Here is a 144,179-nt window from a genome sequence, read left to right as displayed (position 1 = left end):
TTTTAATAATAGACACTTCAAGCTTTCTTTTAGATTTACTGTATGTGACTCGTTTCAGGAAGATATTCACGGAGACTGAGAATGCAGAAAGCACACCCTATTTGTTTTCTTTATTTTACAAAACCAAAGAAAAAAAAGAAAAAGAAAAGTTTTATTGATATTGGGAGTGAATCAGGGTATACAAATAATAGGCCTACTTATGTTTTTTTTTCAGTCAATATTAAATTAATGAAAGAATTATGAGTTTCTCTTTGTAGTGTATTTTTTAGGTTTAATAACTTGAAAAGTAAAGTAAACTTGAAAGTAACTTGAAAGTAATTAGTAATCTGATTACTTTTTAAATGCAGTAATCAGTAATGTAATGAAATTACAATTTTTAAAGTAGTAATTAGTAATTTATAGTGGATTACTTTTTTTTTTTTTACTTACCCAACACTGACAACCACAATGCACTGAAATGTACCAACACGCAGCAGTGACGCATCAGTAGCATAAAAGAATCTAAAGGAAAATATCATGATAAGGGCAAGCCTGTTTTGTTTGTTTATAGTAATTTATAAATCAGATCTGCACCAAAAACACCAACAAGTAACTTGGCAGGCATAGAATTCTGTTGCTATACGTTGTCATAGCAACAGATACCAAGGAACAGGGTAGCAAGCAGTGATATGCAATGATGAGCCTCTGATAAGAATGTGTGTGCGCACGTGCATTTCACAGAAGTGGAAAAGGATTTTAGGCACCTGTACTTCCTCCTGATTTAGCCAAAGTGACTTCCGCATTAGTGACGGTGACACTTAGATGATGTCTGGCCAAAACAAGGCACGCGGTTAGTTGATAGGCTTAGGTCATCCTGAACAACACTGCGCCGTAGTGACAGCACTAATTCCAAGCTCGGGATAAGCATCTTCTGTCCCTATAATAAGCCTCTCAGCACTACACTTTTAGTACTTAGCATTATGAGGCACAGGAGGCTTAACAGAATGTTGGATTCATTTGGGACGCATTTCCACAAGCTCAATTTTAAAATTCTGTCTCGCATGTGAAATGTCTTTTCTTTAGGGACTTCTTAGGTGATGAATTTCTGCTTCAGGCTTAGGCTGACATTGTTACCTGTTCCCTGCCGTGAAGAATGGGAGTTGATGAAAAATTAGCAACAAACACATACATATAACTCAGCAAATTTCAATTTAGAAGCAAACTTTGTTTCAGAACTTTTTTTCTTACTGTCGCTATCTCCTTGCTATGTGACAGTACTATGCAGTAAAATGTGTATGAAATTCGTTTTTATTATTATTAATATTAATTAATAATAATATTAATTTATTATTTATATTAATGGAAAAGGCAACCAAGTACTACTCTTTTCAAAATACAAAGTAACACCAAAGGTGCCCGGTATACCAAAAAGTGTTCAGCATACAGTACATTACAGTGAATTGTCTGCATTAGGCTTCCTATACACGTGTGACTCTGCTCCCTGGCATTCTTGGATCATGCTGCAGCAGGAGCAGACGCAAGGAAGAGCGTGAGAGGAATAGAAATGACAGAGCACAAAAATATGAGGGAAATGAAAGATGGCAGGCGGGAATCCCTTACTGGGTGAGATGCAGATGGCCAAGCTCTGACGGGAAGAGGATGAGAAGGAATGCTTATCATGCTTATTAGCATGTCTATTATTAACATATTTGCTGTTTAGTACTTATAAAGCACATATTCTGCAAGACCATATTCTACATCCCTAATCCTACCCAATACCTAAACATAACAACTATCTTACTAATTATGAATAAGCAGCAAATTAGAAGTTTACTGAGGCAAAAGTCATAGCAAATGGTTTGTTAATAGTAGGAATTGGACCTTAAAGTTTTTAATTTACATATATTAACAGGATAATCAGAAAGTGTTTATACAGAAATATTTAGCAATATATTTCCATATGGCAGTTTATTTAACAATAATGTCTGGCCGACTTTATATTATCATGTGTAACAGACGCAGGCAAGTGTGCTGGTGCGTGTAAACCTCACTCCCTTGATCTCAAAGAAGTGGCGCTCTAGCGACTGACGCTAGAGGCCGTGGCCTTTAGCCTCCTCGTTAGAGCGCCCGCCTCCCGCGCCGGAGACCGCGGTTCGAATCCCGCTCGGAGCGAGGCGAAGTAGAACAATGGCTTACAACGGTTACAATGGCTAATTCACAGCTGCTTGACAAATAAAGCCATTTATTTATACACAAATGGATATGAAATGTTAGTGGGATACCATATATGCACATCTCTCTCTCTATGTATATAGACACACACGCACGCGCACACACACACTGTGTATATATATATCTGGTCTATATATTGGTTGGTTCATATATTGAAAGAACAGCACAGTCTATTACATAACTAAGCCTGAAATTAGTTTTTGTTTCCAAGATACAGGTGAACCTTCTTAATTTAAAAAGTGTTTCAATTACGAATGGCCTTAAATAGGATGCATTAGGTTGATACTAAGTTTAATCTGTGTCCAGGAAGAGCTGGTAAAGTGAATGTCATGGTGTTTGACTACAGTGCTTGCCCTTAATGTTTGAGCTCTAATCGTTGCAGGTCTGGGTTGCGGAGTGCGTAAATATTTACCACAGCGCAGTGGGACTCTTTCCGGAAGGTTCCCAGCACTTGCAGGGAATTAGGCAGCTTCTGAACAGAGGGAGTTAAACACAGGAGAGACCTTTGGGCAGACACACACACAGCCGGACGTTCAGCGTGTAGTGAGGCATTGCAACCAGGGATATAACATCACGCCATGGGACTTAGCAAAAAGGCACACACAAACATACATAGGGTTTTCTTTTTAAACAGAAAAAAAAATAGAGTAGCTATCAATGGATATGCTAGTGGCTGCTTTATATGAACGTGCAGCACCACAGAGGTTAAATTATGATTTGATATGACTTCATAATTGCAATCATGATTTTCCAATTGAAATCATAAAGGTCACAAAACTAGAATCGGGAGATCCAAGGAGTCTGATAAATGAATAAAAAGGGAGGGAGAGGTACAGATGGTGGAAAATAAAACAAAGAATTCATTCTCCAAACCTTTCCTGCTCTCTACTTTTGAAATAGCATTGGCATTAAATGAGTAGTGACAAAAAGCTATGTATATAAGGCCTGAACTCTGACTAAAAATGGCCTGAATTGAGAACCAGGTCTTGTGATAATGTAAATGGACGAGGAGGGTTTAGCCTAGTGCTATCAAACGATTAATCGTGATTAATCGAATCCAAAATAAAAGTTTTTGTTGACATAATATGTGTGTGTGTACTGTGTATATTTATTATGTATAAACACAAACACAAGCATGTAGGGCCTATATATTTAAGAAAAATGTGTTATGTTCATATATTAAATTATTTATATATAATATTAATTATATGAATGTAAATATATACATGTAAATATTTTCAAAATATATACTGTATGTGTCTGCATTTATATATACATAATAAATATACACAGTACACAAACATATATTATGTAAACAAAAACTTTTATTTTGGATGTGATTAATGCCGATTAATCGTTTCACAGCACTAGAGGGGTTTGGCAGAAAGCCTGTGGCCTTGATGGATTCATGTCTGCAGCTGTAGAAGAATTTAACGTAAAAGATGTTGCAATCACGTCCTGCCGACTTGCCTGTACAAGTTTTTTCCATTGCGTACAAACACAAACATACACCTTGAGTGTCTCAGAGTGACTTCCACATGGACTTCAACACGTCCTGACTCTCAGAAAGCAACAACATAAAAGAGAACACAACACTGCATTACTCTTTAAGGATACCTATGAAAGAATCTATGCCCATCACCTAAAAACCCAGAATGGTGCTGACTAATGCTTGTAGCACGTTCAAACTCTCCTGCTTTAGAACAGTAGAAAACCTCAGTAATAACAAGAACAGACTCTAGGCCAGAGTGATGGCACTGAAATGATGACAAAACACCCTAAAACACAAGATCAAGTAATTAAACTAGATGGCGGTCCTTGGCTGCGAGTCAGGATACTGAATACAGGTGGTACAGTCATGCCAATAAAAAAAACATGGGCGCTTGATTTTCTCTCTTTAGTGAACATGAAGATATGACAGTGGGAAAAATGTAAAACTAATTCTATAGAAAACAAGTACACAGTTCAGTGGCAGTTCATAAGGGTGTGATTGGTTAACCGGATCAAGAAGCTTAAAGGTGAAATGTGTACTTTCCGCACCATTAGTGGCACCAAATACAACTGCAAAAATAACTACTGTTTTCACACCAGTTTCCCAAAACACTCTGCCTGGCTGCCATTGGACAAACATGTAGTCCTGCCCTACACGTACACCACTGGCTGAGACAAACACAGCAACATTTAAACAGCTGCAGTACATCATTCTAAATAGTCAGCCTACCAATATAAACTTACACTACTATTCTAAAGTCTGGATTAGTAAAATGTTTATTTATTTTTAGAAATTAAAAATTGTATTCAGCTGTTAGCCTATTTTTTATTCATGCTGTTATTTTAAACTTTGTTCAAAAAATAATTCAGAAAAAAAAAAAAAAAAAAAAAAAAAGAAATGTTTCTTGAGCACCAAATCAGTATATTAGAAAGGATCGTGCCACTGAAGACTGGATTAATGGATTTTTCAGTTTAATAAAGTTTTTAAAAAATATATACATTATACATTTTATAATTTAAATTACATTTTTTAATTATCTAAACAGAAAACTGTTGTTTTAAATTGTAATATTTTACAATATGCCTGCATTACCAAATAAATGCAACCTTGGTGAGCATAAAAAATAAAAATCTTAGACCCCAAACTTCTGAATGGTAGTCTGTCTCTGCACTATTAAATATTACATTTACAACTGCTGTGATTAAAAAAAATAATTCAAAGTGTCAATTACATGCATTCCATGTAGCTCCAATGGTGCCAAAAAAAAACAAAAGCAGCTGTAAATCCAAAGTGAATTTGGAATTTGAAGTGTGTCTGTAACCTGGAATTATTTTTTATTCACTAAGACTACAGTCTGAACATACATCACTCTGTTTGCTTTCAGTTGTGTATTGTTACAAAACTAAAATACCCCCATTATTATCAATAAGCTTGTCTATGGCGCTTGCACTTCAGATGCCACACAGTGTAAATACACACATTATTTTCTGACGTTTTGGCATGTTGAATAATATATTCTACACATGAAACTAGTAGTTTATTTGCATTTCTATAAACATTATAATAAATGAGCATTTAAATGGTTTTACTTTACTTTACCCTATTGTGACATATGTTCACGTAAAACACTTCTCAATTGAGAAAAAAGTAAAGTCGGATTGCACTTGATTTTGTCCATGGGGAATTGATTAGGTAATTCTCGTTTGCTAATTGCTGCGATTACATGTGAGTGAACAGTTGCTAGAGGGGCTGGATTAATGCCCAACCCTCACACTGGTACACACATCATCAGAAAAGAGATGTTGTTTTTAAGTAAAGATTACAAGGGCACATGTATATAAAAAAAAAGTGCACTGGACAAGAACCTAATAAACAGGACATGTCTCTAAGCACTTACAAAACACAGCCGAGTCTTTGAACTGGCTCTGGACTGCTACTCAGCTACCGGACCAAGTCTTGTACTTCCAAGTATCTCTCTCTCTCTCACCTCTCGTGTTGTGCCTGGTATGCTTCTGTGGTCTTCCATATGGCAGCCAGAGAAAGCTGCTGCTGTTGCATCACTCAGCTCTGTATGAGAGGCCCTGGCACAGCATCAAAGACCCGCTCTGATGGTAAACACCACTGTAGTATCCAGGCCTGTGAAACCACCTGCCAGTGCACCAGAAACCACAGTAACAGGGTACACACACACAGGCCTGGAATCAGTGGGAAAGAATTCCGAGACGTTGTCTAAAAGGAATTCATATGATGCTCTCTGGCCTCAAGGGTCTCTCTTTTTTCTCCAAAAAAGGGGTATTCCTCAAGGGAATCTATCTTGAGTTTGAAAATAAAATGCTATTTTTAGGCAACCTTTATTGCCTCGCTTCATGACAGTTTGAAAATGGTTCTGGCTAGGGTTATAGTGCATAATAAATCACCTCTTGTGAATGTACAAAAAAAGAGGTTCTAATCTGTGTTGTTTCAGTTCTATATAAAAAGAAAAAAAGCTCACACAGGACCATATGTCAGCGGACGACTGAGAATAAAAAAAACGAAACGGTCATCTACCCAGACATAAAAATCAAGATCTGCCCGCAGACATCAGGTCTGATGCTGAATGAAACACCAACTCTGCATCTGGCTTGAACAGCCACATCACTCACCCTGCAGACAGACATCTGGTTGGTTGTCAGGGTCCCCGTCTTGTCTGAGCAGATAACGGAGGTGCATCCCAGCGTCTCCACTGAGGGCAGAGAACGGACAATGGCGTTTTTCTTGGCCATGCGACGGGTGCCCAATGCCAGGCAGGTGGTGATGACAGCTGGAAGACCCTCTGGGATGGCTGCCACTGCCAAGGCCACGGCTATTTTGAAATAGTAGATGGCACCTCGGATCCACGAGCCACCGTGGACTGGGTCGGCAAAATGGCCGATGTTAATGACCCAGACGGCGATGCAGATGAGGGAGATGACCTTCGAGAGCTGTTGGCCAAACTCATCCAGCTTCTGTTGCAGCGGGGTCTTCTCCTGTTCGGTTGATGCCATCTGGTTGCGGATCTTGCCAATTTCAGTGGAAACACCGGTGGAGACAACAATACCGATAGCCCGACCCGCAGCAATGTTTGTGCCCTTTTGGAAAACATGAGAACATGCATATATAAGCACATATACACTTTAATGGAACAAAGCCACCAAAAGACCTTTCAAATCTAAATTTACACGTTTGCAGACTTGGAAACAACAACAGCAGCATCAGAAGTTCCTCAGTCCCATATAATTTTATAAAACGTAGCTTGGAAAAATCATTGACTTGTGTGGAGTTGGCTATAATGTCATTAGGGATATTTTCCCCTAATAGGAAACTACATCTTTCATTACCACGATGTGTTGGAAAATGCATAAAGCTGGACTATTAAAAGCACATAGGCCATATACAGTTTATTTTAAATGACTAAAGAAGAAAACAGGCAGACTGCATTAACCCTGACGTTATACTATCACTCACTATGCCAATAACGTCACCTGGGGTGTTCCCTATCCCCGGATGATGTTAACGCAACCTAAGTGGATTGAGAGCGGACAAATGCATGCCTACTTATAGAATCTGAATGACTGTAAACGAACGCATACAGGAAGAGCGTGTTTAGACTGAACAGAATACTTAAGTCTAATTATACCCTACAGTATAATGACATTCTGCAAACTAGAGAGACAAAGAAAAAAGCAAGAAAAAAAATCATAAATACACAAAGAAAGCAAAGAATAATTACGTAATGCATAACAAGACTAAAAATGCTATGAGGTAGGTAATTCTTATATGCAAATATACGGCTTATATGCACATGAAACCAAGTTCTCCTCTCAAAACAGGAAGTGAAATGCTTACAGAAAACAGCATGTTCTTTTTGTCTTGATTGACAGCTCGTGGATCTGGCACAGGATCAGTGTGTTTGATAACAGACACAGACTCGCCTAAAGAACACATTGGTAGTTTTAAATTAAGCCATACAGAGAACTGAGCAGTGAAGTGCTGAGCATCTCAGACGTCCACAGTACCTGTGAGAATGGACTGGTCCACTCTCAGCGTGGTGGATTTGATTGAAGTGATCCTGATATCTGCTGGCACCTTGTCTCCAACTAGAAAACAAAATGTGTTAAGAGTTATTTCATCCAAAAACAAGCAAAGACACACTTACATTACCGATGAATGTGAGACAAGTAGGGTCAAAACTGCAATCATAAACATGAAATAAGACAGGCCACTGCACAGCTATCATTTAAGGCTGTTCTTGACCTCTTGTTTTCCAGGTAAACACTTAATTACAACAGATCGAAGCCGAGCTACTAGGGCACAAAGCCTGAAGCAAAGCAAAAAAGCAACTGAAACAGGGAAAAAAAAGTGAAAGAGCAAGAGAGACACCACCTTGAAAACTAACTCCAGACACACTGGAACACCGCTCGATAGCCAGTTGATGAGAGTACACGGAGAGATCAATATTCGGTTCATGGACTATGTTTACAAGAAAAAAAAAAAAAAGTTTCTAATACAAAAGAATAGAAAAAAACAAGGTGAGAAAACCTCAGCCAGTTAGATGAGACAGAATCAGTCAATATGTGTCATTTTCAACTGGGTTTTGTGAGCTCTTGCAGCCATTAATGGTTTGAGCAATAGATATTGAGTAGTGGCTTGACTTTATGAAACTTTGCTACTTCCTAGCCGAGTCATCAAAACAAAGCTTCATATACACTCATCACACAAGCTGCAGGGATCTGCTTGTGCATTCACATCTCTAACAAAGGATGATACAGCAAATCACAAATCGAGCATACTGAAAATGTTTTCTGAAAACTGCAATTAAACAAGCCTTGACAATTTGTTGCGAGCTATGGCATGGCATATACACAACAACAACTGCATGGAATCTGAACACAAATTTCAACAGAAAGCTCCAGAGATTTGGAGTTGATATGCATACGTATTAGGGGTGGCACGGTACACAGATGTCACGGTTCGGTACGTACCTCGGTTCGGGGGTCACGGTTCGATACAATTTCGGTACAACAGGGGAAAAAAAAAGACATCTACTTTGCTCAGTTTCTTTTATTTTGATGTGAAAATGCTAAATATTATTACATGTTATATATATAAAATCTGTTTTGTTTTCATTGTGAGTGTACACAAATAAAAGCAGACCTTTAACTACAAGCAACAGCACAAATAAAAATACAATAGAGTAAAGATACAAATAAAATAATCAGTGATTTTCAGGGGTTTTTTTAGGTACAGAAATTGAAGTACGATTAAAGTAATCAAAGGTAAAACAGCATTGCATATTTGACTGTATAAATTAAAGATTACTCTTTATTAAAGTTACAAAAGCGATTCAATCAAGAGCAGTGAGTGATTTCTTTGTTGTTGCTGTTTATTTAATATTAACTGTCACTTTAAGAGAAAGCACTGATACTGTACGCCCAGCCGGCTATGTCTGCTATAGGATACTTACCAAGACGGGCATTTTGACAGAATTTTGTGTGAATTTATCCATTAAAACACAATACTTCAGAGAGAGCTTCATATTTGCGCGCGTTCTGAGGCGCAGGTTTGTGCGCTTCTGATGAGCGCACGCACAAATCTTCTCACTGCGCGCGCGAGCTCGCGTCCTCTGGCTCTTAAATATTTGAGCTGGCAAAGCTTTCATGACTTCAGTCTAAACACCGATATCAACGTGTGCTGTTCAGGTCGGTCCGTGTACGTTTTGATAGTTTGTTTTCCAATTTGAAATGAAATAAGCAGAAACGAGAAAACGGCACCTTTATTCGTTTTTTCGTTTTTTTGAAAAAAACGAAAAAACGAGATTTCGGCTTGATTTTTCGTTTTTTAGTTCAGAGGCATAAAACGAATAAATGACTTCAAAATTCGTTTTCCACATGTGGGCGGTCCTGAGACGCCCCCTTCCGCCGATTGGTCAAGCAAATCTGAGCATGTGACGTCACCAGTAGTCGCTCAGGTCTGTTCAACAAAATAATAGTCCTCTAACGTTACTATGGCTACCGATTCTTAAACTGTACAGGGCAGGTCCTGTTGGGCTTTCTTCTGTGCAACTTTACGCGTTTCACAGAAATCTTTACATCAGAAATATTAAATATTAGTCTGCCACCAGCCCGTTTTATTTAGCTGTGCAGAGTTAAATCTGTGTGGTGAAGCTGCGCTAGACAGCGCCGAGAGAGGATCACTGACCAGTGTTCAGTCAGCAGTCAGAACTTGGGTACCTATGATGGTGAAATACATTTTTACTGAAAATGACCCGCGAGTATGATTGACAGGACGATAGCGGAGGCAATTAAAAGCGCAATATAACTTCTGTTAACAAAAACTTTTTTTTTTTTTTTTTTTATATAAGTGGCTTTGTCTTTGTTTTAATCAAATAATTGTGAACCACAAACCGAGCCTTCGTTTTAAAGGGCGATTTCCAAATATATTTTATTTATTTGTTATAATATGGGTATTTTATGTCACCCGTCTTATTAGTTTGATTATAGTAGGCTACGCGAGTTTTTTATTGTACTATTTTACTGTTGTTTTTTAATTAACAATATATCATAACAACTTATAAAGATCAAAATCTACAGAAGAGATTAACAAATAACATTGGTGTTGTCATAAGTTAACTAATCAATGGGAAAATTTCCTCACCGGCACAACTCTGTTCTTAATGTTGGCTACATGTTACAGATTTAATGTTGAGCACATAATGTTAAAGGCTTCTTCAATACCATTACACTCGGTTGAAGAGTCAAGAAGGATGTGTTAATTTACTGTAGATTTCAATCTGTCATTAGTTGGTGACCCGGTGTAATTATAATAGCATAAATAAAAACAAATACACGTAATAGGCTATGTATGCCAATAGGCAAAACACATCTGCTTTTCCTCTAGATCACTTTACTGCCCGTTTCCGCCAATGAATAAAAAATAAAACAAGGTAATTGCGACTTTTTATCTCACAATTCGGACTTTTTTTCTCGCAATTCTGACTTTATAACTCGCAATTCTGACTTTATAACTCGCAATTCTGACTTTATAACTCGCAATTCTGAGATATAAACTCGCAATTCTGACTTTATAACTCGCAATTCTGACTTTATAACTCGCAATTCTGAGATATAAACTCGCAATTCTGACTTTATAACTCGCAATTCTGAGATATAAACTCGCAATTCTGACTTTTTTTCTCACAATTGCGAGTTTATATCTCACAACTCTGACTTTCTCGCACCATAGCAAACCACTCTCCGTGTAAGGCTTTTGGACGCGGTTGGACAGTAGCCTACCATTACCGCCGGGCTTTCAGACAAAACATTCTTAATTTCTTTATAGTTCTGAGTTTGAGGCAGCTTCTATCGCGTTATTTTAATAACAGCTGTCAAGTAAAGCGCGTATTATTGTAACACGAGAGTGGATATATATGAATGCACGCAGGTGGATTTCCTTAACTCTCGCATAAAGCGCGCTTTCATCTCTATGTTCTTGCTAGAATTATCTTATCTCCTGTATTTAATGTTGTAAGATATCGACCAAGCAAGACATCCCCAATGAAAATTATAAATAAATTATAAATAAATGAAAATTATTTAGTCAATTATATATGAAGAATTCAGATGCAAAAGCTTAAATGCCATCTGAAATATTCTTCTAAAATTAGTATTTTTCGTTTATATTCAGTTATTTTACTTTAACGACAATGAAAAGAACCTGTACCTGAGAAAAATGCTCATTTTAGAAGAAAATTTCAGATGGCACTTAGAGGCTTTTGCATCTGAACTCTTCATATAGACTACAGGTCTATATATAATATACTTCTGTGATTAAATTATCGTTGCTATAGACAATAATAATATAAGTTGGTCTCGTTCTGGTTGCAGTTCTGGCTGTAAACTAGTGTAAAATCTTAGAAGCATATTCAGGAAAACGTTTATGAAAATGTCCAAACACAGGAAGCCTATATTCCAGATAAATGCAATCTAATTCAGGGGTGCAAAATTCAGTTGCTTGAGGACCACAGCCCTGCAGAATTTAGTTCCAACCCTGCTCAAAAACACTGTTTTTTATTTTTTATTTTTTTTATTCAGATTTATAGCTGAACCGTGTGTATTTGGGTTGATGCTAAACTTTGCAGTAGCTATAAATTAAGTATGAATGAAGTATTATGCTCTCGAAGGACAGTCGGATTCTGCTGTACCAGCACATAAAGGGATTTCTGGAAATAAAGCTGCCGATGAGCTATCAATAATAGTGTTACAATAATAAGTTTTTGACTTGACAGCTGTTATTAAAATAACGCGATAGAAGCTGCCTCAAACTCATATAAAGAAATGAAGAATGTTGTGTCTGAAAGCCCGGCGGTAGTGTCCAACCGCGAGCGCAAAACATAGAAATAAAGAATAATGAGTCATTTTTATGTTTGTTCAAAAATCATATTCGGACGCAACATTCATCTAGTTCAATATATAGTTCAGCTAATTGAACAAAGTACTGCAAAGCCTTACAGGGAGAGTGGTTTGCTATGGTGCGAGAAAGTCAGAGTTGTGAGATATAAACTCGCAATTGTGAGAAAAAAAATCAGAATTCTGAAAAAAAGGTCAGAATTGCGAGTTTATATCTCAGAATTGCGAGTTATAAAGTCAGAATTGCGAGTTTATATCTCAGAATTGCGAGTTATAAAGTCAGAATTGCGAGTTTATATCTCAGAATTGCGAGTTATAAAGTCAGAATTGCGAGTTTATATCTCAGAATTGCGAGTTATAAAGTCAGAATTGCGAGTTATAAAGCCAGAATTGCGAGTTTATATCTCAGAATTGCGAGTTATAAAGTCAGAATTGCGAGTTATAAAGTCAGAATTGCGAGTTATAAAGTCAGAATTGCGAGTTTATATCTCAGAATTGCGAGTTATAAAGTCAGAATTGCGAGTTATAAAGTCAGAATTGCGAGTTATAAAGTCAGAATTGCGAGTTATAAAGTCAGAATTGCGAGTTATAAAGTCAGAATTGCGAGTTATAAAGTCAGAATTGCGAGAAAAAAAGTCCGAATTGTGAGATAAAAAGTCGCAATTACCTTGTTTTATTTTTTATTCATTGGCGGAAACGGGCAGTAAAGTGATCTAGAGGAAAAGCAGATGTGTTTTGCCTATTGGCATACATAGCCTATTACGTGTATTTGTTTTTATTTATGCTATTATAATTACACCGGGTCACCAACTAATGACAGATTGAAATCTACAGTAAATTAACACATCCTTCTTGACTCTTCAACCGAGTGTAATGGTATTGAAGAAGCCTTTAACATTATGTGCTCAACATTAAATCTGTAACATGTAGCCAACATTAAGAATAGAGTTGTGCCGGTGAGGAAATTTTCCCATTGATTAGTTAACTTATGACAACACCAATGTTATTTGTTAATCTCTTCTGTAGATTTTGATCTTTATAAGTTGTTATGATATATTGTTAATTAAAAAACAACAGTAAAATAGTACAATAAAAAACTCGCGTATAGCCTACTATAATCAAACTAATAAGACGGGTGACATAAAATACCCATATTATAACAAATAAATAAAATATATTTGGAAATCGCCCTTTAAAACGAAGGCTCGGTTTGTGGTTCACAATTATTTGATTAAAACAAAGACAAAGCCACTTATATAAAAAAAAAAAAAAAAAAGTTTTTGTTAACAGAAGTTATATTGCGCTTTTAATTGCCTCCGCTATCGTCCTGTCAATCATACTCGCGGGTCATTTTCAGTAAAAATGTATTTCACCATCATAGGTACCCAAGTTCTGACTGCTGACTGAACACTGGTCAGTGATCCTCTCTCGGCGCTGTCTAGCGCAGCTTCACCACACAGATTTAACTCTGCACAGCTAAATAAAACGGGCTGGTGGCAGACTAATATTTAATATTTCTGATGTAAAGATTTCTGTGAAACGCGTAAAGTTGCACAGAAGAAAGCCCAACAGGACATGCCCTGTACAGTTTAAGAATCGGTAGCCATAGTAACGTTAGAGGACTATTATTTTGTTGAACAGACCTGAGCGACTACTGGTGACGTCACATGCTCAGATTTGCTTGACCAATCGGCGGAAGGGGGCGTCTCAGGACCGCCCACATGTGGAAAACGAATTTTGAAGTCATTTATTCGTTTTATGCCTCTGAACTAAAAAACGAAAAATCAAGCCGAAATCTCGTTTTTTCGTTTTTTTCAAAAAAACGAAAAAACGAATAAAGGTGCCGTTTTCTCGTTTCTGCTTATTTCATTTCAAATTGGAAAACAAACTATCAAAACGTACACGGACCCAGGTCTCACCTGTGCGCGCGCTATCAGCACCCGGGTGATGACGGAATAAATGCTCATATTCCAGCATACGGCACTCGCATTGAACAAGAGTGAATGATTTGTCCACTTATTTTTTTTCTTTTCTTTCTCATCGCTGTTGTTATAATGTACTGGGAAGCCAGAATGCGCATCCATTAACAGAAACATACATTAGCCGAACCCTATTTGTTTTACGTGTTATTTATAACAAACCACATGCGTTGTCAGAATTCAGTTGAACCGCGGTCCTAGCGCGTGCCGAACCGTGTGTGGAGAACCGTGCGGTTCGGTTTTTTTCCGCGAACCGTGCCACCCCTAATACGTATACATGCGTGTGACCCTGGAGCAATAATCTTGCAGTGGGTGTCAGTGAGTTTGAAAATTCTCATCGCCATGTCATACAGCTCCTGGACTAGGACAAAGAGGCTGTGGGGGCACTTAAAGGACATTTTACAGCAATTGTGACCCTTTAGTGTCGCAATTATACCCATTTAAACCCTTAGGCTGAGCTGGAGGTGCCTGGGGGCAGTAAGGCATGCAAGAGAGTAGCCACACTTCCCATTAGTCTCTTACACACTGTTAGGCAGATAGTGGATGAGCGGTCCAGACAGTCTAGAAAGAATCATGCTTAAGTGAAACTCTGAAGAAGGTTGAATGTCAGCTTTTTCACAGGACAAAAAAAAAGTTATCATCAGTCTGTGTTTTTGTTGTTTTGCTGCACAATAAATCCTTTGTTAGTCATAGTCACATGATGTTGCATAATACTATCATGTACAGTAAAACACTCTCATCCCAACTTTCTTTTTCCATTCTTTCTGCTCCAACCCTCTGGACATGATTTCTCAGCCATGCGGTCTCTCTTCCTCCCACATCGCAGGAATGGCTCACATCAGCCTTGGGGGTCTCTGGCGAGGGAGACAACACCCGCATCAGGGGCTGCGCTGCGTGGGAGTTGGGATAGAGAGGGCACAGTGGGCAGGAGCCTGTTTATGTTCCCAGAACGACGGACCTTTCTCTTCTCTTTCTTGGATTTTATTACTCTCTCTCTCCCCTCAACGGTGTCTCCCACCCACTCGGTCACACTGCGAATGTACCGAACCCATCTAAATGCTAATGCGAACTGCTTTTCGGCATACCAAGCCAGAACAATGCAAAGTGAGCTAAATATACACAGACATTATGACAGTAGATGGCAAGCATCTGATAGCAGGAAACAGGCCTCCATGGACATCGGGCATAAACTTGATTAGAACGGGTGACGTATGCTTGCTTGTAAATGTGGAACAGTGTAATAACAGAGGCTGGCGAGTTCAAGATGTTTGCAAATACTGATCAAAACGGTCTCTAACAGCCTGTGGGTATGACTAAAAGATGATGGGACTGAAGTGATTTTATTTTAAAAAACACAGTCGATGCTTCACTGTTACTCATCCCAAAGAGCGTGAAAAAAACAAGTAAAGTCTTTCCAAATCTGAAGGCTTTCTGTAAACCTTTCTGGTTCTTTGGATATTCTAATGGAGTGAGAATGTTATTTTTGAGCCTCCGCAACAGTCGAGGGAAAGTTCCACTTCGGACATTGTGATTACCGCAAACATAACATTGGCCGAACGCTGACACAATGCTGGGCTGACTGGAAATATAAAAGTGTAAATAATCTATAAATATCCATAGTACTCATGCATGCAAAAAAATGGCTGAACATTGTTTTCCGACCTCCAATTCTCTTGGTTGTCCGTGCCAAAAGTTCCGATGGAATTACCACTCACGAATGGTGGGTACAGGAAAGACACTGCAGCGAGGAGAGGGGAATGGGTGTTGTGGGTAATATATTTTTGGTTGCCATTTGTTTTGATTTTTTTTTCTGTAGTAACCAATTTTTAGTTCTCACAAGTGCCTTTTTCCGATGTGCAATTTTCATTCAACCTCCAGAGAAAGCGAAAGGGTTTTTAGGTTGGGGTTGTGTGTTTGCTTGCATGTGTTTCATAGAGCTTAGCAACAAGATTATGTCATCGGCATAGTCAGTTTAGACAGAAATTGAGAAATATTTCAACAGATGCAGCTGACCACACCTCCGTCCTGCCAGTGCTTCCCACTTACCAAACAGGACTTATTAAATACGACTATAACCAATGAACTCAGCACAAGCAGCTCAGCATGTGTGTGAATGTGTCTACACCTCGTTAGTGGATTCTCGTGGCTATAAACCAGCGGACGGATCTTAAACCTAAGTGGCATCTCGCTTTCCCCCACTACCAATGATAACAAAATACAGAAGTAGGGATGTAACGATTACCGGTTTGACGATAAATCATGATAAAATTCCCCGCGGTTAGTATTACCGTTTCATATTTTAATTATCATTAAAACCGTATTCGATTACCGTGATTTAAACAACTCGCGATAAATAAATACTGTCCGGCATAAAGCAGAGTTTTCAGTAACAGTCTCACGTGCGCACAGCAGCACAGTCGTTTCGTTCTGAGTGAAAACAGGGCGGAAAAGCTGGGAGGTTTTAAAAGAGTGCTGAGGGAATTATACAAATTAATATATCAATGAATTAATTATATGAATGTACCTCTGAAGGTTCGGACTGTCTTCAGAAACGATTTGATGGCATTTTGTTCTCATCTTCGCTCCATGTAATACCTAAAGGAAGTGTTCGCGGAGTTCACAGGAATCAGCTGTAATTCAGCTTTTCCGTATAAAGCGCCACCTGCTGCCAGAGAGTGGATTTACAGACACTTATTTACATTCAGCCTGTGTGCAGTTTCTGTCTGGCCAAAAAATGGACCAAATGTTCATGACCTGCTGTAAATTTTAACCGGTTGATGAAAAACAAACTTATGTACATTTAAACAATTCAGATATGCTATATAGGATTATTTATAGAGCAGATAAAATACATATAATCATTTATTAATTATTTTAATTTAACCCTTTTCTTTAAAGGCTGAAATGTGTGGTCTACCTTTTATGTTAAACTTTTTCAAAGCTTTATTTGAACATTTACATTATTTATTTGAACATGCTATTAAACTGTTGTCAGTCAAATTGTCATTTAAAATACAGACTTCATTGGTAATGTTATTGTTTTAGTGATTATGCAAACAAAAAGTCATTTTATTTGCTGTTTGTTGATTTTTAAGTATGAAACTTGGTGAAGTGATTTATGTTTCGGTACTTTTTGAACATCTCCAGCACATTTTAACAATACCGTGATAATACTGATAACCGTGATAATTTTGGTCACTATAATCGTGATTAGAAATTTTCATACCGTTACATCCCTATACAGAAGATACATAGAGTGCCAGCCATTTCCACTCTCGCAGACCTCTGGAGTGGAAACACCTCTCCTCTTCTCCCCCCGGACTAATTCACCTTGTCTAGTTTTTGTTCAGCTTGCAGGCTGGGAAGTGCTCAAGGCCTCAGGAAGAGGAAAATGCCAAAAATCTCACTCACAATCCAAAAATATCTGTCAAACTGGCTATGGTGTTTAACTACACAGAAACAAAAATCAAAAGAGTTTGTTCAAAATGCTCTAGGATCAGGGTTTGTCAACAGTTTTGATCCCATAATTCCTAGATACAATGAACTCTTTTGCAAAGGACCACCTTTCTAAAACACAAGGCAGTTAAATATATATATTTTTTATGTTTAAATATACATTTACTGCGAAAATAAAAATGTTGTAAAATGTGGTGAATATTTAATTTGTATTAATTTGGTATTACTTGGCATTTACTCAAAGTAAGGGCTATCAACATAATAAAAATGAATCCTATTTCTTATATGAAAAGCTGATTTACTTTCTTTTCCAGGCACAAATCACGATGCACAAGTTTTGTTGGTTGCATTATTTTTTATTTTATTGCATTTTGCTTGTTACCTCCCCCAGTTACATCTCACTCGTCCAGAATCCCATTCAACATAGCTGTATATTAACATAGCTGCATGTGCATGACTTCAAATATGGAAGTAATTTCATCACACTGTGGCAAAATTTTTGTTTCAGGAAGGACAGAAACTTGATGCTGGAAACATCTGGACTGACAGTGATGTCTGGTAGTTACTTTACATGTCTGTCAGTTTGACCTTGACATGGGAGGGACTCTGGGGCCAGTTACCATGGTGACATGACCCACAGGTGTCAAGGGGTGAAGTCTGACAGCGGGAGTGTGTGTACGTGCGTGGAGAGGAGAATCTGGCCGCTGGAATGTGGGCTTGTCAAGGCATAAGACCAAATGGTGCACCTGAACAAAGAGACGCTTGTTACCACCGTGCTAAGACAGGTAATGCAACCCACATCCCATCCACATCTCTATAATCCCGCCTGTCTCTCTTTCTCTCTGCATCTTGCTGCATTTATCGCTCCCTCCTGCTCATCTGTCCTTCACGCTTTTGCGCTCTCGCACTGCTCTCTCTTCTCCACCTCCCTCACATTTTGTATCTCTCCATACACGTTCCCCTCTCACTCCCCCCACACCAGTCTCATCTTTCACTCCCATTCACAGCGATGTGGCCGCATCCATGTTTCTGAATGAATGCGGATGCTCTTGAACATGAATCAAGAAATCTTGCAGTGTAACACCTTTCTTTTGTTTTTACTGTAATAGTGAAAAGCAGATCCTTGCTGTCATCTCCTTTCCCTTCACCTCTTCTACTCCACACTTGGCTGACGCTGACTGAAGATCATTAGTAAGCAGGGGTTTAAAGAAGCAAACAATGATTACTTTGAAGCTGAGACTAGCTTTATATATGTGCATGTGATGCACAGATTCGGTCAAGCCATAACAGAAAGACAACAGGTCTATTTTTATCTAAGTCTACATATACATTGGCAAAATCCCTAACAGAGAGTGGGCACGTTTGTATGTGTGAGGAAGGCATTGCAAACCTGTAGTCACATGAAGGTGGAGAACGGTGGGACTGACAGTGTGGAAAAAAGCTACGTGTTTCAAAAAGAGGTAAGAGAGAAAGAGAAAGAGTACTATAGTCACTTTTCAGCTTTGTACAATGAACAGAATACGCACACACACACACACACATTGATTTTTCCTGCATGTCTCTGCTGGCACCATCATACTCACAGGAAAGCCACTTACGTAAGACAGTCTGGGATATTCCTGCTCTGCTTTTGGCAAGTAGCCCACACACACACACACACAGAGAGAGAGAAACCCTGAAGGACTCCCGTTCAGGGCACAGTTGCGGTGAAATGCACACAAACACACACTTTGGGCAGCCACACATAGGCCAATGGGAAGACTAGGGAAAACGACAGCCTGTGTTTTGGGTACAATGAGAGGTGGTGATGACTGGAAAAAAAAAAAAAAAAAAAGGACTGGGCCACCTCCACTGCATATTATGTCAGACCACATGGTTAAATGTTCAGCAGAAACCTCCAAATGTCCACAGGACTCTCAAGGCTGTGGAGTATCCTTATTGTTCCACAAACAAAATCTCTCTGCAGAATTGAGTACCTCTCTTTACTCAAGGAAAGAGACTGAGAGCAGATGAGATTTATCAAATGGACAGAGAGAGTAGGAAAAATTATGAGAGGAAACAGGAAAGAGTAGAAACAGGTCCAAGCTTACCAGACACCTCCACAATATCTCCAGGCACAATTTCTCGTGCTTTGACTCTCTGGACAGCCGTGCGGTTCATGCGGTACACTTTGCCCATCTCTGGCTCGTATTCCTTCAGAGCCTCGATGGCATTCTCTGCATTTCGCTCCTGACACCATACAAAACCACACAAAGGGATCAACAAGGATACACATGCATTACATCGATAACAGCCCCGTATTTCATTGTGTTTCATTTATGCCATTGGTCTGATTAGGCTAAACAACAGTAGCCTACTCCTACAGGTTTCAAAATAAATAAATGGTTATCTAGTTCTCTTGCTGTACATTTGAATGTTCTGATAAAAGCTTTAAAATAATAGATAATTATAATAAATAATTTATAATATTAAAATGAATATCAGAATATAAAAATTATATTAATTTAAAAATATAATATAATTAATTCTATTAAAATTTCTATTTTCATTAACTTTTCCCACCTGGTGGAATGACCTGCCCAACTCAATCAGAGCAGCTGAATCCTTAGCCATCTTCAAGAAACGGCTAAAAACACATCTCTTCCATCTTTATTTGACCCTCAAACTCTAGCACTCTCTATTCTAATTCTATTTTATCTATCGGTGTTCTTTTTATTTAAAACAAAAAAACACACAGTTGACCCTCTATCAATTGCATATTTATTCTGTAATTGCTAGCTTTTCTTAAAAAACTAACACTAGATTTTTTTTTTTTTATTCTATCTACTTGTTTTCTTTAAAAAGAAAAAAAAACTTGCTATGTGTACTGCGTTAGGCTAACCAAGACTTGTCATAGCACTTGCATGCATGTTGCTCTTTTACTGGTTTTGATTGCTTCTATTGTCCTCATTTGTAAGTCGCTTTGGATAAAAGCATCTGCTAAATGACTCAATGTAAAATTAATAAATCAAATATTTAAAAAAATTTAAGTACATATCGGTTGTCAGCCACAGAATTAGCAGACAAAAGTTTGACAGATGCATCATTAATATCAATAGTTCTAATAGGGTGTAACAGACATAGCACATTTGTGAACATGTACAACTTTTCCTCTTTAATCAGTTTCCCAGAATTCAGAAATGTGATTTCTAAATTCAAATAGAAGTCAAATATAACATAACGAGGATTATAGGATTAATAGGATTACAATAATTAGGTAAATCTCTTAGCACTGTCAACGCTGTCCACTGCAGTGCCCAGATATTGTGTTATAAATGTAAATTACATGCCACATCCTTATGTACACACTAATAAACAAATATGAACACCTGATAATCACTTGTCATGTTTAGGAACAGAAGACTGTTGTAGTGATAGTAGTAGCAGTAGTAGTAATAGTAAAGTATCTAGTGCTTAACAGTAGGACATCAAGCAGACTCGCTCTTTGTCATCGAGAAGATAGATTTGATCAGTAGTTGAAATTCTTTGTGGTCCTTCAGTTTCACAGCCCACACACCCACCCACCTGCCAGACTCCAATGACTGCGTTGGCCACCAGAATGAGCAGGATGACAATAGGCTCCACGAAGGCTGTGGTCGACTCCTCCCCCTCCTCAAACAGTGCCAACACCTAATGAACAAACACAACATAAATTACTCCTACCTCACATTCAAAGCTCAGTCCTGTTAAGGTTACTGAAGTGAGAATTCAAGTATCCAAACATTTTAAATACTCTTAAAATAAATAAATAAAATGATAAGACACACTATATTTATACACAGTTTATCATTCTGTCCAATTACATAAGTTTGGAAAGGAAATTAATTAAATTAATTTGAACTTTTACTTAGGAAGGACACATTGCATTGATCAAAAGTGTCAGTAAGACATTTATAAATGTTACAAATGATTTCTATTTCTGAATTCTGGAGTTATGGCTTCTGAAAATTTAGTTTTCCATCACGGGAATAAATTACATTTCAAAATATAATTCAAATAGAAAAGTTATTTTAAATTGTGATAATATTTCACAACATTACTGCACTTTTTCAGATCAAACAAATGCAGCCTTGGAGAGCGGACTTCTTTATTTAAACATAAAAAAGAAATAGAAAGCATAGAAAGCAAAGTATTAAAACTAATAAACAACTGAAAAAGTCCTTTCCGTTGAACCCCGAGGACCCGACAGTACCACTGTTAAATAAATAGCACAATAAACATCAGCCTTTGAATGTTATGAAATGAGATACTGGATCATTCCACACCCATTACAAATATTCCAGTGAAATCATGCCATTAGGTACATGCCCTGGGCAGATACTGTATGTGGGAGTTCGAGGTGGGAGGCATTTTCAGAAAAAACCCAAGTTACCTTATAAGCTAAAAAGCGTTTCATGCAATATGCATGATAAGGTAAATTTAGAGTGTAACTCCAGCTGGAATAGAATGCAGAGACAGCCTTGAAGTTAATTACTTTCTGAAAGTGTTCATCTGTTCAACTTCATATCAGAGTTCGAAACTCCCGAAATGTATGGAGCGAGCTCACCTAAAAGATTTGTTCAATGGCACTAGAAGCCAACAATTTCTTTAAAAGAATCGTTTGAAGCAGCTACAAACTATCGTGACTTTTTGGATGCCTTAAAGGGTTAGTTCAACCCAAAATGAAAGTTTTGACCCTGCATAGACAGCAACGCAAATTATATGTTCCCAGACCCAGAAACGTAGTGTGCTTTCTCATGAACGTAAACAACTGATTACATTGATTATGTTCAGGAGAAAGCGAGCATGTGTCGTGGTACTCTCCAAAATGGTGGAAGATCTTGGGGAAAAGAATTGTTGAATAAATTGTTATTTTTGCTTTCTTTGCACACAAAACGTATTCTCGTAGCTTCATAAAATTGAAGTTGAGCCACTGATGTCGCATGGACTGTTTTACTAATGTTCCTACTATCTTTGGGTCTGGGAACATATAATTTGTGTTGCTGTCTATGCAGGGTCAGAGAGCTCTCAGATTTCATCAAAAATATCTTAATTTGTGTTCCGAAGATGAATGGAGGTCTTATGGGAACGACATGAGGGTAGTGCTGGGCGGTACACCAGTTCATACCGAATACCGGTGTTTATTTTTCTTATGATATGAATTTTTAAAATACCGCAATACCAGTCGTTTAAACAACGTTCGGATTTAATACTAACGTTTTTAGTTTTTTACTCAGGCAGTGCGCTGCATGAGACAAAAAAATAATAGCCAAAACCACCACATAGCCCCTCTTTAGTTATGCATGTTGATTTTATCAGGTGGTTAACATGTATTAATGGGTGGTGTTTAGTCACTATTAATGAGGAATTTTATTCACTCATCATGACATTCTAAGTCAGTCCACTACAGTATTTCCTCTTTCAATCAGTAGAATATGTGGTTAACACCCGGTCATGCATGAAAAAAATAAATACCGTCATAGACCGTGAAACCGGTATAATTTTGAAAAATACCGTGATATAAATTTTTGGTCATACCGCCCAGCACTTCATGAGGGTGAGTAATTAAAGACAGAATTTTCATTTTAGGGTGAACTAACCCTATAAAGTAAAAAATGAAGGAGAGGAATAGAGAGCGGAAGAGAGTAATGACAAAAAAAAATAAAAAAAATAAGGGAGGGACTAAGTTGTATGGCCATGAATACACTAACAATTTTAGGCACTTCATGTACATTTTTTTTTTTTTTTTTTAAGTTTTCCTGGTGTCCTCCACAGACCTCTTTCATATTATGCATTCATACATTCATACACCTTCTCCCTAAATCTAAGCAACTTACTTACTGACACAGATCAGTTATAGAGCAGTCTGTCTTTAACCTTTCATTACAAACTGATGAGTCCCAAGCATAAGCGTCTTTAAGTCACTGAGTAACCATGAAATAAGATGGGCAGGTGAATGCAAAGACCAAAAATAGTCAAGGAGGCAGAATGAGAAAGTGACGAAGAGCAAAAAGGAGTTCATAAAACAAAATGGGTGGAAAGATGACAATTACTGAAATATTGAGAAAAGCCACATAGATGAGAGATCACAGTGCTCAGCTAAATCCTGTCAAGTCATGGCTCTGGGTGACTTGACTGAGGTCCATTCACTCATAAATTTCAGTAGACTGTAGATCCTTTCTGCATTCCCTCGAGTTTTTACACTTTAAACAGAAGACAAACGGACTGACTAGATCGGTTCTGCTTACAAACAATAGCAAACAAACCACTATTAGATTGAACACTTTTCAAAGACTTCAAAGCGTCTTCTTTTGTGTTCCACAGAGGAAAGTCAGTCATTCAGGTTCTAAAAGATATGTAGGGTGAGTATACGATAAAAGAATTTTCATTTTTGTGTGAACTATCCCTTTAAGATACCATGAAATCATTCCCCTTGTAATTACAAGCCAATTGACAACTATTGGGCATACTGTGATTTGAGGTTTATTTTGCGGTTTTAGTATTTGATGGCCTACACAAACTCCCAACTTCACTTTAATGAACTGAAAGTACAGTGAATACTATACCACACATATTAAAGTGGTACCTAAATTCATAACTTCTCACCCCTGGAAGCATAAAAACTCCTTTAAAACTGCTCCACTGAGAAGCTTTTCTCAAATCATCAAATGGAAGATCCTCTCGGTGGGCACACTCTTTACCATTCAAATACAGGAAGTCTATCCATTGTTCAAGTGACCTTTTCTCTGATGACGTGCAGTGTTGTGCTGGAGTCTCGAGTGTGAAAGATTCTCATTTTATATTGAGGTCTAATAGAAAATAGCTAAATGACATTTTACTGACGTACAATCTGCCAGAGATCTTCTAAAGCCTTGACTGATAATGCGGAGAGCGCTGTACACCAGTAATGCACGGACAAGATCTACGCAAGAAGGATATTTGAAACAGCTGACCTGAAATTAAAGATGACAGAAAAGGTATGAAAAACTTAATCAGGACAGAAGCAATACAGCTAGTTATCTGGAATGAAATTAAAATGGGCAACCATTTCGGGCGTTTTGGGACCAGCAGTCGCATGGCTGCACATGTAGATCTGTTTGTTTCCATCCAACAGCTCTAATTCCCAGCACATGCTGTTCTAGAATAAGCCAGGCTATCATACCCTCATAACACAACACTTCACAAAATAAATAAAATAAAAAAATAAAAACTACATTTTTGCCACTGCAGCTCCCCCGTCGCTTAGATACCGACGGCTTTGTTCTCATAACATGCAAAAAAGTCAGGAAATCTGAATGCTAAAGATTTTAATATATTCAAAAGGCACACAAATGAGTTCCAAGGCTGGGCTGAACTCCCCAGAGTATTTCCATTGCACCATTGTATTTGTCCAGCACACAAACACACACAAGGCTTTCTGGGAGGTCTAATGCAATATTTTTTTATCAGTTTCAAGTGTTCCACAGGACTCCAGTGGTCGGAAGACTGGTGCTCGCCTCATAGAATTTAACCACGGTTAAGACAATAAAAGTATGGATGAAAGACACAATGATAAATGACATGAGCAGAGCTCATTGTACTTGAAGACACTGAACGCAGATGTCTGGAAACAAAAAGCATGTACACAAAAACCACAGCAGTGCGTCTGACTATCCGTTCCACTGCGCGTGAAGAGCGTGTGCGCTCTCATGTTATATTACTCTCACAGAACGGCGGGGGGCTGGAGTGGTTCGACTGTGGCCCCTGTTGCTACAAGTCAGACGGAAAGTTCATAAAAAGGTAAATTCAATAATAAGAAAAACAGACTGTGCTCACCAGTATAACAAGTCAGAGTTTTGGAAAGTCTGGTGTCCTGCTCAACAGAACCACAGCAACTCAATCATTACATCACAGCATAAGGATAGTTTATCTACTCTAGTTTACTACTCATGTCTAATCTACTCAAATCTGATCCTAGTTTAGAGACAGCAAGATAAAGTCAGCAAGGATACAATAAAATGATAAAAAGTGACAGATGTATTTTAAATAAACAGAATTTTAAAACATTAAATATGAATATGAAACAGTTATTTAAAATTGCAATAAGATTTCACAACGCTACACTTTTCACTGTATTTTAGATCAAATGAATGTAGTCTTGATGAGCATAAGAGATTCTTTTAAAAGCATAAAATATATTACTTATTTCAAACTTTTAAAAGGAAGTACATATTATTATAGCTATGGTTATTCTAAATATTTTTAGCTGTGGGTCTTTAACTGGCATGAATTTACAGACGTAACTTCTCAGAGAAAATTTCAGCCAGCTGAGAGGGTGAGACGGCTGTTAGACTTTCGACACTACAATTGCAAGATGATTTGTGTTTCTAAATTCATCCTATTTGCACCCTGTCTCGCAATGTTTTTCTGTATCTTGCACCATGATCATTGCATTTTTAGGATAACGTGTCAATTTAAAAATACTTCAGCTTTGAAAAATGATTGTTCGGTCCCATTCAGTTGTGCTGCATCTACATAAGTGTGTACGCTCCGTATCAAATGTTTGGTAAATCAGACCCTAAATGAGTCGTACTGTACAGTGCTTCTTCAATCGTGTAGTCGATAATGAAAGTATGCATTTTTACACAGCTCTAATTCAAAGACTTATACCTGACGTAACACCATTGAGATAAGCTGCTATACCAAGGGTGGTGAACTCCGGTCCAGGAGAGCCACAGACCTGCAGGGTTCAGCTCCAACCCTAATTAAAACTCACCTGCCTGCAGCTTCCTAGTAACCGTTCAGACCTTGATTAGCTTGTTCAGATGTGTTTGATTAAGGTTGAAGCAAAACTCCAGGCTCTCCAGGACCGATGTTCACCACCCCTGTGCTATAACAATCTTGCAGGTGATAAATGTGCAACGCTGAAGATGCTTTCTTTCCAAGGCCAAACTGAAAAGAATGCTGAGTGCACATCTAGTTTCTTTGGAGTTTTCTGACATGGTTTATGGACAAATGAGCTTTGACTTAAAGTCACCTCATTCATTTACCTGTGTTCTCTAGTGAAAGCACAAGACACTCAGGTAAATGACCTTAAACCACACAAATGAGTCCTGGCGAGGGTTTTACATATATCATTTGACTACAAATAGACATTTAAAAAAATGAAAAGGGGAGATTCATAAAAAATCCCTCTCTCACTTGATCTATCTTCTGTGCTCTGATTATTGACAATAATTTAGTGAAATTTGAGGTTTAGCACACCAGAATGCAAACTGGATATGATAAATGGTGATGGCAATTAATTCTGTCTTGTTTTCTGCATTACCTCACCAACTGCATGAACTATAACTGCTATAAAACTTATGGTGGGGTCTGCTGTCATACTATTTATTGTGCTGGGAATAAAATACAATTTCTGAATCGCATTTAAACCAGAAAGTAAGTCACTTACGAAAGACACGCAGGCTGCCAGCAGCAGAATCCTCACCAGGAGGTCCTCAAACTGCTCCACCACCAGATCCCACAGTGATTTACCTGTGAGAGAGACAAATATGAGAATGACAAACAGACCGATAGACAGACAAAATGTTTAAGTATTCAATGACAAGTGGGTGTCAGGTTAAACCACACAGCTGTAACGCAGTGCATGTGTTTGTGCATGTGTGCATAGTCTTAAAGTAAGTCTTAAAGTTTAACTCTCTCTAGTAAAACTGAATGACTGAGCCTGTGCTAACGGTGCAACCCATAAAGAGAGAGCAGTAACAACATGATGGAAAGATCAATATTTACCTTCTTCGGCTGGGAGCTCTGTCAGTCAAAACACGGCGAGGCAATCCGTTGTGGAATGAGAGGCAGGGTACGAGGGAGAGAGAGAGAAAAAGAGAGGACAAAACAGAGGGTATTCTGTTAGAAAGTCCATACAGTAAAAACGGTGTTTAAACAGTTTCTTTTACATCACACTGCATTGCCTGTGATAGTGCGAGTTAGCTTAATTTTTTGCCTGAATGTTAAACGGAGACATGCAGCGCAATACTAAACTAGAAGATTACAGATTAGCGTAGACAATTATTGATTTAGGATTAATGGACTACTTCTCTTTGCAGAATAGATATGAGATTTTTGCAGTGTCTGAGCTATTCCCTGAAAAGATTCCTACATTGCAAAACAAGCTGCAACACCTTTGCAGCATCTAACACTCACTTAAAGTTCATCTTTAAAAACACAAAAGGTTGATTGTAGAAAAAAGGGGCAGGAATGATGTTATATATCAAAATATATAATTTTTCAACAATGTATACATTTTAATGCCACAATAAATACACCATCATAAATAAACTTGTACACATTAACTTTTATATCAAATTATTCTTTATGTATTTTATGTGACAAAATACTAATATCAGATATTTATAATTTATTGGCCAATAAAATTATCTGCTTATAGGTATGGGCCGGAATTATAATATCAGTGCATCCTCACTTGTCACAAAAAACAAAACAAAACAAAACAGGTACAAACGGCTCACTAAATGTAAACCACAACCTTTGCATGCAAAGAATATCATCTGGGGTGGACAAATGTACAGATGGACCAGCAACTGTGATGGCGTTTGCTTAGTGAATGTGCTTCCTTTCTCAAAGAGGGAGAATTTCATGATGAAACAAACATTTCTGGCATTGTACAAGAATCATACAACATAGATGTGCTCTGTGGCCTACACACTGCTGTTTAGTCAGTTCTAGAAGGTTCTCGAGTCAGAGCGTGTGGGAGCCGAAGAGCATGTGGAGAGTGGGAGGGGGCGGAGCTTCACGGACCTCTCTCTTTCACACGCACGCATCATAATTACAACACAGATGCCCTCTTTGTTGAGGCTCTACTCTGAAATCTTGAGGATTCACAGCCGTTTAGCATGCATGTCCGTCTGCGTGGGGAAAGAGTGGCCTCATTAATAATCAATTCAGACTGATTGCTGCTATAGGTGCGACTATTAAGTGCTTTCATTAACTAATCACAAATGACAAAATGTACGCCGAAGTGTACAAGAACAGTTTGTTTCTGGGAGACTGTTCATGAATGGACCTAGAGAAAGCACAATGGAAAATCCTTGGAACCGACCCAAAAGATAGCGAGAGAAAATACAGGGTGTTCCTGAATTCCAACAAGCATGTGTTTGTGTGTACTTAGGTCAAGTTTAGCCTTGCGTTGTGCGGATACTATCAGGAGTTTCCCTGACATTCTGTTTAGAGTGAAAGCTGCATCCACATCAGTTCTGATAACCAAGAACAACTTGATTGCACTTGCCTTTGTCACTGACTATGACTAATGGAAAGGGGGCTTCCCTGCCTTATTGAGACAAATATTTGCTTCCTTTTGTCTCACAATCATACATTCAGGGAAAGGCTGGGAACAGGTCAAGCAAGTCATGACGTCTTCACGGCTCTGCAGTTGGGAACAGGCTCAATGCAAGTGCAGTGGAAACCAAGATGAAATTGGCTCAAAGCAGAAGACCTGCAGCAGTGAAATTACACAGCGGTAAAGCATTAAGATTGCCATTTCCCTTTCAAAAAAGGCGGCACACATCCAAACAGTCTTAACGCAAACATTTGGCCCATCAATGACTGAATTTCCAGCAACACTTGGAAAAAATATATATGGGGGAAAAATACAAGAAATCATGACCGCCTGTTTACTTAATAATGTTCGGTCTTATTCAGCTTTTTAACGTTTTTTCGTAATTAAACAAGACGAATGAGACTTCTTCAGATGTAAAAGTGAATGAGAGGGAGGGTGAAAGGCATGAAAGAGTATGTTCTGCTTTGAAGAACAGAGCAGATTCTTCTCTTCATCTTTCCTCAGGCTATGAGATCTGTCTGTACTAGAGAGCCTGAGAATCTGCAGTCGAGAGCTCCGTCTATGTGATATAAGTGCAGTGATGTACTTCAATTGCTTCGATAACTGAGTCATTCTTTTCTCTTTAGGGGCCCTGTGCATAAATTGCAGGAAGCAAGAGTATCCCATACAGTTTTTCTTGCTCCTCTGAATTTCCAGCTAAAGAAGCACTGTCTGACCTTATCAAATCTGTTCAATATTTTGATTTATGGATTAAAAAAATTCTACTTTAAAACATATTTCATAATATTCTAGTGCAAAATGTCTGCTTCTGATTTATGTTTAAAAACAAGTTTTATTAATGTTTAAAACCAAGTATTTCAGAATTTTGTGGTTTAGAATTATGAATTACATTTTTATTCCATTTAGAATTTTGAATTGCAGCTCTGAAATATCTACTTAAGAATTTTGAGCTTTAAAATTTCGTATTTCAGATTTGTTTCCCCCCCCCAATTCGATTTAGAATTGTAGTTCAAAATTAGCTAGTATGGGGTTAGTATGATTTTGTTTTTTTTGAAAGATACAGTAAGAACAGCAATATTATGAAATGTTATTACAGTTTTCTATTTTAATATATACTTTAAAATGTAATTTACTCATGTGAACTTTCAGAAGCCATTACATCAGTCTTCAGTGTTACATTCCTTCAGAAATCATTCCCAATCTTTATTTGCTGATTCTTTGATTTAAAAAAAGTTCAAAAGAACAGAATTTATCTTAAAAATAAATCTTCTGTAACATAAGTTTTTACTGTTTCTGTTTAATGCATCCTTGCTGAATTAAAGTATTCATTTCAGAATTGTATATTTCTGAGAATGCGAGTAGAATGTTCTAGTTCATTCAGAACATTAACAAACAAAGTAAACGGCAATCTCCTAAAAATATCATCAAACTATCTTATGGTATATCTGCTGTGTATTCTACTTGACACTGACCTCAATAAGACGTCAGTGACCATTCGATGAGCCATTGAAAACCATCCTCTTACTGTATATTTCGAACAGAATTCAATTTCTGCATCTGCACTGAGACACCTGGTCAGCTTAGAACCGTGCATTTCTCTGATTCATCTTGAGGCACCTTTCTCTTCACAGCATCAAAAGACTGCAGGTCTCTTTTTTGAATCCTGAACCCACTGGCACAGTCTGCTGCTCATGATAACTGTAGCGGCTTCAGCTCTAATTCAACATGATATTATGTAAGAGGAATATGAACTCATCTGAAGTATGTTGTGGAAAGTAATCCCCTCGCAGAGCAGCAGCATGTTCCTCCAGTGGTGTGGAAAAAGTGGGTGGCAGGACAAGGGGAGAAATGGCCCCAAGTTTCCATCATTCTCAGTGAGAAACTAATTCGCTGTATTTTTGTGCCCGACCATTGGTCTGAACACAAACACAACCTTTGTGGGAGGAAGGAGGGTGGGAAATACAGAGAAAGAGAGGAGGGATGGAAGGGGTTCCCTGTTCGGGTGTGCCAAGGATTCCCTCAGAGTCATCTGGGCTGTGTCTGCTTGTCTGGCCCAGGCACATTGCTACATCGTGACTTCACCCTGCCCTCATGCATAACAAACACACACACAAGCTTGCTTTTGTTGTCCCCCTTTAAATTCATCTTGCTCTACTTTTCCACCCTCTTTTTCAACTATCTTTCTCTCTCTCTCTTTCACTCTACAACCACACAGTAAGTGAAAACAAGTGGCAGTCTGTTTACACACCAGTCAGTGGGAGAGGGGAAACACTTCCTGGAAACAGTTGCCAACAACACACAGAGCCTGTAACGTCTGTACCCAGGGGAGTAGGAGGACAAGCGAGAGCATGGCAGCACACGGTAGGATGCAGTGAAAGTGTGACCCAGCAGAACTCACAGCTAACCTGAACTTGTTTACCTCCTAAAATAAATGAGCCCAGTCTTACTACTGCATATGATTCCAAAGTGCCATACAATCTTGTTCAAAAAATCTTTTAGCAAAAAACTTTGACCTCTAAAACAACAATGGGTGGGAAAAAATAATAATAACCATTACTATCACAACCTAGTATGTTTCAATTCCACTGATCATAAACACATTGAAACAAAAGTGTCAACATATCCTTTCTTCTGTATTGTAAGAGCTTATCAAAACAAAAAAATGTAGGGCTCTGAGCTCTGCACTCAAAAACAGAGGCAGATGAACGAATCGACTCATGATACTTTAAACATTACGAGGTCAAAATTAAATAAATAAACAAACAAACATAGGCAAGGATGAATTTGTTCACAATATATTGAGTCGAATATATTAAAGTGAAATGTAATGATGCACCAATTTTACAATTCTGGCTGATAATGATACCATCAGTTATTTTTATGTTATGGACAAAATTACAATTCTATACTCTTTACATCTAAATAAAAGCAAATAAAAAAATCTAACAGATTAATGCAACAAGTGAATGTAGGCATCACATTGCAGTATGAAAAAATAGCCTATTTTAAGACTTTGTGACTTTGAAGATTACCTATAAGTAAGCATTAGATAACAGCAAGAGTCATCTAAATGTAAAAATAGAAGAAAATGAGAATGCACAATTATGTATCCAATACTAACCGTATTGGTTAAAAAAAATCCACCACCTATGAAAATCTCCATCCTATTCACCTATATAGACTGTATTCTGGTCTCTAGATCCGAGTCAAGTCCCTCCTTCAAATGTAAGCCTATTTTTTGCCTTATTTATCATCCACCAGACAAAGATCAGATTGCTCAGAAAAGCACACAACCATTCAACATGGCAAATGAATTAAAGTACCATTCAAGGCCATAGCTCAAACACAGCAATACCAGCCAATGTTTAATATTCGAGGTTAGGGATTTATTACATGTATTCAATATATGTGTGTGTGTGTGTGTGTGTGTGTATGTATATATATATATATATATATATATATATATATTAAAAACATTATGGGATGCAAAATTTGTTGGATGTTTCAGATCTACTTTTTCGGTTTCTGTCAGTTTCTGTCTCTTTCAACCATGAAAACATGAAGTTTAAAGAGTAGTTGCCATGACCACTTGGCTCATGGACATGGTTGGAACAGCATCTCTCTGTCAACGTTCACCCAAAATAAATGTTACACAACATAAATCCTACTCTTGATTTATACGCACTTCAATTAACACAACAACACTCTACTACTATAAATCAGAAGTGACTCTCAATACATAAAGGCGCTGTTTGAATTCATGCAAACAAGTTCTATGATCAATGTACTGTGTTGAAGGCATAAAATAATTCCTTGCTTTAAGTGCCATTTACAAAGCAGGCATTAAAACAGAAGTTCCAAGCCTCCTTCAGCTTCTCAAAATAACTTATCGTGCTGGAGTTATTGACTACTGCTCAAAATAGTCATGATGGGAAACTACAATGAAAGGACACTGTAAAGTCAACTGTTGATTATTGTGAATAAATCACTAATAATCCACTCGTATGTGATTTGTATGACTGCAGGACAATGTGTACATAGAGCAAACACTTCTAAACACTACAGGAGTAAACATGCTAATTATTAAGTTAAAATTCTAATTGATGGCCAAAATGCCCGGAAAACCTTTGCGTAAAGAGGCGTTCACACATACAGTGATAAAGGAGGTTGCCAGGTTCTGTTGGTTTCTTGCAGGCGTTCCTACTCCAACTGTAAAAGGCAATGTATTATGTGAGCTCCAGTGTCTGTACCACCACTGGAAGTGGTTACTCATTTGCATGAAGTTGAACTCTGCTTTTACTCACACTGCCAGACTGACATTGCCATCTCTCACTGAAAATGAGAATAAGTTCAAGTCACTTTGCCACTGAATGTATGGACGCCCCTATGAGTCGACATCATTAGCATAGTAAGCATCCTAGTAACATTTATGTACAATACTTGGTACTGTATGAGGCTGGGATGTAGAGTATCAAGTTAATGGAAAATAAATTATGAGTGATGAATACAGGGATGTAACTATTTGGCTCATAACACTGCATAACAAAAAATAACACTGCTCACTAGAAATGGTCATATTTTAAGGCCAATTTGCAAATTTTCCTTCATTTCATGAGAAGATCATTAATCTCTGGAACAAGACATAAGCAAAAAGTTTCTACTTATAGTACATAGTGAGTTTAATAATACTCAGTTATATAGACACAGTTACTTTAAACCAGTGTTATTAAATATACCTCAAAGTCATTCAAGCACACCTGGAATACATGCATAACTTTTCTCATCACTAATTTTACATTTCATATTTAATGTTATTTAATTGCCTACTTCACGGCCAGCTCAAAGCATTGTTATTGGTTGTCTGAGGTGTTACGTAACAATACGTTTTCTCTCTGAAGGGGAATATCTGGTCTCACACAACGCTTCCACTGACACTGTACAGCAAACCCACCTACACCACTCACAGTGATCCTCAGTTTTACAGAACAACCTTCACATCTGCAACATACACACACAACATAAATCATTTCTCATTCAGAGAAATGTTTTTCGGATGTTCACATTTAAAAACACAGCACCAGCAACAGTGAATTTGAGGTTCACACACACACACACACACACTAAAAAATGAAAGAACAGCCAACAAGTCTCTGGACTGCCTGAACAACTAGCTGACTAATGGGTCTTAAAGGGATAGTTCACCCAAAATTTTAAATTCTGTCATCATTTCACTCTCATGTTGTTCCAAACCTTTATGAACTTCTTTTGCAGAACACAGTAGAAGATAGTTTAAATAATGTTTTGACCACTGACCACCATTGTATGGACAAAAAACCCCAAAACAGAACACTGAGACATGTCTCAAAACATCTTTTATGTTCCACAGAAGAAAGAGTCATACAGGTTTGGAACGACATGAGGGTGAGAAAATGAACTTGAACAGAACTTTCATTTTTGGCTAAATCATCTCTTTAAGAAAGCAAGATTGTGCAGCAAGAGTTAAAGTTTTGAACAATGATGGATATTACCTGCAGGGTTACCTGACCTATAGATCTGAGAAAATACAACAGCTGAAAAGACAGAACCATGTCTGCAAAAACACACGCACTTACACTCATTCATAAACAAGCAGACAGACAAACAGGAACACACAGCATTTTCTCTTGCAGTGCATGCAACCTAGCTACTTATCAGCATAGCATGAAAGAAAAGAGAAATTATTACGCTTAATAAAAACCAAATGAGCGGTTTGCCACAAGGAGGTGACGCTGTGAGCACAAGTGGGAGGTGAGAATGAGAGCTGAGTGACAAGATAAGAGATCACAAACACACGGACACGCACACACAAGATGTGCTAATGATAACGCTCCAGCCTCAGTTTACTTCCTTTTCTCAAACAAGCAAGAAAAAATTAAAAATAAAAACCAATAGCTATTAGTTATTGACTCTAACAAACTAACATATTCTGCATTGTGATGATTCAATGTGTGCAGTATTGCAGTGGGTGTGCTGGAGTTCAGTTTTTTTTATTTACAGTAAAACGATGTACCAATGCAACATGACATTTCAAAAAACCTCAGCATTTTACTGCTGTAGATTTCAACGTATGTTGCATGCATAAAATCAGAATTGATGTGGTCACATTTGAACTTGAAACATTAAAGATGGCTTTAGATGCTAAGAGAAGTATTGGAAAATGCACCACTTGCAGAGCTGACAAAGGATGTTTTCTGTGGTCCGCACTAGCAGATGATATTTTCTTGTGGTTATGCTAATACATTTGGCCTACAGGAAATGTTTAAGTGTGCTTAGGTTTGTTGAAAAAGTTCATTTATGAAATTAAAAAATTTAGTGGTCAACGTATGAGGCCTTTCGTGATGTGACAGGATGTCAAACATTACAGTATAAAACGTTTGGGATCAGTATGATTTTTTAAAGAAGTTAATACTTTTATTCAACAAGGATGCATTAAACTGATCAAAAGTCAAAGTAAAGACTTTTATATTGTTACAAAAAAATTATTTCAAATAAATGCTGTTCTTGAACATTCTATTTATAAAATAAAAACATAAGATAATAAGAAATGTTTCTAAAGCATCAAATAAGGATATTGCTGATTTCTGAAGCAATTCAGCTTTGCCATTTAAAATACATTAAAACAGAAAACGGTTATTTTAAATCACAAAAATCACATTATTACCATATAACTATTTTTGATCACATTAAAGCAGCCAACAAGTCTTCTTTCAAAAACAACAATGACCCCAAAATTTTGAATGATAGTGTACTGTATACTACAGAAGGCCTACAGAAGTTACAACTCAGTGCTGTTTTCATGAGGCCAACCACAGAGAATTGAGAAATTGTGACAATAATACACTTCACTTCTTATACTGTAGCTTCACTTGATCATGACTGTAGCATTTTAAAAAACATCAAACAACGAAAAACTCTAAAACACACAGTACAACTATTAGTAGAGCTGTTGTATGAGTAATAAGTATTTTAGTATTCTGGTCTGGTATAACTGGGGAGTTATTACAAAGAGGAAAACAATACCATCCAAGCATAAGTTTCACACAGATGATATGCCATACCAAACAAATGCAACTATTTGAAAGCATCTCCATTACAACTGATTTTGAGAGAGAGGGAGACAAAAGAGTAAAATGAATAGGGTCCTCTAAAAATGGCCTCAGGTCATTCTGTGTCTTTCCGATGTTTACATGCGAGCCAGTTGTGTGTGTATATATGTATAGTAGCAGTCATTTACCCATGCCAACTGCCTGAATGACATACAAAAACACATGCATGTGCACAATCGCACGTAAAAAGCTCTTCAGCAAGGCGCGCAAAACTCTGCACCACAAAGAACGAAACACCAAACATCCTCTTATAGAGTCCTTAGATCGCAGCTGTAAGTGAGAAAGCTGCTTCTTCCACACACACACACACACACACACACAAGGGATGGCTCCATACCATAATTTTGGCTTCGGTACGATACCAGAATGTAACACCTGGTAATGATACTAAATCGATACCATAGGTTACAGATAACCAGCCTCAAAAGATAAGTGAATTTAAAACAATTTTATTAATAATAATAATAAAAACAGATTCATATCTTAATACCTTTGTATCAAACTAACAAAAAACCTACAGGGAACATAGGTTACATTTTGATTGAGTTTGAAGAAAAAAAAATAAGACTGAAGTTGCGCAATTAATGCAACAAATGTTGCTTTATTGTAAAGTGTTATTCTAACAGTAAAAGTAATATTCAAAATCACGTTATTATTTCTCTCGCTCTCAGATTGTTTTCAGATTTCAGACTCAGCCAAAGAAAAAGCATTAAATATAAATCTCGCTCTCTCGCTTGCTTCATATTATTGATCGGCAGCGCGCCAGAAACATTCCCTTCATATCATTGATACTAAAATGATTATAGCAAAAATCTTGCTCAACTCAAATCCAATTAATATTCGATTGTATGAAGTGCAAGTGCATATATAACGTGATCAAAACTTCACTGGTTCTAGCGTGTGACACACGCACGTTTGAGCTTACTGTATTACATCTGTATGTGCGTTGATCAGTTGTAAATAAAAGTTCAAATTAAATCTGAATTTATGAATGATGCATTCACCCGTCGATCTCTTAATTCTGAAAAGATCAGGATGAGCAAGCGACAAATGCTTAAAAAGATTTGATGTGTCCCTATGGCAACATGATTATAGCAACGCTTGCATACAGGTGCAATAAGGTCAGATCCTTCACCTTTGTCATCTGTTTTGTATCCAAAGTAATGCTCTTTATTTATTAATTTCGGGTGCACTGATATTTTCATCTGTTTGATCCATCGTGTTGTTCTGTTGTCACATTTACCGTTTGCGCAGCAATTTGGGAAGCACTGCCATCAACAGGTGCATTTCGCAACTGCAGCGTATGAAATACCGAATGGAGCAAAATTATGATATCGTACCGTTTGAAATATAATATATACCAGTACTTTTCCAGTACCGGTATACCGCGCATCTCTAACACACACACACAATATCTGTTTTAGCAGTGTTGGACATTACATTGTTTAGTATCTACTATGAGTTTGAAAAGATTAACAAAAATGGAAAAAAATTGGACAGTCCTCAAATGCAAATCATAAAGACATGTCATTTCAAACACAGTATGACCACTAATTTCAACTAAAGCAAATCTACTCCCTACCACAATAACAATGAATTTAACCCCAGAGGGTTCAGTCTACCACAGTTACAACAGCATCTAACTATTGGCCTCCTTTTGCACACAGGTGAAATACATGCTAGAGATGGCCTCAATTCAGCACAACCCAAACCGAGCAGAATAGTATCTTCTGTGCTGATTGTTTGCCCTACTTAAGGTCATTGCACATTGAGTACGAAATTTTTTCAGTTTTTCCGCATTCCTCATCCTTTCCTATCAAAATGCATGCTACGGATTTTTTTATGATGGACGAAAGTTTCAGAAGCAGTGTGTGGGGGGAAGTCGTGGCCTAATGGTTAGAGAGTCGGACTCGTAATCGAAAGGTTGCGGGTTCGAGTCCCCAGCCGGCAGGCATTGTAGGTGGGGGGAGTGAATGTCCAGCGCTCTCTCCACCCTCAATACCACGACTGAGGTGCCCTTGAGCAAGGCACCGAACCCCCAACTGCTCCCCGGGCGCCGCAGCATGGCTGCCCACTGCTCCGTGTGTGTGTGTGTGTGTGTGTGTGCATTTGTTCACTACTCACTGCTGTGTGTGTGCACTTGGATGGGTTAAACGCAGAGCACCAATTTCGAGTATGGGTCACCATACTTGACAATACGTCACGACTAAACGTTATTGACACAACGTGAGGTCGTATTTATTTTTTAAGGTGCGAAAATTTCGGACGAAAATTTCAGACTCAGTGTGCAATGACAGAGCATTTCTGATTGTTAATGAAGACCACAGAAGTGTTCGTAACGTCACAAAAAATACTGAATGAAGAGAGAGGCTGAATATGCAGTCTTACAGTTCCTTGACCTAAAGTACAGATCAGGATAATGTCTAAGAGGATGAGTAAACGCAAGTAATGACAATGATTCCATTAAGGTATAAAGATGACTCTAAAGGCCTGTTAAAATTAAAGTAAAATGGACAAGGAATTTATTTTTCAAAAGATTTTGGTTGACAATAGGGCTGCACAAATCTTGCTAAACTGTGAATCACGATTTTTCTCCATGGGAATTGAGATCACGATTCTCTTACACGATTCACATTTTTTAAACCAAAATGTATTGCACTCAAAAAAAAAAAAAAAAAAAAACCCACAGGACATTCAGTATAATAAAGTGCTGGAGTAATAAAAAATGGTCTCTTTTCTTTATTTTAGACCCCTTAATGTGAATAATTTTAAAGCTTTAAGTTGTTGAACATAAGAGAACTAACAATAATAAATAAAAATATTCACATTCACACGGGGCGTCGACGCCTCTCGTTTATTTGAATGGAGTGACGTCAAGCGTTGCCGAACTGAATTGTGGGTCCCTCGCGTCGCTTCACTGGCGTTGCACGCGGCCGAAGTTGAAAACTTTTAAACTTTTCAAGCGCCAACGCAGGCGTCAGCCAATCAGATCGCCTTATGCAAATACCCTAGCGCAGATGCTAGCCAATCCCGTTCATGCAGCACCAGAAAGCGTTGATGCTGACGCCCCGTTGAAGCCTGGGGTCGACAATATAATTGGCCCGGTGGCCCGGACGTGCTTTTAAAACCGTCAGGGCCACCAGATCGCTCCAACCACTAGCCCGGTGGGCCAGTAAAAATAATGCCTCGATTAAAAAAAGTCTAATTTCACATTAATTACCTGTGGTTCTGTGTTTTGATTTCTGTTAAATCGTCTCGGTAACCACCGCTAACACGTTACGTGATCCCGACAGTTACAGATGCAGCGGTTTATGCGCTCCGTGACGTCTGCTCTGCACCGCCTTGCTCGCTCCCGCGGTTACGCGCGCAAACTGCACACTGCTGCTCAGCACCTACCTATAGCTACTATTAAGCTAGGCTACATGTTTCTGAAACCCCCATCACCCGGCCAAACGCCGGGTAAAAAAAAGAGAAGGCAAGGAAGAGAATCACCAGAGGAATTGAGGGAAAGCGAAAGGGAATACGAAAAGAAAAGGCAGAGAAAGTTTCAGCCCCAGTGGCGAGACCGCTGGAATTGGCTGGGCTTAGGGGTGTGCGATATGACGATTTTTGATCGTGGACGATAAAAATGTCTCCACGATCTGCTTTTGAAGAAATATCGTAGTATCGTGCTACAGCACACATTATGTCAAATACAGTTCTGACGCTTCCGTCTCTATTTACTGTACAACACGACATACAGCAGTAGAGTTACTCTGACAGGACACTTCACTTATTCCCGATCGCAAAAGTACATTATTTGCACACAAGCCTTGCTGGTTAAATGTTTCATTCGCGCGCTGGTCTGACGTGCGCTTGTTCTGAGCGGATACACCTGAAGCACGCGCACTAAAAAGCCTGTCTTTACGCTTGCAGTGTGAAACCGGCGTAACAGCGCCTGATTACTCAACTAACTTATCTTTTGCGCTAATACTGTCAAAACACACAAGGTTTACATACAGACTCAGTTGGTTATCTCTAAAATGAAAGTAAATAGTTAAGAGAGAAACGGATGCGTGTCTGTATATTAGATGCGTGCAGGTCTTAAAGGGACAGGACACTAAACATGCTGTCGACTGTCATTAAAGGGATAGTTCACCCTAAAATTTAATTTCTGTCATTATTTACTCACTCAGATGTTGTCCCAAACCTCTATTAATTTCTTGTGCTGAACACAAAAGAAGATATTTTGAAGAATGAGGGTAACCAAACAGTTGCTGGTCCACATTGACCTGATAGCAGGAAAGAAAAATCCCATGGAAATCACTGAGGACCAGCAACTGTTTGGTTTTCCACCTTCTTCAAAATAGCATTTATGTTCAGCAGAAGAAAGAAACTTATTCAGAACAACTTTTGAGAAAATGATGGTATAAAAATAAAACATCATGACAGAATTGACAGACAGATGACAGAATATTTATTTTTGGGGGAACTACTCATGTAACGTTAACAAAACAACAAAACGCAAAGAGAAAAATCACTCACTATTCTTGACTGAAAAACTTTAATACAGTTGCTTTAGGAATCAGTCTATCTAGTGTTTTATTTTTATATTTGTTCATTCAATTTCATTGAATGCTCTGCTAAATACACCTATTGTACCTGAAAATAAAGCACTGTTTGTTTTATTTGTATATTATGTGTATTTGTAATGTGTATCTTTGTTCTTATTTTTTAATAAGAAAGATAGAATGAACAAAGATTTTTATCTTCGCCCACTTTGGCCAAAATATCTGCCATGTCTTTTTTTTTGTTACCTTGAAAGGCTTTGTCTTTCTAGTTTGGCTGTAATGCTCAGACAACTTGTAAAACCAACATGACAAAGAATTGTGATAAAACCGTGAATCGTGATATTTAAAAAAAAAAAAATCGTGATATGATATTTTTCCCATATCGCCCACCCCTAGGGGGCTACGATCAAGAAAAAAAGAGGTTTACTGTGAGCTCTGCAGATCAATGCCCACATATGCAGACAAGTAAGTTAGAGAAAAGTTAACGTGTATGAAACCTATGGTATGAACATAATATAATGAATTGCTGTGTGACTACGGAGAATGAATCCTATGCAATAGGTTTATTTGCACTTGTTTCATGTTTTTGCACAGTTTTGCTGCACTTTGCACTAAACCTACCTTAAAAAAAATAAATGCTATTCATGTTGTTCAAGCAAACTGTTCTTTTTCGTGATTATTGGGATCAATACCCGACGCGTTGACCTGGGCCAGTGAACTTCAAAAGACACTGGCCCGGAGGGCCAGTGGCAAATTTCCCTTATTGTCTACCCCTGGAAGCAGTGCTGCGCAGAATGAATGATCACCGTATGACATCAAAGTACCGCAAGAGCGATTATAGGATCCGACTGCTTTCTTATCGCTCTCGTGGTACTCTGATGTCATACGGTGATCATTCTGTGAACGCGCCTATTGACTCCGTTTAGGTCTGCCGCCTTGTTACACGTCACGTGAGTGACAGCGGAATGTGGCCAATGAGGGAGAGGAGAAAAGTGATCGAGATTTATGATTGATTGGTGAATTAATAGTGTTTTGTTATTGTGTGAGTGACCAATAACGCATGAATGCAGCATGATCTGAATGCAGGGAAATACACGGAAGTGAATCGCCGTCATTTAGAAATGAGATCGCATTTATGTATGAATTCGAGATCGTGATTTTTTTTCGATTAATCGTGCAGCCCTAGTTGACAATGTAAAAAATGGTAAAGAGTTAAGAGCAAATTTAAACTCATTTTTCATGTTAATTTACTCAGGAAGATACTACGGTAAAGAGCTCATTTAAACTCATTTTAAAGGGATAGTTCACACAAAAATTTAAATTCTGTCAGCAAATATTCAACCACATGTCACTGATGTAAGACTTTGTTTCTTTTGCAAAATATAAAATAAGCTTTTTTTGAAGAATGCTAACCAAATGGTTGCCAGTGACTTGTACTGTATAAACAAAACATTTCTCAAAATATCCACAAAAAAAAAAAAAAAAAAAAAAGGTCCTGACAATTTTCACTTTTGGGTGAACTATCCCTAGCACTCCTTTTAAGGAAGTTAAAAGATGTACAGTGCAAAGTGCAATTGCAAAACTGTTTATACTGCTATTAGTATGTTATGCCGAAGTCTGTATGATCTAGTCATGCATCATTACAAGGAATGTTGCTGTAACTTTATAAGGGATTTCCCAAAGAACAGAAAGAGAGGAAAGGGGGATGTTTTCTGATGGATTCTGATGTTGGATGCATCATGCAAAAGTCTGTGTCAGAAATACCTCTGGGGGAAAACAACATGTGGGTGCTAATATGCAGTAATGATTAATGGCTTAATGGTAAACAAAACCTCCTGTTCGCCAGCATTAATAACGTGCCAGCGTGTCAGAATAATCTCAAAAGGGTTTGGAGCATTTCCCACCCACACATAAAACAAACACAGAGGCTTTGGACAAAAGGACTCTGTTCCATACACAAAATGCATATAAACAAGGGAGTGAGACAAAATTTGAAAAGAAAAAGAGCACTAGAGAACACAGGTAAATCAGTTAATCACTTAAAGTGGAACAACCGTCAAAAGGCATCACTGTTCAGAGCAACACCTGTCACTTTAAAGCTCAAGGTCAAATGGAGATAACACAACTTTGATTAATAAATGCATTTAGAAAGCAGATGTACATACACAAAAATACAAACCAGCTAATTCACAGCAATGTTAAACACTGGGTGCAATAAGGTCAAAGACGGAAGGGTATTCCCTGCGGCATTCAGCTGCATATCAAACAGGAAGTTGACAGCTCAAAGCGAGAGAGACATCATCTACAACAAGATGTAAACTTTTTCCATTAAGTAAACGTCGGCCTCAGGGCTGCTATAATGTCTCAACCAAATCATGTTACAAAACATCTCTAGCCAGACACAAACTACCACGCAAATATCCACTCTACTGTTTACTGCCTCTTGCACGTTTGTGTGGTTGGAGTTGTTGCAAAGGACATTTCCTCGGGATCAAGTCATACCTAATCTTTGTCCATCTTAAAGAAGAACCTTCTTCAAACATCTAATGTCGAGCAGTCCTACAACAAAGAAAGGCCAGCTAAAATTGAGTATTGCTGAGTGTGTATATAATGAGTTAATGTGTCTGTCACTTTAACTGACCCAAGTGGAAAGTCACGGGATGTTGTGCTTATGCAGCAGTGGAGTCTGCAGGGAGATCTTATGCGAGGGGCATTCTTTATTAATCGCTGATGGGTTGTCACACTGGCACTAGCTCATTCTGTAATAAATGACAGTTGCAGATACGATATCTTCTGTGTGTTCATTTGGAAGTGTCACTGTTCTTATTTGAATATCAAGCATGCAGTTATTGTATTAACAAAAGTTAATGAAGTGTTAGAGTGGCAAATGTGTCATGCGTCAAAGTGCAAATTCTGTCATGGAGATTGAAATAAGCAACAACGGCAAATCAAACTGCTTTTCAAAAACAAAGTGTTCAGAGTCACTTCCATCAAGTGCAAGATTACACATCAGAAAAACTATACTGATAGATAGAAAGAAGTGAGTGCCTGGGTAACCTGGGTATTAAAAACATGACATATGGGGCAAACACACTTTCATGCTTGTTCATGTCATTATATAATGCTCTCAATTACTCGACCCTCCAAAATAAATCATGCGATGCACAGCTGTGAACCGAACAAATAAAGCTACCAGTGCCACTTCAGATGATAGAAAATACAGTAAGAATTATATATATATATATATATATATATATATATATATATATATATATATATATCTATATATATATATATATATATATATATATATATATATATATATATATATATATATATATATATATATATAATTCTTACTGTATTTTCTATCATCTGAAGTGGCACTGTATTTTCACATATCCTCATCATCATTATAAGGACATGGAAATGTAAAGATTGTTATCTTATTAGATACACAGCTTGTGCCACTATCCTTAATAAAGTACAACAGAATACTTTATTACAGTATATTCTTACGTAACAAAAAAAGCTCTTTTTGAGTCTCCTCTGAAACAAACAGTAGTAGGGCAACGTAACCTGACGCGCACTGTTTCTACGTGAACATTTTGTCTCACCGAGGAAGTAGAAAACAGGTTTCTCAAGTTCTATAATGCTGGTCACTGGTACATTATCTAGCTCTTTATCTCGTGAAACAATATTTCCTTTTCAAAGGGAAGGCTATTCCCTGCACATGCCTTTGAGCCAAAAACCTCTGCGGCTCAATGAGTGCGTGAGATGGTGGCTCATAATGAGGGGTGTCTAAAATCCTGCAGGACGTGGACACTTGCATCTCAATCCTGCAAGCCACATCAACAGAGGGTTTTCCACTCTGAGGCTCAAGGCCAGGTACATTACAGAGAGCAAATCAGTTTGGATTGAAACTAAGGGTCATAAAAGAGGGTGAATGGAAAATGTCTGTCTCCTTGGTCATAATGTCCCATGTCATAAAAGACAGCAAGGCTGATATGACTTCATGATTATACATTAAGACTTACAGAAATAAGCAATTTCTCTTCATAGTCAGGCTTGTGCATAGCACAAGCTTCATAATATGTGCTTATGATGTCAACGTTACTTTAAGAGGCTGTATCATAATCCATCATTTCTGAGATCTCATCAGCAATGCACCTCACCAAGCTGGAAACTCCTCTTCTCCCATTTCTTAGGATTTAAGAGAGATAAAAGCTTCAGAAAATAAAGAACAAGTTTCTTCCGTGTGTTCTGCTTATCCTCAACTCTAACGGCACAAGTACGTTAACGTTAAACACTTAGAAACAGCCAGGTACTGTAAATACACGAGAGCTTACTCACCGTTTGGTCCATATTTTTCAAAATTTATTTTCACTTGTTCCAGCGTGAGTCCAGTGTTTTCGTTCACACCGAAGTTTGCTAAAACTTCTGATGCAGATTTAGTGTGGCCGTTTTCCATCTCGAGGAACTGTTTACTACGAGCACTTGAACGGCATGTATTTGTGACAAATGACACCGAGATCACTGACGGGCTGCGAGAAGTGGCCAAATTTCCACCGAGGTGCTTTCAGACCGCCAAGCGGAGGTGGTAGTCTGCGCAGACGTCCACCTGCTCCTTCTGCAAGCCGCCGGTTTGAGACCCGTGAAGCTGCTGCTCGGTTCGCGCTCGAGCGATGTGAGTGCGTGCGCACGCGCTCCGCGTCCTCTGAAGGTGCGCGAGGTTCCCGCCTCTTTTTCCGTGAGCTTGTGCGTTTGAGCACCGCTTATTGGCTCGCGTTACCTGAGAGAAGAGAAAGGCAGCAGCTCACGTTCTCGGTGTGTGTGTATGAAAATGAAAAACCGCCGTAATAGAGAACTGCGCCAACCTAATTTCCGCGTCAGGAGGAGAATAAAACGGTGTCGTGGATGAAGGAAGCTGTCGAGGTGACTCCGAGCGCGTCATCTGTGAGCTTGCCAAGCCGTCACAGCTCAAACTTGTGTCAAGATTGCCTCAGAATCTGATTAATATAGCTGGAAGATGTTAACCATTAACTGGCCGTGACAAATGAAACAAAGTGGAGAAGCCTTTGGCATTTACAAACTGCCTTAGCGTTTGTTTACTCGATGCATAGATCAGTGCGTAGTGTTTACAGCATGCAAGGGATAAACAGTTTAGCGATTTAGTTGAGTTCTAGTTTGCATAATCTTTCCTTTATTGATTTTTATCTGAATCACAACATTTACTAATATTGCAAAATGCAACATTATCATCAAATGATTCACTTGTTAAGCATCATAAAGCACTGGGAGCTGCCTCAGTACTGCACAGAGGGGGAGATGGTTTTAGAACAAGGTGCTCCAGTTCTTTCCTGGCTCATAGTTTCTCATCTGTCCCTGTGCAAAGCCTATATATAGAAAATATACACTGCTAAACTCATGTTAAAACAAGAAACTTTATAGGTTACATCATCCTTGCCTGCAGAAGTGATAGGAGATCTTTGGGAAAATGAGGTAATGGTTAGGTCAAAGCTGGCATCACAAATGAAACTGGCAGCCCCATCTGGCTTGGCTTTTCACCTCTCAGACTGTTTTCACACTTGGTTTGATTGCGTTGTCTGAACCTGAGTTCAGTTCCAACAACCTCCCCCTGTCCTCGCTGGTCTTTTTTCCCATTGAACTTTTGGGTCGAACTGTCAATGTAATCACGCAGTCATGTCAAGAAAATTTTTGACTTTATGGATTCAGTTCTGAATTCAGAAATATGGATCGTTACTATGAATAATGCTGTTTTTAATAATGTGATACCAATGCGATAAGGTTAAAGGTAGGGTTAGAGCAGAGGCTTTCAAACTTTTCCCAAACTCCCCTCTTTTTATTTTCATTTATGTCCGTACATTAGAATTACATTTTGAGGATGAATTAAAATACGAAATATGAGTTTTTGTTAATTTTAAAATTTGTCTTTAAAAACAACAACAACATTTTTAGTCATTTTGAGGCTAGTGGGCCCCGGCCCCCTGGTTGAGCACCACTGATACCACTGGGGTTAGTGTTTTAGCTTTGCAATCAGCAATAAAATCTTTCAAATTGGCTACAGGGTGGGCTATATGCTTAACTGGGTTGGGGAAAAAATGGGTTAGTACAGGCATTGTTAAATACTGGTACGTAACCAGTTAGAATGAAATTATGCCAGCTTCACAAATTTATTGTTTTTATTGTGACAGATTGTCCACCACAATTTCTCACACACATTAGTGATTGGAGAAGCAACTCTTCTTGAAACTTTGAATCAATTGTTTTGCAAAGCGATTCACTTGTCCAATGTGCTCGGAAATATCGCACATTAAAAACATTTGCTGGTTAAATCCAGTGCAAAATATATGCCTTATGGCATGTTCTACAAAACATATCAGTCAACACCAAGAAGTAATTATCAATAAAGTTTAAAGATAAATTATTTGTATATGACTATTATTCATTTGTAGCATGTATTTGTGTTTGTAACAACAGAGAGTTACTGAGAAATTGTGAACTTAAATTATAAACTGTGAAATGAAGTAGCCTACACCTTGCATCGAAAAAACAACAGAAATTATAATCCGCATGCAGCTCTGTCCAATAGTTAAGCTTCTGCAGAGTAATGCTGTCATAAAGCCTTCACAGAGAACACTGTGGATACCCTACTTTAAACCTATTGCCTCTAGAACACAATGTGCTTTTGAGGACTATATTTATCTGAAAATGGCCCAGGTCTCTTTCCACCTATCCAGGTCATAATCAGCTTCCACCCAAAAACAGGAGCTCTGTTTAGACATAAGCTTTGTGTGCGGATCTAGGACCAGCTTTCACCGCTGAAAAACATAACCTTCATCATTATGTTCAGAAGCAAAGGGCAACAGCCCTGTTCTCAATAATGATGTTCTTAGAAGTTACACTTCATAAATTGAACTTGAAAACAGCCTACTTTACTTCATCAGCGTACCGCACTGATGATCAGTATTCAGACCACTTTCTGCATTTGATCAATTCAGATATTGACTCCCTTCTTGACACCACATAGAGTTGGATAGAGGTCTCCTTGGGTTAAGCTAGTGCTTAAGGCAGCACACTAATGTAAATTGATGGATCAGATTGCCTTGATGGAAGGAATGTTAATAGGACATCATTCGCATTATTTGCCACTTCCTATTTTCAATACCGTATATACAGATTTAGCATTGGGTGTGATGCATCTTTTTCAGGCGTCCCATCTAAAGTGGCTCAGTATGAATGCCGCTGATATCTCATTATGTAGACAGTTGAAATGAGACAGTTCTCTCCCTTGCCATTTTTAAAATATATATATAATTTGTGATGAAGAAAGTTACCCCAGTCTCATCACTACACATTGACTGCAAATTTATTGGCCACACAATCTCACCACATAAAACCAGTGTAACTATGTTATTTTTGACATCAAACCCAAGCCACCCTCCCTTTAAAGAAGAAAAAATAGAAGGGAGACCCTTGAATGCCAAAGTCCTTACGGAAAGGAAATCCTTCCCCCTTTTCCCTGACTCTTTTACCACACTGGCATACAATGGATGTCTGTGTGAGTTACAGTTTCAGACACCAAATGTTCCACTCGGGTGTTTGAGCCTCCCAGCTGCATTTGCCTTCAAGCCTGGCTGGTCTCACCATCACTTTGCATTATGGAAATCAGTTCCTAAATAGGTTTAATTTTCTTTTTAGTATACCACTGTAGACATACGTTGTTGTTGTTTTTTTTTTCAAAAAGGTATCCTCTTGTCTCTCTCTTTTCTCATTCTCTTTCATGTGTAAAGAAAGGAATCCACCAATTTGCCATCAATACTAAACATATGTAATAATGCCAAAATATAGTTATAAAATAAAAGTAATAACTGTCATTATTTTAATTCTCAGCTGTGTCGTGATGGGAGAGAGGCGCTGTGATATCTGCTACACTGCGGTACCTTCATTGACTTTGACTCAAGGAGATCTGGAGTGAGACTAATCCCTAGACTGCAGCAGCTGCACCTGACACAGAGAAAGAAAGAAAGAATGAGAAAGAGAGAGACTGCGCCCGTGCTAGCATCCCCTACACTCCATCCCCATCAAAAACAATGTACTTCTTCTTCCTTTCTCTCTTTCTGTTACACACATAGACTCGAAGCCCATTACATCTGTGACGCAGTAGTCATTTCACAGGATGGTACCAGGGGATGCCGGTGCACCGTCTGCCAGTCTGCCTGATGGGAATAACAGATGAGAGAGGGAAAAGGGGAAGAGGAAGAAAAGAGGTTTGTCTGAATTGCAGAGTAACAATTATGTGCAATCCATTCATATCTAATATCCATTTAAGCCAATCAGATCACAAAACCAAGGAATCTTTTTGACTCTGAATTTAATTCAACTAAAAGAAATAAAAAGATATTGTATAAAGGGGTAAGAAGAAACGCATCTTATATGTTGACATTGCCCAAATATTTCCAAGTGTGGTTTATGTTCAAATATGAAAATTAAAACAATGTCAGAACACATAAACACTTCATTTATTCTGCCTTTTTTCTTGCTCCATATTATACTTGCACAAAAGTGTCAGATCTCAGTGCTTTGCCAATCTTCATCTATCAGTCACCACCTAATGGAATCAAACGGTCTATAATGAACCAATTACTATGCAGTGAAAGTTGTTGACTGTTAAAATGCCAGTCAGCCAGGTGGCCTATTCAAGTGACATCACTAAACATAATTTGTGCCCTCATCTCATTATGATCTTATTAATTTCAATCTATTCCAAGTGACATGCTTTCCTAGAAGCTGCTGATACTTCCTGTAGAGGAAATTATTAATATTTACATACAAAATGAATGAGCATTCAATGCATCAAAAATGTGTATCTTCCAAATGTCAGAAGACTGCTGATTTTTCTTTTTTTACAGTTTATATATTTTACATTGTAGTTTTCTGTAGTTCCAGTCATTTTTTACTCCCAACATTCGCAACATATCTCAGCCGCTGCAGAGTTATCCCTCACTCTGTGAAGGGTTTGTCAGACATGAAGCATTGTAATAAAGGCTGTCAGTGCTTCAGCACATGCACTAATGTTCCATGCAAATATAAACCACAGAGTGATGTAAAGCATTTGCAACACAGCAAGAGCAAAAGACAGAAGGGTGATGTATTGTGTGGGCAAACATTACCGAAATATATTATTTCATAATGCACTGAAACATGATAAACACTAACCACCAAAAAGCACCTCCATTAAACATGAAAAGAACATCATGATAAACTCAGGACCAAACAAATCTAGAGATGTCAATTAAATCAGTGTTAATTACTCACTTCAAAAGATATGTAGCATGGTGCTGAGGGAAGCATGCATGCAGCACCTTGAGTGTTACTCTAAAGCAAAGTAATTATCCTCTCAGATGAAAACCAATGAACCTTCAGTGAGCGATACTGTACTCCAGAACATGATGTTCTGTATTGGTTGATCTCATCTGTACGTATTGTGTGAAATAATGCTTATAAATGATCTAACTATATCAGGGCAATAATTCCTTCCCTCCAGCAACCTGTAAATGTAACTTATCAAATAACAACAATCCAATCAATTTCAGAAAGACAAAATCAAGTCCATTTTTACAAGTGCGAGAAGCAGCTACATGCTTGCATTTGGATTTATTACTGTACGCCACAATAAGGAAGAAAATACATTTTATGTTTCATGCTGACTTTAACCAGTTCCAAACTACTCTCCTTGTCTTAGAAATGTCTTCAGTCATTCTCAGCCTAAGGTCTTTTTAAACAAATTGTTCATTCAGCTGGTCATTTATTTCATCATGGTCATGGTGGGGTTGCCTTCCAAGGCATTCTGGGTTGTCAGTCAGCAACAACAACTAAGTTTAGCTTATACTGCTCTGTTTTCTGCTCTATTCTTAATTAGCGTGCACAAGACTAAACTACTAACTTTCTCTTATTTACTTTGTCACTGTGACAAAAAAAGAAGATTTGGATCAGTGCTGTTATGCTAAACAGCTGTAGTTCAACCTGTCCATTCATTGTACTGGAGTCTGTTTTTATAATAAAGGTAAATACACTAACACTGTTGTTAAGCTAACTAATAGGCAGAGGGAGAAAAGGAATAGACGGTCAGACTCATTAAAAGAAAAAAGATAGGGAGAGAGAAGGGACAATCCAAATTGAAAGAGACACAGATGAAGTGGAAAAAGGGCAGCTGAGAGAAAATAAAAGTTAGGCCAGGCAAAATCAGGGATGCAAAGAGAATGTGTGAATGAGAAGTGCAGAGAGAGAGAGAGATTGAATTGGAGCTGATGTCATTGAAAGCTCAGCCCCTACTGACAGAATGGCCCTGTGGTTAAGAAAAGGCTTAGGTAGATATCGATTTTGAGAGCAGGCTGGTCTTGATTTACAAAGCCAAAGCTGCTTAAGCTGGCCAGTGTTTTTTTTTTTTTTTTGTATAAACAAACGAAAAAGCCAAAGAAAAAGAAAGGCAAAGAAGGGCCCTTTCAGAAACAGACAGAGAGCCAGATAAAAAGGATGCAAGGAAATGCAGCACGCTAACTGACCTAAAATGAATTCAACTTAAACAAATACAGCACTGAATAATACTTTAGTATTACTGTATATCCATGTAGCAAAATATACAATTCATCATCAGTCTCAATGGTTTATTATGTAATATGTTTATTGGTACTACATTTAGATAAATATCTCTATTAAAGATGCCAAGAAGCCTTGCTGTTTATCACCTTGCTTAGTTGGCAAATTCAATGAGATTAACAAATGCCAAATAAAAGTCACACTTTAAAATTGTTTGTCAAAAGTGAAACACAACATATAAGCATTATATTATTTAAAAGTTAATAAGTTTAAAAGGCCATAATAATAATAATATTTTTTATGTCTATATAGCTTTTCATAAAGCCAGGGACACTTTGTGGAAGTAAAACAAAGAATACCAAAAGAAAGAAAGTACAGTATATTACAGACAGATATAAAACAGAGAAATGTGCTCATGGTCAGTCGTATTTTTTCTGACTCTTGAAATATTAATTTATTTTAATTTGAAAGCTCTAGGGTTTAGAAAAACAAATAAAAAACAAAGCTATATAGCCCAATGCAAAAGTCATGAGTTTGTCTGTCAAAGCTCCATAGACTGGGACTTATAGGAAACAGATCTGACTCTCTAATTACACTCTACCTCCCTTTGATTACCTGCCCTATGAGCCGAGCACGCTCACATGGGCGACTGATCTTGAAGTTCATCCTTGATGAAGTACCCAAAGGAGAGATCATGTCCAAGTGATTAGTGTGTCACATTCAGGCTTTTGAGCAGAGTATACACACCTGACGACTTGTTGCCAGCTTGTTCGGTTCAAGGATCACTGCATTTCCTCTTAAAATGCCTCTAATCCTTCTCTGTTTTAAATCTGATGTACGCTTGTGTTTCTACTTTCTCTCCTTCTTTCCCTCTGTAGGTTACGAGTGTTTCTTCAGTCATATCATTTGTAATAAGGAACCGACAGCTGCTTCAGTCTTTTTTTCTCCCTTTCTGTCAGCATAGTAATCACTAGAGAGGTATCTGGCATCACAATATCATATCGATTTTATTATATCCAGGTCACGACACTATAATTTTGTTATTCTTTTCCCTCTCCCCTTGTAACCACAAAAGAAACGTGTCTTTAAAGGGGTCATATTATGTTTTCCATTGATTTATTCTCCCTGAGGTCCACTTACATTGTTAGTAACTTTTTTTTTTTTGCACCAAAACAGTCATTATTTAGATTTTATGACCACTTTCCACTCTATCTCTCTAGAATTAAACTGGCCATTTCTTGCTCCTGTGTGTTTAAGATTAATAGTTTTTCACATAAAATGTGAAACATTATGACAGGTTCACAAAACAGTCCAAGTTCAAGTTGCCTCTCCAAACAAAAGATAAGTGATCTAATATTGTCTAATCCATCAGAAGAAAATGCTTCTATTCTGAACAATTTATAGGCATTTTGATGTGTAAATGTGGGTGGCTGGTCATATATTATTCAAATTAAATGATATTTTTTCATTGTGGAGGAAGTTTTGAGTTCTGAAAGTCACAGTACTGTATGTTTTCATAAAACAACTCTTTTATCTCAAAAGATCAAGGAAATATTAGTTGGTGAACATATGATCCCCTTTAATGATGCAGCTTATCTATTTATAAATCAGTCAGATAGCAGCACATTGTGTACAGCACTTATTCACTGTAAGCTGACTGAGAAAAGAGCTTTTCACCTTTCAAGGGAAAGTTCAGCCAAAAATAAAAACTCGCACATCATTTACTCACACAACATTTCCAAACATGTATCACTTTCTTTCTGCTGTACAACAAAAAAGAATATTAAAAAGTCTCAGTGTTGTTGTTGTTTTTGTCCATGCAATGAAAAACAATCTATCCCATTAAGGATTTCCTTTTTAAAGTAAACCATAAAGCTATGATATTACTATCAATCACTCTCACTTTCCCCCTCTCATGGTGGAAAATGACAGCTTTAAAATATTATTTTTCCACCATTCAGCTGCTCTTTTGTAAAAGCTGAACTCTTAAGAACATGAACTGTGCATCATAAATATTCTGTTATAACAAGTCTGCTGTGCAGAGAATCATTTGACATAGTCCCTAAAGGCAGCAGCAAATAAGATGCATCAATGTGTCAATTTGGACGGGATTATTGGATATTTTTCACTCTATTCTGACAGGACTCTAATTTGTCTTTCTCTGTGTTTAAGGTAATGCTCTGCTTGTACACCACAATGAAAGAACTTTCTCTACTCTCATGGTACAGCGCGATCATCTGCACAGTCCAAACTAAACATCCAGCTAACAAATAAAGAGGTATGAACTCTGTCTTGCGGCTGTCTTGGTGACAAGGATTAAGTATGGGGGTCATGTGTAAAGAGCATTTACATTCCACTGAATAAAACAGACTGTAAAGTCCAAGTATGTTTTTTTCCCATAGCACATATACACTACCATTCTACAGTTTAGGGTTGGTAAGATTTTATGTTTCTCACATAATTCTCACCAAGACCGCATTTATTTGATGAAAATTATAAGCTGATTTAGTGCTGATATTATACATTATGATAAGCTGATTTGGTTCTCAAGAAACATTTCTGTCAGAGAGACACCACAGTCACTGCAGTCTCCACCAACGACACTCATCAGATCCCAATCCCCTGATTTCTGATCACTAATCAGCAGCACTATATCCCTGCACTCCTCCCGTTCACTCACTGTCTGGTCTCAAACATTCCATGTTGACTAACCTGACCCACTTACCTTTTGTCTACTTACCAGTTGCTCCAGTGTTCCTATCCCTGTTCTCCACCGCTTCAGTTTTCCACCGTCTCCACGCTCCACTGTTACCTCCAGATCCCCTGGAAAAGGAAAAAGGACATTCACACTCAGATAAGCCCCTAGAGACATTCCCATTCCCTGCCTGCTTACCTGGACATTCTGCTCATCTCATTCCCCTCTGCTACTATTTAATAAACCTGTTGATTGTATTGCACTTACCTCTGTGTCCTGTGTCTATCTGCTGACAATTTCCTATTATTAACGTTGAAAATATTAATTAAAAAAAAATCTCACTGACCCTAAACTATCTCATAGATATTTGATAATTCCCAAAATTTCTACACATTGTCACTTGTCATAGTGCACTATAATCCACATTTCTCAGTTCATAGGGCAATGGCAATATAACTTAAGGCCTTAAATGCTAAAAAATAAACAATGGTTTGAAATTAGAGATCTAGAGAGTTAGATATGGAACATCTTGTGCAGATGCGAGATCTATCCAACCGCAGATCTGGTCCTCTGGGATGTGTCATTTCCCTGGCTGTTTGACCTTTTTTTTAAAACAAAACTGTATCTGATTGATGCCTGCACTGGGATGAGAGATTGATAAAAAGAAACATGAAGGGATTTCAAAATGTAAGATGTGCTACAGTGTTTTCATAAAATGAGAAACTGAAGTAAATTTCCAGCTAGTTTTGATCAGTCTCTCAGTATCACTGGCAATTCATATTATGATGTTTCATATAAATGCATCAAATATAACTAACAGCCTTTCTGGCTGTCTCCAATATAACTCTGCAGTAAACATAATTTCAAATGAAATGGCATTATCCTAAAAGGATGAGATGACTCAACGTTGGAACTGACCTTAGATTAATATAATTTCATTTTAATTTGGTTGTTTTTCCATTATGATCATGAGAACAAAATCATCTGAGATTAGTTTACCAAAGATGGAACTCACAAACTGGAAAGAAATGCCATACATGGAAGTAATACTGTACTCAATCTAATTCCCTTTATTAAAACAGAATTAGGAATGTGAAGCAGAAGGCCCAGACTGCTCTCTTCATTTATCTGTAGTTTAGCAGCATATGTTATAATTGCTGCAGAGAGGAAATGTCAAATAAACAGCCCTCCGCACCTTATCAACAGGAAGTGTAGAACATTTTCTGTCACAAACCATGCCTTTGAATCGCTTCTTTCAGAGAAACACACATACACACAAACAGCAAAAATATCTTCTCTGTGAAGAAGGTACAGATGAATGATTTTTCCACTCTGCCGATATGAGCTGTGATCCATCCAGACTTATAATGCAACCTTCATAACTGTCACGCAATTCTCCTGTCATCACCATCAAGTGCCATCTTTATGCAGGCTCTGCAGAAGTCAGTGAATGAATGAATGAATGATTGAATGAGTAATCAATCAATCAATGCCAACATTAAATGTATTTTAAAATTATGAATGAGTTCATCCAAGGTTCACACTAGAGTTATGGAAGAGGGCAGATATGCTTGGCTTGCTTTCCGTAATGAAACTAGACAGAAGCTCCAAGTTCCCCACTGGAAATAACTGTGGAAAAAGAAGAGGGACTTATTGCATGGGAAGAATTTCCCATGCAATAAGACATTAATCTACAGACATTAGTTTGCACTACAAGGCAAAGAGCTCCTCCCAGAGAGGATGTGACCCTCTGCAAACAGGATTCAAGATGGAAAATCAAACAAAGATTAGCATGAAAAAGTTTGAAGCTGAAGATGACAGCTGGGAATATTCATATCATTGTCTGATATTTCTTAGTGTCATGGTTTTTCTGCAGTATGTCTCAGTATTTCTAAAGAGTTCAAATTAAGGTGTAAAGTTAGACATTGGAAGACGATTGATGGAAATATAGTGTAAGATTGGATGCAATATCCATAATAAGACGTACGTTCATTTAATACGACTTTATGAAGTCAATAAAATGAAATAGACACAACGTGATAATATACATTACATTAAAAACTCACAGAAGGGCAATAACACCAATCTGTTTACTGTATATTTAAAATCGAGTTATATAAGATAACATAGTCATCATACACTACTGTTATTTGTGAAATTTGGACAGAAGTCTGCTCTAGTCATGATTACAGCTGCACTCTTTACTGCAAAAGAGAATATGTTCGTATGAGTCAGTTATAGTACAGTATGTTAGGAAACCTGCTGTTGTTGTTTTTTTCAGTCATGAGCCTGCAGTGCTCTTAGTTCAAGAATTGTAATATTCACTACAATCTGACAAGCCTCAAAGGATTACTCCATCAACTGACAACAGATGCATTTACAAGCCACTAAACCCACAGCTAACACTGTTAACGCAATTTACTTCATCTTTGAATTCAATAAGCTGGTTTAAAAGATAAAGTTTCTCCTGAGATACCAATCACAGCTCACAACCATTCACCATCTAGGGTACAAATCTAATCAACTTCAAGTACACAACAAAGGTATTTCAGGATGTGTTATGTCAAGTCAAGTCACCTTTATTTATATAGCGCTTTTTACATGTAAATTGTGTCAAAGCACTGCACAATATTGTCGTGACGTATTGTCAAGTATGGTGACCCATACTCGAAATTGGTGCTCTGCGTTTAACCCATCCAAGTGCACACACACAACAGTGAGTAGTGAACAAATGCACACACACACACACACCGTGAACACACACCCGGAGCAGTGGGCAGCCATTTATGCTGCGGCGCCCGGGGAGCAGTTGGGGGTTCGGTGCCTTGCTCAAGGGCACCTCAGTCGTGGTATTGAGGGTGGAGATAGCGCTGGACATTCACTCCCCCCACCTACAATCCCTGCTGGCCGGGGACTCGAACCCGCAACCTTTCGATTACGAGTCCAATTCTCTAACCATTAGGCCACGACTTCCCCAAAAAAGGAAAAGATATCAAAAAAGGAAAATAGTGTGTCAATAATGAAAAAGATTTTCAGTTAAAGGCATTTCATTATTGAATTCAGTGATGTCATCATCCAGCTCAGTTCAGTTTAAATAGTGTCTTTGCAATCAGGTCGACGATATCGCTGGAAATGAAGTGTCCCCAACTAAGCAAGCCAGAGGCGACAGCGGCAAGGAACCAAAACTCCATCGGTGACAGAATGGAGAAAAAAAACCTTGGGAGAAACCAGGCTCAGTCGGGGGGCCAGTTCTCCTCTGGCCAAACGAACCAGCAGTTCAGTTCCAACTGCAGCAAAGTCAGATTGTAAGGGTGCAACTGGTTCCAGTGGTCTTTCCCGATGGCTGTTTAGTGGCGGGGACCTCACTGGGAATCTGTCTCTGGCACTCATCCAGGTGTCCGGCCTCCGCCGACGATCAGGGCCACATACATCATCTCCCGGCACCGATCCACCATCTGATCCGGACACTGATGTCCCCCATTCTGTGCTATGAATCATGAAATTGTTGTCCTTTTTCCTACCAGTTTTACAGTGTACTCTCAGCGTGCTGCTCTCAGCGTTCAGCTTTTGGCATCAGTGGCAGGTGTTCAGTGCGGCATGACATGGAGGTAGGTATTCAAGGGAAATAGGCCTAATTATGTGTTTTGCAGGCTCAGCCGTATGTAGCGAGATATAGCTGTTAGGTAAGTGAAATTCATAATCGATATGAAAGGACATCCAGGGCATAGCCGGGTTTTCATCCAGGTATTTTTATGTGAAGTTTGGGTTATCACATAAAAAGTGCAGGATGGATTAAAAAAAAAAAAAAAAAACTAAAAAATGCACATTAAAAAATAAAAGGTCTTGTTTAAAATGTTTTTTTCCCTAGGTAAAAATATGCAAGCATAAATTACAATGAAAATACATGAATTCCTAGATGAACATCAGTCTCGATGTGTCAGTCATGTGACTGAATAATTCACTCACAGAAGAAAATGTTATCAGACCAAATATCATGCACTCGGAGGAACAAAATATGGTACAAAAGCTGTCACTGGGGTGGTGCCTTTTCAAACAATATACCTTTGTACTTAAAAGGTCCATATTGGTAACTGTACATATTAGTACATAAAAGGTACAAAAGTGTACGTTTGGAAAGGTACCACTCATATTTACTTTTGTACCTTGTTTTCTGAGAGAGTGTAACATCTCAAATGTTGCTCTGGTCATTCTACAAGGCAGGAGCCAAAGCCTGCCATCAAAATGATTGGCATGCTGTCACTAAAGATAACCCATCTGCTGCTTGATAGTTACAAAGATAACAAAGTTTGTCAGAGCATTTTGCCTGTGCTTTCTAAAGCACAAATGATTGACTATGTTTAAAAAAAGAGAAACAGTAGCTACAACTCCCATTTCTATTTTGCTTTAATTTTATCCCCAGTTGAATAATTTTGTGATATTTTTTTTGTATGATTTTTTTTTTTCCGCATAAATTAAATTCGCCACTTAGATGCACATACTAAATCGGACCAAGTTCAGTCAATCTTATGTTTTGGAAAAAAGATACGATGAAACTATACTAAATGGTTAGTATGAATAAACTATTCTAATTGATCACAATAATAAAAAAAAAGAGTTAATTAGTTGCCGTAACAACATTATTGCACAAACATGAATGCAAATAGAGCTTTCTAAAAATGAAATTTCATATAGAGAGCTGCCACGACTCATGAATGGCCTTGAGGGGGAAGTGAAGCGTTTCTCACAAAATGTGCTGTGCTACCGACTGTTTTTATTTCCTAGGAAGAGGAGGGGAGAAAAAGATTTTTGGTTCTTTTACACTTCAGATGAGTTCAGATGCACACATACAGCTCAGCGATAAGGGGGCAATCAATCTTCATCATCACAGTTGTTCACTGAAATAGCCATCAAACAGTGCGTCATCTACATGCCTCATTTGGTCACTCCATCCAAACACCCTCACCCCACAGCAGCACGTCAGCCTCTCCTCTCTTGCATACCCAGCTGGTTTCTCGTCATGTTTGTTGCTGCTTGTGATATTGAGGCAGTGGGTGGGCTTCCCTCCCTCTTTTTCTTTAAGCAGCACCCATTACCAATGCAGCACCAGTGACTCAGCCTGCTTTCTTCCATCTTACACTTCACACACACACACACACACACAAACAAACCAACTCATACACAAACAACTCACTCGACACATGCAAAGCACATGCCCACAGTCACCCTCTCTCCTACACACACAAATACATGCAAACGCAATTAAAACCCACACACAGCCGCTGACCTCTCAACCCTTCAGATCCCTCAAACGTATAAATAAGGGCAGCAGATATGTACAAACAATTAGCGCTGTTGACTACTTACATGCCTACAGTCATAATGTTTCAGCTCACACAAACGCAACACTTAGTCAAACCTACTGATGGGATAACAAGTAGTCACGATGTCAGCTTGCTAGTGAGCCACCTCCTGTTCAACACACACACACACACACACACACACACACACACACACACAGACACACACAAATCATTCATATGATATGACACACAAACACATCATCCAACAACAGATGTCCACACAAAAAGTAAGTGAACCCTTAGTCACAACAATAGCCAAACGATAGCTTGGTTAAATGAATAACACACGAACAGTAATACATTTTCATGCCTTTGAGTGTGAAGATTCGCAGTGAAAGGTGGAAAAGATATGGGAATCTTTAAGCTAAAGAGTCTTGCAAAAGATAATTGGAGTCCAATCAATAAGAAACATTTACAAGCGCAGTTATAATGAAGCTACAGCGGGTTATTGCTTAGTCGAGATACAGTTTTCATTTGTCTGGCCAGGTATACATGACACATTGCATAATTTGAAAGATGAAATACATGGCACATTACCTCTGTCTATTGTAGAATACTATTACTGTTAAGTCTGATATTCTGGTTCCAAACTCTCTTTTAGATCTCAAAAGCAAACAGCAAATGGTGCTGTAGTATTACTGAAAAATCATAATTTCAATACCAGAATCATAATTGGCTTGATTAATCTTTTCTGAATTCTTAAAATATTAGTATCCAAGACATGGTGAGCCCAGAGACTGTAGTGTACATAGTGAATATTTAAAAACTTAGCTTAAAGTGTGCTATATATAAATAATGCTCATAAACGGCTGTTAGTATGAGTTGAGAGCAAGATAGTATGAGTTGACGTAGTTGACAAAGCTGACTACAGTTGCATCGTCTAGGTCTGTCAATCAGATAATGTAAAAACCAAACTGGTCAAATTTATAGCAGACCAAAACATTTCCTAAAATATGTAAAAAGTGCATGTAAGCACGCTTACTTAAAGGAAATTTGAGATGTTGGTCAAAAACATACTGTACTAAATTTTAAGTTTAAATAAATTTTGCTATCAGAAGACCTCAAATTAAGATTAAGTGAATAATGGTAAGAATAACACCAAGGAACTGTTGACTTGCATAAAGTTTGAGGTTAAAAATGGAACAAATTAAAGCTTTAATGTTGATCTGTCTATAGATGGAGAATATTCAGCACTGTTGCTACTCATCTCAAGAACAAAGATGACTGCAAGAGCACAGATGCAAAATACTCGATGGTATTAAGAAAAATCAGTGTCAGCTAGAGACTTACAGTACAGTACAGAAGAATCAGAAGCATGCTAACATCTCTGTTGATGTTTCTATGATACTAGGATAACTAAATAAGAATGGAGTTCACAAGAGGACACCATGAAGGATGCTGTTGCTATTCAAAAACAAAACATTTATGCACATCTGAAGTTGCAAAAGAGCACCTGGATATTCCATAGCGCTAATGGCAACATTTTTTGTGGCCTGGAAAAAAACAGGAGAAAAATGGGCAAACATAACATCAAAACTTCATCCCAGCAGCCATCATGGTTTGGAACTGCTTTGGTGCCTCAGGGCTTGTATAGCTTGCTATCATACACAGAAAAATTAATTATCAACTTTTTTAAGGATGTTTGCAGAGGAATGTTAGCCCATCTGTTCGCCAGTTGAAGCTCAACAGAAGTTGGATGATGCAACAGGAGTAATCAACAACAGAATGGCATGAGGAGAAGGAAATACGCCTTCTGATGTGGCCCATGATCTCAAGAGAGCGCTTCACACTAGACATCCGAAAAATATTGCTGAACTCAAACAGTTTTATAAAGACCATTGGTGAAAATGTCCTGCTGACCGTTGTGCAGGTCCGATCTGAAATTACAGGAAACATTTGCTGGAGGTTATTGCTGCCAAACAAGGGTCAGCCAGTTATTAAATCCAAGAGTTCACATACTTTTTCCACCCTGCACAGTTTATGCTGTGTGTTTAATAAAAGACACGAAAAAGCATCATTGATTTTGTGTTATTTATTTTAGCAGACTGTGTTTGTCTGTCGTGAATTTCTTGACCATAACAAATTTTGTAGACAATTTATGCAGAAATTCCTGTTAAATATTCAAATAAAAACTTTTTTCTAGTCGCATTCGATTATTAGTACAATATACATTTTGTTCTGGAAATAGCATGTTGGTGGCCAAAACATGATGCATACTACTTTAAGCTTTCCTTCCTTCATTGCATAAAATGCTGCGCTGGCTATGTTTGTTCTTTCTCTTTATATCAGATAAGCTGTGCCGAAATGTCCCTGTGGAACACAAAGGCAGTTGGAGGCTTTAAATAAAACGATGGCCTGATTATGAGAGAGAGGGAGAGAGAATGAAAAAGGGAATGAGGGAGAGAATGAGGCACTGGCAGGCTGGACCAAAGATAAGCACATAGTTTAGGTGATTGATATTACTAATTTTGAGTTGCAAGTGTGAGACAAAATACAGTTTTTTGTGGACATCCCAAGAAGAAATGTGGGAATACTACCTTTGAAATGATTGATAGATGCATGCAGAATTGAGAAGGAGACGGAGAGATAATGCTGATTTGCAATGCAAAAGATCTCAGGCATGCAAATTGGCTTATTTGGTAGTAGGAGAGAGCAGAAGGCCACACGGATCAATCGGTAGAGACTAGCTTGAGAGAGTGAATTATCAAGCATGCTGGGAAATGTAGTTTTAAAACAGTCATCTGCTCCCGTAGCTCAACTAGTACAGCATGCTGCTAGCAACTTTGGTTTGCCCTTATTTGGTATTTCCTGTTCTAGTTTCCAGTCATTAGTTAATTATCATTCTCATCACCTATGTTATATTAATTATCTTGTTTCCTCGTTTGGGTGATCCCTTTAAAAGTCCTGAGTTCTCCCCTATTCTTTGTCAGAGCTTGATAATGTTGTTTAATGGTGTAAGTGCAAGTTCATCTGTGAGCATACTCTATTTCCATCAACATGATTTCAGGCATGAAAAACTGATTCAGCAGCAGTCCGATCAAATAAAAATATCATATCTGTGAAATTTACATCACTGTATATTATAAAATGTATAATATTATAAATGTATATGTGAACAGGTTACATGCTAATATAGAAGGCCAATCTAATAAAAAATAAATGAAATCACTTTGGGATCCAATAAAGATTCAACAGGCAGAGCAAACTGTTCATGACACTGGCTCTGTCATGAGATCTCTGTGGAAAAAAGGGGTGTATGAGGGATAACCTCACTTCTTTTGATGGATTATAAAGACACAAACACTTTAAAAGCTATTTTCCAAGAGACATTACAGACACGTCATAATTATACCTTATCGAAGTATGATGAACTCTCCAGCAAGCAGTTCATGGACAGAGATGTGAAAGTTACAAAATGATTCATCGTCCTGGTTCAGATCAGCTCTTTTCGGCAAAGTCCATTTCGCCCTCACACAACCCACATGTGCACGACTGTTTCAAACAAACAGGTCAATATAGCAGCTAATTGCTTTAATTTCATAACCAGCACTCGGCGGAACTGCTGTACTTAGCCAACACTGTAACGCAGGGAAGAGCAGTGAGCTGGAAAAACCTAGCTAATGGCTAATTCACTCATAAGGTGTAGGCATTAGCTAAGCTCCACTGGCCTTGAGAAACATTATTTAATTGTTTGAAATGAACAGAGAACATCCATCCTTTGGTAAGAGTAGTAGTCATAATTTCAACCTGTAGCTGACTTATTTGGGGGATATCATATTCATAAATTAGTTTCCACAAAGAACCCAATTGTTCACTTTTAAGACATTACTGTTGTGATTAGCAATTAATTGGTTATTCTTTATTAATTGGTCATAGTTCTCAATGAGGAGATTTTTATTTAATAATTATCACATATCTAATAAGGAACTACATTTGTCCTAAATTTGCTACTACTAAGTGCTTAGTTAATCTTGCTTCTCTATTAGTTAATAGTATTAAGTTAAGTGTAGTACTACCTATTACTTCCTGCATAGTTACTTGTTAACAACGGACCATTATTCTAAAGTGCTACCTATTTAACTTGATAAGCATGTCTCTCTTTGTGAGCGCGCAGGTGTTCTTGACAGATCCTTTAGCGCTTTGAGGCCAGCTGTCCGCGACAGATCATACAGACTGTCTTCGCTCTTCTTCCCTCCTAAAACACATGCACATGAACCCACTGAGTACCCGCTCTTATGTTCCCCACAAAACAAAGGCAACAGCACCACCGGCTTCTTGGCACGTTCAAGGGTGCCAGAGTTAAACTTTCATGAAGCCCTTTCACTATCATGTTCTGTTCATCATTTTTCAAGGTCAGCTTTATGAGCGAGACAAAGACCACAGAATAGTACATAGAGACTAAAGTCGACAGAGCGTCATGTTTCAGCATTTTTAGCCGTCTCCTCTGGAGTGTGCAGTGTCAAGTTCTAGTCACGCAGCGTGAGAGCTTCAAACCCCGTTCCATCTGTAACACTGCTGCGAAGCATGTGCTAATTAGCCTGTGTCTCTCTTCTGAGCATGAGGTGAAGTCAGTTCTGAGAGAAAGACCAATATAGTAGTAGTAGAATGTGCTTTGGAGCAAGACACAAAGGACATTGTTGTGAAATAAAGCCAGTTTCTATCAGAATTTGAATTTTATTGCATCATGTGAGCTGGTGCAATTAAAAGGTCTATTTGTATTTTCACCTTCATTTCATTTCAAACACATATGACTATTTTTCTACTGTGGAACACAAAGGAAGATATTTAGGAGAATGTTCAAGCTGCTGTTTTCTTCATAATGCAAAAAGATCACAACCAGAAGGTCGCAGGTTTGAAATAACTAAATAATTCATTTAAGTGGCATTAAGTTGTTTCAGAGACATGTTGCTGTAGAGCATTATGCTTAAAATGAGGCCTGCTGCCAAAGGAATTTATCACTTATGAAGGTGACCCCTCAACACAGCTAAGAAGAGAATATGCGCTCCCTGCTTTGAGTGAGATGAAAAACACACACATTGTGAGCTAGTGAAGGTCATGGCCAGTAGCCACCATAGAAAACCAGTTACCATAATAGAAATGCTCCAAACTCATCCTGAAAATCTTCCATTGCCTGGATTACCTCCTCCCCTCCATCCCTTATATTATGCGCTCTCATTTCCTCCCTCCTTCAATTGCTTTCTTCTTGATATACAGTCTTGTTGTCATTTGTTTGGACTCATTGCTCCCAGCAGCCCTCCAGTTGTCTTTCTCCTCCCCTGCTTTTTTGTTCTCCCTGCACTGGTGAAGCTTTCAGTGATGGAACAAGGACTGAACCACATTTTATTAATAAGAGGAAATATAACATCGGGTTAAAATATTTTTATGTATTAAGTGTATTAAAATGCATGATCAGTAACATTACCTGAGTTCAAGGGAGACAATGCTTTAAATCTACTTTCTTAATGCATGTTCCTGGTCTTATTGTGAAAGATTCATCACTTCACATTATTCCAGCATAAAAAAATAGTTTTTCTTGAAAAAAAAAACACGTGGTCTGGCTATGTTCTGGTATGTAATGCACATTTTTACCATCCAATCAATTCCCCATGATTTCCCAAAGTCCTGCCAGACATTTTTTTTTTCTTAGAAGTGCACTAGTGTTCAATCAGTAGACAAAAATTCCACAAAATAGTTTTGGACCTTTATACAGCAGTGCATGCCATTGTAAAGACTGTCCCTCACAGCCTTGTTTGCATCTACATTAAAATCAATATGGCGTCTAACCTGATTAGGGCCTATTAGAACAACACCAGCATTAGTAAAGATTGACTGGATTTTTATTTTTGGGTGAACTATCCCTTTAAGTAATATGTGTTATGCATGGCAACTCACATTTACTAAGTAAAGTAAATGATAGGTTCATATTGGTCAAGTGGGTGTGTGTCATTTTCTTTACTTACAGATAAGGAATCAGTAGGCAAATTCTAAATAACTAATCATTATTACTAAAAGAATGATACATTATGACTCTGAAGCCAGAAATGTTTAATTATAACCAATGTGAAATGCTCACTGCATTCATGTATTTAATAATAATAATAATAGCAATAATAGCGTAATTTAACACTCTCACAGGAAAAATCTCAAGAACCGAGGCAAAATACTCTCCACTCCACTTTATGTTGTCTTTTTTAGGCTTGGTGTGATATAACTGCAGTCCTGAAGCTGTAAATTTCTGTAGTCCTGATATTTTGAGGTTACCGCCCCACTGCAGCGCTGCAAAGCTATCTCATGTGAACATCACGATTACACATCAAGCTCCTGCTCCAGGCATTAACATGAGTGTAATTTTAGTATCACTGAACCATCATCCAGTCTTTCCAAATGATACCTTGTACCACTGTCAGAGCACTGTAGCTTCATATCTAGATATCAGCTTGAGGCATCATAATGACATTTGTTCACAATGATACTTTACAGAGAAAACATCAAAAGGAATGATTTCATAAGAGTAGATCAAGAGAAGATCAAATACAAAGGCATCCTGCCTTTCTTTCCCTCTTTTTAAATTAATTTTTATTTAAATTTTATTTTGTAATTTTTTTTGCAGAATGTCTGAACTGGTCTCCATCCACCTTTATTGTATGGGAAAGGAGCAGCTTGAACATTCCGCTAAACTTCTCATTTTGTGTTCTTCATAAAGAAAGCCATTAGGATTGGTATGTGACATCATTTTTTATTTTGGGGTAAATTATCCGTTTCAACCTGGTGAGTTAGAAATTGCACTTTCTACTGAAATCGTGGCACAATAAACCAATGAGTGGGTGAAGTCAACTGAAATACACAGCTCGCTGAAGAGATAATAGCAAGAATTGCAGAACTTCACCTCAGCCTCCTTAATAGCAACCGCGGATCTCATTGTTTCTGAAAGCTTTTTTTCGCAAATTCATAACAACTTGTGAGTTGAGGCTTACAAAGATTGCAAATCCAAACCTAACAATGATCGTAATATGAAAAAACCTGTTGTGTGTTTACATACGCCGCACATCATTTGCATACGTTACGATACGTTTTGCCATCTCATGAGTATTTACTGGCTGAGAGTGTGTTGCTATCTGCCCCACTTTTTAAACAAGACTTTGTTTTTAGGTGGAGAACTGATAAATTTCATGCTGTGTATGGTTTGAGACATTTTAGGGTTTCTTCGTCAACTGAAAAGCTGTGTTGTGGTCATAATACCTTCTGCTATTGACCAGGGCTTGTGAGGGCTCATTTCCTTGACGATAAAGGACAGGAACGAAATGGATTATGACAACAGGGCCCCCATGTTAGACATAAAAGCCCTTATTAAGAATCAAACATATACTAAAGGAGAAATCAAATCTAAAATAAGTCTCCTGCGTCTCTCAGAGCAATCAGACATGTCCCTCTGTGATGTCATTAAATCTGGGTTAAAAGGCTGAGTGGGGTCTCGCTCTCGTGGGTTATTTAAACAAGCCAATTATCAGGCAGGTCTCTGAAGAAGTAACACTTGGGAAACAGGAAGTAGGTCTCATTAGTATTGCGATGGGGCATTCCTGTAATGAAGCTCTCAGATGTCTGTGACATCTGATGTGATGTCATTTCTGCTGCAGTGGATTCGGGGTGCCACATGTGAAACTGGGTTTAGAGTTGGAATCTGAACAGAGCTTGTTGAGTTGGCTGAATGTTTCTGAAAACATTACTATAACCTAAAATGTTGCTGTTAACTCCATCTTTACATTTAAAAAACAAATGTTTAAAAAAGTACTGCACGACACAGGACTGCTGCATGAAGCAGCTCTAGTAACCTCATTGCAATGTTCTGTTGAAGGACAAACTCTGTGAAAAGACAACACCCCAAGGACAGAAGAAAGGTGGTAAAATAGCTACGAAGTCCTCAATCATATTCAGAGGTACTACTAAAAATAGTTCACATAGCATAATCATACTATATTTTTTCAGTATGTCTATTGTGCACCGTATGCAAAATCTCTGGATGCATAGAATTCCTGGATTACCTATGCAAATGAGTACTCTAAGACCACACACTGTGAGGAAAACTATACCACAATGCAACATGCTTGATATGATGGTGTATTTCTGAACAGGAAAAAATATCAACAATTATTTTTTCGAAAGATGATGTGTCATTTGCTGAACTCAACAGTCATAGTAGTGAGTTCAAGTTACAGCAATGTAGCATCAATCTGAAATGGTCACCATGACACTGCCGTTCAAAAGTTCATTTCATACGTTCAAAAACTTTTAATTAACTTTTCAGCAAGGATACAAAGGTGACAAAATAAAGACATTAGTAATGAGTGATTTCTGAAGGCTCATGTAATGGATGTTGAAAACTCTGCTTTGCCATTACAGGCATAAATTACATTTTAAAATATATTCAAATAGAAAACAGTTGCACTGTACTAATATGTCACAGTATTACTGTTTTCACTGATTTTTTTTATCAAAAAATTGCAATCCTGCAAACTCATTGCAAAAACACCTCTTACCAGCCCCAAACTTATGAACAATGGTGTATGCAAATGCATTTCATGCAGTATTTCATTCTGAACAAAGCCAGAGCGACAGAGAGAAACAGGAAAAATTGTCTAAATCTTTTATATTGCAGCAATGCAGACATATAAAGAGAAAGATATTCACAATGAGGTCTTTAATCTTTGCCTAAGGCAACATAAGTAGGAAAAATGGAAGTTCGCCGCAGTGCACTGACAGAAGGATTTCTCAATTCGTCACGATGAGGGGTGTGTGTGTGTGTGTAGTTCTCGAGTGTCTCAGGAGACGAGCCACTGAGGGCAGCTGACTCCAGTGAAGCAGAGCTCACCTTCAGATCCTCTCAGCCCGGCCCTGCACTGCCTATAGGCATTGCAATGGAGCTTGACATCAGAAAATTGAAAACAAATGCAAATATTCTCTCCCCAAACACACAAAACGAGCCTTTTCTCTCAGCCTCTTTCTCACATACAAGAAAATCAAACCTGCAGCGTTTGACAGAAGTCAGAGAGCAGATCATTGCTTTTCTCTAGAGCACACTCACAGTGATGAGATTAATTTCACACAGCTCTTCGCCTCAGTTTCATTTCGTGACTGGACATTAAAAAGATATACCGCCAAGATAGTCGGAGACATGTGAAGAACAAGAAATAAAAAAAGTCCACACATTTAAACAACACTTTCTTGGTCAAACATATAATGTTACATACACTGTATAGTGGACACCCAAACATCACACCCATATGTGCTTCCTAAGCATTTCATTTCAAAACCATTGGCAATGGACAATACATAATCATGAGATACAAAAAAACGCATCAGTTCGCTCCTAACTTTGAAAAGTTTGAGCATATGGTAGCAAGACATAAAAGTGATATGCAGCTTAGCAAAATATTGAACCGTTGGTCCATTACCCCCTACCCTCCACCCTTAATGGCTGTAAAGTCGTCAAAGGCCTTTGTATCCTAAAAGAACAAAATTATTCCCGTTTATGAAATAATAATCTAATCTTCACATCCATTGGGCACAACTTCATCTATGAAACTGTCACCGTTTTCCTAAGATTGTAATGCATAAAAAGCACAGATAAAACATCCCTGATGGCAATATTGTAAATACGAATAAAACTTTTTGTTCTTGTGCATCTGCCTGCCTCTAGTTTTGAGTCAGAGTTCTTTAATTATACTAGTGGAACTAATACAATGCTTGTGGCATCCACAGCAGAAGACCAGTTCAGCTATAGTACCAAAGTAAAACTAGACGTGGATGACAGAGCACAGTTGACCAAGCATTCACCTAATGCATCTTAAATCTTGTACTGCAGTTATATCTGATCAAATGTACATTATTATTATTCTTTAGCTTGGGTTGAACAAATCATTTTTGCTTAGATGGAACAGCAGCTTCGCTAATTAGGTCTCTATTTGTTTCTCCGTTTCTGCCACGGGATTAACATCAACAACAAGTATTACAGAAGCTTCAGTCTGGATCCAACCCTTAAATGATCTGAGATGACCGAACACCTGAGAAAAGATGATGCCAACCCCTCAGAGGACCTCAGAGGATGCCAACGCTCAGACAACATACAGAATTACTAAATTTTGCAATAAGTTAAATATATTAAGGTTCTGCAATATATAAATATATTGTGGAAACTTAATTTCCTGTAGAGCTGCTTTGCAACTATTTGTATCGTAAAAAGCGCTATACAACTAAACTTGAACAGTACAGTTGCTAGCTAAATTGCTAACCAGATGCTACATAAGGACTACAAATACCACAAGGATGTGATTCAGTTTTTCATGTGCTCTTGAAGTGGAGTCAGAAATGTCATAATCACGAGTTCTGAGCGCATGAATATGAGTAACTGGTTAGCAACTGCACTCTAAAAAGGAAAAATTTCAGTGATTTTTTTTTTTGCAGTGATGCCATATAGGGGTGGAGATTTCAACCGAGGGGGATCAACACCCCTGGAACATAATGTCAACCGACCCTGAATGCTCAGCCTCCACAGACAGGTTGCAGACCCCTACCTGGCCACCCCTATGAAAATATCCTTAAGTGAACAGTTCTTAAAAGAAAATTTTTTTCTTAGTTTTTTATTGGAAACATTTTTGGTGCAAAAGGTTTTCATGGAACCATAGATGCCAATAAGGAAGACTGTAAGTGTTTAAGATTGTAGTGCATTTGAGGTATGCGTGTACAGTATCTCACAGAAGGGAGTACACATTTTTGTGAATATTTTATTATATCTTTTTATGTGACAACACTGAAGAAATTACACTTTGCTACAATGTAAAGTAGTGAGTGTACAGCTTGTATAACAGTGTACATTTGCTGTCCCCTCAAAATAACTCAACACACAGCCATTAATGTCTAAACCACTGGCCACAAAAGTGAGTACACCCATAAGTGAAAATGTTCAAATTGGGCCTAATTAGCCATTTTCTCTCCCCGGTGTCATGTGACTCGTCAGTGTTACAAGGTCTCAGGTGTGAATGGGGAGCAGGTGTGTTAAATTTGGTGTTATCGCTCTCACTCTCTCATACTGGTCACTGGAAGTTCAACATGGCACCTCATGGCAAAGAACTCTCTGAGAATCTGAAAAAAAAGAATTGTTGCTCTACACGAAGGCGTAGGCTATAAGAAGATTGCCAAGACCCTGAAACTGAGCTGCAGCACGGTGGCCAAGACCATACGGCGGTTTAACAGGACAGGTTCCACTCAGAACAGGCCTCGCCATGGTCGACCAAAGAAGTTGAGTGCATGTGCTCAGCGTCATATCCAGAGGTTGTGTTTGGGAAATAGATGTATGAGTGCTGCCAGCATTGCTGCAGAGGTTGAAGGGGTGGGGGCTCAGCCTGTCAGTGCTCAGACCATACGCCGCACACTGCATCAAATTGGTCTGCATGGCTGTCGTCCCAGAAGGAAGCCTCTTCTAAAGATGATGCACAAGAAAGCCCACAAACAGTTTGCTGAAGACAAGCAGAGTAAGGACATGGATTACTGGAATCATGTGGTCTGATGAGACCAAGATAAACTTACTTGGTTCAGATGGTGTCAAGCATGTGTGGCGGCAACCAGGTGAGGAGTACAAAGACAAGTGTGTCTTGCCTACAGTCAAGCATGATGGTGGGAGTGTCATGGTCTGGGGATGCATGAGTGCTGCCGGCATGCCAACATGTACTGTGACATACTGAAGCAGAGACTGGGCCGCAGGGCAGTATTCCAACATGATAACGAACCCAAACACACCTCCAAGACGACCATTGCCTTGCTAAAGAAGCTGAGGGTAAAGGTGATGGACTGGCCAAGCATGTCTCCAGACCTAAACCCTATTGAGCATCTGTGGGGCATCCTCAAACTGGAAGGTGGAGGAGTGCAAGGTCTCTAACATCCACCAGCTCCGTGATGTCAACATGGAGGAGTGGAAGAGGACTCCAGTGGCAACCTGTGAAGCTCTGGTGAACTCCATGCCCAAGAGGGTTAAGGCAGTGCTGGAAAATAATGGTGGCCACACAAAATATTGACACTTTGGGCCCAATTTGGACATTTTCACTCAGGGGTGTATTCACTTTTGTAGCCAGCGGTTTAGACATTAATGGCTGTGAGTTGAGTGATTTTGAGGGGACAGCAAATTTACACTGTTATACAAGCTGTACACTCACTACTTTACATTGTAGCAAAGTGTCATTTCTTCAGTGTTGTCACATGAAAAGATATAAAACTTTTACAAAAATGTGAGGGGTGTACTCACTTCTGTGAGATACTGTAATTAATGTTGTTGAACAAAATGCGTAAACCTTGTCAATCTCAATGAAAATTATTATTCTAAAAATCCATGGGAAATTCCAAAGGGAACCCTTGGCTAGAAAATGCTAATTCCCTTTCAAGTACTATTACAGGCATTCCGTACTACTGCATTCATGCAGCGGAATCCCTTATTCCTGCATAACATGACACTGAGTCAAAACACAAATCATCTGCTGTGAAAGCACCATTAATCCAAACTCATCTTCAGCGAAGCCTGAATCCAAGCCTCCCACCCTTTCTCCAAAAACCATCGTATCTGCAGATTATCAGTTACTCCGTTTGTCACTTTCCTCATTTTTACCCCTTCACCCTTTTTCCCATATCTGAGGTGTAGGTGTGAAGAGCGAGTTTCGCGCCATTCCGTTTTCACAGGCTATTTATACTTCTTCAAACCCACTGCCTCACGTCCCCACCGGATGACTTCATCATCATCAACATCATCATCTCCCCCTGTGCGTTCGCAGCTGTAGGGTCTTACTGCCGGTGTCCAGCTCGAGGGAAGGCAGGGAGCCGGAGAGGAGGTGGGTGGGGGGTGTGAGAAGAGCTGACTCACAGAGAATGAGGGGGATGTTAGAGCTCAGAGCGCCTCTGAATCATCACCATCATCATCTTCATCTGTGACACATCCGTCATTCAGTGTTTCTGTGAATGGGGAGAGAAAGAAGCAGGCAGAGAGAAACGCTAGTGGTATTATGATCAAGCAAAAGCGGTCCATATTTATTTGGGAAGATGAGTTGAACTAATTCAAAAGCCAGGGTGTGGCTGTGTCACGGGGCAACCGTGTTTGAAAGCGAGTGACTATATTTAGGCAAACGGTTATAATAAAACAACAGATGGTTTACATTCTAGGAGGGAAGAAAATGCTGACATGGGAGGGACTATTTGTAGTGCTAAAGGGAGGGTCCATGTGTTTGCCAAGTCAAAACACAAACATATAGACGTGACACCTCACACACCTCTGCTGTCCGTACTCAATTGGATCGGGATGCAGGGAATGGTGTTAATATTCAGTTAGGAATGGGGGAAAGGAGGGTTGCAAAACTATTGTTTTAATGGACCTATAAATGTTGCATTTTATTGAAGTTAGAGGCAAGTTTCATAAAAGCTGGATTATGTGTAATTTAGTGTAACTTTAAGTACCATGTCACATTCAAGGCTTCAGGCTCCAAATGTAAGGCAGTTGGAGATGAGTGGGTCCTTTTTGCACAAGTAGATCAAATCAGAAATAACAGGAAAATGTCTTAATACCTATGCACTCACATGCGAAATGTGGTGGCTTTTGTTTAACAGCTGCAAAGATTATATGGAATTTTTAGTATGGAAAAGGTAAGGTTTTGAGCAACAACAACAACAAAAATGTTGAAGAATATGAATATGCCAGAAGTATGGCTAAAAAAATTAAACTTAAATGGAAGTTTAATGGGAAATTTTGTGATTTCCGATTAAAGGTTGAAGTGTTAAATTAAATTGATTTTTTTTTATAATTCTTCTTCAGTTCCTCTGTCAGCTCAATGTAGTGTTATTACCATTAAGTGGTAAGTCGTGGCCTAATGGTTAGAGAGTCGGACTCGTAATCCAAAGGTTGTGGGTTCGAGTCTCGGGCCGGCAGGGATTGTAGGTGGGGGGAGTGAATGTCCAGCGCTCTCTCCACCCTCAATACCACGACTGAGGTGCCCTTGAGCAAGGCACTGAACCCTCAACTGCTCCCCGGGCGCCGCAGCATAAATGGCTGCCCACTGCTCCGGGTGTGTGTTCACGGTGTGTGTGTGTTCACTGCTGTGTGTGTGCACGTTGGATGGGTTAAATGCAGAGCACGAATTCCGAGTATGGGTCACCATACTTGGCAGTATGTCACTTCACTTCATTAAGAAAAACTAGGAAAACTGAGAATAAACTTCAACTAAACACGTTATTATGACTTCAAAAATAAGTCAAATATATCATAAATAGGTACAAATGACTTTTCACTTTAGGTTTTGATACATGGTATAAAACTTGAATCCTTTACAACTTACCAACAACTTCCACAAGACTGAATTGTCATCTGGGGGGGTTTGACTTTAAAACGACTTTCCTTAAAAGAGAGGGAAACCTCCAGGCACATAAATTTGCATATCTTGCTTTTTTAATTAAAAACAAATGAGCAATCAACCCAAAGCAGTTTTGTTGTTTCTTTTGTGTGTGTGTGTGTGTGAGACATAGCAAATCAATTCAAAAGGATCAAGTGTAAACTTACAACAATATAGTACATAATTCTGACACATCTTTAACGTGGGGGGCTGACATGAAAAATCATTTTCATATGAATTATGCAATTATCCATATTCACAACTATATACATTCATGTCAAATTCAAAGCAATTGAAGCCATGAGCTCTGAAACAAAAAAGACATTCATAAAAATAAAATAGATAGAAAATGCTCCAAATTAAACTATCATTTTCTTTAAAAATATAGTTAAAGAGAGGACCTTTACAATGATATGAAGATTAAATTAAGATTGCTTCATTTTAAACATAGGCACATCGTTTGTTAATTTCTGAGGCTTTAGAGTGACAGGAAGTTTTCCCGGCAGACATTTTGAAACCCACCCGAACTGAGGCTGAGCAGCGGCACCAAACGTAGCCAGTGCTCCATACTAGTACACTTGTAAACAAAAACATTGAGGACGAAAGGATCGGTGTCAAACACTTCAACCTTCTTTTCTATAACACCACCACCAACCACGCCAACATTAGAGCCTCGTTCAGGAAGATAAATATAAATTTCTTTGCGTTAGATGCTTCTCTTTCAAACAGTAATGATTCTTTGGCATAAATAACCATCCGTCTCAATTCCTTCCACCTAAAATGAAATCAAACTGAACTAAAAATCATCACAGATCTAAATACCCCTGTCGAGAACAAAATATACTCAATGACCACTATGATATTTCATTAAAAAAACTGAAATGTTTGGCTACAGGGCAAAAAAAAAGACAATAAAATGACTATTTAGATAAACATTGGTTAGAACTAAGAACAGCCTTTACCTGGCCTTCAAAACGGCAACAAATCTCTCTATTAGCCAATCAAACACTTCACTCAAGATTCACCCAATAATGTCCCTGTAATAATAATAAATATATATTTTAAAGCAACACAACTTCCATAACCGTATCCATGCCACCACAGTTAAAATACTGGTGAGTCTCAAACGCTAGATGAATGAAGACTATGATTATCAAGTTCTGCACCTTAAGACCATCCACTAAACCCGCAAATCTGTGACAATCAACCGATGAAACAGAATGTCTCCAACCGCAGTAATATTACAGAATACATCTATAAAACACCAACCGATATGTCACTTACAGTAATGGACATCATGGTTTAGTCCAGTGTTGCATGCAGCACAACACAAAGTGATATTTCTGTACATAACGCTCTGTATTTCCTGGTGGTATGCAGCATTATATGTGAGTTGAGAATCTGGGACATGACAATGTAAGACAAGTGCTGATATTACTCTCACTAGGACGTGTTATAGCTTTGCTAACTGACCCACAATCAGTTGCGATATCACTTTGAGCTGCACTTGTAAGGCAAACAGCGCCTTCTGGACTCACATGGCACGTCAAACTCATTTTTGTTTAACCTACTCACAAACATCAGCTGACATTAGTCAAGAAGCATGTTGTTTTCGAGTGTAACTGCTAGCTGCTAGTTCTGAACAAACATCAGCTAATCAGCCTGCACTGAGGGTGAACAGAGAGAAGGCCCCAAGGTTTCGGATATATATCGATATATATTCATCATTTATGTAGTCTCGGGCCACTTTGAAGGATGAGACTGCGCCGGCAGCTTCGTATTTTTAGGCAACATGTCCAGGGAGAGTGTGTGAGGCAGGGAAAGGTGACCTGCTTTCACTTTGATCGATTGTCTTGCCCACGGTGGCTTTTGCGAAAAAGAAAACGAAGGAATGGAGAAAGAAACATGTGCTTATTGGGTGAAAAAACTAATTTGGCACAGCCCACTAAACTCACATTGTTAAAGTGGAAAAAAAACCCCATCTTCGCCTAAACCAGATGACGAATAGTGATTATTAAGAGACACGAGATTGCTGTGCCCCCCACTTTATGATTAAACAGCACAGGGGTGGGTTTTTCTGGAAGACGATATGTGGCCCGCTCCTGCCGCAGCCGTCGAGCGCAGAAGCCCATTCCCATGGGCCTCTGGCAAGCTTCCCTTCTCTCATCTCGATCTCTCTTTCATCCCTCTTTCACGGGGACAGGTTGAGCAGCTTAGTGGATTTATTTGGGTAATTAATGGCCAAGCTGATGGCTGCGATGCTCTTCAGTGCCTGTGCAATAAAACAGGGGAGAGAATGATATAAAGAAAAGTGAATGAGTACAGGAGGAGAAAGAAAGAGGGGGGCAACAATGGCAGAAAAAAAGTCAGAGGAAGAGAGAGAGAAAAACCATTAAGCAAAACATTGTGGGTAATTTATCAAACCGTTTCACACACCTGTGGCCCTCAAAGCTCAGCAAAAACACCCACACACAATTATCACACTTCAAATATGTCACCGTTCGACCCATTTAAAACAATTTTTGGTACAAAAATGCAATTTTGTTAACAACATCAAATCACTTGTTTGGCCGTGATGAATATTACAAGCATTTTTTATGTGAGTGAAAAAGGTGCTCGGGATAAGATAAATACAGAGCATTAATCCCATCCCACACAACACAATGTGTTCCTTTAGCCACCCCTGTGCCGGAGATGAGGCTGAGCCACACCAAACACAATAATGGGGTTAATGACTAAATGCAATAAAGTTGCCAACAGCCCACACACAAACACACGTATATGGATGATGGGAACACGTACACCTCGTACAAGAATCTACACATATGCTTTCTGATGTTCAGCTGTTTTAGCATAATATTTGGTTAGAGCCGTCATGTGATGAGGAGCGCAAATATTTATTTCATATTTCTATCTATGTGAACAAAGGTCAAACACTTTTACTTTTAAGTATTTTCCTAAATCGCAAGTATTAATCTGTACTAAAATGAATGTTACTGCAAAAGAAGCAACATGAAAGAAACAAAGAAATGGGATTGCTACTGTATAGTAATAATAAAACACACCCTTATTAATTTTTCATCAAGTAGCCATAGTGTACAATGATTGTCAGTCATCAGGGTTTGCTAATAAAACAAGCTTAACACACCATTAGACATTACAGGATCATTAGAACTCATCAGCATATGGTGGGACATTGGATGCCATCCATTTGATAAACATTCACCTCTCCACTGTGCTGTGGTTTCCTGTCCTTCCTGTGAATTAGCAGCTTTATGGCATAGGTTAATGCACTAGGCTCTGCCACACTTCATTTTAAGCAGTGTACCAACACCGCTGAAAACCTTTTGTGCTTCTGGTATATATGTGTACTCATTTGAACATGACTGCAGCAGTTTATTGTCTTAAGACCGTGTCATCTTCAATGGCATAACCCTTACTAACTGTATACCAAAGTCTCCTGTCCTTCTCCTCATGTTAAATTATTCATCGGTATACATTGATTACAAATATTATTACATGATGTGTCAATTAATCAAATTTCATAAAATTGCCCATCTCTGGTGCTATTAATTTTAACTATTGTTAAATAGGAATTTCATTGATAATCTGAATCACTGATGACTGTTTCTTTCCATTATACTTTTTTGCTGTCTGCCCTTGATTTAAACACTGAAGGATACTAAATTGTGAAATAAAATAAAATGTAGAAGAACACTACAGGGACTGTTGGTAGTCTTACCTGTGCAGTGCGCACTACTAGCTGTTCATTGGTAGTGAGAGCAAGAAGGTAATCCTGCAGAACGTCCTGCTCCTGATGGACAAATGAAAAGACACGAGACAGCTATAGTATTCAACATTTAGCCCCTTTAAAAGGTCATAGATATAGAAAACAAGCAGCAAAAAATGCAGAAATTATTCTCTAGAACTTGCCAGGAAAGCAATCTGATGATAGGTCAGTTGAATTCAAGGCCAGTTAGACTATACTGTTATTCACCAGACTAGCTCACGCTCCTGTAGCTCAACATGAGCTGTTAATCTGGGGTTTGGAACAGCACCACGCTGTAGATGACATAACTCTGAATCAAACCAGACACCGTCTAAATGAGCCCTGCCTCTGCTTTCTAATTTCCTGAGGTAGGAGTATTTGCACTGTTCCAGGTATTTCACATTGATCATGTCTTAGAGTCCAGAGTCTCCAAGTAAGTATTTCTGTGTTATTCAGAGACTGTTATACAATCTCTGGAGAACTTTTGAGGGAGTATGGTGGAACCTACAACACGTAAAGCCCATTTCAACATGTTATGTGAAGTAGGAATAGCAACTAGGTGCACTAAGTGCATTGTTTAAGAAAAAGTATTGTGGGTACTTAACCATCTTACTAATTATTAATAAGCAGCAAATTAAGAGTTTATTGTGGCAAAACTCATAGTTAATGGTTTGTTGGGTTGTAGTCAGTCTTAAACCCTGAAAAATCAGTGAACATTCCTATCAAGGTAAACTTTCTATTGAGACAATGTGTACAGTATAAGCAGCACCCAACAAAGTTGACAAGGCTAATGCATACTGATGCACAGATTGGCAAGAATCAACTATACCGCATCAAAATAAGTACCGCACCAAAGATGTGCAACTGTTGTTAAACATTTAAAAGGAAGTGTCACTGAAATTTTCATTTGGCTGTCCTTCCTAATTTTGCTCAAGTAGTTTGTATATTTTTTTCCCTGGTTGAAATGCACTACTAAAAAGGAAAGAGGCTTCAAATAAACAAATTATGCAAATAAATTACATTATAAACTGTAGATTACTCGAAAGTTTGGGGTCAGCAATATTTTAAACAAAAGAAATATACACATTAAATGTATAAAAAAATGACACATTTATAATGTTACACAAGATTTCAATTTTTTTTTTTCTTTACTATTCATCAAAGTTTCCACAAAAATATTAAGCAGCACAATTGTTTTCAGCATTGAAAACATATTCAACATATTAGAGTGATTTCTGAAGGACCATGTGACAGAACACTGGAGTAATCCTGCTAAAAAATTCAGTTTTGCCATCACCAGCAGGAATTGCATTTTAAAATATAATAGATGCAGCCATTTTAAATTGTAATAAAATGTTACAATATTATTTTACAACACTTATTTCACACACACACACACACACACACACACACAGTATACATACTGTATACATATATGTACTATATGCGAGTAATAATTGCCGTTTTGCAAGAACTTACAACTTGCTTACCTACAAATGTCACTTTTCATTAAGCAGTGATGGGAGAAAGTGACATTCGTAAATTACATTACATTTAAGTGTTTTTTTTTTTACTTAAAAATACATCCAGCTCTGATTTGATTAATTTACTTGGAGTTATGACTGGAGTGTCAACAATGCTTTGGGTTAATAGAAGCTGGTCAGATTGCACTCCACTTCTACACCGAAACGAATAACATCTATACATCTCAAAACACTTCTCAACACCACTTTCTGTAGACTGTGGAGAGGCTGCAGCTTTTGTCATGTCAGAACACTTTTGAAACCACTTCCTCTGAGAAGGAGGGGCTTTTATCATCCTGCAGAAATGAGCGTACTACACTACAGAAGAGGAAGACAGAACAAGCCTGACTTCTTATCTGTTTTTTCTTCTTTCCGTCTCATTTCCGACTCAAACGGTGCAACAGCTGAGCAATGACATGCTGAGACTCTCTTGCAAATGCGTGCCGACAATCTCCCATTAGATCAGCGTTCTGACCCCACTGTCAAGCGTTGCCTTGCTGAGAATATACAATTGATCAGTCATGATCATCTGGCTGCTGAGAGGTCTGAAATCTTTATGGTCAGTTCTGAGAAGTGCAGCGGCTGTCGGAGAGATTAAAGCTCTTCATAATGAGGCCAAACAGTGCTGAGCATCTACTGGTGTAACCACTCAACACTCACTTCATCCATTTGCCTGTCAGCCCTTGAGACTAATGCTCACTTAAACATTTCCCATTCAAACACACACACAAACCACTTCATATTCATGTCCAACTTGGCTGTTAAAGGATTATGGCTCAAGGATGAAAGAGTATTGTCATAAAACTTTCCTCCCATTTACAGGCTCAAAGAAAGAGAGCCATTCACTCAGGCCTGATAGTCGAGGTTTTACACAACATAGCTGTTTATAAAAACATAGGCATCACGCACTGTGCATGTTCATAATGTGCGTGTTTCTCTACACTCTGTAAGTGACTATATCTGTCCTTGAAGAATATTTTGGCTTTCTTTTAATACAAAGAGATATGTTAGTGCCCTCTGGTGCCTGGTTTTTGGAAACTAAAGCTACTCTTAGGTATTCACGAATTTCATTATATGACAAAATATCAAATGAAGTGTACTTGATTTTTAAGAAATATGGCAAAACACACTAAGTGAAACATTTCCCCCCAGAAAAGTTTGTGCCACTTTGTGGCTGTCAGACGTTAAGATCTGTGGTTACTCTGCTATGACGCTTGAGAGAATATGAATACACACATCCACTTAAAAATGACACTGGAACCAGTTGTTTAAAAGTCACTGCAAAAACAGCTAAACAAATTAAATAACTGATGTGTTTTAAATGACTGAGTGATTTTGGCAACTGTACATTCACAAGACAATTCAAAAGATTAATAATATAGAAGACTCTATGTTGGCTTTCATACAATGTTTAAGTGGACCCTGCTCCAAAACACCATGAATATAAACTTCATAAAGCGGATTTGTCAAAAATGGATTTCACCGTTACATATAATCTAGGAGATCCAGTTAAACTTGGTGTAAACTGAGGATCCTCCGTCGGTAAACAGGACCAGCGTTACGAAATCATAATAATATATCATTCTGAAGTCTTGCAGACTCGCATGCTACACAATGCAAACATAGACCTTAAGGTTAATGTCAGGCCTGTAAGTTTCTAAGTGGATGTATTATTTTGGAATGCGAGTATAGAATACAAATGCAGTTACTCTGGGATTCAGACACATACAACACACTCAATAGAGAGCTGTGCAGGTGGATATGAGCAACACAGTAAATCATATGAGTGGAAGACTTACTTTAGAGGAGCTCCTCTGACAAACCCTGATGTGATTCAGACAGAATTAAGTCTGACATTAAACACCACAATAAAAACCTTAATGCTCTCCACATTTTCACATATAATCACGTAATTATTTCTTTGTGACAGCACAAAATAATTATTGGAGGCCTCCCAGAATTGTAGGCTCAAATTGACACATTTTGTCAATTTACCTTAAGTAACTGAATCTAAAATGATTGGTTGTGTTTTATCATCGCAATTCATGTCTGTTACCCAGGCATATGCATAATCCTAATCACATACCAAAATCAAAAAAAAAAAATCAAATGAAGATTAAGAATAAAAAATGCCATTTTGCATCTTTAATGAAACCATCAATTACTATTGATTTCAACACCTCTGTTGGCTTATGAATGAAAACAATGGTCCACAGAGAAAAAAAAAGTTAAAATAAATTTGAATGTTTTTAATAAAATCTCTTATGCTCACTAAAGCTGCATTTATTTGACCAAAAATACAGTGAAAACAGTAATATTGTGACATATAATTACAATTTAGAATAACTTTCAGTTTTAATATATCTTAAAACATAAACATGGTGTTTTATGGCAAAGCTGAATTGTCAGCACAATTACTCCAGTATTCAGTCTCACATGATTCTTCAAGAAATCATTCTAATATGCTGATATGGTGCTCAAGGAACATTTCTTATTATTATCAATGTTGAAATCGGTTGTGCTGCTTAATGTCTTTGTGGAAACCGTGATTTTTTTTTTAGGCTTCTTTGATCAATAGAAAGTTCAAAACAACAGTATTTATTTAAAATACAAATGTGTCACTTTTGATCAATTTGTGTCCTTGCTGAATAAAAGTATTAACATCAATCTTACTGACCATATATTTTTGAGCAGTAGTGTTAAAAATGAATTATTTACTCTACCTACTGATCTCCTGCTGTTATTTTTTATGTTTTTTCATGAATGTTCTTAAAAGAGATGCTAAAGAAAGGAGGAAGATGGTCACTCACCATGGCCTTGGCTTCAGCGATGAAGAAGAGCTCAGTGAGAGCACGATGGAGAGGAAGGAGGACCGTGATGCTGGTGGGGTCCTGAATCAAACCACTCTCCATAGTAGTGAAGAGCTGCCACAGCGGCCGCAGAAGTGTAAGGTCACAACCCCTGTATTAACACACACAACAATCAAAACGTGAGGTCATTGCACTCTAAATGGCTTTATCATTACTCATATTTGAACTATATGGCCATCTCATTCACCGGGTTAATGTTCGCCTTGTGGTGGGCAGGTGGCCATTTGCATGGGCTATTCCTCAACCTGACACCACAGGTCCATGTCTCTATTTCTCTCAAACACGCTCTGTCTGCTGATGATGATGTAACTGTGTTCAAACACCACGGAAATCATGCAAATCACCCTGACATGTGACCTTGTTGCCATGGGAACAATCAAGGCAGCAAGCCACCGTCAGATGCATTATGCAAACGCTGTGTAAATCTGAAAGCTCGCCAATACAAAACACACAAATGAATGAGCAGAAGTGAATATAAACCATTCAAGAAGTGCTTCTGAGGAAAAATTGATAAAGGTTTTCCAAAAATCACCACTCTTCAGAAACAAGAAAAAAGTTGCAGAGCGGAAGAAAGATCTAGAGACTTGTTAAACTGGGCCAAGTTGCACCTGCCATCCACAGAGAGCAGACCTGACCTGACAGACCAAGTTCTGAAAGGAAGTTGCAGCCTCTTTAGAATAGTAGGGCGGCTTTAAAGCACTGCAGGATGAATTGACTACCTTTTGTTGGGTTTAATAAATGCTGTCAGAGCTTTTCAGAAAGGTAAGAAGGGACACACCATTGAGACGGACACTGCAGGAGCCGCAGCAGTAGGTGAATGGCTTTAAGCCGCTGGTTTCCTGTTTGCCGACAAGCCACGCCCACCTGCCACTCCCAGATGTCAGCCAGCGGGAGGTGAGTCAACGTCTGCTCATCTGCTAGCATCTGCTTCAGGATCTCAAAACCTGTTCATAAAAGTGAATTTATTAGCCAACTTGCAAACTGAAAAAGAATATTTTGATTATTTTGGCATTATTACAATTACTGAAAAGTATTTTTAATAGTTTTAAGTTTTAGCATTTTATACTGTACACTATAATGCTGAGATGCCTAAACTCAGAATTTAAAATGATTGATTTTATTTTTTAGTGTTTTATCATCCTGATTTTACAGTCAGCGTTTATGACTTGTGGCTTTGCCTTAGCTCACTGGTCACTGCCAAAACCATGAGAGTCCACCCCACCAACTGCCTTAATTAATTTTAAACGTGTTAGGTATGATTGTAGGGTCGGCAGGGCCACCGACTCAACAGGAAGTTGAGTTTCTGTGGCTGTTAACGCTCCCACACGCTGAGAGACACGGCCGTGCTCATAGACCCCCTCTGACTCTCAAACAGCTGTCTAAATTAAGCTTATGACTGAAAACCAGCTTGTGGGACACCAACATTACAACCATAAAAGACTGTAGGAATGTGAGTCTCATGTGAAAAGATGGTATTACTGAGATGGTCTCTAAATGAGATGGACATTTCTGTTTCATGGCTCATTAGAGTACATGATTCAAGAGCACAACTAGACAGTACATTAGTGATAGACATCAAAAGAGACATTAAATAATTAAATGAGTGCAAATTGCGTACCAGTCTGGAAGCGCCCTCGATGGCCACCAGTCACAGTGAACTTGTAGCCCCATTCCGTGTTACTCATATCTGATATAAACCTGTAGTAGAGAGTGTCCCCTAGAGGAGAAAGAGGGAAAAAACAACCCTTACATTCTGCTCATTAATCATTAACCTCAAAGTGAAAATTTATGCACATTTACAAATATTTGAATGTGTAGAAAAATTTGTGAAACCTTCAGATTGACCTGGATTTCTAAACTGGCCATGAAATTTAAGAGACAAACACATTTCACTTAAACCAGAGGTGGGCCACAAAAGGGGTGCCAGGGGGCAGTGAGAGAAAAGTGCGTTTAAGAACATTTTATACAATAGCACTGCTTTAGAACAATATTCGTATTATTGTTTATAATGATATGCTATATTATTGCATTTGAATTTACCTGTAAATGTTCTTCAGATTTATAATGGGTTAAAAACAAAATGCTTTCAATCAATACAAAATCAACATTTTAAAGATGATATTTAAATCATTTGCTTTTGCTGTAGTACAAAAAATGTCAATCATTTAATTTTGGAAGTACTGAATTTAATAACTGATTTTCCTCCTTCATTTCCTGCAACTGCAGTCTAAACAAAGCAAACATCAGTCTTTTATGATTTATTTATAAACAAATTATTCAAACATGCCACTTTCTCAAATTCTTACCTGGAATCTCAAAGTCGGTCCATTTCTGGTGAGAACCACTTAAAGTGTGCATGTCCTGCAGGAAGTCACTGCTGCTGGCCATAAGGAGCTCATCACAACCCTCCTCTGTGTGACAGCGAGAGTCAAACTTCACAGACAGGAAGATGGCTCCAGGGATGTGCACCTTATCCTGAGACAACGCAAACAATGACATTGAGTGAACCAGGAAAACGCAACTGTGCTCCAGCGATTTGGAGTAAAAGAAAATGCAATTCATACCTCAAAGTTAGTGTTGTTGTCATAGGGGTGCTTGGATTCACGGACCTGCACAGCCATTCCTGGCTCCTCCATAAACTGACATGCTGTCAGCGACAGATTACCCAGCATGCTCTGGCTGCAGCCCCTCAGAACCTTCTGCAAGATCTGAGATCCAACATGTGACGAAGAATTATATGCATACCAACAATCTGAGGTCTTAATTTATGTACTAATTAAATATTTATTACACGGTACATAAAAATGTAATATTTATTATAAAAAAAAAAAAAATGCAAAGTACAGTTCCATAGCCAGAATGAAATAATGCTGGCCTGTAAATGTTCCCAGCTGGTTTGGCAAAAGCTCATTTTAAATCTTAATTCTCACCTTCTCCCACATCGGTCTCTCCTCTAGCTGCATGAGCATGTCCAGTATGTAGGCCATGTGAGAAGCTCCGCTCAGCTCCAGGTCTTCCTCTCTGATGGGAGTGTCAGAGGGCCAGTCGGCCAGCAGCGTTGCCAACACGTGACGTGCGTACAGAATAGCAATGGCTTCATTCACTTTGAAAAGGTACTGTCGCACTGCTTTGTTACTGCGAGCATCCAGTTCTTTATGCAGCAGTGCTGAGCTTTTGGTGCGCCGCTGTTTGGCATAACTCAGCTGGAGGTCGCTCTCTGTGTTGGTGATGAGTTTCTGCGTGACGACATTTGTTTCTTCTGTGGCTCGATCACACCGTGTGGGTTTAGACTTGAGTGTCAAAGAAAATAGAGCGAATTAAGGGTAACTTTAGATCACAAAATGGAATGGGTTTAATTTTAAACTTCGTCTTACCACACAGGGCACAATGATAATATCAGTATCTACAGCCTTGGTACTTCTTTCCTCAGAACGAGGTCTTTTAGATGGTTGCCACCTCTGTGCCAGTGTACGAATAGTCTCGTCGGTTTTTATAGCGTCGCCATCAAACCTGAGATATGATATGTTAGGGAAAAAAGAGATTAAGTCTTTGAATTAATTTTATATAGTTGAGAAGTACACAAGATTTATTTGCAATTTTGTTCATAAGTTTACACAGAAAATGCAAGCTCTTTAGCACTTTTCAGATATTAAGGATCAATTAAAATTGATGATGCGATCTTAAGATTTTCAAAAATATGAAATGTGCAGTGATATATTATTATAATTATTATTATGAAACTGAACAATAATAATTTTTAATTTACATGCATTAAGTAGATGTTCTTATCCAAAGTAATTTACAATAGAGGAACATAAGAATAAATCACAAAGCAATCAATATTAATATTGTATAATGATATTGTGTTATTATATACATTATTAGATATGATTAGATTTTTATAGACTAAATACTATGTTCTTTTAATAAACAGAATGGTCATTGAACTAAAAGTCACTGATGCGCAATGAGGCAACATATGCCAACATGTACATTCCCAGAAATAAATTCTAAACCATGACTATGTAAATGAAATGGTAATTCAAAGAATAACTCACCTCTTCTGCACCTCAAGGAAGAAAGAATCTGTTCTCTTCATCTGGAGCTCATACATGGCTCTCAAGATGTGCAGTGGGGCATTAAGAGCATCATGGGTAATCTAACAGTAAGACAAACATGAGAGCTCTAGTAAATGTTCCTCTACATACTCGTCCCTATATTTCAGTACTGGCAATTATCTGCCCCCTTTCCTTCTCCAGTTTCTAAATGCTGAGAACCAATTAGAACTCTCAATCAATCTGATCATTCAAGAGAGCTGAAAAAGGCCCACGACTGACGGAAGATGTGTTTGAAGCCTGACCTGGAAACAGATCTTTGTCTCTTCATCCAGTCCTTCCAGTGGATCTGGTCTGTTTGGATCGGCATCATCAGCGCAGCAGCTGGAGTGATCGGAGTCATGCTCTTTCTCTCTCTCCTTCTCTCCATCTGTCTCAGTGTCTGCGTCCTCTGCCATGGAGTGGATCTCTCGCTTGGAGGAATAAAGCATCATTGACAGGATCTCTAGGTCTCGCAAAAGCCACATCTTGCTGAAGCCTGTGCCCTTGCTGCACTTACGGACCAGGAGCTGCATCAGGCCAGAGCCCTGGATGGCCTCTTGGGCTTGATCCACCCCATGCTTCTGCAAGAAACAGAGGAAAATCAACACAATCATGACTTGTTCAAGTTGAGAATTTATGTAATGGCCCCAAAACATATTTGGAAACTAAAGTCTTATTTTAAAATCTAAACATTTCACTGCATTAGATAAATATAATGTATAACATAAAATATCAAAACTAAGCATTTATTTCAAAGCAAGATAGCACAACACATTAAGCAACATGTCACAAAAAGAAGTAAAAAAACAAACAAAATATATGTAAACACAACTATGCACCTTCAAAATCATTATAAACTATAATGTATATACATTTGTATTCATGCATGCATGTATGCATGTATTTATTTATTTCTTCAGGATGTCACGTAGCCTAATAATTCTAATATGCTGATTTTGCTCAAGAATCATCTTATTATCCTCAATGTTGATAGCTGCTTAACATTTTTGTGGAAACCGTAATGCATTGTTTTCAGGATTCTTTGATGAGCAGAGAAGTATAATCAATAAATTTAATGTGACCTCGCTCTTATTGACCCCAAACCTTTGGACGGTAGTGTGTGTGTGTAAATACACATGTATATGAAATATATATGATATATTAGATAAATCTATGATATATGAAATATATGAGATATGTATATATAACGTGTACTTAAAACACACACACAGGTCGCGTTCCGCTTTCCCCTCAGAAAATCAGGTTCCGGGGGAATCCCTCTCGGTAGAAATCACGATCGCGTTCCCGGTTGAGCCCTGCATGGGCCTCAAATTTAGGCCTGGCCCGTGTCCAACAGCTTATCAGAATTACCGACCCGAGTCAGTCTTTTTTTTCCCCTTCTCGCAAAACAGCTTATACAACTATTTCAGCTATTAAAAATTGTTTGGTTTTGTATGTAATGGCAAAATGATTATATTTTGTTTCGTTTTTTATCAAGATAATTTCGAAAAACATTTGGAGCATTATTTTGTTTGATCAATTTAGCCTTCTCAAATCATCACGACTTGCCTAAAATAAAATCTATAGACATAAAACAATTCAAGCACATAAACATGTTGAAACGTTAAACCTAGATAAATGTGCGCTGTATCCAATAGTTTGTGTGGAGACGGGAAGCTAAAGCGTGCTTTGTAGGACATGGAGGGCGCCGTGATCACGTATTTTTTGCTCATAAGAGTAATACATCATTCGGACCTGTAAAGGGTCTACTTTTATTTGTGTGCACTCACAATATCGACAAAATGTTGTGCTTTTATAAAATAAAGAAAACAAACATGATGCGTTTTCTGTCGTCTTGAACAGGAGCGCTTCACAAAAATCAACCGAAGCTCAGCGAATACATGCCTCACAGACATGATAAATACTATATATATAGAAAGCTTTAAATGACTACTTAACGAAATAAAACAAATTGAAAACAAAAACCTTTTCATTATAATCATAATCCATAAAGATGCATTTCTTTCGAAAGGCGTGTCTAACGAGGAGACGGCGAGTCAGGATCGGCAACTTCATCCTTGCGAAACGGACTCAGAAAACACTAGTTTATTAGTAAATAATTCAAATATCTCCTTACTATTTCCCCTGACCACATTCATGATAATTACTTTTGCTGGGGCTTTGCGGCAAGCTTAAGCTTATTGCATGCATTTGAATGCAGAACTCTTCAGCTGTGCTGATGGCACACGTGCTGCTGTGGGACACTAAACACCGTCGAGCCACCCTTTATAGTCGCGGCACGGTCTTGCGTTTCCACCAGTGTGGCTATTTTTTTTTTCATCACTATGGATGTCTAAAACATAAAAAAATAAGGAGAAGCCTAAAACATGCCCAAGGCCCGGCCCGCGTCTGAACTATGATGTGAAAATTGGCCCGAAGCCCGGCCGTAGAGGCGGGCAGAAATGCAGGGCTCTTGTGTGTGTATATAAACACACACACACACACACAATTACACTTTTTGTGGTCCCTATATCATTTGGTTCTATGACTTTAAACTATGAACTTCAAAGACAAACTTTTTTGCTGTACAAGGGCAGGTGTGAGGTGAATACCTTGAGAGTGTTGTAGAGTCCTTTAAGAGCGAGAGAGAGCACCCAGGTGGCCTCCACGGCATCTTGGGCGCTGCTCTCCACCCCGACCTGCAGTAGGTGACTCACGATAGAGGTGAAGTTCTTCAGGTAGCGGCTCAGGTGGGCAGAGGTCGGGGACACCTCATGGGACTCTGCATCATTCCTGCTGCTGCTCTCATGTGCCTGGACTAACTGGTAGTCTTTCACTGAGAAAAAAAAGTAGAAAATAGAGATGCATTAATGCACTTTTTTGTTTTACTATTTGAGTGACCATGGGTGTTTCCTCAAAGCAGCCACTAAATGAGGCTAGGAAGTCCCAAATGAATGTTTACATAGCATCCCGTCTACTGAAATCCCGTCTACTCATCAGTTTAATTTCTGAAGGTAGTAGTGAGGGGCCACTCATAATCATTAATCCTACATATTTTTGGTGGTTGACTGAAAGAACTATAATTTAAAAGCCAGTTTGATCACAACAAATACTTAAATATTTTTTTAAGCATATGATTGTTTTACTATTGAGAAATAAGCATAGTGGTTATCAAATATTTGCTCTTTAAAGCTTTAGAAGCCAGTAAGTTTACTTATGAGGTACCTTCATACAAAAACCATCTGTTAAACCTGGGCAACAAGGTAAGTAAAGCAGACACACCCTTTGCAAATGAAGGTGGGTTTAAATGTCAATGACAGTCTGTGACTTTAGAAAGACTCATGCAGCTCAGGGCTGCCAGCAGTGGTATTTTTACAGCTGAGAACATTTGAGAGATGAAGCAGTGTGAAGAACCAGTTGACAGATCTTCTCGCACCTGTTCTCCTCTTACGAGTCTTGACGTCCACCACAGCAGCTCTGTTCTTCTCAGTGAAGTGTTTGAGCAGAATCACGTTGTGTTGTTCGTTGGCATTATCGATGAAGACAGCCTGAGTCCCCATACACAGCACCTAATGAACAGACATGCATCTCTTTCAAAATGTCATAATGGCATGTCATAACTTCATACAGGCCTATATTATGTGTGTTAGCGTATGCACTGTGATATCTTTGTTCGTACCTCAGGGAATCCCACAAGCACCAGCAAAGTGAAGAGGTTGGTTCTCTTGAGTTGCTGTGGTAACTGCTTGATGCAGTGATCAGTGAAAGCTGCCACAACAGCACACCACTGAGAAGAAATGTTCAGGTTTTGCAAGATGTCCGCCACAGAGCACGCCCAATCCAGACCGATACGACTGTTGTAATAACACAGATGATGGACAAAGACTCACTGTTTCATGAAAAACTGAAAATTTGTTAATTAAAAATACAAAAATGTCAAACAAAGCTAAAGCTGCAAAGGTAAAGTTCAGCTAAATATTTGACTGTCCCTCCCACATTAAAATGTATTGTACATATACACTACTGTACAAAAATTTGAATTCTTCAGTGTCACATGATCTATGAAAAAATAATCATTCTAGTAATATGCTGATTTGGTGCTCCAGAAACATCAATGTTGAAAATATACTTAATATTTTCTGTGGAAGCCATGATTCATTACTTAAACTGTAACAAAAGTATTCATTTCTTCCAAAAAAAATTAAATTATATGTATCCTGCACTGTTGCATGTTAATGTATTTGGCCTCTAAAACACATGTTTAAACATATGCTACACATCCAATCACACTACCTGTCTAGACACACTGCTCCCAGACTGAAGAGCAATTGAGTGGTCTTCCAGCCAGGAGCATCAAGCGCTGCTACATCTCCGAGAGTAAGCAACTCAAATTTGTCTGTCAGTGCCTCTGCAACAGCTGCATCAGCCTCCGCAGGAGAGATCCTTAACAGAAGCTGTCCTAGAAGGCCTAGTGTCAGGTGGTATGTTTCATTCAGACAGCCGGCGTTCGAGATGACCACTCTGAACAGCAGTGGCAGGATGGGACTCAGGCTGGACAAAGACAGTGAGCTGCCCTGTGGAGGTTTAAATGTGTATATTTGCATATTCTGTGTTTCTTGGATGTGAACGTGAGACAAAAAATAGGTAGTCATTTCAGGTTACAAATTAAACATTTTCTGAAACCAAAAGCCTACCACTACAACAGTGTTGCCAAGTCTGCGATGCTCCTGCAGAATTGGGCTACTTTAACACTGCTGCTGCAGGTTGTTTTTCATGTCCGCGGGTTGAAGCGCCACAAATAACGTGATATTAACCCCTGCAATGCGAATTTTACCAGGGGAACCTCGCCAAAAAAAATGCCATTGGGCTAATTTTAGGCTAGTTTAGAGTAGCAATTGGGTGGGTTTTGTTGTGAAAACCTGGCAACCCTGCACTACAAATTAAACTGGAATCTTTGCTGTTACCTGTTTGGTTGCAGGCAACATGGCTGCCAACAATCCCAGAATTCTCTCTCTGGAGCATTCGGCAAACACATGTTCCTGTAGCGGCCCCCGGGCTGTCTTTTCCTCCTGGTCCTTATATGCATCCATGTTCTCTGAGGTAGGAGATGTGATAGTGTCTCCACTTGACTCTGAAACTGAAGCAAAAAAAAACACATTTTAACATCTGTACTTTGCTGTTTTTGTCCCCATTTACACCTTTTATGTCCTGTTGTCTTCAATTAAATCCCATGAGACATTCAAAAGCAACAAATAACTTTCATTACATAAAGATATTATAGATCTCCTTGATTATTGAAGGGTACTAAGAGACAGGCTCACCTCTGACTCCAGAGGACAGTGTGTCTTCACTAGACACAGAGGGTGTCTGACTTGCACTGGATGAGTCTGACGTATCCTGAGAGACAAGCTTCCTCCTTCTCTCATCCCCTTCTGTATCTGGCTCATGCTTTTGTGGTTTCTTGTGAAGAGGAATAAAAACAAGAGGACTATGAGGACTTGTTTAAAAAAAAGTTTAACAGTATCCGACTGTTGTTAGCTATAACCTGGGGATTTTAGTCACAGACTTGACAAATAAAAAGGCCAAAAGTAAAGTACTGACTCTGTCTGTAGGTAGCGGTGGGGAGCAGATAGCTGTAGTGCTGCTGGGAAGTGAGGAGGTGTCTGTGCTGCTGATGTCCTGAAAAGAACCAGCTGTTGCAGGACACAGTTCACTCTCTGTGGCTGATTCGTTTGAAGAAAGCAGGGACAGCAGGGCAGAGGCTCGCAAACCTAAAGGAAACAACAGCAACCCTGATTATACAGAGTAACCCATCAACCAATTCTATTTAATCCAACCAGCTCAATTTCTATCACACACACACAACTTAATTCTTAATAGATCATGTGCATTCAGATATACCGATTACCTTTCCCAGTCTGTCCCTTCAGCAGGCAATCATTGATGATGTCAGAGCAGTGGGTTTGCAGTGCCCTAGCATAACCGAGGGTGACATCATTCAAAGGTTCTCCATCCTGCACTCTCTCGCTGATCAGTTCGGATGTGAACAGGGACAGTGCGGCAAAAAGAAGCCAGGAGTAGTTATGTATATAGGGCTGAATGAGTCTGTGGCGGTCACTGATGCGAATGGTGACCATAGGGTACACTGTGATACGGTGGGTGGGCAGATGGCTGGAGGGAGAGGAAAAAAAATTATAATAATTACAATAATAATAATGATAATAATAAATGAAAATAATATAATAATAAATAGTTTTGCCACTGAATCTCAAGTCACTCCAAATAAAAGTGTATATATATATATATGTGTGTGTGTGTGTAAAAATATATATATATAGACATGTATATACACACACACACACACACATATATACATATATATATATAAAAGTAAAAAATTATATTGAAAAAGTATTATACGTATATATCATATGTATATAAAAGAGAAAGATTTGCATCTTTAAATAACCAGATCTGAAATTCACTCATTCAATTGAGGTATCCAATTTTTCTTGTCATAAATTGTTTGCAAATATTTTATATTTTCATGTTCATAGTTTAATTGCCTTTAGTGATCTTCTCACGTGTCTTACCTGTCTGGGTATTTTTTGGCATTATAACAGCCAAAGCAGAGATCGAAGTCCTCACAGACATTACAGTTAATCCTGCTGCCCACGATAAGGCCCTGGCAGTGGTCACAAGCATACTCCATATTCACCATCTCATGGTCATCCTCATGGCCTTCTGGTTTAGCACCACCTGAATCAGGAGAAGAGAGCTGTTCAATACACCCACTCCAACTTATCAATTGTGCGAGAAATATACTGCTGCAATAAATTATTAATGTGAATGCAATAAAAAAGGGAAATAATGTTTGATTAACATTTAGTTTTTCCTTCATTATAGTGTAAGCCACTGCTGACTATGATGGTGTGACTCACTGAGGAAGCAGGTCTTGCACAGGTCCATATCTGTACACTGCAGGCACCGGTAGCGATGCCACGGTGCGATCCGTTCGCAGCCGTCACATGAAATCTCCACATTCAGCAGGTCGCAGTAGCGTGCAATGAACATGTGCATCTGCAAAGATCAAAAGTTAGTGAAAGAGCACCAAAAATGCACAATATGTTTAGTTTCATTTGGGATTCTTTGCAAATAACATTATTTTGAGGGCTGTTTGCAGTAACAATATTGTCAGAATGTGTCAAATCTGTCTATGCTTTTGCAGAGAGCAAAATACACTGTTCACAGTTAAACTAGCCTGACTAAAAAAAATATTTGTTCTACCTGAATATGTGACTGTCTTATGATTAGGCATTGATGGGTGCTGACATTTGCTTGTGTTTGCACAGATTAAACATTGAATCGTGACGTAAACGGTTTGCAGGAAAACATTTAATAAACATTACATGCATAATAATGCTATAACTCCACCCAAAGGTTAGTTTTTGAGTTAATTCAACTGTTTTCTTATTTAACTGTCTCCATTATCAAAAGAAATTGTAATTAGCCTCTTGTGAGCAATGGTTTTGTTTCCCAGGAAAGCATTTATTTGATATCTGTACCTTTCTCTTGTCCTCCACTGAGGCCTGGCTGATCTTGTCAAACCATTTCTCAAACATGCCATCCAAACACTCATCCATCCATTCAGTGTTCCTCTCATAGTCAGCGATCTCATCCTCCTCCGTCCACTGGCTACAGCATCATTTCACATGGAGAAAATGACAGATGAGAAGCCAAAAAAAAAACCACTGGATACCTTTAAGCTTAGTTTGTGAGATCAGAATTAAGTGTAGAATAAGAGTGTCAATATGACAAGAATCACAACAACGAAGCTCACCAAATGTGCCCTCAAGATGTCTTCAACAACTTTACATTAGAAGTCAAATGATAATGATACTGAAACCTCCTTTCTCCTCATTTTAACCCTCCTTTCATACTGAAATCTGTATGATATTTCATATTTACAATAGAAAGCGTGGGAATTTTAAGAATAAAGTGAAATAAACGTTATATTACAACAGACCATTCCTTACATTTATATCGGGTGACATTCAACATGAGTTACTTCATGTATCTTTTTTTAAACATGATTTTTCTTTTGTTTTGTTTTTTAAGGTTGAAGTCCCTACATTCCATATGTGTTCTGATCCATGCCTCATACCTGATGGCAATATCATGCACGCTGATGTTTTCTTGGGACATGTTGAGCAAAAGATCAGGCAGTTTGATGTCCAGAAACAGCGACAAATCTTCTGCTTCCCAGCTCATATCCAGCAAATGCAGCAGACATGTCTGCACACATGACAGGGCGGGCAGCAGGGCCCTAAGGACATACAGAACACACAACGGACATAAGACAAAGGACTTACAGAATGCATTGGCAGTCCTTGTGTAGCATACCTATTATTACTAACTTCTAAACAGAGGCGGACAGTAACTAAGTACATTTACTAGAGTATTGTACTTAAGTACACTTTTTGAGTATCTGTAAATTACTTGAGTATTTTTTTTTTCTGGAAACTTATGACTTTAACTTCACACACACACAAAAACAAAAGACGAATATTCAAATATTCTAGTATATAAAGTCGTTACTATGTAGCAGCTTTGAAAGTCAGTGGGTGATTTTCTTCTTCTCCAAAACGTGACTTTCTTTTTTTCAGACAGTTTATCAGTAATCACTCTTGTAGGGCTACATGAAGTGATTTCCCAGCATTTTTGTGAACACTGACCAGTTGCAAATGTGATATTTATTTACAACAATTCAATAATAAAAAGTTAATAATGTGGTATACATTAGGCACAATATTGTCTGATTTTGCTAAATTGTGTACATGAAAATATTACCTATAACGCCACAGAAGAACTGTTGTGCGTCTCCTAATAAAACACAATAGGTGTTGGACTTGAAGCAGTACTGCACAGACCGTTCCGTGTGTGAAATCAAAGTACCACGAGAACGATTAGCCAGCATTTTTGAGATTTTTGTTTTTGTTAAAGCAGTGTTGCTGTTGTAAAGTTATACAGTTACTGTTATGTTGCTGGGTTTTAAAGTAGGTTTGATTTTTTTTTTCTTTCTTATCACTCTGTATTTACAGGATTTCACTGTCCGCTCTGTTCAAATGTGGATGAATGGCTACACATAGATGTGTGAACACACTGTCAGAGTTGTGTGAGTTCACTACCATCCTGCTTTTGTGGGGGAGGGTAGGGGTGTTAAATAATAATTTTGTTTTGTTTTTTCCCCCATTGGTTTTTAACATTCTAAAAGCTCTTTATTCCAAAGATACTACAAGCTAGTCAGTGTATTCAGTAGGTCTAATGTATTGTAAGTTGCTTCAGAGGCATTGCAAGTATTACGTACAACAATAATAAAACAGTGCATTGACATAAAAAAGAAAATTTACTTTTGGTACTTAAGTATTTTTAAAAGCAATTACTTCTGCACTTTTACTTAAGTAAAAATCTATCTTTACAACTTTTAAGTGATGGAGTTGTGTACTTTGTCCGCCTCTGCTTCTAAAGCACACAATGATTTCACGATTCACATTCAATTTTTAAAAACAGGACAGAGAGAACCCACTTCTCATTCAGTGCATTGAAGCTCTGCACGGCCTCTACTAGCATGAGAACCAGCAGATGATACGAGTGTCTGACCAGCTCCCTCATCTCCTGCCCGCTGCCCACCAACTGAGAAAAGTAACTGAGAAAGAAAGACAGGTTGAGGTAAAATAATGATATTAAGACAGTAGTCATATGCATCAAAAATGACATGGAATTATTTTTTTTAGAACAGTGACTCTCAAGCCTGTCCTGGGGACTCCCAACCACTGCATAATTTGTATGTCTCCCTCATTTAACACACCTGATTCAACTCTTCAGCTCATTAGTAGAGTCTGCAAGGTTTGAATTGAGTGTGGCCTATGAGGGAGACATACAAAATATGCAGAGGTTGGGGGGTCCCCAGGAGAGGTTCGAGAACCCATGCTTTAGATAACATACTTGGTGAAATCTTTCTGACACGCCAAGAGTTCCTGAAGAAACAAAATACAGGGTGCCTGGAAGAGGTGCGGTTTCCCCAGAGTGAGTATACACTGCTGGACGAGCTCCAGCACCTCACACACACTCAGAGCCTGGGCCTTCTTCAGAGCCAGAGTATGAAGAACACTGAACACACACAGAACAGACTTCATTACCGCTGGTCAGAGACAAATCACCATATATGTGCAGGTTAAAATCTGGAAATAAACAAATAAACCTAGAAATAAAAGTTTTGTTTTTTGACAAAAAGAAACATGAAACAAAATAAGAAATATTTACGATTCAGCACTAAGACACTCATCAAATAAGCAAATTTGTGATATTGTCCAAATGCTAAATAATCATCTTTTGATTATATACTTTACACACACCTTTCAGAATCTGCAAAATGTTAATTATTTTACCAAAATAAGAGGGATCATACAAAATGCATGTTATTGTTTATTTAGTACTGACCTGAATAAGATATTTCACATAAAATATGTTTACATATAGTCCACAAGAGAAAATAGTTGAATTTATAAAAATGACCCTGTTCAAAAGTTTACATACAGTACACTTGATTCCTAATACTGTGTTGTTACCTGAATGATCCAAAGCTGTGGTTTTTTTGTTTTGTGATAGTTATTCATGGGTCCCTTGTTTGTCCTGAACAGTTAAACTGCCCGCTGTTCTTCAGAAAAATCCTTTAGGTCCCACAAATTCTTTGGTTTTCCAGCATTTTTGTGTATTTGAACCCTTTCCAACAATGACTGTATGATTTTGAGATCCATCTTTTCACACTGAGGACAACTGAAGGACTCATATATAACTATTACAGAAAGTTCAAACGCTCACTGATGCTCCAGAAGGAAAAACCTTGCATTAAGAGCCGGGGCGTGAAAACTTTTTGAATTTGAAGATCAAGGTAAATTTAACTTAATTTGTCTTCTGGAAAACATGTAAGTATCTTCTGTAGCTTCTGAAGGGCAGTACTAAATGAAACAAATTGATATTTAGGCAAAACAAGAAAAATGTACTCATCTTCATTCTGTTCAAAAGTTTCCTCTTAATGCATGGCTTTTCCTTCTGGAGCATCAGTGAGCGTTTGAACCTTCTGTAATAGTTGCATATGAGTCCCTCAGTTGTCCTCAGTGTGAAAAGATGGATCTCAAAATCATACAATCATTGTTGGAAAGGGTTCAAATACACAAAAATGCTGGAAAACCAAAGAATTTGTGGGACCTGAAGGATTTTTCTGAAGAACAGCAGGCAGTTTAACTGTTCAGGACAAACAAAGGACTCATACTAAGTAAACAATAACATGCATTTTGTATGATCCCTCTTATTTTGGTAAAATAATTAACATTTTGCAGATTCTGAAAGGTGTATGTAAAGTTTTGACTTCAACTGTACATATATATTTAATGTAAAAACATATACATATACAAAACATATTTTATTGTTTCAGAAGCAAACAAGTTGTAAGGGCTACTTTTATAATAATGGTCATTACTTTTGGAGGCCCTGGTCACTATTCACCTTTATCATGTGAAAGCCAACAGGCCACCAGAACAACACAGTATCTACTTTTGTGTTACAGTGTTTAGAACAACATGAACGAGAGTAAACTGAACTATAGCTTTAAAGGGACAGTCCACCCAAAAATGAAAATTCTGTCATCATTTACTCACCCTCGTGTCTTACAGTTGGGGATGGAAAGGCAAGAATCGTGATATGGCTGGATTAAACTTCAAAAGGCAATTATGTCATTGAATAAATATGAGCGCTGCACGTTTTAAAGTCAAAACACGGCACGGATGTCTTTATGTGAATGTATCTCTGAAGGGAACCGACTGTCCTCAAAAACATATCTTTGGCATTTCATTTCATCTTGCCTATAATGCCTGATAAAATGAGATGGTCCTCACTGCAGAACACAAGATCCAGGGGGCGTGGTTGGATCTAGATTCAACTCCTCCCACCTTACATAGACCTAAACCTACCCGTCTCCACCCCCTGATCCCTAAACCCACCCATCCCCACCCCTAAACCTACCAATCTCCACCCCTAAACCTACCCATCTCCACCCATCCCCACCCCTAAACCTACCAATCTCCACCCCTAAACCTACCCATCTCCACCCCCTGATCCCTAAACCCACCCATCCCCACCCCTAAACCTACCAATCTCCACCCCTAAACCTACCCATCTCCACCCATCCCCACCCCTAAACCTACCAATCTCCACCCCTAAACCTACCCATCTCCACCCCTAAACCTACCCATCTCCACCCCCTGATCCCTAAACCCACCCATCCCCACCCCTAAACCTACCCATCTCCACCCCTAAACCTACCCATCTCCACCCATCCCCACCCCTAAACCTACCCATCTCCACCCCTAAACCTACCCATCTCCACCCCCTGATCCCTAAACCCACCCATCCCCACCCCTAAACCTACCAATCTCCACCCCTAAACCTACCCATCTCCACCCATCCCCACCCCTAAACCTACCCATCTCCACCCCTAAACCTACCCATCTCCACCCCCTGATCCCTAAACCCACCCATCCCCACCCCTAAACCTACCCATCTCCACCCCCTAGATGTGGATCCAACCCCGCCCCCTGGATCTTTGTTCTGCAGTGAGGGGCTACTGGATAAAATAGCGTTTATGAGCATGGTGCTGCATGTGTACAGCCGTTACCGGGAACCGCTTTATTTCAGCCACTCCTAAAGCGCCACCACGTGGCAGAGAATGAATTTGCATTTCCAAAAAGCCTATCTTATGTTTAGATCAATGCCCAAATATGCATATCGACCCATGTTTTTACACAGCAAACACACAGTTGTAAATGTGAAAGAAGTTAAAGTGCCTTCTAAAAATCCAAACAATTTAGACAGTAATATTTATGTTTTAAATTAATATAATAATTCATATGTTTGACTTATCCCTTTTCATAAAAATGATTTAAAGGCTGAAATACCATTTTTGTTTTTGTGAAAACCTGTATCTGAATTGTAAATCATGTCATTTTATGGCTTAATATGTTACCATAGATATTGTCCAACACCACTCATACATAATTCTGCAGATGCCCTGTAAATAGTAAAATAAAACTCTTTCCTTGATATTCATTGATATTTGTGTATTGAAAATGTTTTGATTGACATTTATGGTCTTTTTTTATTTGGGCTAGTTAAATTAATTTCTGGGCTACCAAAATCTGAAGAGTCCTGCTGTGGAACATAAGTATACTGCTGGTAACCAAACAGTTTCTGGTCCCCTCTGACTTCCATAGTAAGGGGAAAAAACACTATGGAAGTCAAGGAGGACCAGCAGTGGTTTGTTTACCATCAGTCTTCAAAATATCTTCTTTTGTGTTCAGCAGAATAAAGAAATTTATAACGGTCTGGAAAAACATGAGGGTGAACAATCCCTTTAAGCTTATGCACCAAAATCTGTTGAATCATAGCATCATACATCTAGCCATTCACATCATGAGGTGAACATACCTGCTCTCATTAATGACCATGTCCTTCATAAAGCTGAGGATGTGTTTGAGGATGGGGAAGCGCTCTTTAACAGGTGGTGCCATGCGAGGCTCCTCCATAGATCGTAAGGAAAGGAGCCTCAAGCGACCCCGACTGAAAGGTGCTTTACGTGGGAAGACTAACGGGGACAGAGGCTCTCCTGTTTGAGACTGAAGACTTTCTGAGGAGCCTGTGGCACCCTGAGAACTGATGCTGCTGGAAGGTCCAGCATCCACTGGTGCGGAAAACGTCTGGTCACGCTGACTGGCCCCTGGGGGCATCGCTGCTTCTGCTCCCTCAGGAGTCTGGGAGATGGAGGGAACAGAGGGACTGGGCTGGAAGTCTCCCTCTGAGGTGGAAACAGATCGAAGAAGAGGAGCAGCACAAGCGCCATCTTCTGGTCTGGAAGGCTCTTGTTCCAGAAGTGCAGAGGTTGCTCCACTCGGGCTGAATCGGAAGAGGAACAAACTTCTACTGATGCAAATTTCAGCTGTTAAGAGAGTGAAAAAGATGAGATGAGTGAGAATACAGAAGAATTAGTTTAAGAAACTGCATCAAAGGCATATTTCTAGCATCAATATTTACCAAGTGACTCCATTGTAACCTCATTTTGTCCGTCGTCTTTTTCCTCTACTCCATTCATTTTACCCATAAGGTAGCGCTGTTTCATTTCCAACTACCAAAACGTATCAAAAGGGAGAAGTAAATAAAAAAGAATATTATGTTATTTTAAAATTATTAAATTATTAAAATTATTAGCTATACTAACCATCCACGTTCTGATGCCATCGGCGAGGGTGTAGACCTGCGGAAGGTCCTCGTTAAGACTGCTCTGGCCGTTTTTAGCAACTAATGCAGAGGAGATAAGAAAAGGAAACATGATCAAAAGGACACTGGACTAGGATTGACATGTACGACCGACAAACTGTCCTGTTCATACAAACATCTTACAGAAACAGATCCAATACTGTCTGTACCAAGGGATCAAGGATTCGATGGTTTAACATGGCCCGGGAGTTTTAGGATCTTCACATTATGAATCAATATGAAGTATTATGAAGTAAAATCAACAAGAAATATAAAATTCTGCACTGTTTGTCATTAACCAAATTTGTGGCATTGACCAAATATTTTTTTTCTGTTCTATTGTACACACACACACACACACACACACACACACACACACACACACACAGTTTTGATATATTTACTGTAAGAAATTTACAAAATATCTTCATGGAACATGATCTTTACTTTAATTGATAATATACACACATACATATTTTGGCAATAGCCAAAAGTACATTGTATGGATAAAAATTATAAATGCCAAAAATCATTAAGATATTAAGTAAAGATCATGTTCCATGAAGATATTTTGTAAATTTCTTACAGTAAATATATCAAAACTTAATTTTTGATAAGTAATATGCATGGCTAAGAACTTAATTTGGACAATTTTAAAGGTTTTCTCAATATTTTTATTTTTTTGCTTATTTATTCAGCTTTCAGATGATATATAAATCTCAATTTTGAAAAATTGACACTTAAGCCTGGTATATGTGTGTGTGTGTGTGTATATATATATATATATATATATATATATATATATATATATATATATATATATATATATATATATATATATATATATATATATATATATATATATATATATATATATATATATATATATATATATATATATATATACACATATACACACACACACATACATACACACGTTAATAAATAATTAATTTGTAATTTTTTTTTTTAAATAACTGAACTTTTAAAAAAGAAAGCTGGTCATAAGCTTCCAAATATAAATACATAATTATCATATCAGTGCATTCCTTCTTATTTCAAATCCAACACTTTGACATAAAAATTTATGTTTCGTTTTAGAAATGTTTCAAGATTGTGTCTGCAACATTTGTCTTTAGTGTTTGCTCTCTTGAACCTGTATGAAACTCTTAAAATGTCTTTAATTACCAAAGCTCCTAAGACTGTGGTGAAGTGCTGGTGTGTGATACACCATGGCCGCCCAGGTGGCGTTCACAGCCTGGTCCACTTTTGAGCCTGCAGCAATCTCATTCCTGACTGGCTGCTTCTTGCAGGTCATCAAAAGGGTCCTCATTAACTCCGTCTTGCCATCAGAAGAATCCTGCAAAGGATCCCAGCAGGCAAAGTCCTTAAGGAATTCCACCAATTCATCTCCCAAAGGAGCTGGCTCTTCCTGCAGAACAAAAAAGCACAAAATGCACAAACATGATTAGACTTTTTTTTGGACTGAAACGCACACATAGTCAATCCAAGTACTCTCACCTGGTCGGTGTCTGGGTTGGCCAGGGTTAACTTTTTTTCTCCAGGAAGTCCATTCAAACCATGTCTGAACATAGGCTTCCATAAAGGACAGGACAGGACATGGTTCATCAAGCCAGCAGGCAACTCTTTTACACCACGGATCTCTTCAAGAGGAAGGCAGACATAACACAAAACCATCATCATAAGTCAGTGTGTTTTCACACTTTTTCAACTAACTGCAATTTATATTGTGAAATTTATATTCAATGTCGGTTATATTTCTACAACCTTTTTACAATTTGTTTATTTGAAGGAAAGCACATTTATGTGCTCGCACACACTTATAAATTAAATACAAAAGGATAAAATTAGCCTTTTTAAAATAATTGAACAGAAATAATCAAAAGTACACAATTATCACACCGTAAGGTGATTTCAAAGCCATGGTGCGGGAGGCCAGACGGCCCATTAGCCTGGACACAAGGAGCTGCAGGTCTGAGGTCCAGGACACGGTGACATCTGGCAGACCAAATGCTGTCACTGTGAACTTGTAACCCCATTCATTATTACTGCTGTCTGAGTGGAACAGAAACTGCAGCTGGGGACCCGCTTTGAACGTCACTTTCTGAAGACAAAAAAAAAAAGGTATAAAAGATACAGAGTGAAAATAATGGAAGCACATTCAAGCAAAGGCTAAAATTAATTGCATTGCTTTTAACTAATTATTTTTAATATAATTGCATACGAACACATTTGGCAGACAACTATAGTTAAAATAGTACAGTAAACCGTTTTTGTACCTTTGGCCATTTCTCCGTGCCGACCTTCATATCATATCGCACTTTTCCTCCCCTAGCATCAGTGAATTCCAGATAGTCATACCTACCCCCCCCAGAAAACCCACACCTAATTAGTGTAAATATAATGCAAACTTGGAACTCAAGCCACATGTATCTCTAACAGAAAAAGTGTGAGTTTGATTCTTGTTTTCACCATAAGGTGACAGTAGAATTGTAGAATAAGCTCTTCACACCTTTTCTCTGTTTCACAATGTTCATCAAACTCCACCTCGAAGGACATGGCACCAGGACAGACAAACACGGTGGTCTCGTGTCTGCTGTTCTCATAGTTATGAGGTGACTCCATTTGCCACGTCCTTAATACAACAGGCTGCTGAGTCTGCTGACAGCCCTCCATATCCACCTACAAACACACAGGGATAAAAACTGATAAATGCATTATTCTTACAAACTGTCTAAGTTATTAGTGGCTTGGTTATCTTACTTTTTAATTTGCATGTAGAAAAACCCAAGTGAAATGCTCCTTTTCATTAGTTTTCAGTCATATTAATTCTATTTATTTTGTCAAAATGCTTTAAGACACAGAGTGAACTGACCTTAGAGAAGATGCCGTCTGTGTCACTAGACAGCTTCTTGAGCAGGTCTACCAGAGGATAGAATCTCTTGAGCAGCACACAGTGAGGAATATCCAGAGCACACAGCTCCAGCAGGAAGATTGTCTAACAACAGCACACAATCCACACTTAATACATACATACAAACAGAAGCATAAATAAATGAATGAATAATAATATATAGTGGGATAAAGCGGTCTGCTACCAGCTGTCTTGTTGCCATGGCAAGAATGGATCCATTGAGTTTCTCTATGATGTCAGCTCCAGAGAAGCGCTTAATAAGAGGATTCAGTATGTCTGTGGTGCCTGACAGGAACTGTTCCACATCTAATATCCAAGAGAAACAACACAGATGTATTCACGCTGCATCAGAGTACTGCATCAAATAATGACTACTGTTCAAAAGTCTGTCATTTTTACAGACTGCTGTAAGGCTGCATGTATTTTGATAAAAAAAAAGTAAAAATATTAATATTGCAAAAGATTAGAATTTAAAAGTATTGTTTTGTATTTTACTATATATTAAAATGCAATCTATCCCTGTGATTTTCAGCAACCATTAGAGTCAAATGATCCTTCAGAAATCATTCTAATATGATAGTTTGGTGTTCAAGTAACATTTCTGATTATTATCAATGTTGAATATAGTTGTGCTGCTTAATATATTTGTGGAAATCATACTCGCTTGAGCGCTGAATGTTCATTAGGCTTTGTAACTGTTATGCTCATAATGCAATTTGTAATGAAAAAGGCACATAAATATAAATAATTAATATATACACTATCAGCATTTTCACAAGTGGTCTCTGTATTTGAAGGCTGGAAAACCAGGAAAAGCACACTAACATTTCAGCAAGATTTCCCTGGCCAGATCAGCGGAGGTGGCCGTTCCTCCTTTGAGCTGTAGGAAGCACCAGGACAGCAGGCTGCCCTGTAAAGCCCAAAACAGAGACAGCAGGACCCTCCAAATGGACCCTCCTCTGGAATCCAACATCAACACCTCACACTGAACAAAGGGAGAGGGGCATTTTACAAGGATCAACATCACATTTCTCCTTGTAGAGCTAGACAAAGGAAAACTATTAGTGAGTTGTCACGCAATGCATTACAATACGAGGTGTCAGCTAACACATGTTAAAGCACAATGTAAATATCTAAAGTATGTGTCAGCTATTTGCAGGAGTGTATATATGTGAGCAGGAGTGACCAGATTAGGTTGGCTGTCAGCATGGGGCAGACATACCTCTCTAGTGGCCACAATGAGCAGCATGTCCATGACGGTCAGGACAGGTGAGATGTCAAAGTCAGATGGAGCTCCTTTAGGGGGCAGCAAGAGAAGACCTTTTGGGTCCTGATCGCTGCAAACAGAGATTAGCGAGATTAACAACGTGTGAGAGCCGGATGTAAACTACACAGTTTTACAGGACAGAAAAGAGTACTAGTTTAAAGGGAGGAGTTTGATACCTGAAGTAACTGCAGAGCGACTCAAATGTCAGTTTAACAGACTCTGGCTGATTTTCCTCAGTTATGTTTTTCTACAAAAAGCAGCAAAAACAACAACAAAAAATTCTCATACAATAGCAATTCAATAACAACATTCAGCCACGGCAAGTGCACCCTCATAGTCTTACCATCATGTGGAAGAGTTTGTCCCTCCGGCTCTGTTTGTCAGGGAAGAAAATGGCAGCGCCACTGAGGATGGCTTTCACAGCTTCTTTTCTCAGAGCTTTCTCCACTGCAGTCTGTCCTTCAGGGCCGTCCACCACTGCACAGCACAAAAACTGTGGGTTATTCTCTCAATCACCAATCAAAATACTATGGCATTATTATATGGCTTTTAACCAATTTGTCAAGATGTCACAGTGTGTTTTCAGCCATTAATTTTAACTGATATTTTTTGGAAACTAGAACTATTACACTACTGTTCAGTTTGTGGTTTGTATGTTTTTTATTTTTATTAATATATTTATTTATAGAAGACAAATTAAACTGATCAAGTGACAGTACGAAATTTTAAATGTAACAAAAGATTTATACTTTAAATAAATTGTGTTCTTTTGAACTTTCTATTCATGTAAGTGTCCTGAAAAAAGTCACAATTTCTGCAAAAACAAAAAATACAATAAATAATAATTTTATAATATATATATATATATATATATATATATATATATATATATATATATATATATATATATATATATAAAATTATTTATTTATTTATTTTTAAGAAGAACATCTGTTGTCAACATTAATAAAATTAAATGCTTCTTAAGCACCAATACAGAATAATAGAATGATTTCTGAAGGAAAATTCAGAAGATAATTATATAGGAAAGAATTATATTTATAAATGGTTATTTTAAAATTAAGTAATGTTTCAGAATATTACAGATTTTACTGTATTCAAATTAATGCAACCTTGGTGAAGAGAGTTCTGCAAAAAAATAAAAAAATAAAAATAAAATAAAAAAAAAATACAGACTCCAAACTTTTGATCAGTAATATTTGCTACAATGGAAGCACGTTGACAGCAGCTAAAAACGAAGCTTAAACGCCGTTCCAACAGATCATTATTTATGTTTCATGTTCTGTACTTTACTGCTTGTTCTCACAGCTGGTTTCCAGCAGTTTTCCACAAACACAAATCAAACTGTACATGCATGTACTCAGCAGCAAGGCATTACAAACAAACCACCAAGTGTGTCTCGATTTGCTACAGTCATGCTGTTGAGTCATACAGAGCAGTATGCGAGTCTTACCTTGACACAAGTGACTGTAGAGCTCTCCGACAGCTTCTGCAGGATCCACGTCTGTGCTGGCTGAGGGTGATGCTGATGCTGAAGCTGTGATGTCTGACGACTGGGACTCTGTCAGGCTGGGCAGCATTGAGAAGCAGTTCTGGAGCAGCTGAAGCAGGAGAACTCTCGTCTTTAAGGCCTCCTCTCCCTCACTGAAAGTGTAGGCACAAACATACATGGCAGACATTGGAAAATATCATTTTAAAACACATTTTACCTGCCTTAGTTCATAAGAAATGTTTCACCAAATTATCATATTAGAATGGTTTGTGAAGGATCATGTGACAATGAAGACTGGCGTAATGGCTGCTGAAATAAATTACATTTTACAGAATACATTTATTTTAAATTGTAATGATATTTCATAATGTTACTGTACTTGTAATCAAATAAATGCAGCCTATAAAAATAAGGGACTTCTTATGACCCCAAACTTTTAAACTGTAGTATGATTTTACATGGACAAGGCTACTTTACTCTGTCAAAATCTAAACTTTGTGTCTAGTCTTTATATTAAAAACAGGGGTGCAAACTCATCAGGAGTGAAAAAGGTGATTCAAATGCATTCCGTCCGAAATACAGCAGATGGTTCTCACTGCAGAACACAAGATCCAGGGGGCGTGGTTGGATCCAGATCCAACTCATCCCACCTTACATATACCTAAACCTACCCATCTCCACCCCCTGATCCCTAAACCCACCCATCTCAACAACTAAACCTACCCATCTCCACCCCCTAGATGTGGATTCAACCCCGCCCCCTGGATCTTTGTTCTGCAGTGAGGGGCTACTGGAAATATGGACTGCAGCGTCTAAAAGTTAGGCTTCAGGAGTGAGATTGTTTGGATGAGGGAAAGAACATTACAGTAAGCCAATCAGAGGCAAAGTAGGGCGGATCCATTCCTTTGCCAACAGGGAGAAAGAAACGCTACAGGTGATGTGACACAGATGACTCGCAGATACGATGACGACTATGACCCCCACCCCATTTGTTTTTACAGATCTACACAATTCATGTGAATGACCTATTTCAAGGTGAAAACGGGGAAATTCGCTGAAAGGTGACCCCTGTAAAAAGGGGTCACCTTCTTTACTGTCTACTTTTAAACACCTTTGCCTTCATTAGTTCATTTTAAATGATCCTTTAAATGGACAAATGTATTTTGAAAAGTACAAATAATCCATGTAATCTCTAAATGATCATTTCTAAAATATTTTTTTAATATATATTTTGTTTTACATAAAGTATAGCATGTCACACCATAGAACTTTGCCATCATGGCTTGAAATTTTATGTCAAGCGGACTTCAGAAAAATCATAATCTACAGGAAGCAAGAACATCTGACCATCTGTAGAGAGTCACATGATCAGTGAATTATCAGATTAGTGGCCTAGAAATAGAACGTCAGAAAGTCTATGCCATAATGTAAAATGAAGCACTGATTTTTAACATGTAACCCCACCGTATGTACAGTAAAAATTACATCCTATTTATAAACCATTTCAAATAAAATCCATGCACATATAAATAGAAACATAAATTCTCATTATAGCTTTACTCACATAGATCTGAGTTTGCGGTAGAAGCCCCAGAACAGCAGCAGGTTGAGGTCACTGAAGTCCAGTAGGGACTTCTGCTTGGACAGAGACACATCCTGTAACATAGGCTCAGGGTTTATACAGCTCTCTTCAGAGAGGCATGCAAAGTTCACTGAAAAATGCATTATGAATTTCAGTTATATTTTAATAAACTACGTCACTCGCAAGAGAACACGTGGTGCGTGTACCATATCTCTGGTGAGCTGCTGGATAAAATAAAGGGTCTTCTTCATGAGTGCGAGACCTGTAACCAGGCCTGAAACGCTCCCCTCGGCCTGAGCACTCAGATCCTCCACATCCTCCAGCCGCTCAGAGTCTGGACACAAATAACCACTGAAACTCATCTGCTGAACCCCCAGCCGCTCTGCTGTGTCCTGCCTAGCACACAGGAACTTCACCATCAGAAACTACACACAGAAAGACAAAAAGCATAGATGTTAATCAAGTGTGTGTTACAATTGTTTTAAATGATTTTTCAGAATTCATAATATTTAATTAAAATATCGAAATGATGGACTTGCACTTGAAATTATCAACTGCAAGCTCACATTAAGATCTGTTTCCATCGAATCAACAACTGATGGATTAAACCAAGTCTCTGTCCTACATCTCTTTTTTGAGTCATTTTCACTCAGACAAACTCCCAACATACTGTAATTCCTGTGGCTTTTTTTGCACATTTACGTCACTTACCGTTCTGGTACTTTTGCACTTATTGTGGGAAAGCCACCGTGTTATTTTTTCACAACAAAAAGTTTAAAGTTTATCTCATGTCTATATTTAAAACAGTCTGTATCTTATTGTTCACTGTCAATTGTGTGTTACCATAACCACGATTTTTGAGTTTTTAATTTTCGATTGATGTCAGGAGCAAACTATCAAAGACAGAAAGAAAGAATCCATACTTTTGACACTCTGCATTGTTGCAGCTTGATCTCCACGTCGTTCCAGTCCTCTTCCACCTCAAACCAGCCAATGGGCTCGTCCTCACTGGTCTCTGGTAGCCTTGTGCTGGAGTGTGTGTGTTTGTTTGTGAATGTAATACACGTGACAGTGTGTGAGGTACAGAGGCAGATAACAGCGAGAGGTCAGTTGACTCACAGAAACATTCTCACTGAATTTACAGCCATCTTAGCCGTGTGCACATGTGCAAAGACCAAAACACACTCTCACATGCACTGGACAAGACAATGCATTCTCACGTTATTATTCACGCAAGCTGCTCTCTCTCACTCTTAAACAAGCACCATTTAAAGTTCATGTGATCAATATTGGGTGTCTTTTATGAGCAACAATGTTACATTAACAAATCAACATCAAATCACTGTGACATACCTGTCTTGGACAAATTCTTTATAGTCTTTGTAGTCCCAGCTGTCATACTTTTTGAATCTTTTGAAGTGTTTATCTGCATCAAATGCCTCGCTGTCGTTGTAGGCAAACACCAAGGCACATTTAGCACCAATAGCTCCTTTACGCACCTGAAGCGTAGGAACACAGCAGTGCTTTAAAACGGTGTAGATCAAATCAGTTTGTGTGTTTCCAACTGAACATTTATTTGACTTCCATATTGACAGAACACACTCTAATTTCATGGTTAAGAAGTGTTAAGCACAATTCTCAAGTGTGTACTAAAGCTTCTCTCACTTTTATCTTGATCTGTGTGACCTGGAAGCAGCTCTGGTTTTCAGTGGACAGAATCACACTGGCTTTCCTCTTTCCATTCTCTGTCAGAAAACCTGCAGGTACAAATGAAGCATTAAGAGGGTCAACTTTGCATTCGTTTCTTTCTAAGCAATACATACAGATGACCTAAAACAAAGAGATCAACCATACAGCTTTTCTCCACAGAGAAAGCTATTCTTTTAAAGCACACAGCTGCTATTCAGCCCAGCACTTTGGCGATTTATCTGTGAAGCACTCAATCAAAACACCCATCTCTACACCAAATAAAACCAAGACGTACCATCTCCAGTGTTGGGCTCCGTCAGCATGTTTTCTGGGCCAGACTTTTCCTCTTTACTCTTCACATCACATGCTTGCAGATGGAGCTGGATGGGTTTACCTAATTTACATGAACAGTAATAATAAAAAAAACATCTAGATTAACTTTTTTCATTTGATTAAAATGTATTAGTTATTACATTTTTAAAAATCCTTTGGAACCACTGTGCATTACCATTACGGTAGAGTAGTCTTAACCGGACAGACGCCATCGAGGCCAGCAGTGACGAAGCTCTGTACTCTGAGTCCAGATGCTCACAGATACCAGACAACGAGATGAGGACTTTAGCCACGCTGCCTCGAGCCAGAGCAAACGCTAACAGAGTCAGCTCAGCGTCAGGAGACACACAGCAGCTAGAGAGAGACAGGGCAGTTGAAAGCAAAGCACTTCCATTAAGCTTTCTCAGCAGAGAAGGGCAAAGTGTCCAATTACGTTCAGATGAAACAGCTGTAATTATTCACTGATAGAAGTTTTCCATTATTATCAAGCTAACTCGTATTGCATAATTAAAACCCAAAGAGGTTTGCCACTATTGCCCTCCACGTCAGCATTGTTTTGACCTATTAATAACAGTTTTAAACATGCTGAGTTGAGCTGATCTTGTGCTAGTAGAGCTTGATTCTTACTCTGCTATGCGCAGTAAAAAGCCGTCCACCTCTTCCAGAATGTTTGCAGAGAGGAATTTGGGGAACTCCATTGAAGATGGCGTTAAGGATAGGGGCGGCATGTGCTGTAAAGCTTTCCTAGAAAACAAAAAACATAAAAAAAAACAGTAAAATGTTTCTCGATGAACAAAAATTTCAAAAGAAGCACATTTGCTTGAAATAGAAATCTTCTATAACATTATAAAAATCTTTGCAGTCACTTTTGATCAATTTAGTGCATCACTGGTGAATAAAAGTACCAATTTATTTACAAAATATATATATTTTTGAATGGTAGTGTACATGTCTCAACAAATTAAATTAAAATTTTCAAATCAAAATGCACTAGGCAAAATAGAGAATGAAACATACAGCTACCATCTATATAAATCAAATTTGTGACGATAACACAACAAATATTACTGCCATGCTTTTGTGAGAAGCAATATTCATTAGTCATTTCTCCTGACTTACTGTGTGCTCTGTAGGATGGTCTGCGCAAGCACAGGGTTGGTTTCCATGGAAGCGGTGACCAGAGATGTGAAAAGCGACAGATACCATATAGCCGAGGCGTCGGATACTGAAACTTCTTTACTCTTGGTAATCTGGTAGCCCATTGTCTTCAGACCATGAATACGTGTGTCACAGCCATCGCTAAGGCAGCGCTTAATGTTTATCTGAATATCTGGGAGACAAAAGGAAGATCAGTGGAAGGGCTTTTTGACTCCTAACATTCATCTTGATAGGACTAGAGTAGTATATACTTGGAATAAACAGAAATCAGTCTCTCTTTATATTTCATTTACAGCATGCTCACAACTTCTGTGTACATATATACTATCGGTCAAAAGTTTGGGTGATCGTAAGATTTTTTTAAGATGATAATAAGGATGCATTAAATTGGTCAAAAGTGACTGAACAGACATTTATAATGTCACAAAAGGTTTCTATTTCAAATAAATGTAGTTCTTTTGAATTTTCTATTCAGATTCAAGAATCTTGAAAAAAAAATTATTACAGTTACCACAAAAATATTAAGCAGAACAACATATCAACACTGATAATAAGAAATCTGCATATTAGTATGATTTCTAAAGGATCATGTGACGCTGAAGACTGAAGTAATGGAATAAATTACATTATAAAATATATTCAATTATACTTCTTTAAATTGTAGTAATATTTCACAACATTACCGGTTTTACTGTATTTTTGATCAAATAAATGCAGCCTGGGTAACCATAAGAGACTTCTTTCAAAAACCCCAAACTTTTGAATAGTAGTGTACAAATTTAAACTTCAAACATAAGATTCTGTTATACAAGTGTATGCTCACAAGGATGGCTGATGTTGGCGTTATCCAGTAGCGGTACGTAACCCGTGACGTTACTGGGGATCCTCACATCTCTGATCTCCTGCAGGGAGTGCCGGTTCTTTCCTACAGCTATAGACACCAGCTGCGGCATGTAGCTGTGGTCATTAGACGCTACCGCAATGGCCAGGCGTCTTAAAACTATGTCTGGCTTTAGCTTTAACCTGTGAAAGTCATGGGGGTAATATTTAACTAGTTATTTAGCGAAAGTAATAAAATGTGTTACATCATCAGCTATATTTTTATTCTATGAAAATGCACCAATGAAATGGGCAGCTTGCCTTATCCAGTGTGAGCGAGCACTACCGTCCGATTGCCAGAAAGACACGGTCTCACCATTGGTTAGCTTGTTGATATCTGCACTATTGGACGAAGCCTCGATGAAGCTGTAGCACTGGGTGACCACCTTAACTTTATCCACATCTGGGTCATGATTGAGCTCAGCTCTGTACTGGATGTCTAGATCTGAGAGGAGAGTTGGTAGAATATGCAAAGGAGATGGAGAAAAATTCTCTCAAATTTTATCCACAGTAAACTGTACCTCTAGCAGCACGAAACCGAAATGACTAAATTAAGTATTCTTTACTATAGAGTGCTGCAACAATGAGCCCTAAAACTATTAAATGAGTTAGCATTTTTGCATGTGTTTTGAATGGGTTTTTGATTAAATACCTTAAAGGGGTCATGAACTGAGAAATCAAAATTTACTTGATCTTTTGACATGAGGTCACCGTATTATAAAAACATCCTGTAAGTTTCAGAACTCAAAACTTTGTTATCTAAACACAGCTTATATTGAAGCCAGGTCTGCCAAAACGACAGCTTGTGGAAAGTGCCACTCTAATAGTGTTGCTAAACACCGTCTCCGCAGAAGAAGATCAACGCCTGCTTCTACATCACTGCCTGTTTAGCCCCGCCCACCGATTTGCACATATAGTAGGTAAATTCGAAAGGGCCAAATGCACATCTACGCAGAAACCAAATTATAAAGATGCTCTGAATAAAAGATGCTGTGCAGTGCCAAACTGTGGAAAGCACATTCTTTGCATTGCCTTCCTTCTGATCCCAATATTAGGAAAGAGTGGATGAACTTTATTTTTAATGAAGTTCCAGACCGTGTCAGTAGGAACTCGGTCCTTTGTTCATTTCATTTTACAGCAGATTTGTTTACAAACAAAACACAATTTGTTGCTGGATTTTTAGAAAGACTGAAACTAAAAGACGATGCCGTGCTGACTATATTGGATCCGACAGTAATGGCGCAACACACAGGTGTGAATAACTGCTTTTATTACAGCTGCTTTGACAGTTTGTTTGATATCTACTGAGTATTTAACCTACATCACAGCAGTGTCCACAGGAACCAGGGTGATTCTCACTTCTGGGTTGGCTTACAAAAATATATCATCCCTGCAGCACTATATAATTGTTATTCCCACTCTGCCCACTAAGCACCATTTACCTTTCTCCTTCTGTAGCAGGTAATCCAGGAAGTCTTGCACTACAGATGACCTCATGGTGCAGATGCTGTTGTAGCCTTCAAGCACAGGGAATGGGATAGCGCTGCTGGGGATGCGATTCCGGTGCAAAAATTTCAGGATTTTGGAAGCATGTGCTTTGAGACGGTCCTTGGACTTGGAGAAGATATCCACAAACCCTGGATGAGCATTAAGTGTAAAAGAGGACAACAACTGGGTCAAACAATGAGAATCATTTGCGTAGTTACCTGGCATGGTCAAATTTGGACATCTGAGCTTGTGTCGCCATTACATTCAAATAAACAAGAACGTTCACGTCTGCTTCCCCACCTGGTGTCAAAGAGCACGCCTGAAGCTGCCTGATCACATGACTGAGTTCTCCCTGCAGATTGGCTCCATTGGAGTTTTTCAGTGCCATGAGCATGTTCTCCACATCAACAATCCCATCACCCTCAGCATCAAACTGACCAAAGGCCTAAAGAGCAAAAAAGGAAGAGATTCTTTTTTCTGTCTGTACATTCTGACACACAAATATGAGGCTGAAGTATCACACAAAAGAGAATGCAAACAGAAAACAAAAGGAAGACAAGAACAACTAGGCTCTCTAGCTCTCTCAAACCAGTTGTCCATTTCACCTATATAAACACACTCGAGCCAGCATGTGAATCATTTGAAAAGCAAATGAAAGTGAGTCATGTTTAAATCAGTATAGCCACTTCCAGAAAGCACAACACTAAAAAAAATGTACCATAGTACAACATTTTTGGATATGTCTGAAAATACCATGTAAATAACACAGTGCATGAATTAAGAAATCATTTAGCAGCATCAAGATATATGTGACCCTGGACCACAAAACCTCTCAATTTTTCTAAATTGAGATTTGTACATAATCTGAAAGATTAATAAATAAGCAGACAATATTTGACTGAGATACAACTATTTGAAAATCTGAGGGTGCAAAAAATCTAAAAATTTAGAAGATTGCCTTTAAAATTGTCCAAATGAAGTTCTTAGCAATGCATATTACTAATCAAAAATTAAGTTTTGATATATTTATGGTAAGTAAATATACTGAATATCTTCATGGAACATGATCTTTACTTAATATCCTAATGATTTTTGATATAAAAGACAAATCAATAATTTCGACCCATACAATGTATGTTTGGCTATTCCTACAAATATACCCCAGCGACTTAAGACTGGTTTTGTGCTCCAGGGTCACATATGTATAAATTCCACACTATGAACAATGAATACAATCACAGTAATGTGACTGAAGAACTACTTTAATTGGTCAGGATCCTGAAAGTGTGCGGTGAGCCAATCCCAGAAAAAAAAAAAAAAAAAAAAAAACATTTATCCATCAATATATCAATTACTTGGGGTTGGGGGGAGTGGGGACATTGTCCCGGGTCCAGTGATTATGAATGCTCACTAAAATTCTCTGCGGTTCATATAGCTTTAACAAAAATGAAATCTGTAAATCCCAAATCTAACATTTAAAAAAAGATTTCTACAGCGGAGTTTCTGACTATTTACCAATATGTATACGTAAAATAGAAAAACATTTAGTTTGCTTATACAGATTGCAATCAATAGTCACAAGGTCAACTGTAGAAATCTGTGTCAAATGGTCATTTGTTATTGCCAAAATTCTTATAACCTCTTTATTTACAAGTAGTACAACACAGAGAGACCTATATTAATATTAGTCAGTGTAATAAAACCCTGTATCAACCAATAAAAAAGAAAGACAAGGCAAATCTAATACTACAGTCCTGTGATGTGCTGAAATGCGGTCAAGATTGAAAGTGAACTAGGTGGGGACAGGCTATAAACAACCTTTATCAAATGTGCGCTACAAATAGAGATAACAATGTAGCCAACTCAGAGTACAGAGCAAGCTATGTGGTCAATTACACAACTTTGAGTTGTTTGTCACAGCTAAATTGCCTATTTTGCTAATAAGTAATTTAGCTGACAGGGACGTTTTGCTGATGTACATTATAGTGAGTGTTCATGAACCACCCTTCTTTGGTCTTGAACCTGCAAACTCTCAGTTATCAGCCAAGACTTGGCATGAAGCACTACAGCAGGTCATTGCTCATCTGAGTGACATGTCTGATCACCTCCTCGCATTCATCTCTGGGCGCGTCTCTGCTCTCCAGCATCTCACAGAACTGCTCCAGAGTGACGGACTCCTCTCCGCGGCTCAGCCGCTCCTCCAGCCAGCGCACCAGAGTGCTCTCGTTTCGCGCCAGCACCGACTCCGAAATGGCGACCCATGAGTCGCTCATACGGGCCGCTGCCTCTCGCAGCTTCACCTGCTCCAGCAGAGCTTCAGGAGTGGGGAGTGCATAGCTCGGGGCCGGCGGATTCGCCGAACCTCTTCCGCTTCTCCCCGGACCAGAGCCTGGCGCTGCTCCACCTCCTCCGCCGCCACCACCTCCTCCTCCTCCGCTACCGGCCCTGTTGCCTGTGGCCGCGGAGGCCGGGCTGCCCTCAGCGAACACGGGACTCTCCGTTTCTACGTCCTCATCGTCGCCGCTCCCGGCGCCACAGCCTCCCTCCGCGTTCCCCATGGTGTTCTGCGGCCTCGGGCTCTCTTCCGATCGCCTTCAGCCCAGGTTTGAAGCTGAGTTTTAGCGTCAGGATTGATTAGTCCAGTCAGCGCGCTCCTCTGCTGTCACTACCGCATTGACGGGCTCCGCCAGCTGACGTCATGTTTGTCAGCAAAAAACTTTGGTCTCTTCCGTGATCTCAGCGACGCCCGCTGCGCCGTAAACACGCCCCCTAGCGTATTACCTCCAGTATTCGCAGATCATTCTTTTGAATTATATTTTTGTCATTTTTAATAAATAAATGCTCATATTCAAAACTGGTGTTCAGTGATTATGTCAATTTGCAGGTCACCTGGAGAGCTAATTCTTAATATCAAAAAATGCAAAAAAAAATTATTTTTAGTAACAAAATTAAAGGAGTATCCAACAAAATACTACATGATTTATTATGCATGTTTTGGAAAGCTGAACATTTCATATGCATGTCGACTCTGTTGACTGGAAAAGGTATTTGTTTTATAATTGTATGTAGATTGTATTTAAGTTTTGGGGGGGAAGGATTTATAAAAATATATTAAAAGAAAACTGGGGTGTGTGATTTGTGTATTTGATGTGATTTATTTATTATTTTTTTCAGAATCACATTTTGGAATATGAAGAATTATGCAATGACAATATTACAATTGCTTATTTTATTAGAAAAATACCACATAAAAAGAATGGGATTTTTGAAAGCCAAATTTCTTGCCTCTTATAACACAGAATTATACGTAGAACTTAACCAAACTGAAAACAAGCAAACAAATAAATAAGCAAAAAATAAATAAATAAATAAATCTGTAAACAAGTAATGTTTTAAATATCACAGAAATGTTGGCAGTTTTTGTTGTTAATAATGTGACTATGTATAGCTCTTGTTCTTGTGGTACTGAATGTAAAAACAAAACAATTTTTTTTTTCAAACACTTGAAATTTCAACTGGCAAATAAGATAATAATTTTAAGATTTATCATACAAAATCAAATACATTTACTAAAAGAATTGCATATGCTGCGTCCCAATTCGCATACTATCCGTCCTAAATAGTATTCGAAAACAGAATTAGAATGTCCCAAATCATAACATGTTTAAAAAAGTATGCCAAAGATTCCCGGATGGTCTACTACTTTTGACGGGAGATTCGATTAGAACTACAAACACGCATAAAAAGTGTTAAAACTACAAACATGGTGGATATGCGCGACCGACGGACAGGTTGAGAAAGGGATTTGAGTGATAAATAATCAACGCCTAACCTGATTTAAAAATATTTATTTAATGTTATCCGCGTTATATTTCATCTGCAGCAACACTGTGAACTTTTATAATGATAAGTTTGTTCATTACCTTTTAAATGCATCATTATGCAAACACATGAGCAGAGTTTTCGGCATGAAAGACCCGCGATGCGCCTCTTAATTTCTCTCGGAAATCAAATTAAACGAAATGTGGATGATGTTAACTGTGACAAGATGATTGACAGGTTACTTTAAACAGTGACAGGATGCACGTAACTAAGCAACAGAGAGTCCGTTTAAGGAGCAGCTATGACGAAGTAGTATGTCCCAAAGCATGCCTACTATTGTGCTACATACTCAAAAGTATGTACTTTTTCTTCACAAAAATAGTACATACTTTTAGGGCATAGTATACGTAGGCGAATTGGGACGCAGCATATATAGTCTTATTCTGAGAGTAACCAGGCTATACTTTCACAGTTTAGATCTTTCTATTAAAAGGCCATCACAAATCATAGCCTATTTATTTGAATTACATTTTTTATTTCGGTTGTTATCTAGACTATAGTGTTGATTAATGTTAACTGAATAAAAAAATAAAAATAAAAAAAACCTTTCAGCTATAAATATAAAAAAGCTTAAATTTTCAGTAGCCCCTCACTACAGAACAAAGAGCGCATGCGCAGTCACATACCCGGAAACATGTTGACAAATGTGATATTGTTTATACTGATGTGTTGTGCGGTACGGAATACTTCTTATGTTAAATGCTGACTGCTTGACATTTCGTCCTCGTCTTTATACACAGTATGCACGATGCTGAAATATTTAGTAGCTCTTATATCAATGGTCCTGGCGGTATGGACGATGCCGGAGTGGCTCACAGTCCCGATCTACATTTACATTTATTCATTTAGCTGACGCTTTTATCCAAAGCGACTTACAATTACTATATATGTCAGAGGTCGCACGCCTGGAGCAACTAGGGGTTAAGTGTCTTGCTCAGGGACACATTGGTGTCTCACAGTGGATTCGAACCCGGGTCTCTCACACCAAAGGGATGCGTCTTATCCACTGCGCCACCACCACCCCTAATCTATGGCAGTGTTGTGAATGTGCTGGAGTCGTGGCTGCGGCAGCAGGTCAGTGATGGGCCAGCATCTGCTCCGGGGCGCATGCTGACCGAAGATGAGCTGTCTTTATACAACGGAGAAGAGAACAGTAAAGGATTGTACCTGGCGATCTTAGGACAGGTGTTTAACGTTGAAAAGGGGCGGAAACATTACGGCCCTGGCGGCGGTTACCACTTCTTCACAGGTTAGTTTACTATGCAATTTACATGCCACTGAGTGACTTCAGAGATGGCTGAAATCTGTGTGTTGTTTCTGCAGGGAAAGATGCGTCAAGGGCGTTTATTACAGGCGATTTCACAGAGGCTGGCTTAAGTAGCGATGTCTTGGATTTCACTGACTCCCAGATTGTGGCTCTTTATGAATGGCTGTCATTTTATCAGAAGGACTACACTCCAGTAGGTGGGTCCCAAATGACATTCGATGACCATTTTCAGCTAAACTCTGCAGGACATCGGCACTCCAGGACCCATGTGGCTACCCCTGCTTTAATGTAACCTTCTTAGAATATTTTTGTATATTGTCTTTATGCATGTAAATTTTATTATTAAAAAAAAAAAATTATATTTTAGAGCAAATGATGACACATTTTTCATTTCAGGGTGAACTGTCGTTTTAAGGTGTGTCTGTATGGCCCTTGTGCTCCAGGTAAACTGATAGGCCGATTCTACACAGAAACTGGGCAACCCACTGATGCTTTGTTACATGTTGAGGCTTTCTTGTCTGAGGGGTTGAAGAAAAAAGCCCAGGCTCAGAGTGAGATGCAGCTGTACCCGGCTTGTAACTCGGAGTGGAGTGAAGCCAGTGGGGGACGGGTATGGTGCTCTACAATGAGGTAATTTTGTTGCTTTAACCAACATTTGACGTGTTTCCTAAAAAATGCACCACAGCTTTATTTTTTTGTAGTGGTGGCATTCACAGGGACTGGGTTGGAGTACCCAGAATGCTTTTCTCCCCTGGGTCTGGCCATTCCCGATGTGTGTGCATCAGACTGTCAGATCCTGTTCATGCCGAGAACCGAAACCTCAGAGAGTACAAAGACTGTCCTCCTCATGCAGAGTCCTGTCGTATCACTAAAGACTAAGCTACAAGTATTCATCAGAGTCACTGTATTTCATTTGACAAATTTTTCATAGAAATGTTTTTGATGGGTTTATTGTAGCAGGCACATTCCAAGTGAGTGACTGCTGCTTGTTATTTATATAGTTATGTTTCTAATTTAATTTCATTGCAGTTTGTGGCCAAGTATATTACTTGTGCCATAAAATCAAGAATGTTCAATAAGACAATTTTATAGTTTTTTTTTTTCTCAATCGTCCTTTATGTAAAGATGTCCTCCCTTTCTTGAAAAGGATACTAGAGGCAGCGACAGGCTAAATATCTGAGCATACAGATACCATACAATGTGCAGAAAGATTAAACAGAGGCCAAATTGTAGGTTTGTCACATAGACAAAAAAGCACAACCTGCATTAAGTACAAAACAGTTGTAGTGGTCAAAAATATTATACATTTGTCTGTACAATTTAACAATACCAATAACAGACTGTGGACTTGGCCCTCCCCCCCACAAACAAACCAAAAACTCAATCAGCTTTGAAATATTATCAGAAATGTAAAAAAAATTACTTTGATAAAGTGCACCTGTTATGCATGGACATGAAAAAGCATTTAAAATTTGATAGGTCAACATAATGTGACGTGGTACGCCACCGAGAAGACTTTTGAAAACAAAGACCAAGCGAGCAGCTCCCCAGCGCCAGCTTGCAGGGCAAACATTAACTGGAATGTATAGAAATTAATAAAGTGTGATTATGATGCAATGATGACTATAAACAGGCTACAAATGATGTCATGCATATGCATAGTAAGCATGTCAGAATTCTGCACCAGTCCGGCTTAATAGAATCACAGCAAACAATTTGAAATCCACATCAGAACACTTCCAAATCTGAAGTGTTTCTCAGATTTTAGTATGATGTAAAATATTGGATCAGTTAAAATAAAGTCCACTGAATATGCAGATTCATAAATGATTAAGTGACCATGTTACTAATGACATAACATTAACCTAGCAAGGAATATTTCTCCATCTCTCTCTTAGTGTTTTGATTTGAACTCCAGAGAAAGAGAAATGTCCTTCCAGAGAGGTTAAAATGTGTTCAAAACCTCAATACAACAACTGAAAGACCCTGCACAGTATGATTAAGGCTTCACACTACTTAAAACATGGCTACCTTTCACAGATCCCTTCATATCCAGCAGAATTCAACACTAAACACACTTCCTTGAAATGTTCATAAGATGTTGTATCTACTTCAAACTGGGGTTAATCAATCTATATATAAAAAAAAAAAGTCAATTTGAGTACGGCATGATTGCACGTGGGAATCATGTACTAGTCTTGTCATTCTGATGGAAAATTAAGTACTAATAATAATCATATAGTGTCCATATAGTACATTAGCCCTGTATAAAACCCCTATGATTCTTTTTTATAGTAGTTGTCCTTCTCCTATCACACTTGGTTTTGCCAAAAGCTGAACTCGGAACTACAATTTTCATTTGCATCACCATTCCACAAGTTTTAATCTGGATCCTCGACATAAAATAGTTTGTTTCTAAGAAGTACTGCTAGAACACAAACAGATTGTTATGGTTGTATTTTTTCCTTTGACAAGAATGGAATGGTTTTGTTCAACGGCTCTTCCTGTCTTTGTGTCTTACTCCATTTCTTCATCCTCCGAGGCCCAGCCCGTGGGTTCATGCTCAGCTTGGCTGGTGCCCGTCCTTCACATTGCTCTCGTGTGTTAGGAAACGCCGCCCAATGTCAGCACATCAAAGCAGATGTCGCATACACGCACAGGTTTGTTCAGGTCAAATTTGATGATGGGGATCTCTTTTATAGAGCACTTGTGGCAGAGAAGACGGCCACAATGGCGGCTAAGAGAGAAAGAAAAAGATAATGAAGGATGGGTTGTTCGGTGGCAGGACAAAGGAAGATCATCATAAATGGAGTAATAATATGAAGAGAAAGAAGAGTGTGTTCTTTATAAAGTAAAAAGACTGAACAGTGTATATGTTGCCTGCATACCAGTGATGTTTCCTGGTGGTCACTCCAAATTTGGTAATACATTCATAGCAGTTTGAACCATCACACCATGGGGGCTCTTTGGATAGCATATCTGAACCGTTCAAAATGTGATACATAAGACTAGTTAGATATAACAACTACCAGCAATGTAAATGTCTTAGAAACACTAAACCTATATCTCTTACCTAGCAGACGGAACAGAAGCTGCTTAGTGGCAACTTGATAGTTGAATATGTTGATGCCTTGGTTGTTATTAACGCCGAGTCGGGCTCCTGCCCTCACAATGGCACGACACAGGTTAGCATTTCCTTTCATATATGCCAACAGAAGCACTGGAAGGAGAAAAGCATCAACTATCATTGATCCAATCAAAATGGCATGATTGCTATTATTATGGGAAATTACCAATTTCCGTATAATCAAAATGGTTGTACTTCACCAACCTGTGTTCCCCTCATTGTCTGGTTTGTCCAGGGGATACTCAGGCATGCACTCCAAAAACAGCTCAAAGATGGCTGCCGCGTTCTCCTTCCCGTACTGACCAAGGACATGCATAGGAGATTGACCTCTAGAGAGAAGAAAACAGGGCAGAACTATTAAAGTTTGTGAATGTCACTGAAAATTGCACATTGTGTTTTTTATTTTTATATATTTGTGGAGTGAGACATTCCGAGTCAAACCTGAGATTATAGGCCTCTGCATCTATGTTGGACTCGGTGAGTAGAGCACGCACATTATTCAGACGCCCCTGCATCACGGCCAGATGAAGTGCTATTAGAAGGAAATGATGCAATGGAATTCATTGATACAGGAATAATATAATGTACTTTTTGTGCTAATATTGTAATGATTTACTGACTATTACTGCAATGGTAGTTGCTAACTAATAGTAACTATTGCTAACTAATAGTTTACCATTGTTTCCATTCTCATCTACTGCAGCGAAATCAACGCCATTCTCAATCAGGACAGAGCAGATTGTGGAAAGATCCTGTTGTGCGGCGAGATGCAGTGCTGTCTGACGATGCTTGGTCAACTCGTTTACTTTAGCACCAGCCAAGAGCTGCAATCCACACATACAAAAGAGAAAACACAAATATATGTTTTAGTTTTTGACTTGGAAAAAATAAAATAAAATAAATGAATCTTTGCTTTACCAGATTTCTGACAATGATCTCTGATCCCGCCTGTACGGCCAGGTGTAGAGGAGAGAGTTTGGCACTGTCCTGCACTCTGGAGTTCACGTTGGCCTGTACGCTAATAAGGAAGAGCACACTCTCTATGTCAGAGTTCTGCACGGCGACATGCAGGAAGTTGCGACCTTTGTTATCCACCTAAAGACAGAGAACACTGATCCAGTGGCTTGTGACATCACACATATATTTCATCTTTGTATGCGGGTATAATCCAGCCTGCACACCTGTTCAGCAGCGCCAGGCTCTCTCTTGAGGATGGCTTCGGCAGCCTTGTTGTTCTTATGAGTCATGGCACAGGCAAACGGCGTCATGCCTTGTCTGTCTCGAATATTCAACCGGATTTCAGGGTGGGAGATAAGCAGCTGGATGATGATGCTTTGCTGGTTGCTGATGGCGACATGGATGGGAGCACGACCCTCTGAATCCTGCATACAGAGAAATGGATACTGCAACTATAAAGGCATTCAAACTGTGTGCGTTCATGGAACATATCTGCATAAAGCACCTGTTAAAATTGCGTTCTGTCATCTAAAGAAAAATAACTAGAGTGAATTTATGCATCTGTATGAACCTGTGCGTTCACATTGGCTCCAAACTCCAAAAGGCACTGCGCCACCTCCTCCAGTCCCCAGGACGCAGCCAGATGCAGTGGGCTCTGTCCATCCCTCGCCTCTTCATCTCCCTCACCGTTAGGACCAGGCCTCCTCGGGCTGTTCACATCACAGCCACTGAAAACACGTTGAGATCAATGATATCTTGAGCTTGAGTTAATTACACAACTTTAAGGCATTTAACCAAAAAACAATGGAACTGGAAATGCTAAAGTGCTAACTCGTTTCTAGGTTTATATATTCATCTCTGCAGGAATCTACAGGAATGAAGCACCACCAATCAGTTGGTGTTTTATATTGAAAATGTATTTTTGATGACCTGTCATGAGATCTTTTGCAAACCTGCGTATAAGGAAGCAGCAAGTGATCTCGTTGTTCTCATCGATGGCTCTGTGGAGAAGAGTCTGCTGACATCCTCCAGGCCCTGAACTCCAACAGGTTGTATCACACCCGTGCCTGACCTAATTAATTAATTAATAAATAAAATCAAGTCAAATCAACTTATCAAAAGCATTATTTTTAAACAAAAATATGGAAAACTAAATGTTTCAAGATGATATAAAATGTTTAGCAATCCCAGTTTAATGATCCCAATTGGTAAATAGAATAAAGTTCTCACCAGTGTGGAAGCAATGTCCTCCAAACCGTTTTCTAGAGCCAGCCAGAGTGGAGGATCACCCTTCTCATCCACCACTGCCATGTCTGCTCCTCTTGTGCAGATGGCGTCCACTACTAAAGGAAGCTGGTTACTGATGGCCAACTGTAAAGCTGTCTGCCCCTCCTGGGTCCTGAAACAAAGCATGAGTAGTTTGAGGATTTATTTTCAGGTTTTCATAAATTATCAGCTATTGCAGGTTCATCTCAAAAAATTAGAATACAGTGAAAAAGTTCCTTTTTTTGGCAACTTATTTAAAAAAAGTGAAACTTTAATATTTTCTAGATTCATTACATGTAAAGTAAAACATTTCAAAAGTTTTTTGGTTTAATTTTGATAATTAGACCTTACAGCTCATGAAAGTCCTAATGGATAGAGAGTTGGGCTGTATCCGAAATCGCCCCCTATACCCTCATTCACTATTCCCTACATTAGTCCACTCATATAGTTCACTTGAAGGAGTGAATGAAAACGAGTGAGTGAATTCGGACACTAAGTGCACCAGAAGGAAGTCCTGCCGCTTTTGCATAGTTTGCTTCCTGTTAAATAATCATTTGAAACGGGCAGCTCCAATAGTAAGACAGAAATTATGTATAAACCCTAATAGTCAATTTACAATTAATTTTGTACCTTTGTTGTATTCCACTGTATTACGCCGTGGACGAGCGCTTCTAAAATCAATGAATGGATGATTCAGCTGCGGGCGCCATCTTCTGGTGAGACGCGGGAATTCACTCGGCGCGCGACTCTCGCAGTGCATTCTGGGGATTCTCTAGCCGTTGAGTGTACATCGCTTGTACACTCGTTTTTGCGGTGCATTGTGGGATTGAATGAGTGCACTCGAGAACATCCACTAAGGTTTCGAACACCACTTAAAATGGCCGTCCCCTCAAATAGTGCACTATTTGAGGGTATAGGGGGCGATTTCGGATACAGCCAGGGTCTTGTAACCTGAAGGTCGTGGGTTCGAGTCTCAGGTCCGGCAGGGATTGTAGGTGGGGGGAGTGAATAACCAACCCTCTCTCCACCCTCAATACCACGACTGAGGTGAGACCCTTGAGCAAGGCACCGAACCCCCGAACCTCCTTTCCTTTCCTTTCCCTTTACAGTATAAATTCCAGGTATCTCTTGTTCTTTGAAACCACAATAATGGGGAAGACTGCTGACTTGGCAGTGGTCCAGAAGACAATCATTGACACCCTCCACAAAGAGGGTAAGTGACAGAGGGTCATTACTGAAAGGTGTGGTGGTTCACAGAGTGCTGCATCAAAGCATATTAAATGCAAAGTTGACTGGAAGGAAGAAATTTGGTAGGAAAAGGTGCACAAGCAAAAGGGATGACCACAGGCTTGAGAAAACTGTCAAGCAAAGCTGATTTAAACACTTGGAAGAGCTTCACAAGGAGTGGAATGAAGCTGAAGTCAGTGATGATTTGGGGTGCTGTGACGTCTGCTGGTGTTGGTCCATTGTGTTTTATCAAGTCCAAAGTCAATGTAGCCGTCTACCAGGAGATTTTGGAGCGCTTGATGCTTCCATCTGCTGACAAGCTTTATGGAGATGCTGATTTCCTTTTCCAGCAGGACTTTAGCACCTGCCCACAGTGCCAAAAACACTTGGTTTGCTGACCATGATATTACTGTGCTTGATTGGCCAGCCAACATGCCTGACCTGAATCCCATATGGAATCTATGGGATATTTTCAAGAGAAAGATGAGAAACAGTCGATCCAACAATACAGACGAGCTGAAGTCTCAGTAATGCCTCAGCAGAGCCCCAGGCTGATCGCTTCCATGCCACACCTCACTGATACTGGATTTTGTGCTAAAGGAGCCCCGACCAAGTATTGAGTGCAGAAATTAACATACTTTAAAGAACTTGAACTTGTCTGTTTTGCAAACAAACTTGTCTGTTTTTTTTTTTTTTTATTGATCTTACGAAATATTCTAATATTTTGAGATACTGATTTTTGACTTTCATGAGCTGTCAGGTCTAATCATCAAAATTAAAACAAAAAAAAACTTTTGAAATGTTTTACTTTACATGTAATGAATCTAGAAAATATGAAAGTTTCACTTTTTGAAATAAGTTACAAAAAAAAAATTCACAACATTCAAATTTGTTGAGATGCACCTGTACATTTGTCTACTCTTTCAGCAATAGCAGAGAGGGGATTGAGACGCACGACAGGCAGGACTCAAACCCTCACTGCTGACATTAACACCACAGCTCAACATGTCTGGGGGATGTACAGTGGGAGAAAAAATTATTTGATCCCCTGCTTATTTTGTATGTTTGCCCACTGACAAAGAAATGATCAGTCTATCGTTTTAATGATAGGTTTATTTGAACAGTGAGAGACAGAATAACAACAAAAAAATCCAGAAAAATGCATTTTTAAAAAAGTTATAAATTGATTTGCATTTTAATGCATCAAATAAGTATTTGCTCCCCTATCTTAAAGGGAGTGCACCTAATCTCAGCTTGTTACCTGTATAAAAGACAACCTGTCCACAGAAGCAATCAATCAGATTCCAAACTCTCCACCTTGGCCAAGACCAAAGAGCTGTCCAAGGATGTCAGGGACAGGATTGTAGACCTACACCAGGCTGGAATGGGCTACAAGGCCATCGCCAAGCAGCTTGGTGATAAGGTGACAACAGTTGGTGCGATTATTCACAAATGGAAGAAACACAAAATCACTGTCAATCTCCCTCGGACTGGGGCTCCATGCAAGATCTCACCTCGTGGAGTTTCAATGATCATGAGAACGGTGAGGAATCAGCCCAGAACTACACGGGAGGATCTTGTCAATGATCTCAAGGCAGCTGGGACCATATTCACTAAGAAAACAATTGGTAACACACTACGCCGTGAAGGACTGAAATCCTGCAGCGCCCGCAAGGTCCTCCTGCTCAAGAAAGCACATGTACAGGCCCGTCTAAATTTTGCCAATGATTCAGAGGAGAACTGGGGGAAAGTGTTGTGGTCAGATGAGACCAAAATCCAGCTCTTTGGCATCAACTCAACTTGCCGTGTTTGGAGAGGAGGAATGCTCCCTATGACCCCAAGAACACCATCCCCACCGTCAAACATGGAGGTGGAAACATTATGCTTTGGGGGTGTCTTTGGGGGACAACTGCACTGCATCAAAGGGACGATGGACGGGGCCATGTACATCAGGGCCAGGGCATTGAAGCCGGCCAGGGCATTGAAAATGGGTCGTGGATGGGTATTCCAACATGACAATGACCCAAAACACACGGCCAAGGTAACAAAGGAGTGGCTCAAGAAGAAGCACATTAAGGTCCTGGAGTGACCTAGCCAGCCTCCAGACCTTAATCCCACAGAAAATCTGTGGAGGGAGCTGAAGGTTCAAGTTGCCAAACATCAGCCTCGAAACCTTAATGACTTGGAGAGGATCTGCAAAGAGGAGTGGGACAAAATCCCTCCTGAGATGTGTGCAAACCTGGTAGCCAACTACAAGAAACATCTGACCTCTGTGATTGCCAACAAGGGTTTTGCCACTGAGTACTAAGTCATGTTTTGCATTGGGGTCAAATACTTATTTGACTCATTAAAATACAAATCAATTTATAACCTTTTCGAAATGTGTTTTTTTTTTGTTTTTATCCTGTCTCTCACTGTTCAAATAAACCTACCATTAAAATCATACAGTAGGCAAACGTACAAAATCAGCAGGGGATCAAATAATTTTTTTCCCCACTGTATGCTAACCAACGTTTTATAGCTCTATCAGGTAGGTGTAGTACCTGACGTTGATGTCGGCCTGGTGCTCCAGCAGGAAGAGGGCGCTCTTACTGTCCTGTCTCTTAATGGCCATGTGCAGTAGTGTTTGTCCATCAGACATGGTGTCATTAATAGCTGCTCCAGAACCCAGCAGCTGTGCGGCAATAGTGTGCATACCTAGTGATGTAAATAAGATGATACATGAAAAACTGAAAGATCTGCATAAAAAGTGAACTCGCAGAAGAAGATTTTAACAGAACCCACCAGTCCAGAGTGCAAGACCCAGAACGGTCTGATCCATAGAGTCTTTCAAACTGAAGTCAGGGATGATCTGCAGGTTGTTGGTGGCATGCAGTGCATTAGCTATGAAATGGAGCAAAAATACAGTTATGACAAGAGATGGCAGAGATGCATAGATCAACAATGAAATCAAACATCCTCTCTCATCCCTCACCTTTCTGCTCTAGTATGACAGACACTACATCTGGGTGGTTGTGAATGATGGCCAGGTGGAGCGGACTCTGCAGGGAGACTCCTTGGCTTTTCTCAACTCCGTCAGGCAGGGCGCACTCAGTCTGCAGGTTAGGATTCGCCCCCTGCTGGAGCAACTCTGCTGTCAGCCCTGCCAAGCCACAGCGGCAAGCCGTGTGGAGGGGAGTCTCACCCTAAAAATGAAAATTTGATCATAAAATATCAGAAGGGGAAAAAAGAAATATAAAAATAATAATAAATATTTAATCATATTTATAATAATCCACCTCTTTACTACTACTACTACGTTATTGCCTGTAAATACTACATTTTATTACATGTAATTCATAGATTTCAGATTATATATCCTGTTCAAATGTCTTTAAAATAAGTCTCTTATGCTCACCATAGCTGCATTTATCAATATGCATGCAATGTTAAAACAAAAAAAACAAAAACTGTTATATTGTAAAATATTACAATTTTAAATAACTACATTCTATTTTAAAATATTTTAAATTGTAAAATGATGGCAAAGCTGAATTTCCAGCATTATTACTCCAGTCTTCAGTGTCACATGATCCTTCAGAATTAATTCTAATATGCTGATTTGCTGCTCAAGAAACATTTCTGATTATTATCAATGCTGAAAACTGTTGAACAATCTGAAGCTCAAAACAAGAGCATTTATTTGAATTAAATCTTTTATAACATCGCAAATGTCTTTCCTGTCACTTGTTGATCAATTTAATGTGTCCTTGTTGAAAAAAATAATTTCTTTTAAAAAATGATCTTACAGTAATGTATATGTATTTAACTGATTTGATGACTACACTATTCTAATTCTGTAAATGAGTATGTATGTTCAAACAAGCGGCTGGATTTCTAATCAAAGCTGACAGACTTACCCATTTGTTGGTGTGATTGACTTTAGCTCCATGTGTGGCCAGGAAGATAGTGGCTGCTTCACTTCCTGCGATGGCTGCTCTCTGCATGAGGCAGTTACCTGAGGACGAGATGTCGTGATTAACTGGTATGAAAGGTGCAATGACTAAAAGGACACAGATAGACATTTTATAAAGTGCAAGATGTGCGGTACCATTGGAGTCTGGTGCATCAGGATTGCTTCCTCTCTGTATAAGCTGCGCTGCAAAACTGTTCTCGTCAAATGAGGTTCCATTCACAACCGGAGCTTCATCCTCAAAAGGGTTGACGGAGGGGTCAGAAGCCACAGTGATGTACTGCAGAGCCAGCCACAGTGCCGTGCTGCCCTCATGGTCTTTCAGCTCAAGGTCCAATCTAAGCACGAAGAGGAGGGATTACAGTGTTACACCAGGGATAGAGGCAACTCTCTATGTTCAGAACGCTAGCATACTAATACACTTGCTCATTTATACTTTACTATTTATACGACATGAAAAATACATAATGTTTATTTATATTTAACTCTTGGTAGTCCAAGTCAAGATAAAGATTACAAATTACATTTTGATATTAAATCCAGTTCCTTAATCACAAAAAACACATATTGGGATACACTGTTGCATTTGTACATTTTAAAACACAAGTTTTAGATAACTTTGTGTATTACATGCATACAGATATTTTACGTAGAATACTCTTCCATTCATTTCAACAATCATTCGTTTTGAAAAAGATAAAGAACGTTTAAGCTTACTGTTTGCACTGTAGCAGCTGGTTAAAGACCGGTTCATTTCCTGACACCACAGCCTCATGTAATGGCGTCCTAAGAATTAGACAATGGAAATATTAAGTGATGAATACACTGAATAAGTTCTACCCCCATAAACAGTCATTAATGCAGAAAATTTAATGTTACCCACCGTCCTTTGCTGTTTTGCATGTTCGGGTTGGCACCAGCTTTGAGCAGAGCCTCAGCGATGTGGGCCATGCCAGCCATTACTTCACCACTATGTTTCTTTGGGCTGAAAGAGCAGACCAGGTGAAGCGGTGTCTCCACTGCCCCCACTGTGGCAGCGTTCACCTGTGCAGAGTGGCGGATCAGAAATGTGGAGGCAAATTCATCTCCTAAAAATAAAGAGAAACACACAAGATGGGGAGAGTACTTAGACCACCAAATGAAAATAATAAACTTTGATGGTTCTTAAAATTGTTGCAGTAGTCTTTTGTAAGTGAAGGTGGCTTTGTGCCAACTTCAGATTTGTTGTAAAAAAAAAAAAAAGTGCCACATTCGATTATTCCCTCTGGCCAAATACAAGCGCTTGTCACCTCTCTGGATGGCCTTGTGAAGAAGACTCCAGCCGCTCTGGTCCACCATGTCAACATCTGCCTTATTGTTGACCAGTGTGGTGGCGATGCTCTCCAACTTCTTGGACAGAGCCAGATCCAGCGCCAAGTCTCCATTATTGTCCAGCTCATTCAGCTTTCCAGGTAACTTAGGAATTAAATAAAAGAAACATGGGTCGACTTTATTTTAAGGACAAATTCTCACTATTAACTGGCATTCATATTACTAGCATATTGGCTGTTCGTCGACCCTTAAAAAGCACATAGTAATGCCTTTTTCTGCATGACCATTTTCCAGATCCTAAATTTCGCAACTACCTTACTAACTATTGATAAACCGCAAATTAGGAGTTTACTGAGGCAAATGTCATAGCTAATAGTTAGTTAATAGTGAGAACTGGACCTTAAAATAAAGTATGCTCAGAAACATTTGTCCTACCAATAAGGTAAAACATTAACCATACAAAAACATCACTAGATATGATTTATTTTCAATCACTGTTTAAATGGCAGTAAAACGTCTTTGATTCAGTGCTGGCTTTTTACCTGGGCATCCATCTCAATTAGATAAAGGAAGACCACATCTTCTCGTTCTACTTTAATTGCTTTATGAAGGGGGTACTCGGTCTTAGATTTGATCATCTTATAGAGCAGCTGAGCATCCATGGTACTGAAGTCCTCTTTCCGAAGATCATCCTGTTTGAGAGGGTAAAGAAAAAGAAAATATGAAACATATTTAAGCATCTATTCATTTGGAAACTCTCCATTCTACATTAACACACACTCAAAAAAAACGCATTGCGGAATAATTTCCTCCTTTAAAACAGCAGGTGACTTCTTTAATTATTATGCAAATTTCAATCTCCCTCTGGTCTATATCAAGGTCTTGTTCAAGGTCTTCTAAGCCCATATCAATGTGTTTGGTTTCGCTCCGTGGAGAGAGCATCTGTAAACCCACCACAGTGTTTCCTTTACCATCCTGGTCATAAACATAACCTTGAGAATCAATAATTATGCCTTGTGGGGATTTACAAGGAGTCATAAAAGAGACTCCAAACATCAAGGACAACAAAATCTTGCTGCTTTTACACAGAGAGCCAAAGAGGAAGGCTATTTTTCAGTGAATCTGTCAGGTTATTAATCAATATGTATCTTATTATTGCTGATAAAGTGATGCCTAGAACTGTAGTATATTACTGGCAAATGCAATGAACATCAAAGCTATGCGTATCTATAGAATGAATTCCACATCTGATGGGTTTATCCAAGGATGAGGATGATGACTCAATTCTTCTGACTCACCCAGTGACTGGCGATGATTTCTCCGCAATAGTTCATCAATGTTGTGGCGTCCAGCTCTTCGGCTGTCTGGTAGAACCTGATACAGTTCCTCACGTTCACTGATGACATCACTCCTTTCTCACATCTGCATTTGAAAAACAGTGTATGTGTTCATAGAGCTCACTGCTTATTCTTAAACATCGACAACTCAATTTTGAAATTTAGATATGCTCATTAAATGCAAAATTTCAAATTATTTTCTCTTTATTTAAAAAAAAGAATTAGCCCTATTGTCACATGACCATTTATCATTTATATGGGTTAATACATTATTCCTTTTCCATATTTCACCTTCTGATTTTAACATCACACTTTTATTTATATTATATATATATATATATATATATATATATATATATATATATATATATTATATATTATATACACGCACACATACATACACTGGCCACTTTATTAGGTACACCTTGCTAGTACCGGGTTGGACCCCATTTTGCCTTCAGAACTGCCTTAATTCTTTGTGGCATAGATTCAACAAGGTGTTGGAAACATTCCTCAGGGATTTTGACATGATAGCATCATGACGTTGCTGCAGATTTGTCAGCTGCACATCCATGATGTGAATCTCCCGTTCCACCACATCCCAAAGGTGCTCTATTGGATTGGGATCTGGTGACTGTGGAGGCCATTTGAGTAAAGTGAACTTATTGTCATGTTCAAGAAACCAGTCTGAGATGATTTGAGCTTTGTGACATGGTGCATTATCCTGCTGGAAGTAGCCATCAGAAGATGGGTACACTGTAGTCATAAAGGGATGGACATGGTCAGCAACAATACTCAGGTAGGCTGTGGCGTTTAAACAATGCTCAATTGGTACTAAGGGGCCCAAAGCCAAGAAAATATCCCCCACACATTACACCACCACCACCAGCCTGAACTGTTGAGACAAGGCAGGATGGATCCATGCATGTTCCATGTTCCAAATTCTGACCCTACCATCTGAATGTCGCAGCAGAAATCGAGACTCATCAGACCAGGCAATGTTTTTCCAATCTTCTATTGTCCAATTTTGGTGAGCCTGTGCGAATTGTAGCCTCCGTTTCCTGTTCTTAGCTGACAGGAGCGGCACCCGGTGTGGTCTTCTGCTGCTGTAGCCCATCTGCTTCAGGGTTCGACGTGTTGTGCGTTCAGAGATGGTATTCTGCATACCTTGCTTGTAACGAGTGGTTATTTGAGTTACTGTTGCCTTTCTATCATCTCTAACCAGTCTGCCCATTCTCCTCTGACCTCTGACATCAACAAGGCATTTTCGTCCACACAACTGCCGCTCACTGGATATTTTATCTTTTTTTCACCATTCACTGTAAACCCTAGAGATGGTTGTGTGTGAAAATCCCAGTAGATCAGCAGTTTTTGAAATACTCAGACCAGCCCATCTGGCACCAACAACCATTCCACGTTCAAAGTCACTTAAATCCCCTTTCTTCCCCATTCTGATGCTCGGTTTGAACTTCAGCAAGTCGTCTTCACCACATCTAGATGCCTAAATGCATTGAGTTGCTGCCATGTGATTGGCTGATTAGCAATTTGTGTTACCAAGCAATTGTACAGGTGTACCCAATAAAGTGGCTGGTGAGTGTGTGTGTGTATATATATATATATAAAATAATTCTGTGACAAATTCTGTGACATTCCGTGCTGTACAGTAAATTCCGTTTTTCATGTCTTGATTCCGCATTGCGGAAATCGTAAGCATAATATTCATTAACAAAAGACTTTGTGTTTACATCAATCCATGCTGAGGGGTGCTTTATATACTTGTAGTTGAAATTCTAATATGTTGAGTGATTCGATAACAGCAGTTACATGGTAACCTTTCTGCTGGTGAATCACAATCAGATGTAAAGAAAGACACAACATGAGTCATAAATCTATCCAGTCATTTGCATCTGTTATTCTAAAGACACTCTTCCCACCTTTCTCGCAGAAGATGGAGCTGGAAGCGGTTGGCCAGCTTCATCAGGTCGAGGAGGAAGCCATCGTCTCCACTCAACTCCAGATCATCTGTGTACACCCAGCGCAGCATTGCCATGGCAACCTCTGGTTTGGCATCTAGGAAGTCACATGGGAAAGCACAGGAAAGAATCCAACAGCAGGTTCAGTTTTGAAGGATTTGAAAAAAATATAGACATCCTACTTTTCTAGTGCGGGTTGTAGGAAACAGAGAAGCCATTGTTACCTGAGAGGTCCAGTTCTGAGGTGGAGGCCATGTTGGCTAAGCTCCAGATTTCACTCCGAGCAGCCAGCACGAATTTATGAGCACTGAACTTCTGCTGTCCAATCTTCACCTTCAGATCACTAGGAGAATATAACATTGATATTGTCATACTGACTTTACACAGCATCCCTGTGATATATACAGTCATCAGCTACCATCGCATTACAGCTTATGTATTATGCTACAGTCTGGGTTCAAATCTCAAACGGATCATTCTGTAACTTCATAAGAATGGTGCAATATAAAGAAATAACGTCCTAACTTTACAGACCCAGCAGACATAATAAAACCCTTTCAGCCAGCTTTAATGCACTTAGAAGCAAAATGAAACTGCAAATCAAAACTTTATTACACTAGTGGTAGCAAAAATTCAAATCAAGTCAAAGACACAGACAAACTTACATTTTTCAATAACTGTGTGAATCTTGTAAAAACTGTCAAGAGCTGAACAAAGATGTCTAAGTCATATTTCACCACAAAAAACAAAGAAAAAAAAAGTTTTACATAAAATAAAGCCTGTCTATAAACCATATATGGTAACAAGTATTGCAAGTATACATAATTTGGCATATATAATCCATGCTAATTTTAATAAGAAAATAATTATGTTAATTAATAAGAAAATGTTTAATATTGTGCATATTTTTTATTTCCTATTTCTTTTGCCTCTGAGGTTAAATACAACCTCATCTAACAGTAAGTGACAGCTCACATCCAGTGCTCACCTGTAATGCTCTTGCTGATAAAGGTCAGCCACGATGGCCAGCAGGCGGCTGATGAAGGAGTCACTGGCCTGGGAGGTGGAGCCGGTGAGAGAGGCCTGGGCGGCCAACACGGAGCACCGCCTCTCCGTCTCCACCAGCTTCTGCTGCATCTTCACATACTCCTGCCTCAGCAGAGCAAGGTGCTTCTGCAATTTCTGCACCTCCTCTGCAGGTATTATGAAAATGATGGAGAGACGAGGGGCAAGAAGAGGAGAGATGACAAGTAGTAGTGGAACACAACGAATAAGCACATGGGGTACAAGGAGAAAATGTATGGGTAATAAACAGTTCAAGTGAAAAGAAATGTGATGGGTAATGCAAAAGGGAAGTGGAAATGCCATGAAGAAGAGAAAGAGAGGGACAAAACACAAATTTCATATGAAAACCATTGACACAGACAGACTTCCCAAACACGTTGAGCAACGATACGTGAGGAAAACTGTCTTTCTGCTTTTTGAAAAGTAAAAACACTTTCAACATGGTCTAATTCATGAACAACAAACACTAGTGTTCATATACACCCTCAGGATCCATATCATTCCACTCAAATCACAAAATACCAACTTTAAACTCGCCAGCCGCAGTGTGGTAATTGCCTTGATCTGTAACTAGAGGATTTCACAGCTTAACCTACATTCCAACACTGGGCCGCTTCCTTCCTCTTTCCTTGAATTCATTTCTATGTATCTCTCTAGAATGCTGAGGTTACACTTTGCACTACATAAGCTTAGGTGCTGAGAAAGCCGGTCTAATAATGTGCTACCATTTGACACAGGAAAATCTTTGAATGTTGCTAAAAAAACAGCAAGCAGCACCAGGTGTAAATGTACTATATGACAGCTGCAATTTTTGCTAAAAGAAAAGTCTACCCTAGTCATTGCAACCAATTAAGCCTGTGCGCCTGTAAGCAAAGGATTAGCATGTTCTCAGTTTAATATGTGAGCCATTTGCCTTTAGCCTAGATTCAGGAATACAGTGTCCTAAGCAATCAGCAACTCAGAACCATCCAAATAGGTCCAATAAAGTATTTAAAAAGCTCATCAGTCAATCAGATGACAGGGAACTTTGTGAAGCAATAACCTGCTTGCAATATCAACAAGTATTTACATGAATTACACAATGAAATCAGACAAAAAAAAAATCATTCTCGACTATCTGGAAATTGTGTAATTAGTATACAATAAATCGCTCTATTAATCTTTATTCAGAAAGAGGTAAAGCTTTATAAAATTACCAACCATGGCTTCAACCAATATGCTTTTGACTAACTTAACATGGTTGCATTATTATTATTATACAAATGCATTAGACTTATTAGCTTATCAGTTAAAAAAAATAAAAATAAGTAAACATGACAAAAAGATTGTGAACGCGTTCTTATGTTATTTGAAGAAGATGGAATTTAAATGTATTATTATTTTCAAATTCAAATTCAAAGATAAAGGAAGATGTCACAAATGAGCTGATAAAAGAAACGGTTGCAAAATTATCCGTACATAACAACAACATTGAAGAGCTAAGTTATACATTAATTTATTTTCTACTGTTATCATAGTGTCATGTTATATATTGAAATATATCAAATATACAATGCAATACATTGTCAGATTTAAAAACCAGTTTATACATTCAAATGAATTCATCATTTGAGATTACGAAGAACAGGATAAGAGATTAATAAAAGGAGAAATTCTAATGAAAAGCGACTTGGAAGGCAAGCGCAAAATCAGAATACATGACGACAATGATTCGAAAATCAATTTCCATTTCAGAATCATAACGCTGGACGTTCTGCGACAAAAACAACTTAAGACATCTTTTAGAAAAAATATTTATCTTATATTTCTTTACACGAGAGCTCAAATCACCCGGCAAATCTTTATTACCACCGCCCAGCCCACCACCTGACTTGCAACCAGCTAACGTTAGCTGGAAAAAACGAATCAATAATGAGGCTCTTTTCAGAGGTACGCAATATTTGTTAGCAACTGGCTGTGTTGATACCAGTTAAACGCATTATTAGGTCTGTCCACCGTGTAAAAGTACAACCGCTGCATGTGATAAACAGAAAGGGCGTGAAAAAAAGAAAGAAACCATTCTCATACCTTCCGCCATGTTGGATCCGTGGCTGGTCGCCTGATACCGCGAGAGGAAGGTTTTCATTTGGGAGGAGCGTGTGTGTGTGGAAGCACTGAGCCAGAGATGCATTACGTTTGTAAATTGTATTATCAATGACAGTTTAAATAATGTGCAAGTCTGTGTGCCAAATAAACCAACTGTACATGGGGTCTTTAATATGCACTCTTATTTAAGCTTATTTTGACCAAAAGCCAACATGTTCCTCAAGATTGTTCCAGAGACATTAGGGAATTACATTTAGATAAATGCCCTCTTTGGCTCACATCTCCAAAACCCTTTCTAAAAATAGGGCCTAATCGGTTATATAAAAGTCTACATGGCACTTACATCACCGAGGGTGCAATATTGTCCTAGCCAATGTTGTTATTGTTTTCTAAAACTATTAAAAAAACCTTTTTTGTGAAATTGAAACTAATTGAAATAATAGACAAGAGAAAATACCTTAAAGAAATTACAAATGTTGTCTTGGCATCTAACTCATAAAGAACTTAAAACTGCTGTAACAAATAAAAATAAAGCTATACAGAACAAAAATGTCTTAACTGCAGAACAGTAGATAGACTTTTCAGCCAACGGTTTATGTAAAACTGTCATGTTTTGAAAAGAATCATTTTAATAAAAAGCACATACATTTGTAGTTAAGCTGGTATTGATGAATGGATAAATTTCATAATACTTTCAAGTTTGTGACAACACTTTAAAACACAGACAGCACACTCAAAAAAGTATTGGAAAAAAATTATATTTTAGAAGAACTCACTAGAGGTGACAATTTCCATAACATGAAAAATATACATCGGTATTTTGTCTTTGTACATTAGGCAAAAGAACTGCAGTAGTCTGTCAGAGCCAGAATAAAATTAACCAGAGCATTAAAGATTGTGGGAGGAGAGAGTGGGATACAGGCATACGCACGCACACACACACACACACACACACACCCACACCTTTGCTCAATCGCCCTTAAACATACACACCTCATCTGAAATCCCAGAAACTGTTTGCAAGAAATCTACATTTAAAGCATGGCTAAGAAACCTATCAAAGAAACCACACAAAAGAGGTGTCAAGCCCCCAAAAAATAAATAAAAAAAATTATGCTCTGATACAAGGGAGAATCTTTACTAGAAATCGCATACCAATATCCAATTGTAAGATGTCCGCACATTATGTGGGCAAAGCGGAGTTATTGCTACACCAAAATAATTCAGAATGCTGGTACAAGGGTTATGAAAAAAACCTCACATTCACACAAGCTTGAGAGGATGTTGAGCAGTTCTTAAACATGTTCCTCCCTTTAGCTCCTGTTTGATGCAGGGCACATAACAAGCCAAGTGGTTTAAACTGGAGGCACTTTTGAAAACAAAGGAGAACTTAAAACATGCAAAAAAAAAAAAAAATCACATCTGACGGGTTTCCTTGCCATTGCCTCCCTGCCTCAAATGGACGACAAAAGAGAAAAGATGAGAACCTGACACTCAGAATGCAGTCATCCTTTCAGCCGAGATAAGAGCACTCCCCTCCCCCCGCCCACCCCATTTAAAACCAAATCAGAGAAATACCTTCATGACCCCTAATTAGAAAACGACCGTGCTTTACAGCTTTTTTACCTGAAGTGTCCCGATTGAGAAAGCATTCCATCATGACGAGCATGCTTTGAATCCTATCGATAGCTTACCCCTGCCTTCCCCACCCTAAAACTGGATCGAGTTTGAGTGAAAAATGCCAAAGCAGACTTTTGTTCAAATTGACAAGTGGGTATTTGAGGCCACTTGCACCTGTAATAGATCTGATGTACACTAGCTGTAAGGCAGCCTGAGGGGAAGGGTGGGAGATGAACTATAGTCTTCAAGAACTTTACATGATGTCACACTCTAACTTACAGAACTGCTATTTTATTTGGTACTAAGTCTTGCTGGATGGATAGGAACAAGTTATTATATATTATCCGGTTTTTATGTCTGTGCTATGTACACATCTTTACAATCTCTTCCTGAAAAGTTGTATCAGTTCAAAGACTTGGAAAAGAAGAAAAAAAAAAAAAAGAAAAAAAAAAAGCATAATTGTTTAGGTTTTTTTTCTCTTTTTTGTTGGCACTTGCTCGGCGTGTTCTGTCAGCATCTGTGATGGCCTTATGTTCTATTGCAGCCTATTAATGCCAGTCTGTTACTGCCAACATTCAGTGAAAACCAGTCCAGCAATAGGGTGGTAGAGTGCAAGAAAACAGTGCCATGTTGTTTCTCAACTGGAGACCTGTGAAAGACACAGACATTATGATATTAGAGGTATTTCAACAAATGTCAGCATATAATAAACCAAATGCCAGACTAACTAGATCTTTAGATATAAAATATGTACCTTTTTTTTTATTTTTTGTTTGGGGCCAGTACAATTTTTTTAAAAGAAATTAATTTTCTTAGCAAAGATGTCCTATATAGATCAAAAGTGACTCTAAAATGTATAACACAGTTCTTTTGAACTTTATTAATTTTTTTATTTACACCAAAAAAAAAAGGGTTGTTAAACTCTTTTCAATGCTGATAATAAAAATAACATGCGTCTTAAATACCAGATCAGCACATTATAATGATTTCAGGACTCAGGACACTGAAGACTGAAATAATGGCTGATAAATTCAGCTTTGCCATAAATTACATTTAAAAATATAATGAAACCAAATTTGTAATATTTTGTATTATTACTGTTTATACTGTATTTTCAATTAAATAAATGCAGCCTTGGTGAGAAAAAAAAAAAAACATATTTTCCTGCCAACCCCAAACTATATGTATACCATTTTAAAGAAAACTGCAACTGTGCAAATAAGAGGCAAACAGTGAAAATATTTCATAAGCCCTGAGAGGCCTAAGCTTACCTAAGACAGTCTAAGCAGACAACAGACACACTAATGTTACCTAACATCTTACCACTGAACCTCCATTTAGAACAAGCTTTGGGAACTTGTTATAACAGGTTAGCTCGCACGATTACTATGGCAGAACTCTACTCTGACAAAAGCTCTATTCTGAGGGGATTAGCTCTGTATGGTAAAGTGAAGTAATTTAAAAATTGTGTTATTTTAATCCTGTACAAGTGTCAGTAATATTTTCCAAACTTTCTATAACTTTCACATGCAGATACATTTTAATGCATCATTTACAATTTATTTAAAAATCAACATGGTAATAAAATCATGTAAATCAACGTGGTGATAAAAAGCCTGTAGATCTACTCTGTGACCACATCCAGTCTGAAGGTGGATAACTGCCACCATTCATCAAGGATAAAACCCCAGTCAGCTAAGGGGTGGGGCTTTAAAGCCTGCAATAATGGTTCTTTGCATTTTCTGGCTCTGTGTTTGGGAGTTGTCTGTTAGTCAGTCAAGTTGGGAGAAAAAAAAAAAAAAAGTCACAAGACGGTGGCAGTAAAATAAAATGGTAAAAGTCCACTTGCTTACCCTGAAAATAGTGAAGCTACAAGCTGCTAGATTAATATCACTCAAAGGCAGTCTCTTGGCTCTTTCTTACACAGCGGGCAACTTTTCTTTTGAATTCACCATGTCTGTCTTCCCTCCACTCTTTCTGAAATATTAAACAAATAAAATTAATACACGTTAAAAAAAAAGGTGAAATGTAATTTCTCTCATTTAAGAGGTTAGGTATGGTGAAAAGTACAGCATCACATTCAGCTAAAGTGCACACGATGGAACATGTAGGAATTTATTTATTAAATATCTACTGATGAACATCTATAGTCAGTCAAGTTCAGTAGGTTTAACAAGTAAGCATTAGACTTACTGCTGCATCAACATTGGCAGGGGAATCTCCATTGGGGTCAGCTAGCATTGAGATGACGCTAATCATGATGGTCTCTACGGTGTGAATGGGGAGCCAGCGCTCTTCTGGTTTCTCATAGCCGTATTTATCCTCCCCCGGCTCGTGCAATATCGAAATACAAACATCACCATTTTTGTCAACTGCAAACAATACAGAGAGAAGACATGAGATTTGACGTCAGTTATTACAGAGCCTTACAGTTAACCACTTTTACTGTTACATTTAATTTAATAGACGACTGGAAATCATAAATATGGTGGCTGATAGCATTATTAAATTACCACCAATAAATGGCTAACAACAACACCCAAGAATGTGCATAATTTTAAAGGTTTATGCTACAATTTTATGAGGCTGAATTCACAATGCTAGGTGTTGGTGTAAGTCCAAGCGAGCTGCATTATCAATTAATGAAAAATTAGTAAGTGCAGCTGAAAGAATAATGGATGTTTAAATTCAGTGGAAATCTGCAAACAAAACAAAACAAAAAAAGCTTTAGCTGAAAAGTCTTTTTTTTTTATATAAAAATGGTTTATGTACACTGATCTGAAAAAAATGTAAAGAACCCAGTGTGATGAACCCATACTTACCATTTGGATGCCATATTTCTGTTATGAACTTCATTTTAGGAGGCCTGAGAGGATAGTCTTTGGGAAACGTAAGATGGGCTTTAAAAACACCACCCTCACTATAAACAGAAAAAAACATAGCAGGCTTAAAGTGTTATTCAGCAGTAATATTGTGGTGGTACATTCATTAGATGCAATGTATTAAAATGTTTTGCATATAACCTAATATTGAAATTGATTCTATAATATTGAAGTGAAATTAAAATTCTGCCATCGTTTACTCACTGCATGTTGTTGCAAACATGTATGACTTTTCCAAGTAACAAAAAACTAAATGCTCATAACAGCTTGTTTAGTAAGAATTATGTGACATGGCAAAAAGACTTACTAAAGTGTATCAGGAGGGCCGATTATTAGCACTTCCCATCTGTAAAGGTCATTATCATCTATCAAACCAGCTGAGAAACCTTCCACAGGATTTTTATTCAGTTCTGTCAGGAAAATAGGACATGAGGACACTGATTAGCCATTTTATATGACAGAGGGAAAAACAAATGTGACATTTCCGATCAAAAGGGGCATTTGTGGTTTCACATGGGTGTTGACAGTACGCCCTACAACCACAGTTGCAAAATCAAAACTATTTTTGCATCTGTGCAGCATTTCAGTCAAGAATTTGCCTTTTTGTTATCAGATCATCTGAGCCTGAAGCCAAAGAACATTGGCCTGTAGTCTCAGACGCTCTGTTTGAACTTCCATGTTCTTACAAGAGAGAGCAAAACAAAATCACTGGACCACCTTGTTGACAAAAACAAGCTGACAGCTGGGTAATCCAGTCATATACATGTGTCACTTTTATGAGCACATGAATCATTAAGACAGTCTGGTATTCTTACTAAGCGCCGCTACTCTACAACACAACAGGACAAGACAGTCTTTTACTGCTGTTTGGCTCTTAATAAGTGACTCAATTTAAACTACATTTAAAACAAACCTAGCTTCAATGCTAACGCACTTATTCGTGTTTTTATTGCAAAGTAATGTCGCACAATTACTCTAAAGAGCCTGTCACACCAAGGACAATAACTATAAAGTTTTAGCAAACGTTGCAGTTCTATTAGAATAAATCTACATCACAACCACAATGACACAGAGAAACAATATCATTGGAATCACTTTCAAAAAAAATTTCTAGCTGATGCATATTGCATAATATAAATATTGACAACCAATCAGAATTAACCCCAGTTTAAAGAGCTTGAGCATTTAAAGTGGCAGATGGCATAACTGCAAGGTGCACTTGTAATTAACAAAACATTATTGTGGACACATATAGTTATCGTTCTTTGTGTGAACAGACCTTCACTTACGACTTACGAAGTTAAGATCTCACAAGTTGTGCCTACATTTTCCTGGCCCGTATCTTTACAATTCCGCATAAATGCATGTTGTGAGGCTTTTGTTCCCTCAGAGGGTTCACTGAGTTTAGAACAAGGCTGATGAGTTCACTATGCTGGTCCTGCTGAAAGGAGACAACCAAAACAGCCCTGATCCCCTGAATCAGTGAATCAGCCACAAGGCCACAGCAGAACCTGAAGCCATGACAGGCACAGGGTGCCTGGAAAGAAATAGGCGAGTTGCCTCTATGCATGTGTAAGATGAGTAATTTGGGGGGGGGATGGGATTGCTTGAGCTGTCCATGCTGCAAAGAGACAGCTGTCAGGAACCTGATCTAACATTTTTAAACATGGTCTGACATGTACATCAAGTTTAAACCAAGAAAACTCACGTAATTGGTTTAGTTTGACCCCTTTGCAACTAATTCACTTCACTGGCTACACTGCGCAAATGGGGCCCAGTGGAGAAATCCTCCTCTGGCTTGAGTTGAGTAAAGCTGACACTCACGGATCATGTTGCTCAGTGTGTACTGGACAAAGAACGGGAGAAACAAACTAACAACGACTCTAATAACAGCATGTTAAGCATTTGGCCATAAATAAAGTATGAGGTTGGTGTTATACGCGTATGTACGTGTATTACGACAGTACAGTTGGACTGGGGGTCTCTAGTTCTCGCTGTACCGGTGAGCTGGTGTTCAAACAGCAGCCATCAATTTGTTAGCTTAGCCTGTTAGCCAGCCTAGAAAAACAAAGGGATTTGATCACCCCGCTGCGGGGACATGGCACACAATGTTCGGCTTCGAAATCTCACCATTGCGCCTAGTGACAACAATTTTGATTCGACTGATCGTGACAAGACGGTGAACGGAAACGGAGCCAATGACAGAGTTTCTCTGCGTTAATGAGACGATATACCGACTGCTGGTGCGCCTGTGTAAACTGCGTCCGGACACGGATGTCAAAACACGGGCTAGCCGACTGCGAACGGCGCCGCCGGTGTGATACAGACGAAAGTGCCTGACTTTTATACATTTACACCACCGAACTGAATGAAATCAAAATAATGCACGCGTACTGTCATTTTAATTGTATTTTCACGGCTCACAGATGCCTATTCAATTGTTAGACGTACCAAAAAGGCATTTAAAAATAACAAAAGACGGCAGAGTTAGCCTTTAGCCGGGTGTTTTAGCTGCTAACGAGTGCGCTACGATAAATACAGCGATCGTTAGCAGCTAAACTAGCGGCTAACTGCTAACACCTCCGTCTCCACTGCATTGGCAGGCTAAACGTTCACCGGTTCGTTAGCCTGGTCTTGACAACAGCCTTTCAAAAATTACCTGCTAGCTGTCTCCTGAGTAACAGTGCTGACTGTGGCTCCGTCATGTTTATATTCTAGGTCGACAGTTCTTAACTTAACTAAGGAAAAAATATGTTTGAATTTGCTTGCGCGTCTTTCCGTTTCTGCTCTAGTCCGTTTTGCTCAACATTCTGCTCCGTTGTGCGCATGCGCTGTGAGGCAGCGAGGAGAGAGCGCTCCAGGGGTACTTATGGGCGGAGGATTCGCGCATGTCTTAAACACATACACTTATTTATAACAAACAGTAATGGCGTTGACTGCGGGATTAAATGTAAGCACTCCAGAATGTTGTTAAGTCAACAACAACAACATTGTTGAAAAATTCACGCAGAAAATGATAAAAGTAAAATCATGAACTGTGTGCATATTTTTATATGC

At 38.6% G+C, this 144,179-nt stretch overlaps 6 protein-coding genes across 11 annotated transcripts in view; 1 reads left to right on the top strand and 5 right to left on the bottom strand.

The window, feature by feature from the left end:
* Positions 1-16,739, bottom strand: part of LOC306869969 (CCN family member 1-like) — a 1,026,947-nt gene extending 1,010,208 nt beyond the window's left edge. The window contains exon 1 of the mRNA XM_079416956.1: positions 16,630-16,739. The gene's annotated coding sequence lies outside the window, so the exon portion shown is untranslated. The remainder of the gene's footprint in view (positions 1-16,629) is intronic.
* The window catches only part of LOC306869966 (sarcoplasmic/endoplasmic reticulum calcium ATPase 1-like), a 69,350-nt gene extending 23,867 nt beyond the window's left edge, over positions 1-45,483 (bottom strand). The window contains exons 1-8 of one of the 2 annotated variants that reach the window (XM_079416947.1): positions 44,963-45,483; positions 27,351-27,368; positions 27,013-27,095; positions 21,126-21,230; positions 19,652-19,790; positions 7,738-7,818; positions 7,568-7,653; positions 6,346-6,810 (exon numbers count right to left, since the gene is read on the bottom strand). In XM_079416947.1, coding sequence (XP_079273073.1) covers positions 6,346-6,810; positions 7,568-7,653; positions 7,738-7,818; positions 19,652-19,790; positions 21,126-21,230; positions 27,013-27,095; positions 27,351-27,368; positions 44,963-45,080 — 1,095 coding nt within the window. In that variant the 5' untranslated portion in view covers positions 45,081-45,483. The remainder of the gene's footprint in view (positions 1-6,345; positions 6,811-7,567; positions 7,654-7,737; positions 7,819-19,651; positions 19,791-21,125; positions 21,231-27,012; positions 27,096-27,350; positions 27,369-44,962) is intronic. The other variant, XM_079416946.1, reaches the window with a different exon arrangement.
* A 28,252-nt stretch (positions 45,484-73,735) lies between these two features.
* zzef1 (zinc finger, ZZ-type with EF hand domain 1) lies at positions 73,736-115,869 on the bottom strand. Of its 3 annotated transcripts, none has more exons than XM_079417302.1 (54): positions 115,277-115,869; positions 113,472-113,616; positions 113,126-113,320; positions 111,945-112,128; positions 111,628-111,827; positions 110,766-110,976; positions 110,274-110,390; positions 109,822-110,000; positions 109,609-109,707; positions 109,290-109,381; positions 108,978-109,123; positions 108,548-108,653; positions 107,831-108,049; positions 107,607-107,698; positions 106,004-106,194; positions 104,873-105,006; positions 104,706-104,776; positions 104,485-104,599; positions 104,088-104,247; positions 103,447-103,568; positions 103,224-103,346; positions 102,861-103,030; positions 102,628-102,733; positions 102,251-102,452; positions 101,849-101,991; positions 101,516-101,759; positions 100,290-100,369; positions 100,106-100,196; positions 99,503-100,010; positions 95,966-96,130; positions 95,547-95,666; positions 94,125-94,286; positions 93,526-93,655; positions 92,902-93,040; positions 92,554-92,719; positions 91,869-92,131; positions 91,562-91,731; positions 91,282-91,420; positions 90,925-91,097; positions 90,254-90,534; positions 89,640-89,814; positions 89,397-89,529; positions 88,573-88,796; positions 86,224-86,541; positions 85,922-86,022; positions 85,238-85,373; positions 84,794-85,153; positions 84,428-84,571; positions 84,170-84,338; positions 83,482-83,580; positions 82,642-82,807; positions 81,804-81,954; positions 77,444-77,515; positions 73,736-75,973 (listed from the first exon to the last, which is right to left on the bottom strand). In XM_079417302.1, exons 1-54 carry the CDS (start codon positions 115,727-115,729, stop codon positions 75,893-75,895), a joined length of 9,135 nt encoding a protein of 3,044 aa, XP_079273428.1. In that variant the 5' UTR covers positions 115,730-115,869; the 3' UTR covers positions 73,736-75,892. The 3 variants fall into 3 exon arrangements, with proteins under 3 accessions (XP_079273428.1, XP_079273430.1, XP_079273429.1); XM_079417304.1 differs by having other exon boundaries at positions 102,628-102,709; XM_079417303.1 differs by having other exon boundaries at positions 107,607-107,677.
* A 1,878-nt stretch (positions 115,870-117,747) lies between these two features.
* On the top strand, positions 117,748-119,682 carry LOC306869757 (neuferricin-like). Its single transcript, XM_079416662.1, has 5 exons — positions 117,748-117,887; positions 118,091-118,302; positions 118,377-118,517; positions 118,764-118,950; positions 119,022-119,682. Exons 1-5 carry the CDS (start codon positions 117,802-117,804, stop codon positions 119,197-119,199), a joined length of 804 nt encoding a protein of 267 aa, XP_079272788.1. The 5' UTR covers positions 117,748-117,801; the 3' UTR covers positions 119,200-119,682.
* On the bottom strand, positions 119,248-136,637 carry ankfy1 (ankyrin repeat and FYVE domain containing 1). 2 transcript variants are annotated; one of them, XM_079416661.1, is made up of 25 exons: positions 136,603-136,637; positions 134,459-134,663; positions 133,695-133,813; positions 133,432-133,567; positions 131,459-131,582; positions 130,703-130,852; positions 130,139-130,304; positions 129,733-129,937; positions 129,567-129,635; positions 128,988-129,187; positions 128,797-128,894; positions 127,872-128,082; positions 127,682-127,780; positions 127,441-127,594; positions 123,635-123,803; positions 123,358-123,476; positions 122,976-123,132; positions 122,629-122,829; positions 122,366-122,542; positions 122,124-122,271; positions 121,889-121,979; positions 121,652-121,776; positions 121,394-121,540; positions 121,209-121,299; positions 119,248-121,057 (listed from the first exon to the last, which is right to left on the bottom strand). In XM_079416661.1, the coding sequence occupies exons 1-25, from the start codon at positions 136,610-136,612 to the stop codon at positions 120,925-120,927; spliced, it is 3,504 nt and encodes a 1,167-aa protein (XP_079272787.1). In that variant the 5' UTR covers positions 136,613-136,637; the 3' UTR covers positions 119,248-120,924. The 2 variants fall into 2 exon arrangements, with proteins under 2 accessions (XP_079272787.1, XP_079272786.1); XM_079416660.1 differs by lacking the exon at positions 136,603-136,637 and having other exon boundaries at positions 119,262-121,057; positions 134,459-134,972.
* A 557-nt stretch (positions 136,638-137,194) lies between these two features.
* ube2g1a (ubiquitin-conjugating enzyme E2G 1a) lies at positions 137,195-143,957 on the bottom strand. Of its 2 annotated transcripts, XR_013784247.1 has the most exons (7): positions 143,782-143,957; positions 141,430-141,532; positions 141,063-141,160; positions 140,434-140,612; positions 140,094-140,217; positions 138,247-138,889; positions 137,237-138,069 (listed from the first exon to the last, which is right to left on the bottom strand). XR_013784247.1 is itself a non-coding variant. In XM_079417505.1 (6 exons), exons 1-5 carry the CDS (start codon positions 143,825-143,827, stop codon positions 140,131-140,133), a joined length of 513 nt encoding a protein of 170 aa, XP_079273631.1. In that variant the 5' UTR covers positions 143,828-143,957; the 3' UTR covers positions 137,195-138,889; positions 140,094-140,130. The 2 variants fall into 2 exon arrangements, 1 of the variants encoding a protein (XP_079273631.1); XM_079417505.1 differs by having other exon boundaries at positions 137,195-138,889.
* Positions 143,958-144,179: the final 222 nt, after the last annotated feature.

This window comes from Barbus barbus (genome assembly GCF_936440315.1).
Source record: "Barbus barbus genome assembly, chromosome: 5".
Taxonomy (NCBI): domain Eukaryota; kingdom Metazoa; phylum Chordata; class Actinopteri; order Cypriniformes; family Cyprinidae; genus Barbus; species Barbus barbus.
Note: the sequence above shows the minus strand (reverse complement) of the source record. Positions and strands in the feature narration are given on the sequence as shown.

What these genes read in the sequence shown, in the direction of transcription:
- zzef1 (XM_079417302.1), bottom strand. Translation starts at nt 115,729, where the DNA reads ATGGGGAACGCGGAGGGAGGCTGTGGCGCCGGGAGCGGCGACGATGAG. An exon ending in CAGTGGAGGACAAGAGAAAG is followed by an intron (nt 93,041 to 93,525) that starts GTACAGATATCA and finishes TGATCTTTGCAG; the next exon opens with ATGCACATGTTCATTGCACG. An exon ending in TTCCTTGAGGTGCAGAAGAG is followed by an intron (nt 85,374 to 85,921) that starts GTGAGTTATTCT and finishes ATCATATCTCAG; the next exon opens with GTTTGATGGCGACGCTATAA.
- LOC306869757 (XM_079416662.1), top strand. Translation starts at nt 117,802, where the DNA reads ATGCTGAAATATTTAGTAGCTCTTATATCAATGGTCCTGGCGGTATGG. An exon ending in CGGTTACCACTTCTTCACAG is followed by an intron (nt 118,303 to 118,376) that starts GTTAGTTTACTA and finishes TTGTTTCTGCAG; the next exon opens with GGAAAGATGCGTCAAGGGCG. An exon ending in GTATGGTGCTCTACAATGAG is followed by an intron (nt 118,951 to 119,021) that starts GTAATTTTGTTG and finishes ATTTTTTTGTAG; the next exon opens with TGGTGGCATTCACAGGGACT.
- ankfy1 (XM_079416660.1), bottom strand. Translation starts at nt 134,838, where the DNA reads ATGGCATTTCCACTTCCCTTTTGCATTACCCATCACATTTCTTTTCAC. An exon ending in CTCAGAACTGGACCTCTCAG is followed by an intron (nt 133,568 to 133,694) that starts GTAACAATGGCT and finishes GTGACTTCCTAG; the next exon opens with ATGCCAAACCAGAGGTTGCC. An exon ending in ACCACCAGGAAACATCACTG is followed by an intron (nt 121,058 to 121,208) that starts GTATGCAGGCAA and finishes TTTCTCTCTTAG; the next exon opens with CCGCCATTGTGGCCGTCTTC.
- ube2g1a (XM_079417505.1), bottom strand. Translation starts at nt 143,827, where the DNA reads ATGACGGAGCCACAGTCAGCACTGTTACTCAGGAGACAGCTAGCAG. An exon ending in ACTCAGGAGACAGCTAGCAG is followed by an intron (nt 141,533 to 143,781) that starts GTAATTTTTGAA and finishes TTTTCCTGACAG; the next exon opens with AACTGAATAAAAATCCTGTG. An exon ending in CTGCCAATGTTGATGCAGCA is followed by an intron (nt 140,218 to 140,433) that starts GTAAGTCTAATG and finishes TTAATATTTCAG; the next exon opens with AAAGAGTGGAGGGAAGACAG.